The sequence below is a fragment of the Emys orbicularis genome, chromosome 22 (assembly GCF_028017835.1).
Source record: "Emys orbicularis isolate rEmyOrb1 chromosome 22, rEmyOrb1.hap1, whole genome shotgun sequence".
NCBI lineage: Eukaryota > Metazoa > Chordata > Testudines > Emydidae > Emys > Emys orbicularis.
Genome location: NC_088704.1, coordinates 3,786,717 through 3,929,270, shown reverse-complemented (window position 1 = coordinate 3,929,270; position 142,554 = coordinate 3,786,717). Strand labels below are relative to the sequence as shown.

Here is a 142,554-nt window from a genome sequence, read left to right as displayed (position 1 = left end):
TCCAGCTCCATCAAAGACCACTTAGCTGCGCTCAGAGCTGGGGATTCCTAGGTAACGGACGGAGCACACGGCCGCCGAGGAGAATAACCACGTTATTGCTTCCTCCGCGTGCTGCTTGCGGTGAATCGGGGCTGCCTCTGAGCACTGTGCTGGGGACCCAGCATGTTCCCTCCCGCGCTGTGCCAGGACTCCCAGGTGAATGACTGGGGCAAGGTGACAGCCCAGCAGCGCCAGCTCAATCCCTGCCCCTCCATCTCAGCCAGAAGTCTTGTATTCTCGCCAGCAAGTCCTGCTGCTTCAGTACTTGGACTGGGGACCGCCAAGGGAAAACCAGGGCATCAAGTGAGAGCGCTACCTCCTCCCTGAGTCAGTCAAGAGCCAACCGGGGCATGGGGAGCTCTGAGGGAGGGAACTTCAACCCCAGAGCCAGGCACCCAGCTAGGGGCTAGTACCTAGGCAAAGCCTCCTCCAGCTGCTGTCTGCAAGCACCCAGACCCCACTTCCAGCCCTAGTCAAGCAGCAGCCAGCACCTTGGGCCGAGAACCCAGTCACAGGCCTCCATCCAGACCAGCATAGCACCTCGAGGAGTCATCAGTTACCCTGCCACGAGCCTAGAGAGGCGCTGGAGTTAGTATCAGCCATGAGCCGGTAGCAACACGTCCGCAGCAGGCTCTGCCCTGCACAGTCCACAGAGAAACTGCTGCAGCAGCCAGCACAGGAAAAGTGCTCTCAGCATGAGAGAACCTGCAACGGGGGCGGCAGCTGCATAGAATCATAGAATCTCAGGGTTGGAAGGGACCTCAGGAGGTCATCCAGTCCAACCCCCTGCTCAAAGCAGGACCAACCCCAACTAAATCATCCCAGCCAGGGCTTTGTCAAGCTGGGCCTTAAAAACCTCTAAGGAAGGAGATTCCATCACCTCCCTAGGTAACCCATTCCAGTGCTTCACCACCCTCCTAGTGAAAAATGTTTTTTTAATATCCAACCTAAACCTCCCCCACTGCAACTTGAGACCATTGCTCCTTGTTCTGTCATCAGGTACCACTGAGAACAGTCTAGATCCATCCTCTTTGGAACCCCCTTTCAGGTAGTTGAAGGAAGCTATCAAATCCCCCCTCATTCTTCTCTTCTGCAGACTAAACAATCCCAGTTCCCTCAGCCTCTCCTCATAAGTCATGTGCTCCAGCCCCCTAATCATTTTTGTTGCCCTCCGCTGGACTCTTTCCAATTTTTCCACATCCTTCTTGTAGTGTGGGGCCCAAAACTGCAAACCCGTCTGATCCCAGCAGGAGGATGGTGCCCCACTGGGCAGGCTCAGGATGGAGCTCCCTTGTCTAGCCTCGGAAAAAGGTGCCTCTGCTCATTGAATTACCCGAGAGCCTTGCGCCCTGAAGAGGCCCAGCCCAGGACAATCCTCCCTCAGGAGTCTGGCTCGGCTGAATTTGCTGCAGGAGCCACGGATCGCTGGGGCCTGAAGGCCGCAGACTCTTGGAGGCCATGGGCCTGCCCCTTGTGGAACGGTGTGGGTCCTTTGGGCTTGGCACACTGACGGGTTCACTTCCAAGGGACTGGTCACAGGCTGGGGCATAGATCAGATAATGTGGCTCCATGACAAAGGGTCCCTTCCTCTAAGGCATCTGGTGCTGGCCACCAACTCAGATGGGACGCTGGACTTTGATGGGTCTGATCTGCTTTCCACAGGTATGTTAGCAATAAGAAGGTGGTCAGGGAAAGTGTGGGACCCTTACCGAATGGGGGAGGCAACCTAGTGACAGATGATGTGAAAAAAGCTGAAGTACTCAATGCTTGTTTTGTCTCAGTCTTTACAGACAAGGTCAGCTCCCAGACTGCTGCACTGGGCAGCACAGCATGGGGAGGAGGTGACCAGCCCTCAGTGGAGAAAGAAGTGGTTCAGGACTATTTAGAAAAGCTGGACGAGCACAAGTCCATGGGGCCGGATGCGCTGCATCTGAGGGTGCTGAGGGAGTTGGCGGATGTGATTGCAGAGCCATTGAAAACTCGGGGCGATTGCGGGAGGTCCCAGACAATTGGAAAAAGGCAAATGTAGTGCCCATCTTTAAAAAAGGGAAGAAGGAGAATCTGGGGAACTACAGACCTCACCTCAGTCCCCAGAAAAATCTTGGAGCAGGTCCTCAAGGAATCCATTTTGAAGCACTTGGAGGAGAGGAAGGTGATCAGGAACAGTCAACATGGATTCACCAAGGGCAAGTCATGCCTGACCAACCTGATTGCCTTCTATGATGAGATAACTGGCTCTGTGGATATGGGGAAAGCAGTGGACGTGATATACCTTGACTTCAGCAAAGCTTTTGATACGGTCTCCCACAGTATTCTTGCCGGCAAGTTAAAGAAGTATGGGCTGGATGAATGGACTATAAGGTGAATAGAAAACTGGCTAGATCATTGGGCTCAATGGTTAGTGATCAACGGCTCGATGTCTACTTGGCAGCTGGTATCAAGCGGAGTGCCCCGGGGATCAGTCCTGGGGCCGGTTTTGTTCAACATCTTCATTAATGATCTGGATGATGGGATGGATTGCACCCTCAGCAAGTTTGCTGATGACACTAAGCTGGGGGGAGAGGTAGATATGCTGGAGAGTAGGGATAGGGTCCAGAGTGACCAAGACAAATTGGAGGATTGGGCTAAAAGAAATCTGATGAAGTTCAACAAGGACAAGTGCAGAGTCCTCCACTTAGGACGGAAGAATCCCATGCAACGCTACAGGCTGGGGACCGACTGGCTAAGCAGCAGTTCTGCAGAAAAGGACCTGGGGGTTACAGTGGACGAGAAGCTGGATATGAGTCAACAGTGTGCCCTTGTTGCCAAGAAGGCTAACAACATATTGGGCAGCATTAGTAGGAGCATTGCCAGCAGATCGAGGGAAGTGATTATTCCCCTCTATTCGGCACAGGTGAGGCCACATCTGGAGTACTGATTCCAGTTTTGGGCCCCCCACTTCACTCTCCAACCCCCGCTCGCGGCCTCCCCTCTGCACCAGGCTGGGATTAGGCCTATGAGTTTGGCTTCCCCCACCCATGAATTTGGACCCTGGTTGGGTCACTAAAAAAGATAAAATGCAGCTGGTGGGTCGGTGCTCTCGGCTCCCTCTGCTGGAGAGAAGGGGACAAGCCAGCTGTGGCCAGCTTCAGTTAGAGTCCCAGGGTTACAGCCCGAAGGCCAGTCTGACCTGCATGGCACAGGCCACCAGCTAGGGTTTTCGGCCGTTAAAATCCGTCGGTGGTGCAGCAGGAGCCCGGGGCTAAGGCAGGCTCCCGGCCTACCCTAGCTCCACACGGCTCCTGGAAGCTGCCATCAGGTCCGTGCGGCCCCTAGGTGCTGGGGCGGCCAGGTAGGCTCCGGGCGCTGCCCCCGCCTCTATTGCCGGCTCCATAGCTCCCATTGGCCGGGGACTGCAACCAATGGGAGCTTTGGGGGTAGCGCCTGCAGTCTGGCGGCTGCTTCCTAGGAGCCACAGCACCCCGAACCTCCTCCCACACCCAAATTCCCTCCCAGAGCCCACATCCCACAGCCTCCCAACATCCCAACCCCCTGCCCCAGGAAGGGGGATGGAGCAAGTGGGGGCAAGGCCTTGGAGAAGGGGCAGGGCAGGGGCGGGGCCTCAGCATGTGAGGTCACACAAGCAGGGGCGGGGTCACACAATTCCAGAAGTACCAGAATGTCCAGGATTCTGGGATCCCGCCCCTTCAGTAGAAGGAAGGGTGGGTTTGATTGTGGTTTTACCTGCTTGGGGACAACGTACCTTTTAAGGTGGGATCTGTGGGGCTGGGCTAGTAGCGCTAGGGTAAAGCTGAAAAATAGTGGGGTCAGCTGTGCTCTAACTTGAGCTGAGCGTCACGCTGTTTAAAGGGTGCCTGTTCTGAATGCACATGTTGACTCAGAGTGTCTTGAAATATGCTAGGCCTCATGGGGGTGTTGGGAAGTGTTAGTGCTCTAGATCTGGGTTCATTTGAGCAAGTGGTCCTTTCTCTGAACAGGAGACGACCAGCAGAGGAGAGCCACTCTCGGATGCCCTTGGCTACCACTAAACCAATAGGTGAGCTAAGTTCTGACCCTCCGGGAGTGGGACAGCTCTCGTTTGGGACAAGAGGGTGGGTTGATTTGGGTTGTTCCGTTTTTTTTGTACTGGGTTTTCATGGTTCTTTTGACTTTTCCCCCCAAATAAAAAGATCCTCTTGTTCCACGTTCCCAAAGCCTCTGAGCGCTGGCGATGGGAGAAGTGGAGAACCACCTGCACAGGTGACCTGGAAGGACTGATTTATTTTAATTTCCCAGAGCCAGAAGTAAGAGAAGTAGAATTGCAGCTCGAAGAAGGAGTCGGAGGGGTGAGGGGAAACTGGCTGTTGTTTAATTTATTATAGGACAGGACCCACAGACAGGACCCACAGACCCTGGCCCTTGCTGCTGCCGCTGGCACCTGCTGCACGGGTTACTAATTAATCTTCATCAAACGTGCAGATAAGGACAGTAAATTATTTGCATAAAAATTCTAGATTTCTGGATCTTCAGCCTTAACAGGGATGCCTTAGGCAAACCCCGTCTCTCCTCTGCCTCAGTGTCCCCGTCTGTAAAATGAGGATAACACCTATGGGCGTGTGTGTTGCAGAAGATGTTAAGTATGATGCTTATAAACAATATTTTGGTGGGTTTGTTTGTCTACGTAGATCGTAAGTTATGCTGGGCAGGGCCTTTATTCCAGAATCGTGCCCAGCACACTTGGATGCGCTGTAAATTAATTATAATTTGGGTTGTGTTCTCTGGCAACTTCTCCCCCATGCAAAGCGTTGCTGACCTATTGCTTATTGTTAGCTCGTTAGAGCAGCTCTAGAATTGTAAAACAAAGAATGTCAAAAGCAGAGAAAGAAAAATAAATTAGATCACATAATTGCAATAACAAGTAAACTGTTTTAATTTTCACCCTAATAATAATAATTCCCAGAAAAATAAGTTTGTTCAGCTGCAGTTAAGGTTGAATAAACATAACACTAATCTTTTTTTTGGGAAAACGCCTTATAACAATGTTGCAGTTTAAGACATAAAAAATACCAGTAACAACTACTAGCCTTTGGGAAGCCTGCAAATCCAAAGAGAAAATTCCATTTAAAACAAACGCAGCTTAAAAGCATGGAATTCCAGTGGTTACAACCCAGTCTCTGCCCTGTGTCAGTGCCCGCCTCCCATTGCCCGCCCTGCCGCTCCTTCGGGCCTGCTTTGGAACCTGGGACAGGTTTGGATTAAGGATTTTCCCTGAATGGATTTTGGTTGAGCACATTTTCATGGCCCCAATAAGGGCTCTGGGAACGGCCAACACCTGTCCCCAGAAAGGAGCTGGAAGTGACTTAAGACAGGGGGTTTTTTTGGTTGCAATTTTTGCTAATTTATGCTTTTTTTTCCCCTTCCAATTTACGCGAACGGCACCACCACGCCCAGCCGCTTGCAGGGATGCACAGGCCTGCTCGGTGCCCCTGCAGGACGCATCATCCCATCCCCAGCCCCCCATTACCCCAGCAGGCTATGCACAGCACTGTTCCTGCTCCCCACTGACCCTTTGCCTGTCTCCTTGCAGGGGCAGGGAGCAGAAATGCAGCTGCTGCCCCCTGCTGGCAGGGTTGTGAGCCGCACTAGGGTGCAGCAGCAGCCGCTGCCACCATGGGTCTTCTCCCTACTTCTAGTGGTGGGAACATCACAAGCAGGCCGGGCCTAGCGCCGTGCTGGGATAGCGGCAGCAGGGGCGTCTGGGCTAAATGGGGGTGATCTGGCTGGGGAGAGGAGGTGAGCTTGGAGGGGGACGTCTGGGGGTCACCTCTGGGAAGGATGGAAGAAAAGTGATTGTGGCACAGCAGGGGCTGGACAAGAGAGGGGTCCGTGGGCCCTGGGGGAGGGGGGAGGGTTGTGAGCTACAGCAGAGAAAAGGGGCTGGGGATGGAACGGGGGGTAAGAAAATGGATGGAATAGAAACGCGGGGTGGGGGGAGAAGGAAAGAGAGAGAGAAGGGAATGAAGGGAGCGAGCAAGCCCCTCCCCCCATGAGGTTAGTGGCCCTTGCAGATGTGGGTGATTCATTCTGGCTTGGGCCTGAGCTCCGCAAGGTGAGGCAGGGGCTTGTCCACACCGACAGGTGCAAACCCCCCATCCCCTGCCCCCAGACGCTCTGATCCCCGTTTGAGAAGCTCGTTTCAGTGCAGCATAAACCTGCTCCTTCTGCTAACCTGTAGTAAACCTCTTACCGCAGGATCCAAGCACCTTAGGTTACAGCAGTGCCACTCTCCCGGGTAGACAGGATTCACCTCCCTGACGTTGGCACGCTAGGACCCTGCAGCCTACGACACCTGTGCCATGCCCCCAGTTGGCTAGGGAGGTGCTGCTCCTTTTCAGCCCAGACACCAAGGAACTACAGGTCTGTCGCATCTTACACGCATTTAACATGCACGAATTCAGCTTTACGCAGTCGGCAAAAACCAAAAAAAACCACACACAAAAAGAGAAAAATAACCATTTAAATACTGTTCCTGTAGTGCGGGCGATTCCGCCCCCCATTACACTCAATGTAATTTTGACTATACGCGGTTTTTGCTTTACGCGCTGACCGCGGAACGTAACCCCAGCGTAAGATGAGACAGACCTGTACTCTGGAGAACAAGCCCAGACTGGCGGAAGGAAGGTGGCCTGTGCCCCCTGCTGGTCAGCAGAAAGGTTTCAATGTAAGTAGCCGACTTGCTGCCGGACTGTAATCAGATGTCATCAGTCTTAACAAAACGACCCAAGCCTTGGGTACAAGGCTCACTGAGCTTTGAATCTCACTGTCAGGAACTACAATCTCGCAGGACGGGAGATGAGGCATCTGCTGTAACAGACGCAGGATCTGGACTTGAGCAATGAGCCCATGGAAAAGTGGCATAAATTCACCAGAGGGGACCGTATAGCAAGTTTTGAAACAACTCTGTGGCAAGACAAGTGACATGGGTGTTAACTAGCAGATGTGCCAGACAGAAATGATAAATTCCAGATTGTTCCTTATAGCCAATTCCATCCCTGCCTGTTGCCACTCTCCTGTGTGGGTGAGACAAATCACTGTCTCTGTTATTCGACCACATACCAAATCATGGGGATCAGAATTTATGAAATAATAAAGGAAAATAAATTGTGCAAAACCTTTCAAAGTTTATTTGAACAGGGCTTTAAAAATCAATCAACGTCAGGCTCCCGGCCTGCTCCCTGGGCCAGCTGTTACATACTCACAGGAACAGAATCCTATTTCACTTACTCGGGTTTTTAATTTATGGTAAACAGAATTGTTGCCAGTTTGGATCATTTTCTTACATGGTCAGTAAGAACGAGACAGCAGCTATCTGCATACGAGCAGGGAACCATGCCGAACTAAGGCACTGCTGGTCCTGGTGTACAGTGAGTTTCCATGCTATTAGAAAAGTTTTAGCAATGATTTACTTTTATTCAGTCCGTTCCACTTGCACCATTTCTCCTCAGCTCAGTGTGAACCTGACAGAAACAGCACAAGCTAGAATCTCTCCTGTGCCAGGCAGCAGGGAATGGGACAGGGTTGGTTACAGCTCCTTGATTCTCAAGCTGCAATGCAACTGGCCCCAGCACTAGCATGTCCTGTTCTCACCTATGCCAGCAAGTGTTACACAATGCACGATTAGCCTGTGGAACTCATTGCCATGGGATGTTGTGATAACTGGGTTCAAAAAAGAGCGGAAGAAGTTCCTGGAGGATAGGACCATCAATGGCTATTACCCAAGATGCTCAGGGATCTAACCCCATGCTCGGGGCAACCCTAAGCCTCCGACTGCCAGAAGGTGGGAGGGGAAGACAGGGGTGGATCTCTCCAGAATTGCCCTGTTCTGTCCACTGAGCAGTTTGCCCACACAGCCCTATCTCACCTCAGTGCGGGGCACGCGGGGGTGCAGGGAGCATACGTGGTCTGAACAGACATTGCTAAGGAAAATCTCTGCTCAGAGGCGAGTGGGGCACACGTGCACCTGAAGTGGGGCGCCCACAGGGACACTTCAGAGAAGCAGCCCCGGGACTGGCCACTGTTGCAGACAGGCTACTGGGCTAGATGGCCCATTGGTCTGCGCCAGTGTGGCCGTTCTTATCAGAGAACCGGTGTGGAGCGGTGCTGTGGCCCACCCCACTCCTGCCCCCTTTCCGTCAACATGCCCCATACACTTGGCACAATAGCCGACTTTCCGCCAGCTGAACCCATCCCCCTGCCAGGGGAACGCTAAAATCTAGCGCCTTGCATCGCTGTCCCTAAGTCTTTACGTCTCTTAAGCCTGTTACCCTTGTGACGTGCACTGTGGCCTTGCAGCCCTAGAAGTGAAATGCTCCTATCGGCAGCCATTGCAGCTGTACTTAGCAGGCATCGCTTCATTAAAATGCGGGCGTTTCCCTGACTGCAGAACAAGGACTGAGACATCAGCGAATCCGTCCCTCAGTTTGGGACACTTCCAGAAGAAACGGAGGTGGCTCGTTACTCGCCTGCGTTCCCTCCAGCTTTTTCTTGTGCTTTCTGTGTCTGCATTGTGAAAATAGTTAATCATAGAATCATAGAATCTCAGGGTTGGAAGGGACCTCAGGAGGTATCTAGTCCAACCCCCTGCTCAAAGCAGGACCAACCCCAACTAAATCATCCCAGCCAGGGCTTTGTCAAGCCGGGCCTTAAAAACCTCCAAGGAAGGAGATTCCACCACCTCCCTAGGTAACCCATTCCAGTGCTTCACCACCCTCCTAGTGAAATAGTGTTTCCTAATATCCAACCTAGACCTCCCCCACTGCAACTTGAGACCATTGCTCCTTGTTCTGTCATCTGCCACCACTGAGAACAGCCTAGCTCCATCCTCCTTGGAACCCCCCTTCAGGTAGTTGAAGACTGCTATCAAATCCCCCTCACTCTTCTCTTCTGCAGACTAAGGGTATGTCTACACTACGAAATTAGGTAGAATTAATAGAAGCCGATTGTGTGTGTCCCCACATAAAATGCTCTAAGTGCTCTAGTCGGCAGACCGCGTCCACAGTACCGAGGCTAGCGTCGACTTCCGGCGCATTGCACTATGGGTAGCTATCCCACAGTTCCCGCAGTCTCCGCCGCCCATTGGAATTCTGGGTTGCGATCCCAATGCCCGAATGATGCAAAACAGTGTCGTGGGGGGTTCTGGGTACATGTCGTCAGGCCCCTCCCCCTCCGTCACAGCAACGGCAGACAATAGATTCGCGCCTTTTTACCTGGGTTACCTGTGCAGACAACATACCACGGCAAGCATGGAGCCCGCTCAGCTCAGCTCACCGTCACCATATGTCATCTGGGTGCCGGCAGACGTGGGACTGCATTGCTACACAGCAGCAGCAGCTAACTGCCTTTTGGCGGTAGATGGTGCAGCATGACTTCATCGGCGATCTGGGTGCTGGCAGCCGTAGGGCTGCATTGCACCAGCCCTTGCCTTTTGCCAGTAGATGGTTTATTACGACTGGTAACCGTCCTCGTCGTACAGCAGTGGCTGTCAATCATGGGCACCTGGGCAGACATGGTCAGTCCAGCAGTGGCTGGAACTCCGTATGTCCCCCAGTCTCCCATCCTGCTGCCTTCACAATGACGATGATGGCTATCAGTCGTAGTATGCCATTTTCTGCCAAGTGCCCTGTTGGCTCATCGCACATTAGCAGAGTCTTCCCTGAGCAGCAGATCGTGCAATAGGGCTGAAGGCTACTGCCAAGCGCCCAGTATTTGCTGCCAAGCACCCAGAAGATGCCGAGGGCTATCAGTCATGCTGCACCATCGTCTTAAGATGTAAAAAATAGATTTGTTCTGTATTCATTTGCTTCCCCCCTCCCTCCGTCAAATCAACATCCTGCTAAACCCAGGCTTTTGAGTTCAATCTTTGGGGGGGGCCATTCTGTGTGACAGTTGTTTGTGTTTCTCCCTGATGCACAGCCACCTTTCTTGATTTTAATTCCCTGTACCTGTACGCCATGTCGTCACTCGCCCCTCCCTCCCTCCCTCCCCTGGTCCATCAGATACTAGTTTCGCGCCTTTTTTCAGACCAGACGCCATAGCTAGCACTGGGATCATGGAGCCCGCTCAGATCACCGCGGCAATTATGAGCACTATGAACACCACGCGCATTGTCCTGGAGTATATGCAGAGCCAGGACATGCCAAAGCAAAACCAGGACCAGCCCAGGAGGCGATTGCAGCGCGGCGATGAAAGTGATGAGGAAATTGACATGGATATAGACCTCTCACAAGGCACAGGCCCCAGCAATGTGGAAATCATGGTGTTACTGGGGCAGGTTCATGCCGTGGAACGCCGATTCTGGGCCCGGGAAACAAGCACAGACTGGTGGGACCGCATCGTGCTGCAGGTGTGGGACGATTCCCAGTGGCTGCAAAACTTTCGCATGCGTAAGGGCACTTTCATGGAACTTTGTGACTTGCTTTCCCCTGCCCTGAAGCGCCAGAATACCAGGATGAGAGCAGCCCTCACAGTTGAGAAGCGAGTGGCGATAGCCCTGTGGAAGCTTGCAACGCCAGACAGCTACCGGTCAGTCGGGAATCAATTTGGAGTGGGCAAATCTACTGTGGGGGCTGCTGTGATCCAAGTTGCCAGGGCAATGAGAGACCTGGTGATATCAAGGGTAGTGACTCTGGGAAGCGTGCAGACCATAGTGGATGGCTTTGCTGCAATGGGATTCCCAAACTGTGGTGGGGCCATAGACGGAACCCATATCCCTATCTTGGCACCGGAGCACCAAGCCACCGAGTACATAAACCGCAAGGGGTACTTTTCAATGCTGCTGCAAGCCCTGGTGGATCACAAGGGACGTTTCACCAACATCAACGTGGGCTGGCCGGGAAGGGTACATGATGCTCGCGTCTTCAGGCAGTCTGCTCTGTTTCGAAAACTGAAGGAAGGGACTTTCTTCCCGGACCAGAAAATAACCGTTGGGGATGTTGAAATGCCTATCGTGATCCTTGGGGACCCAGCCTACCCCTTAATGCCATGGCTCATGAAGTCCTACACAGGCAGCCTGGACAGGAGTCAGGACCTGTTCAACTACAGGCTGAGCAAGTGCCGAATGGTGGTGGAATGTGCATTTGGACGTTTAAAAGCGCGCTGGTGCAGCTTACTGACTCACTCAGACCTCAGCGAAAAGAATATCCCCATTGTTATTGCTGCTTGCTGTGCGCTCCACAATATCTGTGAGAGTAAGGGGGAGACATTTATGGCAGGGTGGGCAGTTGAGGCAAATCGCCTGGCCGCTGATTACGCGCAGCCAGACACCAGGGCGGTTAGAGGAGCACAGCAGGGCGTGGTGCGCATCAGAGAAGCTTTGAAAACGAGTTTTGTGACTGCCCAGGCTACGGTGTGAAACTTCTGTTTGTTTCTCCTTGATGAACCCTCCGCCCCTCCCCCCCCACCCGGTTAACTCTACTTCCGTGTAAACCAACCACCCCACCCTCCCCTACCCTCCCCCCTGCGAGCACCACTTGCAGAGGCAATAAAGTCATTGTTACTTCACGTTCATGCATTCTTTATTAATTCAGCACACAACTAGGGGGATAATTGCAAAGGTAGCCCGGGATGGGTGGGGGAGGAGGGAAGGAAAAGGACACACTGCAGTTTAAAACTTTAACTCTTATTGAAGGCCAGCCTTCTGATGCTAGGGCAATCATCTGGGGTGGAGTGACTGGGTGGCCGGAGGCCCCCCCACCGTGTTCTTGGGCGTCTGGGTGAGGAGGCTATGGAACTTGGGGAGGAGGGCTGTTGGTTACACAGGGGCTGTAGCGACAGTCTCTGCTCCTGCTGCCTTTCCTGCAGCTCAACCATACGCTGGAGCATATCAGTTTGATGCTCCAGCAGCCGGAGCATCGACTCTTGCCTTCTGTCTGCAAGCTGACGCCACCTATTATCTTCAGCCCGCAACTTGCTCTGTTCATCCCGCGATTCAGCACGCCACCTCTCCTCTCGTTCATATTGGGCTTTTCTATAATCAGTCATTGACTGCCTCCACGCATTCTGCTGTGCTCTGTCAGCGTTGGAGGCAGTCTGTAGTTCTGTAAACATGTCATCACGTGTCCTTCGCTTCCTCTTCCTAATCTTCACTAGCCTCTGTGAAGGAGAAAGATTTGCAGCTGGTGGAGGAGAAGGGAGAGGTGGTTAAAAAAGACACATTTTAGAGAACAATGGGTACACCCTTTCACGTTAAATTTTGCTGTTCACATTACACAGCACATGTGCTTTCGTTACAAGGTCGCATTTTTCCTCTTATATTGAGGGCCTGCCGGTTTGGTGTGAGAGATCACTCACGCAGTGCCAGGCCACAGATTTCAGCTTGCAGGCAGCCATGGTAAGACACAGTCTTTTGGCTTTTTTAACCTTCTTAACATGTGGGAATGGTTTCAAACAGTAGTGCTCTCATTTCCCATACCAAGCACCCGTTGGGTTGGCCATTTAAAATGGGTTTGCAATGTAAAAGGAGGGGCTGCGGTTTCAGGGTTAACATGCAGCACAAACCCAACTAATTCCCCTCCCCCACACCCAATTCTCTGGGATGATCACTTCACCCCTCCCCCCACCGCGTGGCTAACAGCGGGGAATATTTCTGTTCAGCAAAGCAGGAACGGGCACCTCTGAATGTCCCCTTAATAAAATTGCCCCATTTCAACCAGGTGACCGTGAATGATATCACTCTCCTGAGGATAACAAAGAGAGATAAGGAATGGATGTTGTCTGCATGCCAGCAAACACCGGGACCATACGCTGCCATGCTTTGTTATGCAATGATTCCAGACTACGTGCTAATGGCCTGGCGTGGTAAAAGTGTCCTACCATGGCGGACGGGATAAGGCAGCCCTCCCCAGAAACCTTTTGCAAAGGCTTTGGGAGTACATGAAGGAGAGCTTTCTGGAGATGTCCCTGGAGGATTTCCGCTCTATCCCCATACACGTTAACAGACTTTTCCAGTAGCTGTACTGGCCGCGATTGTCAGGGCAAATTAATCATTAATCATGAAACACGCTTGCTTTTAAACCATGTGTAATATTTACAAAGGTACACTCACCAGAGGTCCCCTGTGTGCCCTCAGGGTCTTCGTTGAGTTCGGGGGTTACTGGTTCCAGGTCCAGGGTGACAAACATATCCTGGCTGTTGGGGAAACCGGTTTCTCCGCTTCCTTGCGGCTGTGAGCTATCTACATTTCCTCCATCCTCCTCTTCCGAACCCTCTTCCCTGTGTGTTTCTCCAGTGAGGGAGTCATAGCACACGGTTGGGGTAGTGGTGGCTGCACCCCCTAGAATGGCATGCAGCTCCGTGTAGAAGCGGCATGTTTGCGGCTCAGCCCCGGACCTTCCGTTTGCTTCTCTGGCTTTGTGGTAGGCTTGCCTTAGCTCCTTAATTTTCAAGCGGCACGGCTGTGCGTCCCTGTTCTGGCCTCTTTCCTTCATGGCCTTGGAGACCTTTTCTAATATTTTGCCATTCCGTTTACTGCTTCGGAGTTCGGCCAGCACTGATTCATCTCCCCATATGGCGAGCAGATCTCGTACCTCCCGTTCTGTCCATGCTGGAGCTCTTTTGCGATCCTGGGACTCCATCACGGTTACCTGTGCTGATGAGCTCTGCGTGGTCATCTGTGCTCTCCACGCTGAGCAAACAGGAAATGAAATTCAAACGTTCGCGGGGCTTTTCCTGTCTTGCTGGCCAGTGCATCTGAGTTGAGAGTGCTGTCCAGAGCGGTCACAATGAAGCACTGTGGGATAGCTCCCGGAGGCCAATAACGTCGAATTCCGTCCACACTACCCCAATTCCGACCCCCTAAGGCCGATTTTATCGCTAATCCCCTCGTCGGAGGTGGAGTAAAGAAACCGGTTTAAAGGGCCCTTTAAGTCGAAAGAAAGGGCTTCGTCGTGTGAACGTGTCCAGGCTTAATTCGATTTAACGCGGCTAAAGTCAACCTAAACTCGTAGTGTAGACCAGGCCTAAACAATCCCAGTTCCCTCAGCCTCTCCTCATAAGTCATGTGCTCCAGCCCCCTAATCATTTTTGTTGCCCTCCACTGGACTCTTTCCAATTTTTCCACATCCTTCTTGTAGTGTGGGGCCCAAAACTGGACACAGTACTCTAGATGAGGCCTCACCAATGTCGAATAGAGGGGAACGATCACGTCCCTCGATCTGCTGGCAATGCCCCTACTTATACAGCCCAGAATGCCGTTAGCCTTCTTGGTAACAAGGGCACACTGTGGACTCATATCCAGCTTCTCGTCCACTGTAACCCCTAGGTCCTTCTCTGCAGAACTGCTTCCTAGCCACTCGGTCCCTAGTCTGTAGCAGTGCATGGGATTCTTCCATCCTAAGTGCAGGACTCTGCACTTGTCCTTGTTGAATCTCATCAGATTTCTTTTGGCCCAATCCTCTAATTTGTCTAGGTCCTTCTGTATCCTGTCCCTACCGTCCAGCGTATCTACCACTCCTCCCAGTTTAGTGTCATCTGCAAACTTGCTGAGAGTGCAGTCCACGCTATCCTCCAGATCATTAATGAAGATATTGAACAAAACCGGCCCCAGGACCGACCCCATTTTCTGTTGGCATTCTCCTGGCAGCTGTTTCCCAATGGTTCCGTTATAGCCTTCCAGCCCTCTGAAGGATTTCTTGGTGCCTTTCCTTTTCTCCTTCTAAAACTCACGTAACCGTTGTCCGTCTTGCCCTGTGACTCTGTAGGAACGCGTGTGTACAGTGTGCATTTCCCATTCACTTTCCCACCACTGATTACCACACAGAAAGCTGCTAGACAAAGACGTGTTCAATTACAAAAATATCCTGTTCTTGCTCTCAGAGCCAGCTCTTCGCGGGGGCTCCATTGACATCAACGGCGCGGTGCTGATTACAGCAGAGAAAGGCTAACTCCTCATTGTGTAGACAAGTTCCCTGTGTGTGTCGGCTGAAATCATTACGTGTGCAGCAAATACAGCCACAGCTGTTCGTACTGCCGTACCTGTAAAAGGCAAACATGTTGCTAAGTAACCTCCTGTCTGAAGACCCAAAGTATCCTTGAACAAAATAAGTACAGTCCTGGTCCAATTCCATTACGAAACCACCTCCAGGAAGCACCTAATCATTGCCAGCCCCTTCCGAACCGCCCCCGAGACAGGCGTCACTGGCCTTGTGATTCATTATAAGGAAATTGCCATTTAAAAAACCCAGCCGGCTCCGTGTGTTCTTGGAAGGAAGCGCCCGACGACGCTCAGTGCATCTGTCCTTGGATGCATCAGGCAGATGTGACAGTAATGCCAAAGAGCTTTGCCACCCCCGGACATACCACTGTGCTCCCCAGCAGTGTAAGTTCCTTCGACATCCCCATGGCGCATAAGGCTCAAAGCATCCTGCTCCCCAAACACTTCCATTTCTCCTTCCCAATTCCCCATCTCTTCCCCACTCCAGGCCTGTCTTCCCCCGACACTGTGCCTCCCTGTTCCTCAACTGCCTTCCTGGGGGAGGGGACAGGAGGAGGATCAGGGTCTGATGCGGCTGTGCAGAGCCCAAGCTCTGTCACCTCTCTGCAGCTGTCTCAGCCCCATGCCTGCCCAGCCAGGCTCCTCTGCTCTGCAATCCCAGCCTGCGGGGGGACAGGCCGGCCTGCAGCTCAGCTGGTCCAGCAAGTCTGGGCTGTTGCTCTCCCTACCCGCTCCCTGCTGCCACCTGGCTGCACCCACTGGCTCTGGCTGTCGGTGGGGTGACTGCTCCTGCTGTGGTTCTGGATGGCTCACTACTGCCAACCTCAAGAGACCAAAACTCGTGAGTCAGCCCCTCTAACTGGCACTCGCAGCAGCTCACATGTGCCATGAACACTGACCCCTCCTCTCACCCGCAGAGCTGGGCTGCTGCCTGGGCTGTCGCTGCCTGCGGATAAGACTTGTGTCTCCAGGGCTGTTGAGCCAGCACCGTTTATCACTGACAAATCCAAACGAGTGCTAGTGGAAATGCACCTTCCTGTGGCCGTGACAGGGAAGAGGAGGCCAGTGAGTCGCTCCAACAACTCTCCTCTGACCTTCCAGGGCAGGGAACGGAGCCGAGAGAAAGTTCACAGGAACTGCTGTCCAGGAAAGCGTCCTGCCCACTCCCTCAGGCTGCGTGGCCTCACCTGATCTTTCTTCAGTCTTGTACCTGATGCTGCACACGGGGCCCCTCGCGCAGGGCAGGGATCTCAGAGCTGCGTGGAGTTGGGATAGCGCCAAACTTGTGTCGTTTTTATTTATTTCAGTGCATCTTCCAAATCTCTTCTGCTCCCCAGCCACGTGCACCACCAGCTGCATTCATCCCTCCTCTCTCTGCCCCCTCCTTCTCTGCCAGCCCTTCTCCTGCCCCTTCTTTTCCTCCCCTCAGCTCTGGCAGCCCAACCCTGAGCCTATGTATTTTTAAAACACCACTTACCCGGGGGAGGGCTGGTGCCAAGTTGTTTTCCTGCTTGTGTTGGCATTAGACAGCAATAAAGGCAGGAATGTATGGAGCGAAGGGAGCTGCTTTCCGGCTGGGGCAGGCTCTCTCTGGGGTGACCGGAGCCAGGCTGTCTCTCTCTTGCTGCTTGGCCCAGGGGGGGGAATTAGGCAAGGCCTTGAGGGTTCGAAGACTCACACCATGGTAAAATTATGGGGGGAAGGTAGTGGGGCCTGAATAGCCCCTAAAAGGAGTCAGGGGGTCCAGCCCTTCCCCCCGAGTGCCCTGTAATTTGAGCACTGGTCAGACCTAGGTTTGTTAAACTAGCAACAATCCCCGAGGTGACTCCTCACCAGAGTCAGAAACAAGCACCTGAATCAGATGCTGTGAGCAAGTGAAGGCACTTTGTGAGTCAAATCCTTCGCCTATTGGTTCTCGGTTCACACATTCCCCCTCACATGGCGCTGCACCACACTCACACACACACACTGTATCCATGTGGAATAGGTGACGCTGTGGTGCGGTACAGCTTTTCCTGGCAGGAGTTGAGGTCGATCTCATCACTCATGCACGCTGCAGCCAGGAGGACTCAGAGACCCAGAGGGTTGGAAGGGACCGCAAGGGCCATCTACTCTAACCCCCTGCCCAGATGCAGGATTTGTGGTTTTAACCCATCCAAGGCCGGTGACTGTCCAGCCTCCTTTTGAAAACCTCCAGTGAAGGAGCTTCCACGACCTCCCGAGGCATCTATTCCATTGGCTGCCTGTTCTTACAGTTTAGAAAGATTTTCCTGAGATTTAATCTAAATCTGCTCTGCTGGAGTTTGAGCCCATGTCCTCTTGTCCTGCCCTCTGTGGCAAGACAACAACTTTTCTCCATCTTTTTTTGGCAGCCTTTCAAGTATCTGAAGACCGTTATCATGTCTCCATTATTCTCCTCTTTTCCAAACTAAAATACCCAGTTCCTTCAGCCTTTGCTCGTATGGTTTGCATTCCATCCCTTTGATCATTGTCACTTGCCTCTGGATCCTTTCCAGTTTCTCTACATCCTTTCTATGCATTAGTGACCAAAATTGGACACAGTACTCCAGCTGAGGCCTACCCAGCGCCGATTAGAGCGGTAATATCACCTCCCGTGACTTGCATGCTATGCCTCTGTTAATGCAACTTAAAATTGCATTTGCTTTTTTTGCAACAGCAGCGCATTGCTGGCTCACGTTGAGGTTATGATCCACCACAACTCCCAGATCTTTCTCAGCAGTGCTTCTGCCAAGCCAGTTATCTCCCATTGTGTATTTGTGCAGTTGATTTTTCTTCCCTAAGTGTAGCACCTTACATTTGTCTTTGTTGAATTCCATTTTATTGTCTATAGCCCAGTTCTCCAATTTATCCAGATCCCTCTGAATTTTAGCTCTATCCTCCAAAGTGTTGGCAACCCCCACAGCTTTGTGTCATCTGCAAACTTGATCAGGCTGCTCTGTATACGTACATCCAGGTCATTAATAAAGATATTAAACAACACCGGACCCAGAACAGATCCCTGTGGAACCCCACTTGAGACCTCCCTCCAATTGTTTAACCAATTATGTATCCACTTAATGGTAGTTCTGCTGAGCCCACATTTCTCCAGTATCAAAGGGGTAGCCGTGTTAGTCTGGATCTGTAAAAGCAGCGAAGAGTCCTGTGGCACCTTATAGACTAACAGACGTATAGGAGCATGAGCTTTCGTGGGTGTCATGCATCCGAAGAAGTGGGTATTCACCCACGAAAGCTCACGCTCCAATACGTCTGTTAGTCTATAAGGTGCCACAGGACTCTTTGCTGCTTTTACACGTTTCTCCAGCTTACTCTTCAGAATGTCATGTGAGACTGTGTCAAAAGCTTTGTTGAAGTCCAGATATATTTAGTCCACCACATTCCTCCATCTGCCAAATTAGTTACCCTATCAAAGAAGGAAATCAAGCTGGTTTGGCAGGAGTTGTTCTTGGTAAATCCATGCTGGCTGCTAATGATCACCCCTTCATCCTCCAGGTATTCGTAAATTGAATGTTTGAGACATTGCTCTAGTAGCTTCCCAGGTACTGAGGTCAGGCTGACTGGTCTGTAGTTCCCTGGTTCCTCCTTTCTCCCCTTTTGAAAGATGGGCCCTTCGCCAGTCTTCTGTGACCTCTCCAGTCATCCATGAGTTTGAACATCCACAGGCCTGTGTGCCCAGGACTGGCAGTTTGGGCAGCTAAAGGGGCTTCTAGGTGCATGAGGCATTTTCTTTAAAGGGGTGAAAGTGGATCCAAAAGGTTCCTAATTACCCATGTGAGAGTCGGGAGAAGGGGGCAGAGCAGAGTGCCTGGCTAAGGGCATGCTGCTCGTTTGGGATTTTCTGACACAAGCCACATGGCCCTTCCCATTCCTAGCCAGGTGCTGCTGGATCACGAGGCACTGACTCAGCAGGCACAATTAGCACACTCACCTCCCAGCCTCTGCTTGGCTCAGGCAGACGCAGCCCCCACTGCACACCGGTTCTGACTCCACAGTCTGCAGGGTCCGTGCTGCCCAAGGAGACAGGAACCCCTGCAATGCACATAGCAGGAGCATGGCCTACGGACACTGGGGGGGCTGGGCAGGGCAAGGGGTGGAGAGGGGCAGGCTTGGAGGGAGTGAGAGGGGCGCTGAAGAGGAAATCACTTCCCCAAGGGAAATGCAGCAGAGGCCAGCACCAACAGTAGAGCCGGCCAGCAGGCTCCTGATTTTACACAGGAGGTGGGAGGCGAGGGCGGGGAGAACACAAGTTCCCAGCAGGCAGTGCTAGCCCTTGTCCAAGCCCAGGCTGCTGGGGGAAGCCCACTCGGGAGAGGAGGTGGCAGACCAGTCTGGCAATAACAGACACACCTGGAGGCAGCTGATAAAGCAGTTGTGGTTTACTTGGTTCTGCTGGCATCCCATCTGCAAACAGAAAAATACACCGTCCAGCTCTGGAACCCAGCGAGAGCCCCAGGGCAGGGAGCAGGCAGCATCACTTGCTTTGGCTGTGGAGGCGCTGTTAGAACACAGGACGCTTCCTATTCCTTTTGCTCCTATGTAGGACAGGCTCCCTTGAGGAGTTCCAGCATAGCCCAGATCCTCCAGCCCTAAGCTGGATGACAGCTCGGGACAGCACATGGGGCCAGTGGAGGACAGAAAACCCTGGGACAGGGGCAGCAGAGGGGCTTGAAATGGGGCTTCGTTGAGGAAGATCATCCTCCTGGCTGAGCTGTGGGCCATGGGTCTCCATAGGTGGTGTTTGCATTTGAGTCGGATCTCAAGGGGTGGACGTGTCTTGGGAACAGGAGGGAAGGGAGGAGACAGCTGCACGGTTCCCCACATTGATGACTGGACCAGAGCTGAGCTGAAGGTGTGGAAGGAGCAGAAGGATGAACCTGCAGCATCAGCGCCAGCCAGGGCCTGTTTGTTCTGCTTGAGCATGTTAAGCCCCCAGGTGACATTTACCCTTGTTCAGCGAGCAGAGTGTTCCTCCCAGCACAGCTTCAAGTGGATAGTCAGGATCTCTGCCTCCGCACTGGTAAATGGCCCATTGTCAGTCTCTTTCTCCTGTAACCAGGCCTGTGCATGGTCGCCCCCTCGCTGGGAAGAGGCATCTCCTCCTATACCACCACCCCCATGTAAGAGAGGGACACATTCTGCGATTGGGACGGGCAAGAGAGGTCTGTGTGGCAGAGCAGTTCTGGACTGGCAGTGCAGGGAGGCATGCAAGGAGAGTCTCCCTATTGGGAGCCTTGGGAGGATCAACAGGTGCAAGGATACAGGAGACCACACTGTTGTCTTCTGCTTCGCTCCTGCAGGGGAAGAAGGTGCATTACTGGCATCTTGGGCACCTTCTCTCTCCCACTGGCTGGCTGGGTAGTAAGTGCATCAGTTCGAGGGGGGCTTAGAAGAGAGGTTCAGGAGCACCACCCTTCTCTCTGCTGTGATGGGAAGGGGTGGGGAAGAGATTCCCACATGGAAGCCCCATTCACTTTGTGCAGACTCCTTACATGTGGCTCCTTACACGTAGCCAGCGCAGTCTGCGAAAACCAAGAGGAAAGGAGCAGACACTCACCTGCTGAGCTGCCGCCCATGAGCTCTGTGCAGGAGACAGCTCCACACCCAGCTGGCAATGGTGGCAGGGGGCGGGGGAGAGTCAAGATGTGGAGGTTTATCCTAGGATAAGCTTTGGCCTGTGGTTATCAATCGGTAACAATCTGTAGATGTTTCTAGGGCAGCGAGATCTGCATCCACAATGGCAGCTGGGAAGTCTGACTATCCAGGGCTTGGGCTGCAGGAGCCGAGAGGTCTGCTCAGCAGCCAGCCTGCAGCCCAGGTCCACTGGGTCTGTGTTTTGAGTGCTAATGGGCGTTGGATAAAGAGACTGTCTCCTACTGTTGAGGGGGTGAATGAAGCATCTGGTTCTGGCCACCCATGCAGATAGCACAGTGGGAAGGTGACCTTTGGCTCTGAGCCAGTCTGGCCATTCCTAGGTTACCCTCCAAGCACGACCCACCCCCAGCATGCCAGCGAGGATGCTCGGCGGATATATTCGTAGCATGGCATCTGCACTTCTGGAAGAGAGTCTGCACCTGTCCCACCAAGCTGGATCCCTCGCTCAGCTCCCGTTACGGGGCTCGGGAAGTGCTCAGAGACTCTACTGCCTGATTTACTGTGGATGCCATTGCACACACGACAGCAATAATACAGGTGAAAACCATCTCTTCTTTGGAAATCCGTCATTTCTTGTGAAACCACCAGAGGGCACCTTGAAATGCATTTATCAACTCCGAGGCTGCCAGAATGATTCATTTCAGAGTTGAAACCTGCCCTTCTCCTTGGGCTTTACAGCTGCTACCCAGCAGGAGTTGAAAGGAAACCACTGAGCACTGTCAGCTCTTCACACCCTCTTGCTAGGCCAAGGTGGAACCAGCTGCTGCTGACTCAGTCCTGGACAGCTCAGCTCTGTTCCCAGTAGTATTCTCCGCTGTAAAGTGAATTATTTCTCCCTGTTCTGCAATGGTCACACGAGTGTTACAAGGGAGTTGCACATTTGCATGTGGTGCTTTCACCCAGTTCTAGGGTCTAGGTCCTATGTGACTCACACAGGAACTATTGTAACCAGGTCCCCTGGTCCCCGTTATGCTCCTAGTGCAGACAGGGTCGAATGGGGCTAAATTGAGACTTAAAGCTGCTTGGGGCAGGAAGCAGACTTGGCTTGTTTCTGGAAAGTACCTAGAACACACTGGGGGGTGGGGAGTGGCTCAACATAACTAACCATCCCAGTAACAACTGCAGTCCTAAGGGTTCGTTCGGCGGATTGGTTCTGTTACCTGGGCAGCCCACAGAGCCAGGTGTGTGCCCCAAGCTGCTGAGCTCCAGCCAGGATGAAGGGTGGAGAGGCTGGGATCAGCTCTGTGCCCAGCCCCACTGAGTGTACATGGATGGGAACTGCTGCACCAGCAACCATGAAGTTGCTGAGTGCGGGGCAGGCATGTGCTGCAGAATTCCTCCCCTTAGGAGGTGGGTGTTGTCCAGGTCCCAGCTGCAGGCCACATGTCCCACAAAGGGAGGCAGTGATGCTCAGCTGGTTTCTCTCCTCACGTGGGCCTAGGCGTGTGGGGACCAGAAAGGACGGTGTTTCATTGTCAGTTTAGAGAGGTTGTATGAGAGGATGAGGATGGGGGTGGGGAGGGAGGAGAGAGAGACTTCCTGGCCTGCTCAGCACATTTATGAGGGGAAGGATGGTCCAGGCTCCTCTGGGACTTGAGACCTGGACTTGCTGTGTGACCTCAGCCGAGCCAAGTAACCCCTCTGTGCCTCAGCTTCCCATCTGTAAAATGGGGACACAGCACTACTCTACCCACAGAGGTCCTGGGGGTAAATGTCTCCCAGACTGTGAGGTGCTCAGCTACTGTGGCAGTGGGACTAGCTAACTGCCTCGGGTAATAGCTGGGACAGAGAGGAGGCTCCCTTAGGCCAGGGAGCAAGGCCCAGGGGGCTCCAGGGCTGGGAGATGCTAGTCAGTGGGGCTTGTTGAAATTCAGATTTTTTTCTGTTGCTCTGTATCTTTCTGAGAACGAACTGAGAGGGGCTTGTTGAGGGCCCCTTTCCACCTCTGGCTTGGAACAGCCCTTCCTGCCCAGGAATCAAAGTACGACTCAAGCCCTTGAGGTGACTGTGCGCTGGGGTAATTAAAGACTTTACGTTTCCACTGAATCATCAGGGCTTCATGACACGACTGTTCCTTAACAGGGGAGGGCGAGAGAAGGAGGAGGTGACTGCGCTAAAACCCATGTTTTTTTTGTTCAATCGCTTTAAAACATCTCTCCCCCTGCTCTGTTTTAAATGGGATTTTCTCCTGTTAATTTTTTGCCCTTTCCATTAACAGAAGGGGCAGCAGGATCCACCTTTGTGTCGGAGCACTGAGGTCTCACCCTGCAGTGTTACCACACATCTGTAACATCAAAGGCCCAACCAGTCAATCAGAAATCAGCATTCCCAGCTGGACCTGCACTGTGGGAAGAGGAAGGGCGTGAGACAGACAAGTAGGACTTGACCCTGTACATGTCAATGGGAAGTATGGAAGACTTGCTGAATGAGGCTAGAGTCCTGAGGATACCATTCCCATGTGCTGCTAGACAATGCTGCAGGGTCACCCAGAAGACAGGACAGACCTCAGGAGGCAAGCTGGCTATAACATAAGCAGCTACAGGTGGGCTATCTAGGAAAGGCTGACCCAAACAGGAGTCCTAGACAGCCAAGGGCTTCCTGGGCTTCTGGAAGTACTGATCCAGTAGCCAGCTTCCCCGCTCAGTCTGCTTTTAAAACAATGTATTGCTGGCTCCAAAATGCTAAATGGACATGGGGCCCAAACCCAAACACAGATGTGCCTAGCCTGGGTGGGCATCTGACAGATAGCTATGGGGTTTGTCTCTTTCTTACAGTTAAGCAACACTGGTAACGCTTGTCATGCCCCAAAAGTCTAATTGAATTGAAAGGGCCAGTCCCTGGGCATGGAGCTCTTACTAGTTGTGAGTGCTAGAGCTGGCCACAATTTTTCAACTTCCAAAATTCTGAAGGGGATGTAGGGGGGCGGAAATAGTGAGGAGGCCCAGAGCCAACCTTGGCAGTATTCGGAGAGTCTATAAAACAGTATCTTCCCTTCTGCTACATATAGCTGACCATGATCACGGCACCCTGCACAGTTGCCCTTTTCTGAACTTTTTCTAATGCCAGTATCTCTTTTTTGAGATGAGGAGACCACATCTGTACACAGTATTCAAGATGTGGGCGTACCATCGATTTATATAAGGGCAATAAGATATTCTCCGTCATATTCTCTATCCCTTTTTTAATGATTCCTAACATCCCGTTTGCTTTTTTGACTGCCACTGCACACTGCGTGGATGTCTTCAGAGAACTATCCACAATGACTCCAAGATCTCTTTCCTGATTAGTTGTAGCTAAATTAACCCCCATCATATTGTACGTATAGGTGGGGTTATTTTTTCTAATGTGCATTACTTTACATTTATCCACATTAAGTTTCATTTGCCATTTTGTTGCCCAATCACTTAGTTTTGTGAGATCTTTTTGAAGTTCTTCACAGTCTGCTTTGGTCTTAACTATCTTGAGCAGTTTAGTATCAGCTGCAAACTTTGCCACCTCACTGTTTACCCCTTTCTCCAGATCATTTATGAATAAGTTGAATAGGATTGGTCCTAGGACTGACCCTTGGGGAACACCACTAGTTACCCCTCTCTATTCTGATAATTTACCATTTATTCCTACCCTTTGTTCCCTGTCTTTTAACCAGTTCTCAGTCCATGAAAGGATCTTCCCTCTTATCCCATGACAACTTAATTTACGTAAGAGCCTTTGGTGAGAGACCTTGTCAAAGGCTTTCTGGAAATCTAAGTACACTATGTCTATTGGATCCCCATTGTTCACATGTTTGTTGACCCCTTCAAAGAACTCTAATAGATTAGTAAGACACGATTTCCCTTTACAGAAACCATGTTGACTTTTGCCCAACAAGTTATGTTCTTCTGTGTATCTGACAATTTTATTCTTTACTATTGTTTCAACTAATTTGCCCAGTACCGACGTTAGACTTACCGGTCTGTAATTGCCGGGATCACCCCTAGAGCCCTTTTTAAATATTGGTGTTACATTAGCTAACTTCCAGTCATTGGGTACAGAAGCTGATTTAAAGGACAAATTACAAACCACAGTTAATAGTTCCGCAATTTCACATTTGAGTTCTTTCAGAACTCTTGGGTGAATGCCATCTGGTCCCGGTGACTTGTTACTGTTAAATTTATCAATTAATTCCAAAACCTCCTCTAGTGACACTTCAATCTGTGACAATTCCGCAGATTTGTCACCTACAACGGACGGCTCAGGTTTGGGAATCTCCCTAACATCCTCAGCCATGAAGACTGAAGCAAAGAATTCATTTCGTTTCTCCGCAATGACTTTATCGTCTTTAAGTGCTCCTTTTGTATCTCGATCGTCCAGGGGCCCCACTGGTTGTTTAGCAGCTTCCTGCTTCCGATGTACTTAAAAAAACATGTTTGTTATTACCCCCTAGCTGTTCTTCAGACTCCTTTTTGGCATTTCTTATTACATTTTACACTTAATTTGGCAGTGTTTATGCTCCTTTCTATTTACCTCACTTGGATTTGACGTCCACTTTTAAAAAGATGCAGTGAGAGATAAAAAGGCTTCTTTTACGTGGTTGTTAAGCCACGGTGGCTCTTTTTTAGTTCTTTTACTGTGTTTTTTAATTTGGGGGATACATTTCAGTTGGGTCTCTATTACGGGGTCTTTGAAAAGTGTCCATGCAGCTTGCAGGGATTTCCACTCTAGTCACTGTACCTTTTAATTTCTGTTCAACTCTTTTTTGCATAGTTCCCCTTTCTGAAATTAAATACCACAGTGTTGTGCTGCTGAGGTGTCCTTGCCACCACAGGAATGTTAAATGTTATTGTATTATGGTCACTATTTCCAAGCGGTCCTCTTATAGTTACCTCTTGGACCAGCTCCTGCGCCCCACTCAGGACTAAATCGAGAATTGCCTCTCCCCTTGTGGGTTCCTGTACCAGCTGCTCCAAGAAGCAGTTATGTAAAGTATTGAGAAATTTTGTCTCTGCATTTCGTCCTGAGGTGACATGTACCCAGTCAATATGGGGATAATTGAAATCCCCCACTATTACAGAGTTCTTTAGTTTGATAGCCTCTCTAATCTCCCTTAGCATTTCATCATCACTATCACTATCTTGGTCAGGTGGTCGATAATAGATCCCTAATGTTATATGCTAATAAGAATATAACAAAGAAAGTCCTGGCAAAATTCAAAGGGTGGGTGGAAAGAGAACAGGCCTCAGAAAAATAAAACCTATAACTCACTCACTTTATTAACAGAACAATCGTCAAGAGAGAGCGGGAGGAAGAGCAGAACGATCAGGGAGGGCAGCTAACAAATCTAGGAAATCGGGACCCTCATCCTCTCCCCTTGCCATTTTGCCTCTCTGTTACTTTTGTGCCTGCATCATTTCAACTTGCAGCAGTGTGACTGAACCAGCACAAACTGCACTCATACAGTACGTTCATACTGCCTAACGTGGCTTGGATGCAAATGCTACAGGTCCTGAAGCAGTTGCATATGGTATATTATGTACAAAAGAATTATGAGAAGAGTATTATTAAAAGTATCAGAAGAATGTTAAAGTTGAAAGGTCAAGGATGCAACATTAAGAAATGCTAGAAGGCAGGTTACTCATGCAACTTTAATTCAGCCCTTTGTGTGTATACACTGGGCTACAGTCTGTGCATCCTAATGCCGATGGCAGTAGAAATGGAGACAATGAATGGGTGCTACAGAACCACAGTGAGAGATGATTTAAAGGCAGCTGTTGGGGATTAAGATGCGGGAGTGCATGGACTGCCTAGCAACCCTCATACTGTACCTATGAGACGGTTGGGTCTCTTGAAACAATTTGGCTGTTAGTATTTGCTGTTTAGAGTGGATTTTTTTAAATTGATCAGCATGATCATTGGTTTGTAAATGGGTTTACAAGGCTTTTTCACAGGCTCTCTTCTACTTGCCCAAGGCAGGGTACTACATCTATGTCACTTCCCATTCACCAAGGCAAGAGTTCTGCCTTTGCAACAGTGAGTGACCAGAATAAAGCCCCTTCCTAAAGCCAAAAAGCTAGAGTGCAGAGGGTGCAGGACCTACTCAGGTACAACCAGAGAAGAGAAGTCCTTTAAAAAACTGAAAATAATAATAAAGATTCTCTTTCCTAAAATTTTGGCCTTTACAAAAATAAAGGCAGCTGGAGAGCAGAGCAATACGACAAAGCAAAGAGCAGTTGGAGGTTCCTCTGGCACTTTAAACCCATAATTAAGATGCTTGAGAGGCAGGCAGGACCACAGCTTTTGAGAAGGGCCTGCGTCCAATCCTCCCAGCTGAAGAGATGGCGGGGCTGGGTAGCACACTTTGTATAGCAAGAGCAGACACACGAGCTATTCCTCCATCGCTGTTCTCAATTGTGGTGCAATTTTTACCACACCCAGAAGACTTAAAAGATTCCCAGCAGTTTATGCGCTCTTCTCAGCTGTGCTGAAGTGATGCTGGGGGGAGGGATAGCTCAGTGGCTTGAGCATTGGCCTGCTAAACCCAGGGTTGTGAGTTCAATCCTTGCGGGGGCCATTTAGGGATCTGGGGTAAAAATCTTTCTGGGGGTTGGTCCTGCTTTGAGGGGGTTGGACTAGATGACCTCCTGAGGTCCCTTCCAACCCTGATATTCTATGATGCATAGCACCACATAGCTCTCTTCTGGATGGTCAGCAGTCAATGTGCTTGTTTTTCTACACAATACTCTGCCCATGTTTTGACAAAAGCCACACCCCGCAGAGTACAGTGCGCACCACAGAGGAAGCGGTGAGTAAGGGTGGGTGCTTTCCCAAAGGGACACTAGGAAGTTCGCTTATATTTTCCTAGCTCAAGTTCTGTAAGCTAACTGACCCCAGGTCATGGTGCCTTTTATCTACCCTCATTCCGGGAGAACAGCTCCTAACACTCTAAAGCAGGAGGGCCCAAAACATGCCAGGGGAAGCAGCAGTTGTGACCCTCAGCACAACAATACTAAGGATCAAATGTGTGAAAGCACGTCCCTGAGCTGTGTCCTGTAACTTCTAAGTGGAAGTGTCCAAATCAGCCCCAGGGAGGTGGCCCCCCCCCCCTTTCCTGCAGCCCCAGGGCCTCCGATAATACGAGCTGGGAGCCTCCCACACTGCTGCCGCCTCTTCCCAGTGCTCAGCAGCACCCCCACTGGGCACCTGTATTGGAGGAGAGCAGCCCTCTGGCTGTTCCAGTGCCTGCTTCCCTGCCCAGCTGCAGTAGCCCAAGAGAAGAATTGGAGCTCAGTTGGCTCCATCTAAATCTAGGGAACCCCCTAACACAGGATGGCCCCCTCCCTCCCAGCCACCTAGGGAGCTGAGAAGGAAAGGTTACTCACCCTGTGCAGTAACTGGAATTCTTTGTGAGGTGTGTCCCCAGGGGTGCTCCACTTCAGGTGCGCATGTGCCCTTGATGGGCAATTTTTTTTTAGCCGTGTCCATTCAGCCTCTGCATGCACCCTACATACCCTTTTGCCTTGCACCGAGGCTGCACAGGCAAACCACCCTCAGTTCCTTCTCTACCATTACTGCTGAACAGTATCCCCAGGAGGAGGGAGCGTCAGAACAGAGTCTGGTACAGCCGACAGAACTGTACTTCCCAGTGCCGCGTCAGATCTAGAGGCATGGGGGGGGGAAAGCATCATATTGGGAAGAGACCCTGCAGATTTCAGGCACTGGAACGTCCTTAAGAAAGGCATAGATGTAAACTGTGATCTAGTACAGAGTGGGCCAGAACCCTAGCAGAAGGTTGAATATTGTCAATCTTATAGCAAGTGATAATACAGCCCGTCCGCAATGGAGATAAATAGTCCAGATTTCCAGAATGGGTTGGTCCTACTGAGATAGAAAGCCAAAGCTCTTCTGACATCTAATGTATGGAAGAAAGATTCCTGACCCAAATTATGTGGTTGGGAGGAAAATGGTAAGTGTATGGTCTGGTACAAATGAAACTCAGACATACCTTAGGAAGGAATTTGGGATGTGGTTGTAGGAAAACTTTATCCCTGAAAAAAATACCAGTAAAGAAAGGATCCACCCAGAGAAATGTATTGGGTGGGATCTTTGGGCAGTGTGCGATCTACTAAACCTCCTCTTGCTCGGAGGGGTATAGAATCCTAGTGACCGCAGCGTGGCTCAAGTCTTTTAGAGTATGGAGGGACTCATCCGTGTTCTCTACAAATAACTTGAGCCCGTCGAATTGAAGGTCCTCCACCATACTCTGGTCCTCTCTTGGGAAGCTGGACTGCTGAAGCCATGACTGGTGCCACAGAGATGGAACAGGCCGCAGCGTCTGCAGCATCTAGGGACGCTTGGAGGGATGTCCGCGCTAATAACTGTCCTTCTACAATGAGAGCTTGGAATGCTCTCTTTGTTCCTGAGGAAGATGATAATTATATCAACTATGCAAAGTTCAGTGCATTTATTTATATTTGGACATAAGCGCCTGGTAATTAGTGATCCAAAACTGTAGGGCTGCCGATGAATAGGACTTCTGTCCAAAATGATTGAGATGCTTCTGGTCCTTGTCATATGGGGTTACCTTGGCATGATGCGGCTTCTTCCATTTATTTACTAACCTCCACCAGCAGGGAATTAGGAGAGGGATGGGAATTCAGAGTCCCTGGTGGAAACGTAGTATAGCTTATCAGACCTCTTGCAAGTTGGTGGTGTTGGGTGCTGAGGTCTGCAAAACAATCCAGTCAGGATCCATGATCACCTTGTTAATCAGAAGGGTAACTCTAGATGATGTAACTGATTGGAGAATATCCAATAACTTATGTTGTGGCTCCTTGAGCAGTATCTGAAGGGAGTCTGCCACGTGCTTGATGAGGTCTTGGAATCACTTAAAGTCATCAGCCATAGATGGTAGAGGGAGCATCACTGCTTCATCAGGTGATGAGACAGCAGTAGATAGCCTCCTCATCTACCCTAACCTGTTCCTCAAATGTCTCCCCCTGCTTGGGAATGGTCTGAGGTAGCAGAGATTGAGTCTCATCCCGGTGGGCTGGGTTTGGAGCCCGAGAAAACTGCTGATGGTAAGCAGCCCCGTAGTCCCAGTTTGACCACTGGAGGAGTCCATAGAGGAGCAATGGTGGCACCCAGGGTTGTGATGTCTTGCTCTGGATTCTTCCTTGTCTCCATGGTCCACATAGAAAGGGTTCCTATATGAGTAGGTGGGGGAAATGCTATACTAAGTTTGACAAGGCTGAATGGACTGAGTGAAAGTCCCCTTCATTCTCCTCTTCCTCAGAGCAATGGAGGAGTTCCAACTGAAAAAAGTGGTGAATCAAGTGTCAGTGATAAATGGGAGTCCAGCAACTGAACTACTCTTGGTACCGTGGAAACCTTGATGCCCAGGATCAGCAGAGACTGCAGTTCCTCTACTATGGCTAGGTCCTTAATGAACCAAAATCCCTGCAATACCGAATGGGGTGACAGCACTGACACAATTGTCTCTGGAAGCTGACAATACTGAGGGTTCAGAATGCTCTGATGAAGGTGCTGGAGTAAGCTGTTTACATTATTTCGGCACCAGTAGGCCTGTCAGAGATACTGATGAAAGACACATCTTGTCTGTATGAGTGTTTCTCCTCGTCATTCCTGTTGTGCCTGGTCGGTATCAAGGCTCGCTCGGAGCAATGTTTACTCTTTAACCTTCTTGGTTTTCTGGCCCTGACCGCAATGGAGGAACCTGCAGCCTCCATAGTACTGGATCTAGAAGTCAATTATTCCAAGACTGCTGACTTAGTAGGAGACAAGGCCTCTTTGGAGCAGACTTCTTACAAAGTGAGTCAGACCCCCTTTTGCTGGGGCCGTCAGAGGTCTCTGAGACCTTCCCCTTCTTGGGAGAGTGATGGGCTGAGGTCAAAGGGGCGCTAGATCTGCCCAGAGACCGATGTAGAGGGGAATCCTGACCTTGCTCTGCCACAGGGCAAAGAGAGCACTCCACCATCAGATACCTCAGTTTGATCTCTTGGTTCTTCCTAGCCATAGATGTGTGTGATTTTCCAAGGCAGCGGACGCACTTGGAGTGGCCATTGCTAACGAGCATAGCCTCCTGGCAAGCGAGGCAATGTTTGAAGCCCAGGGAGCTGAGCATATCCTCCCAAAGAGACAACTCTCCTGGATGGGAGAAGAGAGGAAAAGAAAGAGGCACTCCTCTAAAACTAAACTAAACTAAACTACTACTAAGATAAAAAGGAAATGATTCTAATAAGAGGAGGCATGCTGGTAGCGGACATGCTACAGTTGTCTTAGGCCAAGGTGGTTGAGAAGGAACTGACTCTGGTTTGCCTGCGCAGCTCTCTATAGCCTTGGTGCTGTGTACAAGGGTGTGTAGAGTGCATGCACAGGCAAAACAGCACCGCTAACGAAAAACACTAATCAAAAGACATCTAGCGCACATGTGCACCTGAAGTCGAGCAGCCACAGGGACACTATTTGAGGAACCATAGCTATGGCCCCTAATTCTCTGCCCCAGCTCAGGATAGAGCAGCTTGTAGGGACCATTCACCACCACTCCCAATGCCCCCTGAAGCAGGAGCTGAAGAAAGAGAAGCAGATAGGCCAATTGGGTCAGCTGTGGAGATACTAGGGAATCCCCAACAGGGAAATTCCATGTGATTTCTGCTTCCCTTGTGCTGACTGAGCCGAACTAGACTGAGAACCTGCCCCAGGATATTGTAGCCCCTTGAAATTTTTCCATCTTATGTTTGGCCCTTGTGCAGGAAAAGGTGTACTACACTGGTATAAGGGAACCAGGTGCCCTTGGAGAAGTATTCAACAATTGTTTGTTTCAACATACAAAATTAAAAGTAGCAAATAAGCAGCATGTGTAGTACATCAATAGATTCACCGAGTGTATTGCCACAAAGCGCCAGAGTGATCAATTCGGGGCTCCTGCCTAATGAAGGCCAGAGAATTTCAACCACTACACTTGCCACGTTAGCATAAATATTATGGGGGAGAAGCAACTTCCATGGCATTTCTTTCTTTTCTGCTCTTCAAGATCATCTCTCCTAATGACACAAGCTTCATTTGAAGTTTGGACTGCAGTTTCCCCTGTGCCATATTTGCTTTAAAAAGGTTAGAAACACCACAAGAGAGTCAACAACTGTATCTACCTGATTATGATGTGTAGGCCATCAGTTCGACTATGATGTTTTCATGCTCTCTCTCTGTGTGGATTCTGGAGTGACTCTGAAGTCCAAAGTGTGACGCACATGCTCATGAGCAGATCAGGCAGACAAAGTCATTGGTAAGAGTCTTGATAACTATAGCAGTAGTATGACGCTTTTCTTTCCCTTGCAGCTAACAATCGATTATTTCTGTCCTCTTCAAAGGTTTGGAAAGCTCTGAGTGCTGGGTCTTGTCAGCCTGATCTATTTAACGCAGCCTTCTCGAGATCCGGTTTTATTGCACCAAAGCGTGTGCTGTTCTTGATGCTGTCCTTCTAGCGTTTTCTGGGGCAGCCTTGATTCCGATGTCCTTGTGCCAATTCTCCATAGAACATTTTTCTGGGGAGTCAATGTTCAGGCATCCTAATGATGTGTCCAACCCAGCAAAATTGGGCTTTTATCAGCATGGCCTTGATGCTTATGGCATTTGACCTTTGGAGAACCTCCAGGTTGGTAATTTTGTCCTGCCAGCAGATCCCCATAATGGCACGCGCAGTGCGGTTATGGAAGGCCTCTAGCTGTTTGATATGCCATTTGTATGGTGTCCAGGTCTCACAGCCATAGAGGAGAGATGTGAGCATAAAAGCATGATAATCCTCTCAAAAAAACAAAACTTTATGTTGTGGGATTTCAGGACTTTGCTACGTAGCTTTCCTAATGACTGAGAAGCTTTCTGTATCCTGTTCGTGATCTCTTTTTCCAAGAGATTCATCATTGGAGATGTTGCTGCCGAGATAGGTAAAATTGCCAACTTGCTTTAGTTGGATTCCACTACTGGATATGCTAGGGGACATAGCATGGAACGATGAAGATGACTGGTGCAACACCTACCTACCTAGATAGATCTAGTCTCCTAATCACCATAGTATCTGTGAGCTCCTCGTGCATTTAAAAAACAGAAAGTGCATCTCTCCCCTTATTTCCAGACTGTAGAAGAAATAAGTAGTTTCCTGCCTGCCGCCCCCCCCCCCCCTTCTTTTTTTTTTTTTTAAAGAAAAAGATGATGGGAGTAGTAAGTGGAAGAGCTGAGTTCTGAGTAGGGTAAGGCCTGTGGTCTCTCTCTTGCAGAGTGTGTCTGGGTCCAGGTCACAGTCTAGGTCCAGAGAGTCATAGTCTAGGTCCAGCTCCAGTGAAAATTCTGGCTCCAGCACTCATAAGCCTCCTCTGCACTGGTCACAGGTTTCGTTGTTACAGTGGAATACAGCCGTCAGAGTGCTAGGGCCAACTGCACTGAAGGCTTTGACAATCAGAGCAGATAGTGATCTGGACTCTATTCAATAGGGAAACCCTGCAAAGCATCAGGGTGATGTGGTTCACAACAAATCTTGATTTGCCAAGAGAGGCTGCTGCCTTTTATACAAAATGGAGCTTTTTCCAATGCTTAGGACTTCATTCCTTGACAGAAGCTGTAACTGAGCCTGGAGATTACACCAGGTGGCTCTCTCTAGCTAATTCACAACAGATTCAGAAAGCACTCAAATGTGCCATACTATGATGCCAAAACTGTCTTACAAGCCCTGCTCTAGCCCACTGTTGCATATACACAGGGCCCTGTTCCATCCTCACCAGGGGTGAAAGTAACTTAAAGGACTTACCGGTACTCCGGAGTCCTGAGCAGGGGGCGTGGCCTCAACCGAAAGAGTCGTGGCCTCAACCGGAAGAGGCAGGGCCTTTAAATTCCCCAGGCCCTTTAAATCAAGATTTAAAGGCCCCGGGGCTCCGGCTGGAAGCCCCAAGGCCTTTAAATCACCCCCGGAGCTCCCAGCTGCAGAAGCGGCTGGGAGCACCGGGGCTCCCACCGCTACCACAGCGGCGCTCAGGGCCCTTTAAGTCACCATGGGAGCCCTGCCACCTCTACCCCAAGGCTCTGGCAGCGGGGCTCCCCGCAGGGGCTGGAGCCCCTGGCCCTTTAAATCACCAGACGAGCGTACTAGCTCTTGCTGGTACGCCATACCAGCTTACTTTCACCTCTGATCCTCACTCTTACCAATACATCTTTGCAAAAAATGACCAAGACACAAAGCTGGAAGGTACGGTGAATTTGGAGCCAACTCCCTGGAACTAGGCAAGGATTAGAAGTAGCTTAGGTTTAGAGAGTAACTCCACAGCCTAGCCACTAAAAGTCTTTCTCCACTTTAACTGCAGCTGTGTTCCAGACCCAGAATTAGTTGGGACACAGCTTTGTAAAGCTGTAGGGAAAAATCTCTATAAATAATAAGCCGCCTACCAGAGAAATCAACAGCAGGGAGATAGTACGAGCATTGCTCTGGGTACCTGCTACCAAAAGAAGTTAGCACATTGCTGCTTAGGACTTAAAGATACCATTTTTCAGAATAAAAAGCTTTGGATACACGTGCTATTCTACCACAAGGATGAAGTTAGTACAAGTAAACCTGCTAGAGAATTTCTTCCCTAAGTGGCTTGGTTTTACTAGTTAGAAGATATATGGCCCATCAAGCACTTTTCTGTTGCTTGGCTTTGCCTCCTCTTTAAAAGAGGATTACAACTCCCATTACTGTGGAGCACCATGCTGACGAATGTGCAGCATGACACTTCTCTGGTACTATATCAATTTTTGCAGAATCGGAGCTTTCATTAAACCAGAAATTCTGCTTCTAGCCCTAATACTTAGGTTAAAGATTTTCCATTGCAACCACCAAATTGCCTGCTAGAGACCTTTCCACCCACAGAAGTTTCCAAAATTTTCCCACCATTTCTCATAGCAGTTCAGCTCTGCTGATATTAGCGCCCAGGGGAAATGCAGGCAGGCTACCTGGCTAACGGAAGCTAACACTGATGTCACCTTGCTCAGAGCAGGTCTAGTTGATATGTATAAAAATGATCGGAGGCCTATCTACATTTGAGCACCTGATATTGCTAAAGTGGGGAAAGCTGAACTAGTACTGGCACCAGATTTTTAGGGTTGACCTAGACAGAAAAAATACTTTTGAGAAGTGGGAACTGTTCACAGCACTGGAGTAATAATTAAAAAAGTTATATTATAGCATCTGCAGTATTGGTATAGCCATGCTGGTCCCAGAACATGAAAAAGATAAGATAGGTGAGGGAGCAATATTAATTGGGACAACTTCTGGTAGTGGAAGGTACAAGCTTTTGAGCTACACAGAGCCCCCTTCAGGTCTGGGGAAGGAAATTAGATTTTCTAGTAACTAAAGTCGGTCCAATAAAAGAACATTACCTCACTTACCTTGTCTCTTATTATAGTGTTGAAATATCAGCTGTTCACTAGCAGGATCTTTCTACTAAGAAACACTGGAAGTGGGGCAGGGAACAGAATTTCTTTCCACACCTCAGCTCCAGCCCCTACCCATCTGATATTACTACTGAGTTTGAAAAAGCAGCAAAGGGGCATTGCTGCTATGTACATCGGCCAAACTGGACAGTCCCTACGTAAAAGGATAAATGGACACAAATCAGATATTAGGAATGGCAATATACAAAACCTTTAGGAGAACACTTCAACCTCCGTGGACACACAATAGCAGATTTAAAGGTAACCATCCTGCAGCAAAAAAAACTTCAGGACCAGACTTCAAAGAGAAACTGCTGAGCTTCATCTGCAAATTTGACACCATCAGCTCAGGATTAAACAAAGACACTGAATGGCTAGCAAACTACAAAAGCAGTTTCTCCTCCCTTGGTGTTCACACCTCAACGGCTAGAAGAGGGCCTCATCCTCCGATTGAACTAACCTCGTTATCTCTAGCCTTACTCACTCTTGCTTGCATATTATACCTGCCTCTGGAAATTTCCACTACATGCATCCGAAGAAGTGGGTATTCACCCACGAAAGCTCATGCTCCTATATGTCTGTTAGTCTATAAGGTGCCACAGGACTCTTTGCTGCTTTTACAGATCCAGACTAACACGGCTACCCCTTTGATACTGAGTTTGAGTACATTAACTTTACCATATAGCCTCTTTGAAACAGGCAACTACTTCATATGAAACCAGGACTCTGCTCTTAACTATGTTTGTTAAGCAGACTAAAGTTCTTGGGATGCTCTAATCCACCTCTTGTGAGCATACTTTCCAACCTCTGAGTGCACGCTCTTTTCTGAATGGACAGATAATATGAGAATCAGCCTAAAGTGATAGATTCTGGAAGCATTGATACAGGTACAACCTGTGACCAGGACACCAGTAGGCAAATTCAAGGCCACTGAGATACATTAGCACAGACTACTGTCTTGAACAACATTAGAGTGCTGGTAGTGTTTTAATAAAGTGCTCCCACAAAATTACTCTCCTGCCACTTTACCAATGACAAACCACTCATATAGGAGGATATTTGTTGTCAGAGAGGGAGGGGCTAGGGATCTAGCTATTTGTTCTCCTATTTAAAATCTAAGCAAATGAGGCAACATGATGTAGTAAACATGCTTCTATTAAGCTCACCTACTACCACTTTGAGCCTGACAAATAGAGTCCACAGATCACTACACTACATTCAACTTGTATAAAGACTTTTAGGACTGATGGGTTCCAAAAGAGAAAACTGATCATTACATTTAAGCAAAACATTTCCCCCCCCCCTCCTCTAGCAGAGGAAGGGAAGATGGTCCAAGCATCCTTTTAGTGTAGTGCCGAGTTAGAGAAACACCTGTAGCACAACCGGGTGACAAGGCAAGGCAGCACACCACTGCAGCTAAGTAATAGAAAGAGGTAGTAGCTATGTTATCAAAGCCACATTATTCAAGATCTCATCCCCTTTTAAAACAGGAATATGCTTAGAGGTATGTATTAGGAGATGTTGCTACAGCTACTGGGGGGAGGGGCAGGGGGAAAGAGGCCCTCTGCACAAGGTTTGTAAGCTAGTTTTGCAATTTAGATCATTCATCCTACCCAGCAACTAAGTCAAGACAGTCCATTGAAAACCCACAAGTTTCTCCATGAATCCAGAGAGGTTAGGCACTCAGCCAATTCTGACTGCAGGCCTTTCTTCCTAGCTAAGTTGTTGGGGTTGGGTAGAAGACTGGCATATCCCTTTTTGAGAGGGAGGAGGTACACGATGAGACATTACTGGTCTTGAATGAGACCAACCAGCCAACTAGCTGCATACACAGCTCCTCCATGAGGATGTACACAGGTGAAAAAGGAGACGCTTATGAGCCAGAGCAACAGCTTTAGAGAGTAAAACGGCTACTTCAGGAAGAACAATGGAAATTGATGCGTCTCCTCCATTTCAGGCTTTGTTTGAGTACGTCACTTTAGTGATGTGGTCCGCAAACTATGGGGCGCACTCCCCAGGGGGGCGCAGAGGAACATTTTGTGAGCGTCCGGCAGGGCACAAGCCAACACCCACAGGGCAGGGAGGGAGTGCCACCCAGCCCTGCTCCGACCCCAGCCACAGCTGCACTCTGCCCCCAGCCCAGCCCCACCTCCTCCCCTGTCCCCAGTTCTGCCCCCCCCCCCCCCCCCCCCCCCACTCTGCCTGCAGCCCAAGCTTCTCTGATGAGGAAGCCTTGGCTGTGCAGACAGATTCCATTACTGGTAAGGGGGGAAGGGGAGCACAACAGGAAAAGTTTGGGCACTGCTGCTTTAGTGCCTGCCTTTAACTAAGCAAGTCTGATCTAAATCCAACAGTGAAACTGGCATGTTCTGCAGGAGCATGGTCAGCTCTGGAGTCTGAGGAACAGCATGGGAAATACAAGTCCCTGTTTGTCCCTGCCATAGGCTGTCAGAAACCTGCAGCCCCCAACCTTTGTTGGATGTCAAGGCCAGTATTTCAACAGCATTGACAAACTTACCTTGAAGCACAGCCTTCCTACGCAATCAGAGAAGTTGAATTCGGCAAAAGCAGTGCTGAGTGGCAACACCAACAGCAAAGCTTAAAAGTTGGAAGCCACCCGGGTTGTAAGTTTTGTTACGTAGGTTGTTGTACAATTCTATTCAACTTCTTCAAACAAAAGTAATCTTCAACAAAGCTCTTTGGAACGTGTTTTAATCATTAATACAAAATAATGCTTCCACACTGCAAGACTTCATTGATCTCCACAGCTGAGAGAAACTGCTAACAAAACCAAAACATATGTTTGGAGAGGGGAACATCACAATATTTGGTTTCCTGAGATCTGTGCACAAACAGAAAGCAACATGGAGTTTCTGTAATAGCATCGCATCTCACTCCAGAAAAAGTAATCTAAAGATGTCATCTTTTCATTTATGAAAGATTTTGGAACATGTGAAATATTAAATGGTAAAATCTCAACAGCCCTAAGTTTAAGAGAACAGTATGCATCTCTTTACAGACCCTGATGCTATGGCAGTAATTTTCTGATGTGGAAGGATTACTTTGTGAGCATTACAGTAAGCTTGATAGAAATGAGACCATTAACGAGGGAGGAGAGCATGGGAGGGATAAATATTTGGAACTAGGTGTAAAGAATGGAATGAAAGCTACTCACAACTGGAGAGCAGGGCTCAAAGGGGGAAAATTGGCTGTGTTTGCAAGTCCTTAAAGAACCATAATGAGAGTCAGGGGGAAAAATTACCCTTAGGCGGGCTTGTGAAGATATTTTATGTTTAATACATCTGAAAAGAATGCATATACAAAGAACTTAGACATGAAAAAGCATTGGTTCAACATTAATGAGTCTACAAGAATTAGGAATTTGGGAAGACTGAAAGAACTCCCCATGTATTAAAAAATTTGAATCTGCAAGCCAAAATATAGTTTTGGGAAAATCCCTATTAACACTGGAGTCTAAAGATCTCATACATGATCCTTATTAGACTGGAACCCATCTTACAGGCTTTAGGGTTACTTGCACGCACAATGCAGATAAAGGGGATCCCCTTAACTGGTCCCTATGGTGCCACACCAAACACTAGACATCCCTCCCCTGCAGTTCTTTCCTACTGAAGCAGGTCTATTTTTCCACCCCTCCTAAAAGGATGCTGAACTGTTCTGTAGGATATGCACCCACCAGCACCACTTCCCCAACTCACCTTAATACATCCCAGGCTCTTTAGAAGTGTCCTAGCAACACCACACTGGTAATTTGTAAGCCTGCCCGTACCAAGCAATTCAGTGATTGAGAGGAGTATGTGGTTTTGGGTTTTTTTTATTTTTTCTTGTTAAAAACCAACTATAAGTTGAGTGTGCTTAAAAATGTGCAGTTATTTCTTCACATTTGATGAAAGCCTGTAATGTCGTTTGAGAAAAAAAAATGACCCATTCCTCACCTCCACTGCCAATAAACTAATTTTCTTAAATACAAGTTGATGGTGCATCCACAGAGAAAGGAACAATTCACCTCCCATTTCAAAGGTTTCATAACTTAAAAGGACAGGGTAGGAATTTCTGACCTGCTCAGAGGAAAGTGAGGGGGAGAGATAACAAGGCAACTTTTAGAGAAGGAGCACCAGCTGGGGACATCTTAATTTCAGTCCTCAAAACTGAGTCAGAAACATGCTCATACCCAGGCTGCCTGCTGATTACAGAATATAGCCCCAGAAGGTCAATGAATCAGAGTCTTGCCAGCTTGGGACAAGATTTCAGTAACACAGCCCAGAATTAGTCTGTTACAGAGAAAGTCATCACAAGCATGCCTGGATCTTAAACAAAAATTAGAAACAGTAAACAAAATAAAAAACTAGTACTGATCAGTATTTACTGATAATACATAATTACTCAAAATTAACTAGTCTTTAACTGAATTGGGAAGGGCACTGGGAATGAACACTAACATTCTCAACTCACACAGGGAGAGTGTGGGGGAGATGGGAGTGCAGGGCATTTGTCATTATTGCAAAAACAAATTTAAAATTTGTATCTTTAGTTTGATTTAAACATTGCTTTTAGTATGACATCAAACATCAGCTTTGCAGAGGGGCTGTGGAGGGACGCTCATAGCAGCACACACCTGCGACTCTTCTTCGGCTCCGGAGGCTCCAGGGCAGCCAATATCGCCTCGTCAAATACATTCTTTAGGCCTTTCTGAAAAGGGGCAAAGAGAGAAAGGGGCGGTCTCATTTTCTGGGTTGTTATAAAAAACAAATAAAACCAAGGCAGAATTAAACCCCAATAATGGTGAATAAAGTATTGAGATCTACAATTTCCAGAAAGTCATTTTGCTTAACTTGGCTTTGTCCAAATTGTGTTGCTGTACTGAGCAGTTCTTTAGAAGAGTATCTGATATTCAGAATACAGTAGTCCTTTGAAACCATTTTCTGCAAACCAGTGTATTTCATAAGAAGCAAAACAAATACAGAAGTAATTGCCTCAATCAATGGCGGTTTTATGATTAGTTTGTGGGTAACGAATTTCACATGCTAATGACAAAGCAGAAAGTACTGCATTCAGATGAAACAGCTGGCTCTGGAATACAGAATAGTAATGATTCCAGAACATGTTGCAATGACACCTGTGTTATACAGGAGGCAAGCATGCAAAGATGGATCGCAGTCTGGTATATTTCAATCAAGCTTCTGTTCCCCACACCAAATGTTTAGCAGCAGCCAGATAGAATTCAGAAGCTGTGCATGGTATCTGTACCAGAATTCAAATGGGAGAATTACAAAATGGGTACTATAACATTGTATAAATGTTAAATTGAAGCCAGTGAATGCAAACAGAAATAAAGCTTCATCAGTCATTTATACAAACAACTGCAATTTTTAATTCCAAAATTTAAGGTAACTACAATTGAAGTTTTTCCCCTAAGACAAAAATCAGAAGCAAGAAATTAAAAGGCAAACTTTACATGTTACATTAACAAGCTTTAAGGATCAGTTTTTAAAATGTAGCGGTCTACTGGTGTTAGTGAAAGCAAGAATTTAACATCTTTGTAAAGCAGTAGCAGATACATTGATATTTCCTTCCCCCGAGGACTGACAAATACTCCACTACAGCACAGACAGCCAAAGCAATAGCAACAGAAAGTCTCACTGCACAAAGGAGAACCAGAAAATCCTTCACATTACACCATTACTTGCAGGTCACTTTCATGTATGTTTATCATGCAAATACAGTTAACAATAGACTCAAGTAGAAAATGAAGTGTGCATTTTTTTCCAGTTGGAGCTCAGGAAGATAAAACATGTCTTTATTCCTTCTTGATTAGGGTTTTTTTTTTTTGGTTCTGTTTTTAAAATGACACACCCAGGCCCTTTCCCCAATAACCTAAATTGTAAAGCTATCCACATCTGGCAACCCAAGCAGCAGAGAGTTAAAGGAGTCCAGTTCATGTTCCACAGTCACAAATGTTTTACTAAGGAACTGTATATGTTGTTTTCAGTCCAAAAGCTAATACAGAGGTTGCTCTAAGATGTTAAGCAGAGACACGGAAGCTTTCAATCAGGATGGTTTTATTCATTTTTAATCAAGTTTCTACAGTAGTGGGACAGAAGAAGCAGCAGCAAGAGGGGAAGGAGAAAACAGTTTAGAATATACAGCACTTCCTTTTGGGCTGAGTTTCCGGAGGCTCGAGGGCAGCTAGGATAGCCTCATCAAACACATTCTTCAGACCTCTCTACAAGACAGAGGGGAGGAGAAAAAACAGCAGCCAGGTTAGAGGATTAGAGAAAAACAAGCAGATAAAGAGCATTCAGGATAAGTTGGGCTGAATTCACAGAAGCAGCAAGCAGATTTACTTTGTTGTAACAAAGTAGATCCTGGAGAAAATAATTCACCATTTAGATGATCAGATCAAACTAACAAGACAGACGTGTACAGAAAGCCAACAACTGGATGAAACACGTACACCCATAAGGACAAACATAGCAGAGGTTAGCGAGAACACTGGAATCTTAACAGAATCTTCGCTGCCACCTATCTGAACTATTAGACTGAACATTTCCAATGAGTTTTACATACAAACAAATGTGATACAAAACTAGCTTGTCCCATGTGGCTGTGATGGAAAGTCAGGTACATAGATATCTTTCCTATCCACATTAGGTACGTTAGCATTTTAGGTATGTGGCATTTCAAACTTGTGCTGATGTTCCCCACTTACTGCAGAAGCAGTTAGTTTTAAGTGGTACCTTCAAATTACTGGATTGCTATGTGAATTCAGCCCCTGAATAACTGAAGATTTCCAGCACAAACTGCTGGGCATGTTCACGCTAGGATGGAAGCAGGACTTGTGCCTTGTAAACCACTCTTCCAATGTAAGGGCTCAGTCATTTAACATAAGGCAATGCCTCATCAGTGCTATTATTTTGACATTTAGAGAGCCAACTATAGAAATGGTATATTCCAGTTAGTCAGCTATACTGTTACTAAAGCAAGTATTATAACCACTCAAGTTACAGGGAGACAGAAAAATGGTGTTAGAATTGGAATGCTTCTTTGACACTATGGAATCCAACATCAAGCAAGCAGTCAAAAGCTTTAAGAAGTCTGCAAGGGTTACACCCGAGCACAAAGCATGCATTAGAGCTCAGCGGTTCTCAAACTTCATTGCACCGCAAGCCCAATCCCCACCGCCGGGGGGGGGGGGGGGGGGGGGCTCCTTGGGCTTCAGCTTCAGCCCTGGGCCCCAGCAAGTCTAATGCTCGCCCTGGTGATCCCATTGGGCTCCTGACCCACAGTTTGAGAACCACTGCATTAGCTCTACGGAAACAGGAATTCTACAATATATTCTCACTGCCATACAATTCTAAGAAGTTACATGTGGGCACCAGAAGAGAAACCTTGCTTAGTTTATACTACCTGGACTTGCCTAACTTTACTGTCATGAGTGTGACCTGCAGAAATTCAGAGAAAGAGGTTTACAAGGTAAGAAACAAAGGAAAACAAAAGGTAAAACATTCCTCAGAGACTACCATCTGTGCATAGGGAGGAAATTCAATCACCCAAGAGGAAAAGCGTTTCTCCCGCACCGATTTGATTGGGAAAAGCGTTCAGGTTTGAATACTGGTTTTAGGAAAAGCTTTAGTGTATGTTTTTAGACGTGTGTATATGGGAATATATCTAGTTGTGCTTTAGAGCTTGCAGAGGACACAAACTGGGGAAGCAGTAAATAATGAAGGGGACTGGTCACTGATTCAGAGTGATATGAATCACTTCATAAAATGGGCACAAGCAAAATGCAAGTGTATGCATCTAGAAAAAAAGAATATAGGCCATAGTCTCCTATCCTGTGAGTATCTTGGGCAGCAGTAACTCTGAAAAAAATGTGGGGGTTGTGGTGGATAATCAGCCCAACATAAACTCCCAGTCTGACTGTGTCCAAAAGAGCTAATGCAACCCTGGGATGCATGAACAGGGGTATCTTGAGTAGGAGTAGAGAGGTTATTTTATTTTATTTGTCATTGCTGGTCGAATGTTTTGTCCAGATCTGGTGCCCACAGTCCAAGAAAGACATTGATAAAGAGGGTGCAGAGAAGAGCCACAAAAATGATTAAAGGATTAGAAAATATGCCTTACTAGGATAGACTCAAGGAGCTCAATCTAGTTAGTTTAGCAAAGAGAAGGTTAAGGGGTGAGTTGATTGTCTGTAAGTACCTACCTGGGGAACAAATATGTAATAATGGGCTCTTCAATCTAGCAGAGAAAGACCTTAGAATCCATTAAAGGAGACAGTCGCCTTTTGGGGGGGGGAAAATCACCTCTAGCTGAAAATTTTTAAGCCTATTATTGTTACAGGTAACACCTAAGATTGTTACAACTGAAATATAACTGGAAAAAGAGAATGTTTCTCCTCTATATTTCATAAATATGTCAAACATTGTGTGTAAAATCATTTTCATTTCTTCTAGAAAGGAAGTGTGTTTCTCCTTTTGTTTCTGTGGATCTTTCAAAAGCACCAGAGGAGAGAGAGAAAAAATTGAAAGGAAAATGACTAACGTCACCAGGGCAGATACAGAACTATTTTGAAAATAGATTTCAAATCAAGGGGTCTTTGACATGGAGAAAAAAGGTAGTCCATTAAGAGTCGTGCTTGAAATCCTTATTCAAAACATGACTCAGGCTGAATATGGATGTGTCAAAATGGTCAGTTAATGCTGAAGTCTGACTTAGCAGGGAGAGAGGAAGGAGACCAGTTTAAACTCCCTTCCCCCCGCTAAACCTCTCCATGGTCTAGGGTAAATTGAGCCTTTCAGTGCTCAATAAATCTAGGACAGTTTAAAGATTAGGCTGCAAAAGTGATATACTGAGGAGACAACAGACCAAAAGCAGGTTAAGTAGCCTCTTCATAGTCACTAACACCTACTTTTTAAAGACACGCTTTAAAAAAAAAAGTATAGGTTTTTCAGCAACGTAGAACTGTAGTATCCGAGCAGCTCACAACCCTCTTATGACGTAGGGAAGTATTACACACTTTTTACAGATAGATTGAGGCACTGATTTACCAAAGGGAGTCTATTAGCAGAGCTAGGAACAGTGTTAACCACAAGATTACCCTTCCTCTCAAATCAGGGGAAACACCCATGAATTGACCCTGTACCTCCTATATGACAAACTCTGCTACTGAATCTCCAATGCTGTACAACAGACTCATCCAGCCAACACAAGGTGTGTACCAGATAGGTGCATGTTTATCTTCATAAGGTCCCAGAACTTATCTGCCTATGATTCACTATTATTTAGATGGAAACACTGGAGCTTGAAACTTGTTTTTCCCCTCAAAAGAGTAAATCCCATCCATCAAGCATTGTCTCTGTCTGCCACATGGAAGCAACTCCACCAGGTTTCCCAATCATTTGTCTGTCACTAGCCATGACACACTGCCAGCAGTGGAGAAGCACTTTACATATAGAATCCATTGCAAAGGGAAACCAACAAGGACGATACAATTCTAGTCCATTTCCCTGATGCCAGATTTGATGAGTTTCCTTTGAAGGAAGGAAAGAGACTAACCCTACTCAGGGAAAGTCAGGTTCCTTCTACATTTAGCTTACATACAATAGATCAGCAGGTGGAAGCTAACTAGGAACTTTAGTTTCCCTCTGCAGGCTTCCGGTGTGTAAATTTTTGGCTGTGGCTGATTTAGTTAAAGAAAAAACAGAACAAAAAAATAAAGATACAGTAAGTAGCAAATTAAAAAGAACAGAGAAGAGAGATGGGGCTGGGCAAATTAAAAAGAACGGGGAATTAAAAAGATGGAGAAGAGAAGAAAAAATTGGTGAATCTACAATTTATTCCATTAAGAATTCTTGGGCAAGTTTAGAGATGCACAACGAAAGTGTATTTGGGTCATACAAAAGACCATAAGCAAAACAGTTTGTTTACTCCAGCTAACCACCAACAGTAATTTTGGTGAACAAGGTATTAGTACACAGGGGAGTAGTTACATTTAAGAGATATTTATCCATCCCCTTTTCCCAAAGCCCTGGGAAAAAATACTAACTACTCTATTTAATATTACAGGAGTAGATAGAAGAAGAGCAGCAATCCATGGACACAAGAGGTGAGGCATGAAAGACATCTTTATCCATTGATGGGAATGTCACAACACAATACCACCATCTCGCTCTTATATAGCGCTTCTCACCCGTGGATCTCAAAGTGCTTTACAAGAGGTTAATCGCATTATCCTTATTTTAACGATGGGGGGGGCGGGGGGGGGGGAGAAAAGACTTGCTCACGGTCACCCAGCACGCCACTGACAGAGCCAGGAGTAGAAACTCAGATCTTCCAGGCCAGTGCTCTATGGATCTAGACTGTTCTCAATGGTACCAGATGACAGAACAAGGAGTAATGGTCTCAAGTTGCAGTGGGGGAGGTTTAGGTTGGCTATTAGGAAAAACTTTTTCACTAGGAGGGTGGTGAAGCGCTGGAATGGGTTACCTAGGGAGGTGGTAGAATCTCCTTCCTTAGAGGTTTTTAAGGTCAGGCTTGACAAAGCCCTGGCTGGGATGATTTAGTTGGGGATTGGTCCTGCTTTGAGCAGGGGGTTGGACTAGATGACCTCCTGAGGTCCCTTCCAACCCTGATATTCTATGATTAATCAACACTGGTTCATACTGGTCACGAATTTTAAACCTCATATTGGATAGCAGTAGGATTACCAATGGATCCACTGTGCATGCATTTGGGTCTCCCAAGTAAAGACCTGTTTGCTCTCATCTTCAGAGAGCTTCAAGATATGCATTAGTAGAATTTTGGAAGAGGATGGAGCCCCTGAGGAAAAAAGCTTCCAGATTGTCAGACAGAATTAGCTTCTTACAAATTGAACTACCATTTCTAGAATATATGGAAAGCAGGAAAGGGCCCCAGTAAATATGGACATTTCTCCTCTTGCGAAGTTTTGAGTATGTAGTTTCTATTTCAATATCTGGAAGTAACAGAATTGATGGATGTTGAATCTCTAATACTGACTGAATGAGTTCTTACTCCAACAACTGTCAGTGCTGCATGTAATTTAAAACAAAATGATTTTATCTTGCATTTGCTCAAAGCCTGCAAAATGTAAGTAAAAGAACTGAAGTCCATGCCATGGATTACCGGGGGAGTTGCCTCTAATTTCACTGTCATGGGTAACAAAAAGTCCCCGGACACGCTGTTCAGCAAGAATGCACAAGAACCTGGTTAACAGCATGTGGACAGTTGTAAAAAAGGATGGAATGATTCAAATCACAGATTTAAATCAATTTAAAATCAGCAAGCAGAAAACCTTGCTTTAAATCTTCCTGGGAAACAGTGACTCTGGGGGTTGTGGTGAATAATCAGCTGAACATGGAACTGCCAATATGATATTGTGGCCAAGAGCTAACGTGATCCTCGGATGCATAAATTGGGGAACCTTGAGTAGGAGCACAGAGATTATTTTACCTCTGTATCTGGCACTGAAGCAACCACTGCTGGAATACAGTGCCCAGTTTTGGTGCCTACAATTCAAGGAGGATGTTGATAAATTGGAGAGAGTTCAGACAAGTGCCACGAAAATAATTAAAGGATTAGAAAACATGCCTGACAGTGATTGAGCTCTGAGTTTATCTACTTAGCTTAAACAAAGAGACGGTTAAGGGGTGCCTTGCTTACAGTCTGTAAGCACCTACACAGGAAATAAATGTTTAATAACAGGCTCTTCAATCTAGCAGAAAAAGGTATAACATGATCCAAAGGCTGGAAGTTGAAGCTAGACAATTAAGGCATACTTTTTTCCAATGAGGGTAATTAAAAACATTGGAACAATTTACAAAGAGTCAAGGTGGATTCTCCATCACTGAATTTTTAAATAAAGGGGTTGGTTGTTTTCCTCAAAGATCTGCTCTAGGAATTATTTTGGGGGTGTTTATGACTTGCGTTATACAGGAGGTCGGATTAGATGATCATAATGTTCCCTTAAATCACCACTGGCTTTAAAGTTAAACATGTTGGAGTTTATTTTTTTATAAATAGCTGCCACTGTTTATCTCCATTTCTGTGGATGGGGTAATGTCTTAGAGTTGCCATTTCATGGTTAGTTGGTGTCACATTAGGCTTCTGGTGGGAGGCAGACATAAGAAATGCAGCTCACCATAGGCTGCACAGGAAGGGAAAGACTTTCAAGACTGCTATAAGGTCATTAGACTTGGGGGGGGGGGGGGGGGGGAGGGGAGGAGTGTGTTAATTTAACCTTCTTTAAAGGGAATAAAACTGACCTTGGCAAAGTCTCTGCTTTCCCCCATGATAAACTTCATCCTGTGTCCTAACACACAGACCATCCAGATCACAGCTTCCTATTTAAATGTACTCTTTAAATAATTAACACTACACTGCAGTTCCTCCAACACAGAACAAACCCAGGCATGAGATCCCCCTTTAGTTAGACTGTGCTTACTCGCCATGCTCGTATTTTTTTTGTGCCACTTCTAATCCCTCATTCCTCAGAAACTTCCTTTCTGCTCAGCCATTTTGCATCCATACCAGCAGAAAGAGCACTCTCACCTTTTAACATGCCCTATTTAGCTGTACTCCACAGCTGTGAAGGAGAAAAAAAAAAACGAGTAGTGAACATAACCACGGAAGATGTTTAGTGGAGGATTCTCACCTGTGTAAGGGCAGAACACTCTACATATTTGACAGCCTTCAGGTCCCGGGCCAGTTTTTCAGCAGTCTCTGGAGTTATGGGCTTCTGCTTGTTCTTGGCAAGCTTCTCAATTGTTGAGGGGTCATCTCGGAGATCAATTTGGGTCCCAACAAGCAGGAAAGGGGTTTTTGGACAATGGTGAGTAATTTCAGGTACCCACTAAAGGGGACAAAGAACGTATTGTTACTAGTCAAGCTCCTGAGGCAATTTCAAATGACATTGCCTAAAGCATCGCTACAGCTCCCGTTTGGGGAAGAAAGATGTCTGACCAACCTTTTCTTTCACATTTTCAAATGAAGAGGGAGAGACCACTGAAAAACAAACCAGAAACACATCTGTCTGTGGATAGCTGAGGGGTCGTAATCTGTCATAATCTTCCTGTCCTAGAAAAAAGAAAAACAGCAGCATTAGAAGGGGAGCCTTCAGAAGTCTGTCCTAGAGAAAGATTCTTTTTTAGTCAGATTACAAATGTTTATAGGATGTATTGGTGAAGAGTTGCATATCCAATTTGTATTCCAATAAAAAGACATTTTGCTTAACCTTACCCATTAGAGAATACCACCGCCCTCTCCCACATAACAGAGCAGAAATCTAGTTATGTCAAATACGTTACATGGCAACCAAAATCAACAATTTATAGAAAGCATAGTCTTCACACCCAGTTCAACACAGCGCATCACCACCACACTCAAAAGGAAATAACTCATTAAAACTACCTTAACTCTGCCCTTGGAGTGATGCAAGCACAACATTTACAAAAAAGAATCAGAGAATCCCCATATACAACTAAGTTTCAAATCATAAGTATTTCAAACTCTAGAATACTTTACTCTTGATTGTACAGTTCTGCAAATTCTAGCTACAGTAGAGTCCACACACAAGAGGTGCTTAAAATTTGATAACAGCATGCTGGAAGCCATCTTTGTTCATTAAAAAGCCTTGTGTCACCAATGCACATTGCTCCCATGTAAAAAGCCTAAGTAAAAAATGAAGTTACAAAAATGATACAAAAAATGAAGTCAGTGGTGAGAAAATGTTGTTTTAATATCAGATGCAGATTACAGAATAAAGGCCTTATCAATTAAAGATAAAAGCGAAGCAGAGATGGAGACTATTTGATAATAGTGTTACAGAAACTACAGATTTAAGGGGGAGTAGTTAGGATTATGAAGGATCCAAATCCTATGACAGCACCACCTTAAATGCCTTAAGAGGACTCAAGGAGGGCCCTGGATGATGATGTGATCTAAAGGGATGCCACAAGGCTCTCTTCTTCAAGGCCATGAGATGGTTCCTCCCTCTCTGCAGGGCACAGTTAGGATTAAGTACCAAACTACTGAGTTGGGCAAAATCTAAGTGATCAACATCTCTGCTTTTTCTTTTTAGAAAGACGAGGTGGGTGAGGGAAGATCTTTTATTGGACCAACTTCTGCTGGTGAGAGAGACAAGTTTCCAAGCTACACAGAGCTCTTCCTCAGGACTGGGAAAGGTGCTCAGAGTTTCACAGCTAAATACAAGGTTGAACAGACAGAATATGTTCTAACTACCTACGCTAAACTAAGGGAACATTTAAGGTGAGGTAGCCTGTTAACACCCCTTTAGTCACAGGACAAAAAGGGGGGTTTAATGGGTTACAGATTGCTGTAATAAGCCATAAATCCAGTAAAAATAACAGGAGTACTTGTGGCACCTTAGAGACTAACAAATTTATTAGAGCATAAGCTTTCGTGGGCTACAACCCACTTCTTCGGATGCATATAGAGTGAACCATATATTGAGGAGATATATATACACACACATACAGAGAGCATGAACAGGTGGGAGTTGTCTTACCAACTCTGAGAGGCCAATTAAGTAAGAGGAAAAAAACTTTTGAAGTGATAATCAAGATGGCTCAGTACAGACAGTTTGATAAGAAGCAAGTGTGAAAATACTTACAAGGGGAGATAGATTCAATGTTTGTAATGTTTGTAATTTTTGCGGATACAGACTAACACGGCTGCTACTCTGAAACCTGTCATAAATCCAGTGTCTTTATTAAAATCATTACTTTTAGTGTCTAGCAAAGTTACAAATTTAAGCTCCTAGGCTTGTCTTTTGAAAGTGTTGTGCAGATTTAAAGAAGTGGTTTAAGAAACAGTTAAGTGTGGAAAGGTACTGGATTCACAGATTTAGAAAGCAAAGTCACCTGTTTATCTCTAGATTGCTGCTTGTCTGTGCTTTAACTATGAATGCATCCTCAGCAAAATCAGTTCTAATATGGAACTGCCTCACGTGGCAAAAAAAGTGGTCTCCAAGGCCCATTCAATATTGAATTACTGAGATTTAACAAGGACATCAGTTATACTGGGTTTTGCAACATGGACAAATAACTGCTGTTTGATGTTAACTATTTTCTGTACAACTGACCTAGCTTAGAGTTGAGCTGGTAAACAGCTCCAGTCTCTCTCATTAACTCCTCCTCATGACATGCAGTCAAAGACTTGCTATAAATATTTTACAATTTGTAGAGCATTAATGGCATCAACAAACCTTTCCCATAAACTGATCTAAATAAGAGCAGTCCTCATTTTCCTTCAGTGTTTCTAGCAATACAGTAACTTAACTGAAAAGGTCATTAATGTCCCCACTATATATTTTAATCTGAATCATTGTGTATTTTTGGAACTACTTCTCATTGCTCCCATCTATACTGTTTGTGCTACATAGTTAAGGATTAATCAACAAATCTACTACATACTGTGCTGAAATTGTAGGTTCACAAACAACAGAACTGGGAAGAGTCAGTTTGGCTTTGTTATATGGCAGCTTTCCCCTGACTGTGTTTTGTTCCTGTTTGCTCATTGTCTTTTAGATAGACTAATCTCTTTGGGACAAGCACGGTCTTGGATAGCATCAAGTATCTTCACGCTCATTCACCTCATAATGACATAAAAATGCCCCTATTGGGTCAGACCAATGACTCATCTCGCTCAGTATCCTGTCTTTCAACAGTGTCCAATGCCTGGCGCTTCAGAGGGAATGAACAAAACAGGCCATTGAGTGATCCATCCCCTGTTGTCCACTCCCAGCTTCTGACAATCAGAGGCTTGGGACACCCAGAGGATGGGGTTGCATCCCTGACGATCTTGGCTAATAGCCATTGATGGACCTATTCTTTTTTGAACCCAGTTATACTTTTGGCCTCCACAACATTGAATTTCATCTTCCATTTTGTTACCCAATCACCCAGTTTAGTGAGATCTCTTTGTAACTCTTCACTGTCTGATTTGGACTTCGCTGTCTTGAGTAATTTTGTAACATCTGCAAATTTTGACACCTCAGTATTGACCCCTTTTTCCAGATCAAGAATCCTTTAGGCATTGGAATTATAGGGGCTAACAAAACCCAGAGTTTTAAACAGTTTGAAAGTTGAGCAAGAAGCGGATGGAATTTTTAGTCACTCCTGTATATAATATCACTGATTGTCCAGTCACCCTAGAGCATTTCAGTGGAGACAATACACTAGAAACAGGTAAAAAAACCCACACATTTTAAAATATAAAGCTTTCTAGCCTTTATGGTCCAGCAAAAACAGGCAGACACCCAATTTCTTTCTTTGAAGATTACGTTTAATGAATAATTCAAACATTGGGCATGTATCCTGCCGATTTTACTTCTTTATGACAGATAAAGGCAGCACGACAGGTTGATGCCTAAACACAAGCAAATTTTTGACCTTACAAATTCAGGTTCTATCTAGGCCAGAAGACAGGCTACTGGAAAAACTAGTAAAATTACTGTACCACATGGACTCAAGAATGAAAGTTATGTAACAAATAGGAAGGAATTTTAGTCAGGATTTTTAAAAAGTTTTAATGACTCTTACTTAACTTCAATGGCTAACATTTTGAAAAGAACCCTCAATTCAAGATTCAACACTCCCAGCTGTCTAATAAAGGTTTTTGTTCAAATATCTTTCAGTCATCTCAGGGTTTACCTAGACCAAGATGAGTTTTGTTTTTTAAATGTGACAGCTAACGTTTTAGAACTCTAATGCAGATAGGACTTTGAAAATATATTAATTAAAAACACCCTTTATCCTAGTTTATTCAGGCCCCCCAGAGATCCTCCAGAAAAACCAGAGAAGAATGAATTGACATCTCGGGGGTGTTTTAAGATTTAAAAAGGTAGAAAAGAGTATAAAAGCCTATCAGACTCTTTATTCATCATAAGATAAAGAAGGCACAAGCTCAAATTTAAAAAAATACTTACCAAGTCACCTTTAAAAAATTGGAAAATTGTTATTAACCGCGATAAGTCTGCCATGATGGCTGGCAAGATAAATTGTTGCATACTAGTACAGTTTTTTCTACAAGGAACTCATTGTGCGTAACTAGTACCTAAATGTTACAGAGTTAGTGTAAATACAGAAAAGTTAACATTCTCACCTGCAGTATCAAACAAGCCTAGGGTATATGGCTCCCCACCAATCATCACTGTTACAGCATAGTTATCAAACACCTGGATTGGGAAAAAAAATAGTATGTCAATAATCTAACCTTTCATTTAAAAAAAGTTAAGGCCGTATAGATCAAAGAAATCCTTCCAAACATGAACGGAGTATAAATTAATAAAGTGAAGTCTACTGGAGCATGCAGACCTGAAACAGTATCTCAATGGAGTGAGAACTCTGGAACACGATGTAAAATACCAATATTAACCATTTCACTTGTGATCATTTTAGCAGAATTAAGTTAATGTGTTCCCCCATTACTGCTGGATGTAGTAACAGATATCAGGGCAGGCGTACAACTGGGCACCTAGTTGCTGACAAAGGAAGCGGGACATTCAAAGCACTCCACTTCCAAACAGAGTCACTGCTGCCCAAAATGGGAAGGAAATATACACCTTTCTTAATACCAGAAGCTCCAGTGCCCACCCACCCTGCCCCTACACACACCCATCCTTCCCTACCTTTCTGGGCACCAAAATAATTAATTACCCTATTCAGCTGCCAAAAATATCCACCATCTCTCCCAAATCTACAATGTAATTGCACATTTTCAACTATGAGCTTCTATGACAGTGAAATTTTAAAATTTGGGGGAAGCATCAACTAAGCTATGTCTATTAAAGGTTCAAGCCACATGACAAGGGACTTGATCATTTCTGGCCTCTGGAAAACTATTATTGCCCTGTGAACCTTTGTTCTCATGTTTATCTAATTTCATCCTTGTTGATCCTCCAATACTGACTAGCATTGCTGCAACCATAGCCAGTCTCCTCAGCTGCAGAAAATGTATAGTTTGAACTTTCTTTTCTTGACCACCAGCCTTCTGTCAAGAGCTTCCTAGCGATATTCCCATCCCCTCAAGATGGTGCCTATCATAAGAGACATCCTGCTAAAGGTCTGAACTGCATATGAATCCCCCACTTCCTTTGTCAGCAACTATCTGCCCAATTGCACTCCTGCTGTGATATCTGTTACTACATCCTTTCAAAACTTTGGGAAATCTACCATTGAAAGAAAGGAAGGAATGTTTCTTGGGCTACTGTGTTAACAGAAGATGCTGCTATAACCACCACATTTTCTATAAAGGTCCAGGAAATTGTAAGCAGCACCCTCATTACCACAAAGGGGAAGTGGCCCCAGTTTTGGCTTTCTTCTATAATCTGATGAAATCTGAAGTGTTGGCAGGCAAATAATTCCTTCTTTGGGGTCAAGTACTACTCCCAAGTGAATTATGGTATGTGTAGGCATTGGGTGGTCAACAATTAAGCAATGTGCCACTGAGTATCCTCAGAATGAACTCCATAATGGTCTGTATCCTCTAGTAGTTAAAATACCTGATAAGTAGATGAACCAGAAGTGGACAGATAAGTATTCCCTGTACTCAGAGGTTGCTGATCATCACTGTGACTATTATGCATGCTGTCATAAGGCCCAGTGGGTAACACTTGCTACTGGATGTCTCAGTAGAAGATAAATCTGTGACCACTTCAAGAATAAACTTTGGGTATGGTTTAACACTTTGTCCTTTCACAGAAGAATTATAGGGTAGGTCAGTTATCAGGGCTTGAAGTTCATCAAACCTTCTCATAGAAGTGATGGCTATTAAGAATGCTGCCTTGGATGACAGGCAGGAAAGAGCATTTTCCTAGTGGTTCCATCAGTTTTGTTAGCACTGTTTAAAAGTTCCAAAAAGAGGGACTGGTTCTTTTGCAGTAGTAAAGTGTGTGAGGCTTTTCAGGCATCAAAGTGATGGATGAAAGAACGCTAACTCCATGCTAGAGCATGATAACCTGATATGGCAGCCAGATTGATTGAAGGATGACAGGAGTACTGCAGCTGAATTAGTGACCTGTCCGTGTTGAAAATTTCTTTCATGTCTTACTGTAATTTTATTTTGTGTGGAATTCCTAGATTGTAGCAAGACTGCTTGAAATTGAAGAGAGTAAGCTAGCTCTGTGGAAGCCTGCTTCCTAGGATACATGCTATCAAGTCTGGAAACTCCAAAATGGGATGGAGAATTTGATCATACCTCTGGAGTATAGGAGATCCTAAAAGAGAGGAAGTTGATAAGAAGTAAGCTCTTTGGGGCCCGGATTGTCTTTTTGTTCGTACAGTGCTTAGCAATAGAGTCCTTGCCTCTAGGCCAGAAATGGGGAACCCTTTTTGTCTGTCTTGGGGCATTCCAGTGCATTTACGTGGCCATGGACTTCTTGGGGGGAGGGATACCTCAGTGGTTTGAGCATTGGCCTGCTAAACCCAAGGTTGTGAGTTCAATCCTTGAAGGGGCCAGTTAGGGATCTGGGGCAACATTCTGTCTGGGGATTGGTCCTGCTTTGAGCAGGGAGTTGGACTAGATGACCTTCTGAGGTCCCTTCCAACCCTGATATTCTATGATTCTTGTTCATGTAAATGGGCTCCTAGCCCAGTTTGGAAGCATCGGTGGAGATAATTGCTAAGGTTGAAGGAAGCTTTCATTACATTGTCCCTGGGCTCCTGCCATCTGAGCTGTTGTAGGATGTGAAGAATTGGTGAACAGTCTCTCTAAGGTGTCCATTTTTAGGGTGTGATTTAGGGACACCCAGTGTGATAGAGGCCTCATGTGTAGGTATTTATAGTCATATGTGAGCAGAGACACCAATGTGAGGAAAAACACTGTTCCCTGACATGGTTTCTTTAAGACAGACATGGCTTTTCAGATCTTTCTTCTGGCAGAAAGGCTTCTGACAGAGTTGGGGCCAGAACTGCTCCTCCTTGTAAGATATCCTCCAATATAAAACAAGCATACTTTTTATTTGCAGACCAAGAGTCTGCAACAGAGGATGTCAACCTAGAAGTATGCAAGTGCCTGGTTGAATCATGCCTGAATGAGCCAAAGGTTCAGGTAGGGTAAGATATGTAATTACCATAGCTAAGCACTTCGAACACCTTTGGTGCCATGGATAGCTCAAAGGCCTGCCCTCTGTACCAATAGTACCTTTTTCCCCAACAATTACAGATATTTCCGGTACAACTGTCAGATGGCTATGTAGAGCGGGGGTGGGTAAACTACGAGCCACGTCCAGGCTGTCAGACCTTTTAATCTGGCCCTCGAGCTCCACTGCCCCCTCCAGCGCTCCCACTCCACCCGCCCAGCACTCCAGCTGGGGAGTGGGGTCGGGGGCTTGCCCCGCTCCAGCTGCCCGGCGCTCCTGTGTGTGAGAACACGCATGTTACTCTGGCTACACAACCCAAACATGCCTCATGCGCCATCAGAGAGCCTGGAACATGCAAGCCCAGGTGTCTGCTACTTGTTGACTTAAGTGACTTTCCTAGCACCCAAAGGCGATTTGATTGTGGGCTGTTGAGACCTACGTGGGAGGAGATTCTGAGAGCAGGGGGCTGGTGAATCTCAATGAGTTCCAATGACTGGAAGCTGACGCCCGACGAATCCAGGGTAACATACAATTTATGTTCAGACAGAAGCACAATTGTGTGGTAAAACTCAACAGGCAGCCCTGTAATGTAATTTTCTAACAGCGTATTGTTCAACAAAATTATTTTTAATAGTGTTGATTTTGAAACAAACCTGTGTTGTCCCTGTCTGAACATGAATTGTTAATTTTGTGAACATTCATGGCCCGCCATACAACCTCCATACCCAGATGTGGCCTTCAGGCTAAAAGGTTTGCCCACCCCTGATGTAGAGGCTAGCATTTTGTTTAAATGAAGACCTGCACAGCCAGCTTAGGACAGGGTAGGGATGACTCTTCAAGCTCAGCATCCTGAACTTGAGGGACCTGATGAATCTGCTTCATCTTGGATTCAGAGAGGCCTTCTACCTTCTTTGGTATCAGCAAGCACCCGAGGTAGAATCATACCCCACTACTGTGGTTTGAGCATTGGCCTGCTAAACCCAGGGTTGAGAGTTCAATCCTTGAGGGGGCCATATAGGGATCTGGGGCAAAAATCTATCTGGGGATTGGTCCTGCTTTGAGCAGGGGGTTGGACTAGATGACCTCCTGAGGTCCCTTCCAACCCTGATAATCTATGATTACTCCCTCTCCCACAGATACTTCTTGAGGAACTGTCTCTATAGCTCCTTTGTTGCAAAGGTATTCTCAGAGGTGGTGAATATCTTGGACTTCTTTGCAGTATTCCCCTTCCCCTCTTCCTAGAGCACGCTCAGCAATAGAAGGAATGATGGAAACTGAGGAGGTGGAATAGAGTGAAAGAGAAAGGGGATCCACCACACTGGTATAGTGACAGTGCATCAGTTTCAGATGAAAGCCTTGTCTATACTGGGGTTTTCACTATTGCAGCTACATGAATGGCTCGTGCGGTGCAGAAGTGCAAACCATTACTTGCACCAGTGTAGCTAACAGGGGTAAGCTGAAAGTGAGAGTTCACAGCATACACCAGTGCCTAAAAAACCAAGTGTATGCAAAAAGTGGCAATCCCCCTTCTCCTTCACTCTACTCCAAGAGTAGTCAGTAGACAGACCGCTGGCCAAATCTGGACCACCAGACGCTTTTGAATGGATGCCAAAATCTTTTTTTACTTATTATAATTGTTGTTTTTCCTCTGGAGTCTGAACCTTCACTAGACCTTCATCAAGAAATTTGGACCTTGACAAAAAATTGACTATCCCTGCTCTTGTCAGCTTGCTTTACACTCCCTTCTCCTTGAGCACAACCAGCAAAAGAGGATCTCCACTTTTTTCTTGCTAGAATAATATGACCGACTAAATGAGTCATGTCTAGCCAGTTACTCTCTACTCTTATTGGTATGCTTTGGGGGGGAGGGGGAGAGGGGAAGAGAGACTTACTGTCCATCGTAACTACAATCATCCCAGATTCTACCTCTGAGGTAAAAAATACCGGTGGGGGTAAGAAAGCGTATTTCAGCAATCCCACACCGAACCCTTCGCTGCTTTTAGTTTCCTTGCCAGGAATCACAACTGATCATTTAACACTGTTGCAGGCACCACAGCAGAAAATAGCCTTGCAGGCACTCAGTCAAGTTTCTTTTCCAGCTAGAAATGCCTTTGAGACATTAAGGCTGGCTGACGACAAATGGATGACTCGTTTTCATTTTAGAAACAATACTGGCTGTTGTAGTTCTATATTTTTTTGCCTGTGTTTTTATTACTATGAGCATTGGCAAGAAAAATGAAAGTCACTGTCCATTAACAGGAGTTTGAAATAAGCCTCTGTGCATTCACACTATAGGGAGATGGGCCTGTAGAGTTGCAGGCCAATGGGATATTCCAGCAGCAGTGCTCGTTGGGGCTCCTGCAAGCAGAACCTACCCACTTTCAGACTCTGAACATTCTGCATGCAAGGCTAGAAAAGGGGATGTAACATAACAACCAAGGATCCTTCCACCTGAACCTCAAAGCTTGAGAGTAACAGAACTCCAAGGAAGAAGGGAAGATGGGCAGTATGAACATGCAGAAGCCTATCTTGACCACCACCAGCTACTGCTAAGTAACTTATTTCTTTAAGGTCACTTACCTTACAATAACTGCTGGGAATTTAGCAAGCAGTGCTACCCTTCCCCAGAAAGGTGGGCTTAGGAGTCCTAGATAAACAAAGACTGAACACTGCTCTCAAATGTGCATATCATCTTGAGGTTTAGTGGAAGGCATAAGGCTCATTAAAAGTATGTATTGAGCTCCATGTAGAAGCCCTACGGATTTCCTACTATGGGAATACATTGTAGTCAAGCCCCTGAAGTTGTCTTAGCCCTAGTGGAATGAGCCACAAGCCCTTCGGGCACAGGAATGCTGGCTATCTTATGACCTCTTTAATACAGACTCTGATCCACTTGGACACGCACTGAGCAGTAATAAATTTCCCTTATCACCATATGCAATGAAGAGACGGTGAATTATGGTAGAAAGCCCTCTTGACATCTGCTGCAAGTAGTTGTACATGCAAGTACATGTACCCCTAGGGGTACGCAGAGGTCTTCCAGGGGGTACATGAACTCATCTAGATATTTGCCTAGTTTTACAACAGGCTACATAAAAAGCACTAGCAGAGTCAGTACAAACTAAAATTTCATACAGACAATGACTTGTTTATACAGCTTTATATACAACATACTCTGAAATATAAGTACAATATTTATATTCAATTTATTTATTTTATAATTATATGGTAAAAATGAGAAAGCAATTTTTCAGTAATAGTTTGCTGAGACACTTTTGCATTTTTACGCCTGATTTTGTAAGCAAGTAGTATAAAATAAATTAAATTAATGGAGATAGGATATCTCCTAGAACTGGAAGGGACCTTGAAGATCATCAAGTCCAGCCCCCTGCCTTCACTAGCAGGACCAAGTACTGATTTTGCCCCAGATCCCTAAGTGGCCCCCTCAAGGATTGAACTCACAACCCTGGGTTTAGCAGGCCAATGCTCAAACCACTGAGCTATCCCTCCCCCCCCCCTTTTTTTTTTTATTTAAACAATCCCCAAAAGGGGTCTGATTTATTTAGCCCCCTGGGTACACAATGGCTCTCCAGGTCTCAACTCTAGTTCAGTCTCTTTCTCAGTAGTCTCAAATAACAGTCTTTAAAAATAGAACACAATCGGTCTTCAACCCAGCTTTAGCTGGGCACAGCCTCTCCTCTCAGAGGGTCTGTCAGTCAGCTTCTAGCACCTCCAACCTGGAGCTCAACCTTCTCCATGGGCTTTCTCAGCTGCTGCCTTCCCTCTGCTGACTGAGGGCCCTGCAGGAGCCTTCCGACTACTCCCTGCAACGTCTACCTAAGTGAGGTGAAATTTGGGGGTACACAAGACAAATCAGATTCCTGAAAGGGGAATAGTCTGGAAAGGTTGAGAATGACTGGTTTAGGAACCCAAAGCTGGAAGAGATACTAACAGATATAACAAAATGATTACCTTATATTAATCTTATCAATTTAGGAAAAAATTTGGGATGACTGCAAAGGACCACATTCTCATAGAAAACCATAAAAAGAAGATCAGTCATAAGAACCTTAAGATCACTGACACTTCTTACAGTTGTTACAGCTATAAGGAATGCAGTTTTCAGAGACAAAACAGTGAGCCATCTCCCCTGGGTTCAAAAGTGGACTTAAACCCTGATCTGAGAGCAGTGTAGCATCTGCAAGAGGGTAGTTTCTCCATCCTCCTCCTGTGATATAGGTAGAATCACAGAGATTGCCAGCACATCATTCAAGCTTCAAACTCAATCCCTCCAATGTCTGTAATAAGATTCACTCTTGCTAGAAGGTGGAATTGCAGATCAATGCATATGCATAGGTCCTTGGGCTTTGAGCCTAACCTCCAACAGCTTCAGGTCCACATTGGATGCTAGAGGCCAGCCTGGACAGCCCCTGGGTCCAAGATTAAGAAGGTAGGAGTCTTCCTATAGTCCCAGATACGGGAGTGGATCAGAGTAATTTTCTTTTGTGCCCTATTGTTGGGCGGAGCATGTGCTCCTTCTCTCCTCATGCTCTTAGGCGATGGCATAGAAGAGGCATCTCCGCTGTCTCCTTCTCCATTCCTTCCTCAGTTATGACTAGCGGGGAAGGTGGGAGGGTCATGGAGTGTATATGTTCTTCGAGATGTGTTGTGCACAAGTTACTGTAAGATAAGTAACTTTTTTCTGAGTGATTGTGCACATATACATTCCACTGTAGGTGACTCAACAACAGTTCCCTTTCAGATGGAATGACTTGAGATCTAAACAGACTGTAGCACCAATTTGCCAAAACCGGCGCCATCATGAGAGGCTTGCATGATGGCATAATGTGTAGAAAAGCTATGACCATGTTGGTGCCTTCCATCTTTCAACAAAGGTTACAGAGTGTCTAGGAGAAGATCTGAAGCAGTGGTTCTCAAACTTTTGTACTGGTGACCCTTTTCACACAGCAAGCCTCTGAATGCGACGCCCCTTATAAAAAAACCAACACTTTTTAATATAATTAAACACCATTATAAATGCTGGGGGCAAAGCGGGGTTTGGGGTGGAGGCAGACAGCTTGCGACGCCCCATGTAATAACCTCGAGACCCCCTGAGGGATCACGACCCCCAGTTTGAGAACCCCTTATCTAAAGAATCTAGTACACTCCAAATAAAATGCCAGAGCTCTATGAACATCCAATGGAGAGTTTCCTCGGCCTGAGAGGAATAGGATTTCGTGAAAAAAACTGAAAGGTTAATGGTTTGATTTAGATGGAAGGCTGACACTCCCTCAGGCATAAACTTAGGATGTGTATTAAGGAACACCTTGTCCTTACAAAAGACTGTAAAAGGAAGGTCAGCAAGAAGAGCTTTAAGTTCTGAAACCCTCCTCATGGAAGTGATTGCCACTAAAAATGTGATCTTCATAGACAACACAGACAGTGAAGTTGTCATCATAGGCTCAAAGGGGGCCCACGAATCTAGAGAACTAAATTTAAATCTCAGACACAGGAGGGTAAGTATTTAACTAGGCCTTTTGAAAATCTCAAAACAAGAGGATCAGAGAAGATGGAAAATCCATCTATTGGCAGATATGCTGAAATAGAACCCAGGTGAACTCTCAAAGAACTATCTGAGAGGCCTGAGGATTTCAAATGTAGGAGATACTGCAGTTATGCACGGACTGGACTGTGACGTGGCAATACTTTGTGGGACTGTGCCCAAAGGGGAAAATCTCTTCCACTTTGATTTGTGTGTGGTTCTAGCGGACTTTTCTGCTACTCACCAAGATGGTCTGGACCTATCGGGATCACAGTTTCTTGAGTATTCAACCAGAGATCATCCATGCAGTAAGGTAAGTGCAGAGATTCACCCTAGTTCTAGGACAGAAGATCTGCCACTAGTGGTGAAGTTCTCAGTGAACAGATGGAGAGGCAACGTAGATCCGTGAACCAACAATGTCTTGGCCATGCCCGTGAAATGATGATCAACAATACTTTGTCCTGTTTCAGCTTCCTGAGAATTCTGGGAATGAGAGGAACTGGAGGGAATGCATATAGGAGCAGATTGGACCAGGGAAGAAGAAATGCATCTATGATGGAACAAAGGCCTAGGAGCTGCAGGCAGGTATACACTGTTATAGGGCCATTGGAAAGGCTGCTATAGTTCTATACCTTTCCACTGGGAGAGAAGCCATGACTATTGAGGTATGCCCCTCTTAAAAATATACATTGAGTGGGTTGAGACCTCTCCAAATTTAGTTTCAGACGTAGACAAATGACGACTTAATGACAGGCATCTGATAACTCTGATGTTGAATCTGGTCTCTTGATGCTGCCCACATCAGCCAGTTGTCCAGGTAAATGAAAGTTTGAATGCCTAAATGACAGATGTGCTGCTAACACTGACATACACATGGTGAAGACCCTTAAAGCTTATGACAAACTGAAAGGGAGCACTGTGTACTGGTAGTGGTTGGTGCCTACCACAAATTGAAGGTAATTAATGTGGGAGGGACGTATCACAATGTGGAAGTATACATCTTGTAAAATCGAGGACAGCTCCCAATCTCCAGGGAAGAAGCAAGGGTGACCATCCTGAACTTGATCTTTCTGATGAATCCGTTCAGCTTTCTTAAGTCTAGAATAGGATGGAAGCCCCCAGATTTCTTCGAAACCAGAAAGTATCGGGAATAGAAGCCTTTCCCTTCATGTTGGTAAGGAACTTCTTCTATTGCTCCCAATTCCAGAAAAGACCACAGCACTTGAAGTAACAGTCTCATGAGAGGGGCCCTGAAGAGGGACGAGGAACGTGGGTTGCTAAAAGGAACTGGATAACATATCCCTCCTTAACCATGACCCACTTGTCTGATGTAATGTTTTCCCAAGCACGGTAAAAAAAAAGGATAGACGTGACTCAAAAGGAGATATTGTTGATATACGGTCTTCAAACAAAATGTCAAAATGACTGTTTTGAAGATGTCTGATGAGAAGGGCCCACTACATTAAAGACAGCTGTTGACGTCTAGGAGATCTTGGTCTCTTCTTAGGGGGATATTGAGGTCTGTATTGGAGAGAGGGTCTAGTGCAGCAGTTCTCAAACAGTGGGTCAGGACCCCAAAGTGGGTCGCGACCCCGTTTTAATGGGGTCGCCAAGGGTGGCACTAGACTTGCTGAGGCCTGGGGCTGAATCCCAAGCCCCACTGCCCAAGGCCAGGGCCAAAGCCCAAGAACTTCAGCCCTGAGTGGCAGGGCTCAGGTTACAGCCCCCACCCTGGGGCTGTCAGGGCTGAAGCCCTTGGGTTTCGGTTTTGCCCCCCCGCCCACACACACACGGAGCTCAGGTTTTGGCTTTGGGCCCCCCATCTGTGGCCTTCTCCTGTTTCTCTCTCTTGTGCCCACCTGACCAGGATAACAGCCTTGCATGTGGCACATTGTTTAGAACCAGGGATTTCTTCATAGTAAATCTTCCAGGTAGTAATAAAAGTATATATAACTATACTATTCTACACTATATACACTAAACTACACTTATCGTATAACTATAACAACTTTATAGAGAATGTTTTCTAAAGCTGGTTGACCAAAGCTAAGGCTACATGGAGCTCCAGCTCTTGCCACAAGCAGTGAGAAGAAAGTCAGAGGAAGGCGGTGAACATGCCCCTTTTATGCCCCTGCCTGAGACCACGAGGAGAGATGGGGCACATGCGCTGACTAGTGGTACTGCTGGCAAAAGTCTCCAACTCCAGTGCATTGCGTGCGCACACCCCTACAATGGAATGTGTATGTGCCCAATCACTTGAAGGAGAACTAGGGAATCCGTTCCAGTAGAACCAAAGCTTGTACTGCCACCCGAGCACTCTCACGTAGTGATTTTTTTGCTCCTCCGAAGGAAAGGAAGACGGGGTTCTAGATACCTCCCTCCCGCCCTTGGTTCAAGACCACAGAGAGGATTAGGACCTGTGGGGTGATGCTTCCTAGAGCTATCAGATTGATCCTCTGCAGCCACACCTTTGCCATGCTTCTTCTAAGCTTAAACCGGAGAGGGAAGTATATAGATACCTTGTACCAACAGACCTTCTGATCCTTGCTGGTCAAATTCCTTTGGCTTGATTCCTACAATCTTAAGTCTATGGCTACCTCCACTACCTCTTAGCCCCTAGATGGGTCATGAGACAAACATGGGTCCATCATAGAAACCGAGGTACTGGAAGCCTCAGAACCATAAGACTTGATTGCCAAAAACTCTTGCAGTAGGAGAGCCTGTAGGCAGTTCTGCCGCTTTTCTTGTCCTCAGGCTCAAGATCTTGCAGATGGAATATGAGGAGGGACAGTAACACTCCTCAAAGACAGGAGAAGCAGTGCGAGCACATGCATTTGAGGCTGGAAAAAAATGAATGGTCAGGAATCATCCCCATTTAAAATTACATCTTTTAAGCATGTATGCTGCAAGTTAAAAGAACTTGAAATAATCCCACTCACAGCACCCAACCGTACTGTCAACAGATGAGAGGGTTAGGTCTTCAGATGAAGGCTATGCAGCAGGAACAGATAAATCACAGACAAGAATTCACTTATGCCAATGTCTCAAAACACACAAAGAGAAGCATACAGAAGCTATTATAACTTTTGCTTATTATAAGCAGAATGTGCCTTGAACATGTTGCTTCCTAGCTTGTCATGAGACGTCAGGTCTGGGTACCAAGTAGAGAGGGAGAGATGTGATAAAAGTAAAGATCTGGGAGGAGCACAAGAAAGTAACAGTATACAGACCATAAAAACTACAGAATTATGATTTTCCTTTTGCCCGCCCCCAACACCCAAAAACAATGACATTTTCACCCTTTATACTCACCGTTGGTACATATTCCGATGGGAATTTGTTTGTTGTGTAAGAAATTAAGAGACATGTTTTACCAACAGCACCATCACCCACGACCACACATTTAATTGTCTGCATAGCTGAAGTCCGTTAGTATATCAAATCCAATTTGAATCTAAGGGAACAAAAGAAAATATTTAGATTTTTTGCTTACTTTCTCACAGAAAAGCACTAAGTGTCATTATCAACCCAGTTTCATCGAGCAGTCTCAACTACAGAATGAGCATCTTCGATCACTGGAGCCCTCTGGCCAAGGTAGCCCCACACTCTCATAATTTCACACAAGCCTCAAATAGGTCATAAGAAACTGGTTAATACACTAGGTAAGTTTTAGCCTTAGTCCAGTGGATATTTTCTATTCAACACACCTATTGGTCAAGTTATGGTATCAGCTGGCATCTTGCCTCCAACTGGTGGCAAACAGCATGAAGAAAAAAAGAGTCCAGAAAGCAACTTTCTGGGAAGGGTGTCCAGAAGTCCATATCACTTACAGATGCGGCAATGCAAATTAACTGAAGAGTACAGGGTTGGGCCACGACAAAACTAACTTAGGCTTTGTCTACACCAGTTGCTCTCAACCAGGGGTCCAGGGTCCCCAGGGGGCTACAAGCATATTTCAGGGAGTCTGTCAAAATAATCCAGAGAGCAAGGCCGGTGTTAGACTCACTCGGGGCCCAGGGCAGAAAGCTAAAGCCCAAGCCCCACTGCCTGGGGCTGAAGTCTGAGCAACTTACCTTCATAGTGCCCCATGGCATGAGTCCCCAAGTAGTTGCCCTGCTTGCCACCACCTACTGCCAGCCCTGGCTTTTAATCTACTGGATATGCAGAAAAACAGTTGTGGCACAGGTGGGCCGTGGAATTTTTATAGCATATTGAGCAGGGCCTCAGAAAGAAAAAGGTTGAGAACTGCTGGTCTACACGACCACTTTTGTTGGTAAAATTTTTGTCAGTCGGGGTGTGACACACACACCCCCGACCGACATAAGTGTCACAGGCAAAAGTGCTGGTGTGGACAGCTTTATGTCGGCAGGAGAGGTTCTCCTGCCAGGGAGAGCTTTCAGCAGTACAGTTGTGCTGCTGTAAAGTCTGTAGTGTAGACATAGCCTTAATTTGGTTGTCAATGTTACCTTCTGTTTAGGTAGTTTCTGTCAATTATTTCAATTCAACCCAAGTATTTTAATGCAATCTGCATTTTTGTAACAAGTTATTCTCCATCCATGTGACGGAAGTGAAGAATTACCAGTTTTTCTTCAAATGCTTATTTGTCTTCAGAACAGATCTGGAAATTGTTAGACATTTTCAGCGGTTGCTAAAAATAAGGTTTGCAATAGAATCCTCACTGCAACCTTATCTTTTGAGCCATGGGTGCATAAGAATTAAGCCAATTTTAGGAAATGGTAGCAAAGAATTTCTCAGAACAAGATATAAAGCACCATCTGGCATTTCACTCCTTCAGCACAGTCATTTATACTGCTCTTTTCATACACATTAAGCCCTTCACTACGAGGAAGACTTATGTAGGCATGGTAGATAATGACATTAATCCTCTACTCCGTGTCATACTTTGGCTAGCACCAGAAAAAACAGGAATTTGCTAACCTATGTAGACCTGGTAGAGTAAGAAGCATACGTAAGCTGCAAAAATTCCAACGTCTAATCTGATGCCACATCGTAGGGAACACACTCCATTCATGTGCCCAATACTTAGTTTCAATAATCTGGCCCCCCAGGAGAGTGCAGGGTTAGTGTATTTTCAAAGGACAAGCCCTTGTTCAAAAGGATTACTGGTAAATGTAGTCCTTTCATTCAGGTCAATTTGACTACATATTTGAGGTTAAGACCAGTGATCAGAGAAATATTTAATGACCTACACAATCTCCCTTAATATTTTCACTACATTCTATGGCACTTGCATACAAAGGCAGAGTTTAGCATTTAGTTATAAGAACAAGGAGTACTTGTGGCACCTTAGAGACTAACAAATTTATTTAAGCATAAGCCTTTGTGGGCTAAAACACACTTAATCGGATGCATGCAGTGGAAAATACAGTAGGAAGATATATCACACATATACATATATACATACATACATATATATATATATATACATATACATATATATATATACATACATATACATATATATATATACACACACATATACATATACATATATACACACACATATACATATACATATATATATATATATATATACATACACACACACACACACACACACACACACACACACCATGAAAAATGGGTGTTGCCATACCAACTATAACGAGTGTAATCACTTATAGTATGACTGAGGGACAAGAATAATGTTTCAGAGGAAAAAAAAAAATGTCAGTGAAAAGCAGACAAGATGGAGACCAACTCAGTCCTGATTTAAGAAACAGGATTCTTATTTTAAAAAAGGGAGAGGAGGAGTGTTTTAGAGCAGTGATACTCAGACCTCAGCAGTTCAGAAGCCAAATTAGCAATCAGCATTACCCAAAAGAGCCACAGTAGTGTGAATTCATTGTTTCACTTACTATAATACTATATATTTTTAATATATAAAATTCTCACAGCAAATTAATAATTTAGTGCAAGTAGATAACTTAATTGGTTAATAACATAGTAAAAGCACAGTGTTTTAATATGTCTCCTGCAGCTCTTTGCAGCACACATTAAAGAGCCTCAGTCTGAGTATCACTGTTTTAGAGAAACAGATCCATAAGATAGGGGCTAGACTACTTTACTTTTAAAATGATTTATGGTGAATCATTCATGCTAGGATGCAGAATTGCACTAAAGACATAAGGATTCAGATGCAATCCCCATCGGTGGCAAGAGCAACACCATTGCAGCTGCTGGCAATACTATAATATACCCGATGCAAGAAATAGCTAAATATTCATGTGCTTAGTTGTGGGAGAAATAAGGCAAAAGAAAGAAGTTGAATGTCAGAGAAGATAAGGGGCAAAAGAAAGTTGGTTAAGAAGTGAATTGAGCATAGACTAAGCTTTAGTGAGAATTACTGGTTCATTTTATTCAATTTCTACATGAAAATGGAAGGAGTATAGAACTCCAACTAAGTTACCCAGTATATTCAAAAGTGACACCAGGACACAACTAACAAGCTCAAATACTAAGTGTAAACCAATTTAAAACAGATCTAAATTATGAATATGCCACACTAACTCTCCTGTGGGATCCATTCAGAAAGATAGGCTGATCTGTATTTTTTTGTTGGATTTGCTATACGGTAGGCTCTCTCAAGCTGTGTGGCCAGGCTGCATTGGTAGGGAGTGGAGAGTATCCGGGCGAGGCCTGGAACTCACGTCCTGTTTTCAAGAGGGTAAGTTAAAAATGTAAGTTGCTGCATGGGCTTCTCAGTTTTTTGTACCTTTGTACCAACTTTAGTTACCCACCCAGTCACCCACCCAGCAGCGCTTCCTCTGCAATGACTCTTCTTGGCCATCTTTGGGAGTCACTACAATACCAGCACTGAGAACAAGATAACTCTCTTCTCCACTCTATGTGCTCCACTTATTGGTGACTACAGCCAGCCTACAATCATCAGAAGGAAACTGTAGCACAGGGGTCAGCAACCTTTCAGAAGTGGTGTGCTGAGTCTTCATTTATTCACTCTAATTTAAAGGTTTTGTGTGCCAGTAATGCATTTTAATGTTTTTAGAAGGTCTCTTTCTATAAGTCTATAATATATAACTAAACTATTGTTATATGTAAAGTAAATAAAGTTTTTAAAATGTTTAAGAAGCTTCATTTAAAATTAAATTAAAATGCAGAGCCCCCCGGACCGGTGGCCAGGACCCGGGCAGTGCGAGTGCCACTGAAAATCAGCTTGCATGCCAACGGCAGGCATGCCATCGGTTGCCTACCCCTGCTGTAGCAAATAGCAGCTCCCAGGCCTTAATCTCCTTTATCTCCCATTCTGTTGTTCTCCCCTTGGAACATTACCCCAAAATTCCACTGAAGGCCACTCCCAGTTTTAGTTTGGATAGGTTTTTCCACAACTAGGAATGCTAAACACACACAATGACACTTTGTAACGAAATGGATGAGCTTCTGATTGTTTAATTATAAACTTTATAGCTTCAGCCAATATGAACATGTGGCCTGAACTAATCTCCTTTGACAGGAGAGTGAGGTGTGATAGTAAAGAGTTTCAGAATCACTTGCTCTAAAAGATACCAAGTGCAATAATTAAATACAACAGGGAACATCAAAGATACACAAAAAAGGAAATTCCTTTGTGGAATTTAAACCTGTAACTGAATCTTTCCAAGTAAGTACATGCCAAATAACCCCTTTTCAATAACATGTATAAAATACTCCCAAATACAGTGGTGTCCTTTTAAAGACACATTCAAAAGTCCTTTTGGGAGGGGGGCGGGGGAGAGAGGGTAAGAGTCAGGTTTAAGGATTTATCCATGCTGGTTATTGTCCAAAAAATCTTGGGCCACAATTTTTTTCAAAAATCATATATACATTTCAGCTTTTAAGGCCATATTTAGGCACCTAAATAAATGGCCTGATTTCCAAATATAGATTTAGGATCTGAAGTTTAGACCTCCATTTCTGAAAGTCTTACCTGACACCTAGTGTAAGTCTAACAAAGGAAAATTAAACATTATCTACAGATTTAAAAAAAAAAAAAAAAAAGAGTGCACACACACACAGATTAAGAGAAAAAAATAATCTAGTCCAACACAGGATACGAGCAAATTCCTCACACCCAATAAAAAGTGCATCATCTGCTGAGAAAAGCAGGAAAATACTTGTTCATACTTTTATAGATTGTTCCTGCCTTGAAGTACTTACTGTGTCCGTGTGTGTGTATATCTAGTAGGAAGGGGTCCTTGGGTGTTATTACCTATAATTAAGATGAAATTATTTATATAATATTTCCTTCCTGTGTTTGCCTCCTCTCCATGTTTTCTACCCAGTCCATCTCTCTATTCCTTTCCTTTTTACTTAAGGACCGTTTCTATCTGCTCTATGAAGTACATAGCACATTATAAATACAGTCTGTCCCCTTAGCTCAGCAAAACTACTAGATTCCTACAGAAGGAGCTTCAGTGGTCAGGAATATTAAGTGTCACTTAGTTTCTACCAGCACACAAAACAGGTTGATGCACAGCTCAAAGAGTTACAGAAGTAGATGCCTTGATTTCTTATTTAAGCACAGTCTCTTATCAGTAATTAAATTAAAATGCAAGTTTCCTGATTTACTTCCAAATTTAAAACAAAAAAGCTAAAAGGTTCCTAAGGCAACGTAGTCATCCACACATTGCAGACTAGTTAAAATATGCTCTAGTTCAACCACAAGTTATTGGGATCATTGCAAGAATTAGAAGGCAATTCTATGGGCTGTTAGCAAAAGATCAGACAGACGATCACATCCCTTCTAGCCCTAAAATCAGAAGCTATAAGCTATTAAGTTTTTACCTTCACATATGTAGTATGAGCAATTAAATTTGATATGGAAAACATAGCTTTTCCATTTCCAGCCTTGAGTCTAAGTTTGGTAACTTACACTTGCATCAATGCCTCTTTTTTAGGTTAAAATGTACATACATCTATCTAGCCTGAGGAAACTGAGCCGTCAAATTTGTGTACACATCCTGTATTAGTTTCCTGTTGAGCGCCAGCTGCATCACAGCTTCCTCTTTTATGGACCATGTAACTGCGGCCGTTTCATTGCATGGATTGGCTGAACTTAAAAGTTCACTACAGGTAAATAACTGCCTGTTGGGAACTGAGAACTTATTTAATCAAGCTCTTTGGAACATCAAAATTCATTTGCAACACATCAGCTCTATTACAAGATCTGAGATTAAGTCACAAATTACTCAAGTAAGGAATTTGCTTAGTGAGGCATTTTGCTTGTTGAATGCTCATATTTAATAAGACCTCATTAGAACAAAGTGAAACTATTTTTGAAAGTGGTTTCAGATGCAAAACTATGTTTTAAATGACTTCATGGCCTATTTACAGCATTCGTATTACTTCTCTAGAAACCAAGGCTAAATGTGCTTCATAATGCATGGAATCAGGGACACAGTGGAATCACACGGATCCCAATTCCACTCATACTGACCTCCCTTGAACACTTTGACCCTTCCCAGAACACAAGTATTAACCAACAGTGTTAACTATATAACTGACAGATTCCAAGAAATTAATGCACTGTTAACATTACTAAAGTTCATATTTTAGTTTCCATTTTCAATAAAAAATACAAATTCAAAGCTATTTACATGTAGAATCTACAAGTTCCAGCTGCCTTATTTCTGCTGAGCATGAGACTTTCCTATGTCTATTAGCTAGGTATTTAAGTAGCACAATTAGTAACTTGGATTGCAATGATGGCAAGACACTTAACTCAGAGTACATCTCTAATGCACCAAAAAAAAAAAAAAATTGTATTCCTAACTTGAGGTGAAACAGTAGTGAAGGCAACTGCTTTTAACCCTGGTTAGCAGCTCAAGTTCAACTCTCCCCCCATTCCCTATAAGCTTTAACTTTAGCTGCTAAGGAAAGCTAAAAGCCAAGGTGCCATGTCTTCACTGCTATTTAAAGTCAAGTTAGCGAACCTGAGATAAGCACACAACCTCTTTTTGAAGTGAAGCTATACTCTCAGTTACTTTCTGTACTTATTTTGAAAGTTCACAAAGTAACCAAAGAGCATCTTACCTGAAGACTTCTGATATTGAAGTTTTGCATGGAAAAAAGCTACCTAAAAACACAAGTACTTTTTTTACCCCTGTTAATTCAAATTGGTTTAGAGCTAATTTGAGCAAAATTCCCTTTCAAAAGTGACTTCTAAACTGAGACCAAGCATGGAAAATTTCAGCAGCTTACAAGCACCTACAAAAAATAAAAATGAAGGTTTATCTTCATCACCAAAACAGCATGTGTAGTAAAATGGCACACAATCCCATGTAAATGCTTGTTCACAGTGCCTTAAGAAACTGATATTATCTTCCTAATTTCCACCCCACCAAAGATGTTACAGGGATGGGGACACATACCACCCCCATTAACTTGCTTATTTTTCAAAAAATAAGCAAGTAATTTCAGGTTGTACACATTCCCTCCAGTCTCAATTTTCATCTCCCCCTCCCCTGCCTTTTCTTTTGTTAGAGATTTCTTTCTGCCTTACTGCTGTGTGAAAGGTTGAGGAAACTGACCATAAATGAAGTGCTGTTAAACACAAAGTATATAAAGTGAAAAATAAAATGTTTTGCCTCTTAAGTTTAGTGATATTCGGTGTTACTTGCAATAACAGTAGGTAAAAATGTCAGATTTTTTATTAATTTTGTGCCCTTTTAGTTTGTGGATGTAATTATTTGTTCACCAATTCCAATACCTATTCACAACTTTTTCAGCTAATCTGTAACTGATTAGTTGCTTGGCTGGCTCTTGACATTGTTTGGGTCTGCTTACCCCATGGTTAACCCTATTAGTAACCGTGAAAGCTAACAGTGTTTAACTTTTGCCAGTGCCCTACTCTGACACACTGGCTTCCTGTCACTGGCTGAGCACACATTTTTTGAAGCATGGATAAGACCATGCCCATGTAATTGGTTTTGACTGATCATCCTTCCTCTCAGCTCTCTGTCCAGTGGATGTCCCAGAATATTGTGCTCTGTGTGTGTGTCTTCTAGGCATTCTATCCCACCACAATGCAGTATTGTAATCTGTGAGATAACTAAAGGCCCATCAGTAAAATGACAAATTATATTTGCCTCCTTCTTTGAGTAGCTGTGGTGTCAGATTTCACTCAAGTGTATGAAAGGAGGATAGCACAAAAAGCATCCTGAAAGCATCAGACTACTTAAAAATTTGTAACGTTGTCAAAAACAACCAACTCAATTTGAAGAGGGCTAGAAACCTGGCCAAAAGCCAGACTAAAGAGAGAGGTTCCTCTCCATGCAGCCTAACCACAGGAAGGAAGTGAAGCAGTTGAGAGTCATACCTCCCTTGTGCAACACCAGGTGCTGACCATTCAAGTGCTGTGGTGAGCATGGACCTGATAAAATTCAGAAGCTTACACTGCTGTTGGTGACTTATCCCAAGAGTAGGTATATGCAGAGGCCCCCCTAAGGAAGAAACAGCAATTACTGAGGCCAGAAAGTGGAAGAGGAAATCTTAGAACTCTAGACCTCCTGCCTCCCAGTTTTGTGCTCACTACCCAGCGGTTCTCAAACTGTGGGTCAGAATGCCAAAGTTGGTCACGACCCCATTTTAATGGGGTTGCCAGGGCAAGTATTAGACTCGCTGGGGCACGGGGCTGAAGCCCGAGCACCGCCACCCTGGGCTAAAGCCCAAGCGCTTCGGCCTGGGGCGGTGGGGCTCAGGCTCTGCCTCCCCCCCAATCTGCCCAGGGCAGCGGAGCTCAGGCTCCACCCTCATACCCCCACCGGGGGTCATGCAGTAATTTTTGTTGTCAGAACAGGGTCGAGGTGCAATGAAGTTTGAGAATTGCTGCATAAGCTAAGGAAGCCTTTTCTCAACCAAGAGCAACAGCAATTCTTACAAGACCGTGTTTCTGATAATTGCTTAAAAATCTCTAAAACCCACCTCTGCAGAAGGTCAGGAGAGAACGGAGTTAAGCTTATAGTGCAGGAGGATCAGGCACTTCCACAGCATGGACACACTGCACTTGGAATGTCAAACTTGCTGAACTCAAACCAACTCTACTGCACATGACCAAAGGCTTAAAAAAGCAACCAAATCAAGACTGAGTTTTACCAAGCAGCCAGAAGACACTTCTTAAGGGCTATTCCCATGCAAAATTTCAATCTCCTTCACCCAATTCTATCAGCCTGAAACGGTTTTAAAAATAAAAATTGCAGATTTAAGTAGTTTGGCCAGGGGAAGAATTTCCCCATTAATTTCACAAAAACAGAAGTATTTTTGCTCATCTTTTCCAAACAGAGTTTCGCTATTGGACAGAGACCAGGCATAGTAAATTTCAGTTTGAAAGGTGGTTAAAAAGGAAGTAACTAAGACAACTTCAGCTGTTGCTACAGCTATATTATATAGAAATAGAAGGTAGATTTTGTTTCAGTTCAGAACCATAAAGTTGAAACCACGGACAGCTACACTCCTAATCTTCTCTTGCCTTGTCTATTCCCTCCCACTTCTTGTTACATTGACTTGTTATATTTGGTCTTATTTCTTTTGCAAGCTTTTTGGAGCAGTCATAACTTTGCCAATATTAAGCAAAAGGACACTGGCATTTCTAGATTTAGTTACAGTGGTGTAAGTTTTCAAAACACAGAAAAGGCCCATGCCACTTAGCATAATGGGGCCCAGATCCCGAATAATGCCTCTGGAGATACTATGAAACAAATGATGTTTCACGAATGGTATGTGATCAGTTTTCAATTTTATTGTCTATTCCTTAGACAGTTGAAAGTACCGTGTACAAAAAGTTGGATGCTCACACAGTGATGGTGTGGTAAGAGATCCTAAATAGAACAGAAGGTAAAGTACCAGCAGAACATCTGAAATTCAGAAGTGTTGATTTAAAAACCTTGGTGTGTCTTTCTTCTACCTTTCTAAAAAATTTAATAATGGTATCAAAATCTCTCTCTCTCTTCCATCTCATTCCTTTTCATTCAGAAGAAGGATCTGCATGGTGACCTGATGATGCTGTGTGCAATTTGGAGATTTAAACTGCTTCTCTTTAAAGTGGGAATCATTAGCAAGAGACAGAGAAGCAGCAGTTCAAACAATTAAATATTGGTATCTCTAAAATTCTGCACCTTGCTTGCATCAGTTTAACTTTACTGTGTGTCTAGGGACTAGAGGTGTGTGGACTTGTTTTTTTCACCCAGCAATTCAATGAACTACAGGATATGTAGCAGAAAACCGCAGACCATCTCCTGCCTTAAACTAAGTTCTTCACACCTCTATGCTCTTCCCACTGATTTTAGACATTTATACCCACACTACTGTAGGGAGGGACGTGCAAGAAGCTGTAACAAAGGCTACAGAAGGCCTTATAAAGCAGCAGCAGGAGATGGACTGTATTCCCATATGGCTGTGCAAACTCAAGACATCCACAGTTCTGCACCAAATTTAAACCCGACAATACACGACATTCACTTTAGCAGACTCTAAAACTATCAGAATTGGTGGCAATTCCCTCTCACTGATTCCTTTGGCTAACACGGCATATAACCTATTCATTATGGCTGGGATTTTCAAAGGAGCTTAAATAAATTAGATTCCCAACTCTCCTTGAACTTCAATGGGATGTGGGTGCCTAAAGAACAGAAAGTCATTGACAGGTTGTTGATATTACAAGTCAATTAAACAAAATCTATCTAGGCTACTGTTACTGTAATGTTGCTTATAGCAGTGGTTCTCAATCAGGGGTACACGTATCCCTGGGGGTACGCAGAGGTCTTCCAAGGGGTACATCAACTCATCTAGATATTTGCCTAGCTACATAAAAAGCACTAATGAAGGTAGTATAAACTAAAATTTCATACAATGACTTGTTTATACTGTTCTATATACTGAAAATGTAAGTACAATATTAATATTCCAATTGATTTATTTTATAATTATATGGTAAAAATGAGAAAGTAAGCAATTTTCAGTAATATTGTGCTGTGACACTTTTGTATTTTTATGCCTGATTTCGTAAACAAATAGTTTTTAAGTGAGGTGAAACTTGGGGGTACGCAAGACAACAGACTCCTGAAAGGAGTACAGTAGTCTGGAAAAAGTTGAGAGCTATGGGCTTATATTGTTATTATGTATGTTATGAGGTTCCAAGCAGGGATCAAGGCACATCTTCCTGATTTGTAGGTCTGCATACATTCAAATGCTAAAAAGTTAAATTTAGAATATTTATGGGTATGGCTAACAAGATCTAGGGCATTTTAGTTTTGGTACTAGATCAAACGTCTAGCAGGAAGAAAGACTGTTATACTGAATCAGACCAGTGATCCATCTGGTCTTGTATTTGTCTCCGAAAGTGACCCATAGTAAATATTTTACAGGAAGGAGCAAAATATTCCATAATGGATACTTATAGAATCACATGCTCATAGAATTAGTTCTTTATCAGTTCCTTTTCAATTTATCATTGTTTCTGTATTAAGAGACTGGACAAATAAAAAGCACCCAGATTACCTGCTCTATACTATTCATTATTTTGTACAATGATTATATCTTCTCTGATCTCCTAATCATTTTACCTTCCTCATTTCTAATTTTCTCTGTGCTTCCAATCTTGATCATTTTTAAATGATCTGGTTGTCATATTGCCAGCTACATTATTTATTACTACAAATAATTTCAAATCTCAGCAAATCAGGGATATTTCATGATCAAAGTCTAGTTTCAGATTTTCTGGGGGAAAAAAAAGATTCTGGGGAACCTGTCTGGAACAAACGGTCACTTTAAGGCAAACAAATTTATTCTAACAACATGCCAACCATACACCCAGCTACAAGGTAATCAGACTAAATGCATCAGTTACAGGTCATGAAAAACACAACCATAAGACATTACATATATGCACATACAGCTGTCAAAGTTTCACCATATAAGCAAGTTAACAAATCTTGGACATGTTCCATCTTGCATCAGAAGCAATGTTTGTCACCATTCTCTGTTCAATTACTCAATGCAGAGACTTTTAAAACAAGGTGCTCTCTTTACAAAGAATGGTAATAATGGAAATATTGATCTACTGGTTCCAACACGCTGAGTCAATTCTGTGCTTGTACATGTCAATATGGACTTTTCTATGCTAATTTTTCCTTCACCACACTCAAAGGAAAACAAAGATTAGCATAAGCTGCCATTTTACAAGATTGTACTTTGAAGTTTGCCATATTCACGTATTTCCAGTGACCAAAAGCTTCAGATAGAAAGTTTAGGACACTAACAAAATAATTTCTATTTTATTATGAAAAAGTTACTCCTTTACTGACTGAAAACGATAGCTCTGAACATTTATAGATCTACTGCATTATTCTAAGCAATACCATGATATTTCTTGACCCATTTCTCAAACCCACTTTCCAAAAAAACCACACACCCACGACTTCCTGGGCACTTCAATCTATAATGCTATACAGTTTAAATACACCTCATTTCCCCAGAAGCAAGCCATACCCACAGGTAAACCTGAGACAAAGGACTCAATCACAAATGGCCAAACTAAACTATTTCTGACTGTATTAACTGTCAACCAACATGGCTTCCTCAATGTGGTCTTGTTTACATTATGCTTTTGGCTTAAAAAATTCCCAGCATTGTTAACACTACATCCAGTGGAGTTTCACAAGTGTTATTGTAGACAAGGCAACAGGCTTTGTACCATCCTTTTGTGAAGATCTGCTCCAAGAATTTTCACCATACAGCACTTTGAATAGTGGCTACTGCTTGGACTCTTGCCCTTGCTAGCATTTCCACTGTACTACTAGTATATACACCAGCATGAAGTTTTTCACACACGAAAAAGGGCTAATGCAAGCACAGTCTGAGTTGCCAAAAGAACACTTACAATACAAACAGGGGGAGGGTTTGCACACTACAGTAGTTCATATGTATCACTTTCACAATACATTTGAGATTTGGAAGGAATAAAGGGGATTTATAAGTGATCTACCAGCCTATCCTCCAAGCAGCACAATCTTATTCTCTTGTAGCTCTTGCCAGAAACAAAATGACATGACCATGGAAAGAGTTAAAAAGGGCCAAAAATGTACACTGTACTGGAGGGGAAAGTATGCTATCCTATGTGCACCTGCTTTTACACTACATGAGATAGCCCATGACGGGCTGCAAGAGAGAACAAGGCAAAGAAAACGGCTTCCACGGACAAATCATAACTCAGATGATGTCAATGACTATTTTCGAGTTAAGAAACAAGGTTAAATGACCAGTATCAGAGGGGTAGCCGTGTTAGTCTGAATCTGTAAAAAGCAACAGAGGGTCCTGTGGCACCTTTGAGACTAACAGAAGTATTGGGAGCATAAGCTTTCGTGGGTGAATGCCCACTTCTTCAGATGTGGTTCTTACCCACGAAAGCTTATGCTCCCAATACTTCTGTTAATCTCAAAGGTGCCATAGGACCCTCTGTTGCTTTTTAAGGTTAAATGAAACTACTGGTTCTTTTTACAGGAACTCTATTAATGTTGCAGCTCAAGTAGATCAACTTTAAAATATCTAGGAAGGAAGTTACTTTCATTCATTCTCTTTTGTTCATTACCTAAGTAAAAAACAATCCTGTAATCCTTTTAGACAAACTAGTATTCATATATTCTAGGGCATTACAATGGACCAGAAGGCTAAACCCATAACATACAAGTATACCAAAAAGTTAATGTCATATTACAGTTAAAATATTCAATGAACAAGAAGCAGGAAATGAAAAGATAAGGCTGGTAAAGTAATATTAAGCCAGCTCTTCTCTGCACGAGTGTCATTAGGTGGCTGATGCATGATATGTGGCATCTACCTTAGACAAAGACAGGGTGGTTTCTGTCCCTTTTACACATCTAGCTTGTCATAGCAGTGAAGTACTGGAAATCTGAATTTAAAGTTAAAAAGCTTGTATGTGCAGCATATGCCAGGAAATAGCCAGGTGCTGAGCCCTCTGCCTCCCATCTCTGCTCCCAGTATAGTGGAAGTATAAGCCTTCCGTGTTGGGGGTGCAGCCCAGTAAGCCCCCTATAACTGGTTTCATACACAGAGACCTGCGCGTTTGGCTCCTTGTGGATTGTTGTTAGCAGGATGGTAGTGCAGACCCAAGGCAGGCTGAGGCAGCAAGGCGTGTTCCTCCCCTACCCCACCCAGAGCGAGGGCCGGGGGCCGGGATAGCAGGGGGCCGCCGGAGCCCCTCCCCACGCTGGGAGCGGACACGGGCGCTGCGGCCGTTCAGAACGGACGGAAGGCGCGAGCGCCCCGGCCCGGGGAGGGGCGAGCGGAGAGGCCGGGTCCCACATCCCTCCCTAGTGCTGTAAAATGTCGGCGACTCGGCACAAGCAGGAAGTCGGCGCCGCGGGGGAGGGGGAAGCGAGCGAGCGCCCCCCCGTATCCGCCCCCTGCCCTCGGAAACACCCGCCAGCTCCCGGGGCCCGGAGATTGCAGCCCCGCCCGCAGACAAACTGCCACGGCCCACCGGCCCCGCTGCGCCCGGGGGTCCCAGATCCCCGCTGCTCCGGGGGCGCGCACCGAGGGCGGCTGAGCACACACCCAACCCAGGCCCCGGGCCCGGCCCGCCCGCTCCCCGTGGGAAGGGCCCCCCAGCCTCGCGCGCGAGAATGCCCGCGATCCCCCCTCCATGGCGGGCGCGGGGCTAGGCCCCCCAGGATTCGCTGGGTCCCGTTCCCCGCCGCACTCCCTCACCTCAGAGTCTCCGCCGGGCGTTGGCAGCTCTGTGCGGGTTCTCCTGCGCTCGGGAGCAGGGGCACGCACGCTACGTCACCGCGCACGTACGGAGGGGCCGGCACAAGAGAGGCTGTAGCTTGGGTCCGCTGAGTAGCGGAACTTCCTGGCCCCGCCTCCCTGCGCTCCTTGCGGAGGTAGCTCCTCCCCCAACCCCGACCTTCGGCCCCGCCCGCCACGGGCCCCTCCCCCCCGTCTGTCCGGGAACGCCCATTGCACGCGGCACCTCCCCATCCCCCTGGGCGCCCCATTGCACCTATTGCCGCCTCATCCTGCCCCATCCCCCCAGGCACCCATTGCACCCATCGCTATAGAGCAGTGGTTCCCAAACTGGGGTTCGTGAACCCCTGGGGGTTCGCGAAATGTTACAGGGGTTCTCAGGAATAAATTCCCTAATGGCAGACAGCGCTGTCCCTAGGGACCCCGGGCAGCATGGGGCCCGGAGCCCCTGGACTTCCAAGAGCTAAGCAGATCAAAGCAAGCATATCTATCACACTGAGGAGATTTAAACTTCAAGACTCCTTATAAGAAATGGAAAAGGAGGTGGATATTTTTTGCTGTATTTAAAATTAAATAGGCAGCTAGTCGTGTTTTTAAAATGATTATAAAGAACAAGTTTAAGCTTTGTTGTAACGTGCGTTGTTTGCGTGGACTGCTCAAGACCTGAATGCTTGTGTAGGAGGAACTCTTTGAGTTGGCGTCTTAAATACCTTCATGCTGGTTCACATCTGATACTCCTTGATGAAACATAGGAGCCTTGTCTTATAACAAGCTTATTCAAAGTGATACAAGCTACGAAAGTGAGATCTTGGAAGAGTGTTGCCGTTTTCATAATGTAATCAAAATACTGTAATGATAAATAATAATTAATAATAAATAGTTTGTAATAAGCATGTCATAAAAACAAATTGTGTATTTCCAAGATCATTGCTTTTATAATTTATACTCAGGAAATATTCATTTTTAGGAGGGGGTTCGTGAGACTTGACATTTTAGTGAAAGGGGTTCACAGGTTGTTAAAGTTTGGGAACCACTGCTATAGAGCCTACTCCATCCCTTTGGGCGCACCCATCACCACAGCGCCCTGCCCCATCCCCCTGGGCGCCCCATCACCACAGCGCCCTGCCCCATCACCCCAGGCACCCCATTGCACCTATTGCGGCCTCACCCTGCCCCTTCCCCTCGGGCACCCCATTGCACCTATTGCCGCCTCACCCTGCCCCATCCCCCTGGGCACCCCATTGTGCCCATCGCTATAGAGCCCTGCTCCATCCCTTTGGGCGCACCCATCACCACAGCGCCCTGCCCCATCCCTCTGGGAAGGGGCGGCTCTATGTTTTTCGCCGCCCCAAGCACGGCAGTCAGGTGGCCTTCGGCAGCACGCCTGCGGGTGGTCCGCTGGTCACGCAGATTCGGCGGCATTTCTGCGGGTGATCTGCCGGTCGCCATGGGACCGGCGGACCTCCCGCAGGCATGCTGCCGAAGGCTGCCTGACTGCCGCCCTCACAGTGACCGGCAGGCCGCCCCCCGCGGCTTGCCACCCCAGGCACACGCTTGCTGTGCTGGTGCCTGGAGCCACCCCTGCCTCTGGGCTCCCCATTGCCAGAGCACCCTGCCCCATTTTTCTGAGCATCGCTTTGTGCCTGTTGCTAGCCTGTGGCCTCTCCATCGCCCTGTGTGCTGTTGCCTATTCCTTGCTGTTTCTCTTCTCTCTCCTGCAGCAGCGAAGCCAGTTTGGACACAGGAGGGCAAAAGAGGGGGCATTATTTACTGTTAATTATTTTACAGCACCACCCATGTGCCTGGCTCAATGGTGCTTCTCATCCAAGCTGTAAAAGTGACATGAAGAGTGAGGGGACAAACAGTGGGGAGGGGACAGGCCACTGTCATCTGCCAGATGCTTAATCACCATGGTGCCTTGGCCTAGCTTGAATACGGTTAGATGACACACAGGTTAAATCACTGGTGGCTGGGATATGCTCCCACCCTACCTTTACCAGTGATAGTGCAGTGGGTGGTCTAGTGGTAAGGGCACTAAACTGGGACTTGAGAGAGCAGTTAAAATTTCTGCTTTGCTACAGCTTTCTTTTGTGACCTTGGGCATGTCACTTAGTCTCTCTATGCCACAGGAAATATTAGCCCTGCCCTACCTCACAAAGGTGGTGAAGAATAAATATAGTAAATATTGTGAGATGCTCAGAGCCTGCAGTTTGACACTGAACTCCCTTGGAAGTTAGGAGTCTAATTACCTTTGAGGAGCGGAGCCTGAGTTTAAGTGATTTACCAATGATAACACAGAAAGTTTGTGGCATATCAATAGAAACAAAGCTGATCTCCAGCAGGTTCTTATCTGGTAGTAGAATGGCTTAGCCAGTAGGTGACAGCACCCATCCTATTGGGGTTAATAATGCCAATACACTTGTGTGCACAATGCTCTTAGTTATGTAAGTGCACAACACTGGTATTAGCCTCCTTTCTCAACTAGGGAGAGAGACTGAATGAGTTAGGAGGGAAGCATTGTGCTCTGCCAAACCCAGACTTTAGTTTTACTGGTGGGTCAGACACTAAACAGTCCGTAACTTTTACCACTTTAGAGCACCTCCTGAAGCAAAGACAGGCTAGACATGCGCATCCTGCTTAGAAGCACATTCACAACTCAGCACTTGTCAGATATGGACTGAATGACACATGGGTCCAGAGGAGCCCTGCACTCAGTCACTAGACACTTTGAAAGCCCCAGGCATGTGGATGGAAAATGGCATTCTAAGTGTTTTGGCAGAGTTCTAGATTAGTAACCCAAGAATAGCATCTGCTGGACTCCCCCAGGCCTCACTCCCCTGAAGGAGGCAGCAGATGAAAGGTGCCCTGCAGGTCCTAGTTTCTTGAACCTATGACATGCTGCCCCCCACCCATGCATCATCATCAGGGATTCTAGTTTTCCGTGATAAAAATCCCCAAATTCTCCAATAAAAAATAAAAATGCTTTTAAACAATTAAAATAAAATGCTGAACTTTAGTTTCCCTAGCCACTATATAGGTATCTGTCAAACACAATGTTTTATAGTTTAAAATTGTAAATATAAGCTGACAGCCCAAGCCCCGCCAATTCTCCCGTTTATCCAAATTTTTGATGATCTGATCTCAGTCCCAATTAGATCAGATAATCAGGGTTCCACTGTGTATGTTTTTCATTTTTACATTTTGTGAAAAAAAGATTCTCTGTAAAAATGCAAATTCCACATTGTTCCATGGCAAACAGATTTCTAGGATCCTTGATCATCAGGAGAGGTAGAACCTACTCAGCTGACAGGAAGAGGGGCCATGCCAAGAATAAGGTACTTACATATTTAGTTATTTAAGACCACAACTGATTTATTTCACTTTCTGCAGTGCCCAGTTAGGTGCTCTGGGGACACATCCATTCAATCCACATACAGTGGAGGTCTAGAGTCCCCAACATACTTCTCACCCAAACCCCAGCTCTCTAGGAAAGGTGATGAGAGTTCTCTTAGAAGCTCAGCCCTTAGCCACCAGGAGAACAAATGGACCTTGCAATATGATCTGAAGGGCAACAGATTCAAAACTTTGGTAAACTGAAGCAGGGAGCAGATTCCACCATTGCAGCCCCCTCTCTGAACATCCCTCCATCTCCCTTCCAATTAAATGGGTTGGGGACACAGGTGCAGGAACTAGGGGTGCTGACATACCCTCTGGTTTGACGTGGTTTATATATATATATAGTTTACAGTTTGGGTCAATGGCTCGCAGCACCCCCCTATAAAAATTGTTCCAGCACTCCTGGGTGGGGAGGATTAAGCTTGGATGTCCCGGATGATCTGGGCCACTGGGGCTATAATGGGGGACAGGCACATCTTGCAGGTGTTCAGGACAGAATCCATTTAAGGCTTTCTAGGTTAAAACCTACACTTTAAAGGGGCAGCCAGTATCTATAAGAGCACAAAGGTAACGTATTCCTTTTAAGAGCCATTTCAAAGCTCCCTGTGAATTACAGCAAACTCCTCACAGCAAGAAATGCCCTATGCTGCCACCAAATGGAAGCAGTGCAGATTCACCAAACTGGCCACTATGGCAGGAAATTGTGCATAAACTGTGAGGGGAACCCAGAACCTTTTCTTTGCTTCCTGCAGAGTCAGTGCATGAGATTTCAAATGCTCTTTCAGTCATAGCTCAAGTCATAGGGGCCTCCCACCTACTTAAATGTTTCCCCAGGGCTGAAAACAACACTGGAAATATTTTAATATTAATATTAACTGCTATAGGTCACTGCAATTTATAACCAGAGCTGGCCAGCTGACTCTCCAACTGGGCTGGATGTCCCGGTCCATGTGACATTCCAGTCAACAGAAAGGATGCTAAAAGCGATTCCTGTGCAATAGGCAGAAAGATCAATACTCTGTTATATAACTGCCTACTTGAAATAACTGAGGCTTTTTTTACAAGATTAAACCTTTGGCTAGAAGTTTTTTTGTTTGTTTAAGATGGTTAAGTCACCAAGGCAGAGAACTAGTTTCCCTGTGTGTACTGAATGTCATGTGCACTTCATCTCTATAGAAATAATATAGCATCACCCATAATAAAGTTGGAGCCAAGGAATAGTTTGCATTTTAGTCCTAGGGCTCTGAAGGTGGAATTAACAAATTAAGATATTTTAATTCAATTCTCAATTTCTATTCTTTGGTACTGAAATATAAGTGAGCAGCTGAGAATAAGAGAAAATACCTTCACTAAGTCACCTCCTGCCCTCCTGGAAATCCCAGAGACTTTGTGATTTAAAACCAGTGCTTTGACTCGCTGTGCTTAGAAGTTATGATTCATGTGAAAGTAAACCCAACACGCAATGGGAATTGCATAATAAAGAGGTATCATGGGGTAGCCTTGTTAGTCTGTAGCCACAAAAATGAGGACTCCGGTGGCACCTTAAAGACTAACAGATTTATTTGGGCATAAACTTTCGTGGGTAAAAAACCCACTTCTTCAGATCTGAAGAAGTGGGTTTTTTACCCACGAAAGTTTATGCCCAAATAAATCTGTTAGTCTTTAAGGTGCCACCGGAGTCCTCATAATAAAGAAGGGAGAACAGATCTCTCTTTCCTATTCTGGCAGCACAGCTGCTTCTGAAATTCTTTTGTGGTGGAGTATTCGAGGAAAACCCAATAACACAATGCTACAATATTTAAGATGAGCACCTAGGAGCCCTGTGTTCAGTCACACTAGACACTTTGCATGCCCCAGGTAGATGTATGTGAAAGTGAGAGGGGTGGGGACAGGGGTCCCAGCTAGGAGGTGTAGACTCTCCCTAAGGGTCCCCAGGCTGGTTGAACCTGTTCCTTCCCACTGTTCAAAGATAGAGCTAAATAGGCTTCATTAGGAGCCTTTGTTAAGTACTCAATGAAGATGGAATCACTTGCTATGGGGCAGTGTTTCTGCTATGTCTACACTAGAAACTTCAAAGCACGCCAATGGCAGCGCTTTGAAGTGTGTGTGGTCACGTGGGGCTGTCCACACTAGCACTTTAAAGTGCTCAAACTTGCTGTGCTCAGGGGGGTGATTTTTCACCCCCCTGAGCCAGCAAGTTACATTTTATAGTGCTCTAAGTGTAGACGAGCCCAAAGAGACTGACCTACAGAGGTCACAGGAGACAGGCAGGTGGCAGCAGGTGGCAGGGCAGCCAGGCAGCAAGGAACAGAAGCTGGCAGGGTGGCCAGGCAGAGCAAGTGCTCAGATGGTGGAGCAAGCCTGGTGTCTTCTTCCCTGAGTAACACTTCACACAAATGCACTTCTGACCCCTGGGTCCTCACTGACCAAGGACAACCACTGAGAGTGGGGGATGGGGAGGGAGCAGAGGGGGGCAGAGAAAAAGAACTTTTGGTTGTAGAACTCAAGCACATGAGGCTCCTGGTGGGGAGCTGAGAGCCCCTGGGGACTGCAGCCTCGCTGGGAGTAGGGAGCCCCCCATTCGTCCTGGGGTAATAGCCTGAGCTGTGAGGGACTTTGTCAATTTCATGGCTCCAGCACTGAACTGTGAAATTGACAAGAATGACAGCCAACAGCCAATGTAAATATCCCCCAGTGTCCACACACACACACACACACACACACACACAGTGTCACCCTAACTACACCGACATAAGCCCCACGCCTTGGAGTCCCATGGAGGTGGAGTTATTATATCTGAGTAATAGGTCACTTACATCAGCAGGAGCAAGGCTGTAGTGTGTGCACTGACATAATTGGGTCCATGTAGGCTGCCTTATGTCCACTTAACTCTGTAGTGTAGACCAGGCCCTAGTAAATCATGGGAGAAGATACTAGAGGAACTTGAGAGATGTCTGTTCTTAGAGCTGGTAGAGTAATTAACCAAACTACAAGTTGTCAGATGCTGTGGGGCAAGGCAGAAATGGTTTGTGTTAGAGTTTTAAATGAAAATCTGGAACTAGGGGTAGCTGAACTGAGCTGCTGAAGTCTGTTTTCATTTCTTGGTCTCTATTCTTAGAACTCCTTTTGCAGTAGTCAGGTAAGGAAAATCCATCCTTTTCTAGAAGCTGTTCAGAATGCCGGAGCTGTTCTTGCCGGCCTGCTTCATTTGGTGAGGCCTTGGAAGTTGGGCTCCGTACACTGAGGCAACACTGCCTGCTGGCTCAGCAGCTTGTCAAGGATGCTAATTTCAGCATCTCGTTTCTCAATGTTCTCGGATGAAGTCCAGGACATGTCGTGCTGAAGCTTATAGGCACCAAGGAACTCATGTGGGCAACTGGTCCCCCATTCCTGTAGAAAACAGGTGACAAGTTCATGTCAGGATTTGGTCTCACTCACGGGAAGTTCAACTGTAACACAGATTACACACAGGACTGTCTACTAGGACTGAACTGCTCTACCAACATTGATAGATTTTAATAGTCAGAGTGCTGTCACACTTCCTAACAAAGGACTTTCCCCAATTTTGAAGGCTTGCTTCCCTTCTTGTGGTATTAATGATTTGTTAGCCCTCCGAAGGAAAAAGTTGTACCTAGACACAAACGTGGTGTATTTGAGTGTGTGCTCACTAACATGAAAATAAGAATGGAAGGTGTATGTTAAGAATAGTAAAGCATATAATAGCTATGCGTGTGATATGGGGGGTGGGGGGAGATGGGATTCAGAGGATCTTGCCTAGACATACCTGTTCGGGGGGGAAGGGGGAAGCAGGGGGGAAAGAGGACAGGTACCAGGAGTCATGAATTGGAGGATTCAAGCAAACTCACTCATGTTAGTTTGGTTTGATGAAATACCCAAATGCTGGTTTCAAAAAACTTAACACGAGTACCAGGCTATTCAGAGTCTGTGACCTCCCTAGAGATGCGAGATTAAGCAACCCTGCTAATGACTCAGGCATATTTTAAGGCCTATTACCATACTTTCTAATACTCCATACTCTCTGTGCAGTGACAGAGCTGACAGGGACAAAGCAGTGGCTTAGCCAACTAGAGGCATTCATTGCCATGGGCCTCGATTTGTGGTTTGCTCCTTTCTGTACTATGCCATTACAAAATTTGTTTTTATTAAAGAATGTGAATTGGATATTGGACACTTCAGAGAGAAAATACAACTTTTACCTAAGAGGAGGTTCCTCGGAGTGGGGTAACATCATGAGCAAAGCCCTAGAAGGCTGTGATCTCTATTCCTGAACAATCACAGTACTGGTATAGAGTGAGCATGGTCATCAGAAGGGGGCCTACTTAGAAAGCTGCTGCTGGGGTACATGGGGGCGGGAGGAGATGGTATCACATAACATAGCATTCCAGCCCTTTGGGGCATGTCATATGTAACCCTCTTGATATGTAACAAGAATCCTCAATTTTATATTTAATGAAAACTCTAAAGGTTCTTTAGCTCACACCCAAGGAAAGGACAGCTGTGGCTGCCTGGAGCAGGGGAGCTTCTCTGAGACCTCCCCACTAACAGTTAAGTAGCCCCTGGTTTCCATGTCTAAACACATGAAATGCTCAACTGTGAGGAGTCAGTGAATCAACTGTTGGGCTTAAACATTGGAAAAGATTGTCCTGAGAAGATTCACTGACATGGGGTTCAGAGGAGATGGATCGGCAAGTATGCATGTTAATTCCACCAGGAGGGGACTCCTTGAAATCTCCCATTCAGTTCTCAGGTCAACCTAGATTTTTTTATTTTTTTTTTTTGGCCTGCTTTCTAAACAGCTAAAGTCTTTTCAGCTTTCCTCAAAGACTATTTCACAATACAGCTCCCAAGCCAACCCGTGAGCACAAACCAAGTCACCAACAACAAAAACTACCCTCTTAAGAGCAGCTTTGGTAAGTGCACCCCCATTGGGTCAATGGACCCTTTGCTGAGAGAGCCGACAGAATGAGACAGCCCCCAATGTGTGCTGGCGACATCCCCTTCAGGCTCACTCTTGATTCCCACTCTTACACAAGAGTAGGTTACCACCTACCTTAGGAGAAAGGATGGAAAAGTATCTCTGGCCACTTTCCCGCCTGTACAGGTAGTAGATGTTTCCTGGTTTCTTCACAATATTGCAGGCTACATGATGAAGATCAGCATCTCTGTTAGCTTCGTCCAAGACCTACACACAACAGAATTGTAAGACTCCTGCCCCCTCTGAAATCCACAGCTGAAAAATAAAATGCAACGCTAACACCTCAGACTATACAGCATGCCCTCCAGCACTGAAACACAGCAGCAATTCTGCACCAGGAACACTATGCTGTAGTTCTGGAAAGGAAGGGAAGAACCTCCCGCAGTAAAGTCAACTAAACAATGTGGGCTAATTTGTGCCAATGTTTCATAACTATCAGCACTACGTAGACTCCTCCCTTGGAATCTAGCTTGGCTGTTCCATCTAACAGACCTGCTAGACAAAGGCCACAGGTTTATTAGTGAGCATGGGGCTTCATGGCTCCAAATTTCAAGTTCCAGGACTTGCTTCTTAGAAGTTGGGGGGGAAAGGAAAACTTTTATAGTTATCTGTTAACTCTCTGAGGCTTCCCTAGGTGTCTACAATGGCCAACTACAACCCAATGGAGTGTCAGGGCTAAGACCTGCTAATGATGGATCACCACCAAAGACTCTGGGCTGCTCAGTTGAGGGAAGCAACACAGATCCTGCCTTTACTAGATAAAGCACTTGCCTTTCACACATGGGTTCAAATCTGTCTCAGGATCACAAATCAGTCAAGTAACTGAGATCAAGTCTATAGGGAACTGTGTCCTTAACAAGCGAGGACAGAAATTCCCTGTGAAAAGCATGTTACACACCCATCCTTGACACCTCTGCTACTTTCGAAACAGTCATACAGACCTCGAAATCTTGTCCTCCCTTGGCTTTTGTAATTGTGTCAGCTCTGAGCTCGCCTTCCATCTCCCTGGTCATTCAGTCAGTATCTCCTTTGGTGGACCCTCCTATTCTCCATAGACCCCTCCAGGATTATATCCTAAACCCAATCCTCTTCTCCCTTTACATCCATCCTCTCTGAAAATCTAACTACTCACATGGCTTCATTTAGCTTTTTATGAAGAGGACAGCTCTAGCTCTCCACTCTATGGAATCCCAGATCTCCTCCTGGATGTTTTGCAATCAAGATTAATTTAACATAGCTAAAACCAAGCTTCCCAAACCACCTTCCTTCCCAAACCTGGGAGTAAGCCATCTTTGAGTACTCTTTCTCCTACCCCACACATTCAGGTTGCATCCAAACCTTGTTGTTTCTTCCTCTGTAACACCTAAGATGTTAGCTTAGATACTGGAGCACAATTCTGTGGTGTGGGAGGTTTATGTCACAAATCCTATCATTCCAGTGAGACAGCTGCTTTTGCTTTAGAGAGTGCTCCTTTCCCAAAGAGTATGAAGTGTACAATCTCCTTTACTCCATAAAGTTGGGAGCCAGCTCAAAGGTCTGACAGTTTCTGGTCACATATTCTGTATCAAGACTTTTGCCCTCCTCCTTCCACACACTACTCATTCCTGGAAAGAGATTTCTCTGCCAGCGACAGAACGGTTTCTGAAAGAAGAGTTGGACTGCTGCCTGGTTTTTCCTGTTCTCTGTACCATGAAATGGATACACAACTCCAAACCATGTACCATTCTGACAGGTACTAGAAATCAGTTCAACCTGCAGGATTGACAGATAAGCACTGATAATGCTAAATTCTTCCTTACCTTCCGGGCCTGCTCCTGCAGATACCGGATTTGCTCAGCTATGACAGTCAATCTGTTGCAGGCATTAGCTCGGATGAATTCATCTGCCTGTAGGAAAGAGGGAAATTTTAATAAGCAGGCATCAGAGAAAACTTACTGGCCTTCTCACTCCTTGCAAAGATTAGTCTGTATGGGTTCAATGCCTGCCAGCTCCACTCCCACCATGTCGGCCTTTCTGACCTCACCAAAACTCAGGCTGGTTATTTCAGGTAATGTGATGGAAATTGTACAGTGTGCATTGTTACACGAAGACTGGCATGAAAATTTGCCATAAGCAGCCTGAGTTTTGGTATGGTCATAAAGTAAATGCTTCCTGAACCTGTCTGATAAGGTTTATGCTCTGAAACACGAGATTTGTCATTTAGCCAGGCAAAAGCTCCTAGTGTAAATATAGCTAGACAACATAACCATACTTTTGCTGGTAAAGCTTGTTTAATTCGAGAACCTGCAATAGGCTAGACCAGTAGAAGCTCAGTTTTGCCAGTATAAGTTGTGTCCACTAGGAGTGCTTTGATGGTACAGTGTAAAAGTTTAGTCACACTTCCTGTAGCAATAAGTTCCACTCTTCAATTGTGTGAATAAAAATAGATAAAAAGAAATACTTTATTTCCCACCTTTTAATTCCATTAAACATTCCCTTCTTCTTCTGTTTTGAGACAGGAGAACAGAAGTTCCTGATCTACCTTCTCTAAGCCATTCATTGTTTTATGTATTTTTTATCATGTCCTGTCGTCTTGTTCTCCTTTCAAAGGCAAACATGTCCAATCCTTTCCTCGATCATTCTTCTCACTCTTCTCTGAACCACCGCGATCGCTGCAATATGAAGTATAAGCCTATGTCTAAACTTAACACACTCCTGCAGCTGTGCCACTGTAGCGCTTCAGTGTAAACATTTACTACAGCAATATTCTCCCATCACTGCAGTAAAATCCACCACCCTGCAAGGCAGAACTCTTCCATCCACCTAGTGCTGGCTACCTGGGGATTTAGGTCAGCTTAACTACATGGCTCAGGGGTGTGGCTTTTTCACACCCCTGAGCAAAGTAGCTGGGTCAAGCTAGATTTCTAGTGTAGAACAGCCCTTAGTCTGCTGCTATGGAAACATCTGCCTCTTCTTCCTCATTCTGATTGACTAAACAAGTGACGCCTTTTCCCTTGATTTTTTTCTATTTCAAGTACAACCTTGAAAGAAGGGACCAAAAGTGAATTATTTGTATTACAGTAGTGCATAGAGGCCCCAAGCAAGATCGGGGCCCCAATGTCAAGCGACATATATACCGTATATACTTGTTCATTAGCCCGTTCGTTTATAAGCCGACCCCCCCAAAATGGATAGGTAAAAATAGCAAAAACTGTACGACCCTTTCATAAGCCGACCCTATATTTCAGGGGTTGGAAAACTTTGGCTCCCGGCCCGTCAGGGTAAGCCGCCGGCGGGTTGGGACGTTTTGTTTACCTGGAGCGTTCACAGGCACGGAGCCCCTCAGCTCCCAGTGGCCGCGGTTTGTCGTTCCCAGCCAATGGGAGCTGCGGGAAGTGGCGCCACTTCCCACAGCTCTCATTGGCTGGGAACGGTGAACTACGACCACAGGGAGCTGAGGGGCTCCATGCCTGTGAATGCTCCTGGTAAACAAAACAACAATGTATTAGACATTCAATTCAATGATTCCATAGAGTTTAAAATCATCAAATTTTGGTGTAGACCTGTTTATAAGCCGACCCCCGCTCTTTGAAGCGTCACTTTTTTACCAAAAATATTCAGGTTATGAACGAGTATATACAGTATAAAAACAACAAGGAGTCTGGTGGCACCTTGAAGACTAACAGATTTATTTGGGCATAAGCTTTCGTGGGTAAAAACCTCACTTCTTCAGATGATGCTTTCCCAGTCCAGTGCTTTAACCTGAAGACAAGCCCGCCTTCCTGTCTGAATGCTGCATTCCACAGGCGGATGGACCATCTATTCGTATATGTAGTAATACCCTCTTATTCCGTTCCTACAAACGGGTCTCTTATTGGTTTTAACCAGGACTGTGTGTATTCCAAGATTCTGCAGCAGCAGAATTTACAGTGGAATTCATCCCTTGCTGAATTGAGCTCCAGAATCTGAGCTTTCAAGGGTTTTTAAATTGTTTCTAGTCCTTATCATTGCAGCATAGTCACATGAACCAAATGTGAACCCATGTTCTTATCCTGACTGAGGGTGTGTCTACACTACAAGTGCTACAGCAGCACAGCTGTTGTAGTGTGGAGACACTTGCTACAATGATGGAAGTTTTTCTGTCACTGCAGTAAAGCCACCCCCTTGCAAGGCAGTAACTAATTAATCCATTAACCTAATTATGCCTATACCAAGGCTTAGGTTGGGCTAAGTATGACTCTCGGCATGTGTGAAAAATTCACACCCTTGAGTGATGCACCTAGGTCAACCTAAGTTTTACGTGTAGACCAAGCCTGAGCAGGGTACCAAGGGGTTCTGCTGGCCTCCATTGCTTACCCATCTAGGTCCAGTGTGAGTTCTTCAGACAGTCAGACATCATTGTGTAGAGATCATTGCTGACCAACTGGTGATAGCCCACCCCAAGGTTGCCAAGTCCCACAACAGATGCTTCTAAAGATGCCCACATTAGAGGCAAGAGGAAGAGCAAACAGAGGGAATAAGGACAACCCAGGGAATTATAGACCTATTAGCTTAACTTCAATACCTGGAAAGATAATGGAGCAAATCAATCAATCAATTTGTAACCACATAGAAGATAATAAGGCGATAAGTAACAGTCAACATGGATTTGTCAAGAACAAATCACGTCAAACCAACCTAATATCCTTCTTTGACAGGGTAACAAGCCTTGTGGATAAGGTTGAAGCAGTAGATGTGAGATAGCTCAACTTTAGTACGGCTTTTGATATGGTTTCATACGACTGTCTCAAACAAACTACCGAAATATAGCCTAGACGAATCTGATATAATGTAGGTGCACAACTGGTTGGAAAAGTGTACTCAGAGTAGTTATCAATGGTTGACAGTCAAGCTGGAAGGACATATCAAGTGAGGACCTGCAGGAATTTGTCCTGGGTCTAGTTCTATTCAATATCTTCATAAATGATTTTGATAATGGCAAAGAGAGTACACTTATAAAGTTCGCAGACAATACCAAGCTGGAAGAGGTTGCAAGCACTTTGGATAACAGGATTAGAATTCAAAATGATATTGGCAAACTAGAGAAATTATCTGAAATAAACAGGATGAAATTCAATGAAGACAAATGCGAAGTATTACACTTAGGAAGGAATAATGAATTGCAAAAATGCAAAATGGGCAACGATTGCTGAGAAAGGAGTACTGCAGAACAGGATTTGAGGGTTATAATGGATCACAAACTAAGTATGGGAGTACTTGTGGCACCTTAGAGACTAAAATTTATTTGAGCATAAGCTTTCGTGGGCTACAGCCCACTTCTTCGGATGCATAGAATGGAACATATATTGAGGAGACATATATATACACATACAGAGAGCATGAAAAGGTGGGAGTTGTCTTACAACTTCATGCTCTCTGTATGTGTGTGTGTATCAATCTATCTATCTCCTCAATATATGTTCCATTCTATGCATCTGAAGAAGTGGGCTGTAGCCCACGAAAGCTTATGCTCAAATAAATTTGCTGGTCTCTAAGGTGCCACAAGTACTCCTGTTCTTTTTGCGGATACAGACTAACACGGCTGCTACTCTGAAAACTAAGTATGAACCAGCAATGTTGCAACAAAAGAAAACATGATTCTGGGTTGTACAGTATTAGCAGGAGCGTTGTGAGGAAGACAAAAGAAGTATTTCTTCCACTCTACTCGGGACTGTTAAGGCCTCAACTGGAGTACTGTGTCCAGTTCTGGGCACGAAACTTCAGGAAAGATGTGGACAAATTGGAGAAAGTTCAGAGAAGAGCAACAAAATGATTAAAGGTCAAAAAACAACCTATGAGGAAAGACTGAAAAACCCCCACTATGTTTATTTGGTTTGGACAAGAGAAGACAGAGGGAACATGGTGTCAATCTTCAAATACATAAAAGGCTGTTATAAAGAGGAGGGTGATATTGTTCTTCCTATCGACAGAGGACAAGCCAGGAAGTAATGGGTTTAATTTACAACAAAGGAGATTTAGGTTAGACACTAGGAAAAACTTCTTAGCAGGTAGTTAAGCACTGGAGCAGATTACCTATGGAGACTGTGGGATCTCCATCACTGGAGGTTTTCAGAACAGGTAGGCAAACACCTGGCAGGATGGTCTAGCTCAGTGTTTCTCAAAACGGGGGGCAGACCCAAAAATGGGGGTTGTAAGACTACAGGAGAGCAGCAGCTGCTGGCCAGGTGCCCAGCTCTGCAGGCAGCATAGGCGTGCGCACGGGGTGTGCCCAAGCACACACTAATGCAGGGGTGGGAAAATGGCCCCACTCTCCTGGCGCGGCAAGCTGCGGGCTCTGCGCTCCCGGGCTGGAGCGCCCGGCCGAGCGCAGCAAGCCGCCGGCCCCTCCCCGCCTTCCTCCCTCCCCTGGAGCCATGCCGCCGCGCGCACAGTGGTCTGGGGGCCGGGGCTGCCCGCTCCCACAGGGCAGCGTGTCTGGCTCTGCGCGGAGCAGAACATGCTACTAGGAGCCTCATGGTAAGGGGCCCGGAGCCAGGGGCATTGGATAAGGGGTGGGGGCAGTCAGGGGAGAGGGAGCAGGGTGGGATTCCAGGGGGTGGTTGGGGTGGGGGGTCTCTGGAGGGGGCAGTCAGGGAGCAGGGGGGGTTGGATGGGGCATGGGAGTCCTGGGGGTTGTCAGGGGTCAGGGGGTGGATAGGGGTCAGGGCAGTCAGGGGACAGGGGGCAAGGAGGGTCTTGGGGGGCAGTTGGGGTGGGGGGGTCTCTGGAGGGGGCAGTCAGGGAGCAGGGGGGGTTGGATGGGGCATGGGAGTCCTGGGGGTTGTCAGGGGGCGGATAGGGGTCAGGACAGTCAGGGGACAGGGAGCAAGGAGGGTCCTGGGGGGCAGTTAGGGTGGGGGGGGGTCTCTGGAGGAAGTGGTCAGGGGACAAGGAGCTGGGGGGTTGGATGAGTCAGGAGTTCTGGGGGGCGCCTGTCAGGAGGCAGGGGTGTGGAGAGGGGTTGGGGCAGGCAGGGAGCGGGGGGGGTTGTATGGGTCGGGAGTTCTGGGGGTCCTGTCAGGGGGCGGGGAGTGATTGGATAGGCATGGGAATCCCTGGAGTCTGGCTGGGGGCGGGGGTGTGGATAAGGGTCGGGGCAGTCAGGGGACAGGTAGGGGGTAGGGTCCTAGGGGGCAGTCAGGACAAGGAGCAGGGAGGCTTAGATAGGGGGTGGGGTCCTGGGGGGGCAGTTAGGGGCAGGGGTCCCAGGAGGGGATAGTCAGGGGACAAGGAGCGGGGGGGGGGGTTTGGGAGTTCTCAGGGGGGCAGTCAGGGAGCGGGAAGTAGGAGGGAGGGGAGGGGCGGGGGTGGGCCTAGGGCAGGGCTCCCTGGGTGCACACCCTAATGAAATGAGCTGCGCACGCCTGGGGCAGGCAGCACTGCCTCTACCAGCAGCACGGAAATAAGGGGGCATGGTATGGGGGTCATCACAGCCTGAACTCTTTCAGCGGGGTCCCACCAAGGCGAGTTTGAGAAGCCCGGGCCGAGCGAACTCTAGCCCGGCCTTGGCGCAGGGGCTGGGCTAGCCGAGCCGGCGAGAGCCCTTCACGCCCGGGAGAGCGCTGCTCGCCCCTGGCCCCAGCAGGGCCCGTCCAGGCTGGTTCGCAGCGCCGCGCCAGCTCCCCGGGCCGGTGCAGCCCCTGGGGCCCCCCACCCCGAGCCCCATCGAGCGCCTCCGGTAACGGGGCAGCCCGGCTCGCCCCCGCCGCTCAACAGCAGTGCCCGGCCGCGCCGCAGAAGAAGTCCCGAGGGGCCCCGGCCTCCAACCCCCAGGCTCGCCGGGGCTCCTCACCTGCTGCACCTGCTGCGCCAGAGCCACGAGCTCGCCCGGGTCCGCGCCCCGGCCGGCGCCGCGCTCCACCAGCGCCACAGCGGCTCCTGCGGAGAGAGCGCCCGTTAGACAGCGGCCCGGCCCCGGGGGGGGGGGATACAGCCCGCGCTCAGCCTCACTCACCCGCCCCGGCAGCGCCCGCCTCCGCCCGGCCTTCCGCCATCATCGCCGCCGCCTCCCTCCCAAGGGCCCGTACGCCCGGCAGCGCGGGCGGGGCTGAGCGCTCTGTGGGCGGGGCCTGCCGAGTGGGCGGGGCCGCGCCAAGGCTGTGCTCTGCTGCGGACGGGGCTGTGACGATAGGGGCAAGGCTCTGAGGGGCGTGGCTCTGCCGGGCAGGCGCGGCTCTGATCCGAGGGGCGTGGCTCTGCCGGGTGGGCGTGGCTATGATGGGAGGGGGCGGGGCTCTGCCGCCGGTCCTGTCCGTCTCTCCCCGGTCGGCCATGGCGCTGGCTGCGCTGCTCCTGCTGCTGCTGGCGCCGTGCGCGGCGGAGCCCCCGGAGCCGGCCGAGCCGCCCGACGCGCTGTTCGCCGCCGGCTCCGAGGCGTACGCGCGCGGGGACTGGCCCGCCGTGATCCTGCACATGGAGCGGGCGCTGCGGGCCCGGGGGGCGCTGCGCTCCCAGCTCGTGCGCTGCCGCCTGCGCTGCGCCAACAGCACCGCCTGGCCCGCGGGGGAGCCGGGCCCGCCGCCCGCCCTGCGCGACCTCCTCTTCTTCCGGCAGCTGCTGCGCCGCGCAGCCTGCCTGCGGGCCTGCGCCCCCGGCGCCCCGTCCCGCTACCTGCTCAGCGAGGAGCTGGAGCTCGAGTTCCGCAAGCGCAGCCCCTACAACTACCTGCAGGTGGCCTACTTCAAGGTGAGGGGCCCGGGAGGGGGGACCTGAATGAACCGGGGGCGAGCCTGGACCCAGGGAGGGGAGAGAGCAGGTGGGTTGAGGGGGGAGACAGAGCAGGCCTGGCTGGGGATGGCGGAGCCCCCGGGGAACAATGGGGAGCCCCGGGCCCCCATGTCTCTGCAGGGGGGCTGTTTCCAGGTGGATCCCCAGGGCACTTGCCAGGCAGATTCAGAGGGTGAAGGGACGGACTGGCTGGGGGCCCAGTGGTGGGGCTGGGACCCCAGGTGAGGTGGCCAGCAGGTGGAATGGAAGACCATGGGTGTAGCTCTGTCTCAGGTGTCCAGCGCTCTGCTCTACTTAGATAAATCCCAGGGGAAATGAAAGTGCAGCATCCCCTGGGAGGCAGGGTCTCCATGCTCTCTGCATTGCGATGCACATGGACTCCAAAAGCTGGACACTCACACTTCACTCACCAGCTACAGCAGGCAGCGTGGGGGCCGTTTGCAGCCACTAGGACCTTTGGGGTTGAGAAATGACCCTGTCGGCAGATCAGACCTGTTACCAAATGCAGGAGCTCATTTCAATGTGAGACTTCAAGGCTACAGGACCATATCTGGTCTGTCTGCTGCCCCCTAATAAGGAAGGGAGTTCTGTCCACATCGGACACCATCCAGTGCAGCCACTCCTATGTGGCAGCGGAGTTGAGTGTTTTACTAAGCTATGGCCCAGCTGAAAGCCCATGCCCATTCCACGCCGATGGTGTGCACACACTCAGAACTGTCCCTACTGGCTGGGTTGAATCTGGAAAGAATGGTCCCTTGAAATATGTATGCACTAATTATGCTAAACAATCTGTTGCCCTTGTATCTAGCTGTGACTGTGTGCATTTCCCAGACCTGAGGAAGAGCTCTGTGTAAGCTTGTCTCTCTCACCAACAGAAGTTGGTCCAATAAAAGGTACTACCTCACCCACCTTGGCCCTCTTAACAAGGGTCAAAATGGATCCATTTGTCCTTTCCCTGGGTACCAATCCAGAGGAGCCAGGCGCTGCTCTTAATGCAGGCACATTTCTCCTTGGGGAGGGCTTGCGAGCAGTTGTATTAGGCGGGGGGGCTGGATGGTGCTAGGAAGGGAGCCAGCTGCATCTGGAGGGGGAACAGGATGATGCAAGAAGAGAGGCTGTGGGAAGGGTGCTGGGGAAAGTGCAGGCTGTGACCCAAGGAAGTGCATGTGGGATCAGTGGGAGCATGAGATAACACTAGAGATGGGCAGAAGGGTGCTCTCTGGGAGTTAGCTACAGGCCAGTATTGTGCTGTGACGGGTAGGGTAGATGATGGGGGCAGTGCCAGGGCTCTGGCCCCAGCATCACAGGGGCGCCGCACGCTAGTGAAATGGACATTTCCCCCTAACTCCTTTTGTGCCTTGCTTTGTATTTAGCACATTTCCTTTTCCCCAGTTCAGCACATGTAACAGAATCCAGTCTAGAAGCTCTCCATCCTCCCCTCTCGCTGCTCCTCCCATCCCAGGGCAGGGCAATGGAGTTTATGCCACATGTGCAGTCCCAGCTGCTTCCAGATGTCTCCCCTCCTTTTCCTGCAGCAGAAAGTCCAGCCCCCTCTATTCTCCTCCTCCCTTCTTCAGAAGCTGAAATGCCACGTAGTGAGCTGGGGGCTGTATCATCCTTCATGCCCAGTGTAAAGCGATCCACGAGGGTCTCGTGTTTCAGAGCTGATGTCCAGTGCAGTTGTAGTCAGAAAAGTGAAAAAATGGCCCCTTTGTACGCTCCCTTCCTTGCCGCTGGTGTGTCTTTGTCCCATTCAGTGACCGTACTGAGATGTAGAAGTGTTTACACCCATTAGATCTGTATTTTTAGTGGTAATGATGACGCTAGCACTAACAATCTGCCCCACTGGGCACTTAAAGGAAATACCTGCAAAGAATATTCTTACCTGGTGTTGGGGTCTCAATCCCCTCGGGAAATTTTGTATTGCATCGATGATCACATTGACTCTCTGTGACACAGAGACACTCCTGTAGCCCAAGAATAGTGGGCCACAGACACTTTTATCTCTGCTTTGTCCCCCCGAGAAAACTTTAAAGAAAATACTGGGTCAGGTTGATTAAATGTCAATTTAATCACACTTCTGTTTGAATAGTTTTTACCTATTGGCATTACAAGTAACAGCTAAAATCAAATACTGAAGGCAATGAGAGGAAAACTTATTTGTTTTTCAGTTTGTTTACTTTGTGCATTTGACAGTTTCACTCTCCGCTCTATACTTCGTTGGTGTCTCTTGTTACTTGTCTTTCACAGAGCAAGAGGGAAGAGAAAATATTTTTTAAATGGAAAATTGTAGATTAAAAAACTAAAAGTTTGGCAGAGCAGCTTTGGGTAGATGCAGAACCTGAAACTATTCAGCTGTGTTTTGTTCTGTTTTTTATTGATTAGATTTCACCTGGATGGGCCCTCTAAGTTCTCATGAAAATTAAACTTTTGGGATAAGGTGCAGTTCATAGACTCTCCGAAGGCAGAAATGAAAAAGACCCATTCAGCCCCTGCCAGTGCAGGATCAGTCTGTCTGGTGCATTCTGGGCTTTGTAGTCCAATTTTCAATAACTTGAGAATCTGGGCTTCCACTACTGCCCTGTATTTCCTGCTCAGGTTTTTATACCAAACCCATCAGTGCAGTGTCTGAGTGCCTTCCCGAGCTGCATTAAACAACATGCCTGACATCTGTCACACACGATGTCTTCTCCATTTCTTTCTCTCCCCCCAGGGGAAGGGAAAAGGGGGATGTTTTCCCTTGGGAGACTCTTGTTAATTATCATTTGAATGACCATTGCTAAGGCTATGTTTTAGTCACAGGTATTTTTAGTAAAAGTGATGGACAGGTCACAGGCAGTAAACAAAAATTCACGGCCCGTGACCTGTCCATGACTTGTACTATATACCCCTACCTAAAACTTGGGCTGGGGGGGCCGAGAGTGCTCTGCGGGGGTGGGCCAGAGGTGCTGGGGAGATGGCCCAGGACCCTCTCCAGGTGCTGGGGGGGAGGCGGGCGGCAGCGCACGGCCTGGGACCCCCGCTGGCGCTGAGGGGGCGGCGGCCCAGGACCCCCGCTGGGGGCGGGGGGCGGTGGAGCTGGCAGGCTCCCTACCTGGCTCCGCGTGTCCCTGCAGCTCCTAGGCGGAGGGAAGGCCGGGGGGCTCTGGTGCACTGCCCCCGCCATGAGTTCCAGCTCCGCAGCTCCCATTGGCTGGGAATCGCAGCCAATTGGAGCTGTGGGGGCGGCACTTGTGGGGGAGGAACAGTGCGCAGAGCCCCCTCCTGGATCCTCTGCCTAGGGGCTGCAGGGACATGCCTGCCGCTTCTGGGGAGCCCCAGGTAAGCACCACCCCTCCCACACACACACTGCCCCAGCAGCGGCCAGTGCAGCTGGCCCAGGGGCTGCTTGATCTGCTCGGGCAGCCCGGAGCCAGCCACACCGGCCACTGCAGACACACAGCCTTAACCATCACTCCTAGAGGCCCCATCCGAGATCAGAGCCCCATTGTGCTGGGTGCTGTACATACTATACATAACACTGGTCTACAATTTTTGAGAAGTCGTCTGCTTCAGAGATAAAATGTGCTATTTATTATGTATTTTGATGTGCTGAATTCAAATATGACAATTAAAACAACTGATTGGCTACTGTTTCTAAGATATTTAAGTTTTTACATTTTATGTCTATGTATATTGTGTAGATAGTAGAGTTTTAATCATAAATTGTAAACTTAGGTCTTTCATGTGTTTATGGTTGCTTTACATGATAATATTTCACCTGTCCTGTTTATGTAACACTTTAAAAATCAGCAAAAGGGTTATATAAATAAAATTTATTATGAAACAAAAGGCAAAAAACTATTATGTACATAGTTTAGTCCTATTCAGTGTCTACTCGGCGCTTCTTGGCTTGTCTCTTGTATTCATTAAATGGAGCATCTCTTGTCACTGTCCAGCAATAGTCTGCAAGCATTGATGGGCTCCATTTGCCCTGATAGCGTTTCTCCATTGTTGCAATGTCCTGGTAAAATTACTTGCCGTGCTCGTCGCTCACTGCTCCGCAGTTCGGTGGAAAAAAATCTAGATGAGAGTGCAAAAAATGTATCTTTAGTGACATGTTGCAACCAAGGCTTTTGTATACCTTGAGGAGGTTTTCCACCAACAACCTGTAGTTGTCTGCCTTGTTGTTTCCAAGAAAATTTATTGCCACTAACTGGAAGGCTTTCCATGCCGTCTTTTCCTTGCCACACAGTGCATGGTCAAATGCATCATCTCGAAGAAGTTCACGAATCTGAGGACCAACAACGACACCTTCCTTTATCTTAGCTTCACTTAACCTTGGAAATTTTCCACGGAGGTACTTGAAAGCTGCTTGTGTTTTGTCAATGGCCTTGACAAAGTTCTTCATCAGACCCAGCTTGATGTGTAAGGGTGGTAACAAAATCTTCCTTGATTCAACAAGTGGTGGATGCTGAACACTTTTCCTCCCAGGCTCCAATGACTGTCGGAGTGGCCAATCTTTCTTGATGTAGTGGGAATCTCTTGCACAACTATCCCATTCGCAGAGAAAACAGCAGTACTTTGTGTATCCAGTCTGCAGACCAAGCAAGAGAGCAACAACCTTCAAATCGCCACAAAGCTGCCACTGATGTTGGTCATAGTTTATGCACCTCAAAAGTTGTTTCATGTTGTCATAGGTTTCCTTCATATGGACTGCATGACCAAGTGGAATTGATGGCAAAACATTGCCCTTATGCAGTAAAACAGTTTTAAGACTCGTCTTCGATGAATCAATGAACAGTCTCCACTCATCTGGATCGTGAACGATGTTGAGGGCTGCCATCACACCATCAATGTTGTTGCAGGCTACAAGATCACCTTCCATGAAGAAGAATGGGACAAGATCCTTTTGACGGTCACGGAACATGGAAACCCTAACATCACCTGCCAGGAGATTCCACTGCTGTAGTCTGGAGCCCAACAGCTCTGCCTTACTCTTGGGTAGTTCCAATTCCCCGACAAGGTCATTCAGTTCACCTTGTGTTATGAGGTGTGGTTCAGAGGAGGAGGATGGGAGAAAATGTGGGTCCTGTGACATTGATGGTTCAGGACCAGAAGTTTCATCCTCTTCCTCTTCCTCGTCTGACTCAAGTGAGAATGATTCTGGTGCATCAGGAACCGGCAGTCCTTCTCCGTGTGGTACTGGGCGTATAGCTGATGGAATGTTTGGATAATGCACAGTCCACTTTTTCTTCTTTGACACACCTTTCCCAACTGGAGGCACCATGCAGAAGTAACAATTGCTGGTATGATCTGTTGGCTCTCTCCAAATTATTGGCACTGCAAAAGGCATAGATTTCCTTTTCCTGTTCAACCACTGGCGAAGATTTGTTGCACAAGTGTTGCAGCATATGTTTGGGGCCCACCTCTTGTCCTGATCTCCAATTTTGCAGCCAAAATAAAGGTGATAGGCTTTCTTAACCATAGTGGTTATACTGCGCTTTTGTGATGCAAAAGTCACTTCACCACAAACATAGCAGAAGTTATCTGCACTGTTCACACAAGTACGAGGCATCTCTGCTCACTTGGGCTAAACAGAAATGTGTCCCTTTGCAAAATCAAACACTGACAAGAGAGCACGACACTGTATGATTTCTAGAGCTGATATAGGGCAATTTGTTCAGCAGAGTGATGTAAGCTTCGTTATGATTGCATCATCCATGACTTCTAGGAATAACATGATGCAAGTCATATAATTTATGACGCAATACCAGCTTCAGATTGCATCATTCATTGTTTTGCCTAAAAAGCAAGTACTGTCCAAACCCAGTCATAGATTTATTCATAGATCCAGTCAAAGATGTATTTTAGTCATTTCTGGTTTAAATTGAGATCCCTTCCCTTTATAACTCACTTATCCTCCGCCATTCCCAAGTCAAGGGTCGTATATACTGACCCAATAGCATATCTTGAAAACTAGAGCCAATCAACAATTTTAAGCATCATTTTCGTTCTCAGTGACCCAGAATTAGTAAAGTTTGACTACATTTATTTCAGAAGCATTTTGGCTGTAGAGCAGTGTAATAAGAGACAGTCCCTGCCCTAAAGATCTTGCAATCTAAAGAGACATAATGGGTGAGAGACAGGAAAGATTATTATTCCCCTTGTACAGATGGGGGAGATGAGGCCCAGAGATTTGCCCAAGGTTATACAGGGAGTCTGTGGCAGAGCTAGGAACTGAACTCAGATCTCCTGAGTTCCAGTTCAGTGCTTTAACCTCAAAACCATCCTTCCACTCCAAAATAAGGAAGCATGGGCAAAGCCTCCCAAAACCTGGGAATGAACCAGGGACCTTTAGATCTTAGTTGAAATTTTGTGCTGCCCCTGCAGGACAGCCAGACTTTCAAACAGCTGGGATTAGCAAATGCAGTAGCAGCCCCAACCTAGGGCTCCGTGGAAAACAAAAGAAAATAAATGTTTAGACTGATGCAAGGTATAGGGTGTGTATGGAGAGCTGGGGAGGAGAGGGGATTAGTGTTTTGGTTAGTGAGTAATGACAGCCAGCTGTGACACAGGCAGTTTATGATGTTTCATTCAGTCTGGGTCTGGGAGACATGTTCCTGGTGAGTCGGCAGGGACTGGCTGGGCTGGTACAGTTTTCCACACAAATTGTCTTGAGGGGATGTTCTCCTGTGGTTCTAGTACACAAGCAGTTGAAGAAGCCAGTTGCTTTCCCTAGTAGATTAAGCTTGTCTGGTCCTAGCATTCCCCCAGAGCAGTGTGGGATTTTCACTCTCCAGCATTGCACATCATCCCGAATTCACTGGGTGATTTATTTGTGCTCTCAAGCTGTGGGTCTCCTTGTAAAGTTGACCCGTGACCTTTACAAAAACGTGCTTTTGCCCTTTTTTGCTGCTTTGTGATGGATTCATTTCTGTCACGGAGTAAGGGGGGACTCAGGGCCCTGCACCCCCGGCTTCCTGCGATTCACCATGACTCTCAGCCAGCCAGTAAAGCAGAAGGTTTATTTAGACGACGGGAATACAGTCCGAGACAGGTCTTGCAGGCACAGACAACAGGATACCCCTCAGTTAGGTCCATCTTGGGGTCCTCGGGCACCCCAGCCCCCTCCAGAGGTCAGAGCCCTCCCTGCCTCCAGCCACCTCACCAGCCAGCTTCCCAGACTCTGCCTTCAACGACCCCTCCCACAGCCTTTGTTCAGTTTCCCGGGCAAAGGTGTCACCTGGCCCCAGCCCCCTCCTGGGTTCTCATGTTACAGGCTCAGGTATTTCCAGTCAGTCTCCCATCCCCCAATGCAGACCATCCCAGCCACACTCCCCTGTCAGCACTCACAGACCACAGTAAGAACAGTCCCAGTTCGTCACATCTCCCCCCTTCGAGACCGAACTGAGCGGGGTCACTTCAGCCAGTGACCCGGGGAAGTTCGAACCTACCCCCGTTCCCATGGATGCCCCCGCATCCCTCCCATTCCTTGGTGAGAATTACACCAGGCCCCTCCAGTTTCACGCCCCCCCTTAGGTCGGGGGTGCTCGAGGGCATTCGCAGTTCGCATGTGGGAAGGGTTATGCGGCCTGTGCCCTTTTCCCACCCCAATACCCCTGGGGTTCCAACTGGGCTGGGGTCTTCTCCCAGCGCTCCCGTCTGGAGGTCTGTGCTTCGGGCTCTCTTGGTTCAGAACCCCCCTTTTAACCTTGGCCACCCTCTGGAAAGGCTCCTCTATGCTGGGCAAGGGTCCTAAAGCCGTTTTCCCCTTGTCCCGGGCCTTCCTCCCCCTCTGACAGGGGTCACAGGACCGGCAGTACTGCTGGACAGTAACAAAGACCCCAGGCCAGTAAAAGCTCCGTAGCAGCCTCTGCTGGGTACGCCAGGTTCCCTGGTGCCCTGAGAGGGGAATGTCATGGGCCCGGTACAGCAGCTGGCGGCGATACTTCTGGGGTACCACCAGCTGCCTCCTGATCCCCCCTGACTCCATTTTCCCTGGGGGAGCCCATTCTCGGTACAGGAACCCCTTCTCCCACAGGAACCTTTTCCGGCCACCTCTCCCCATGGTCTGTACCGCACCGAGGTCGGCCAGGTCCCTTATCTTCCGCAAGGAGGGACCTTTCTGCACCTCGGCCTGGAACTCAGCAGCTGGGACAGGGATGGCCACCTGTTCTCTCTCGCCGGCTGGGTCTGAAGCCGCAGCCTCCCTGAGCCGTGTCCCTGGGTGTTCCCTCCCCACCAGGTTAGGGTCCTGCGCCTCGGGCAAGGCACCCTCCCCAAGGTCAGGGCGCAGTGCTCCTCGCCGGCTCTGACTGCGGGTCACAACCAGTGCATTCTGGGGGTTGCTTGGCCAGTCCTCCAGGTCCCCCCCCATCAACACCTCAGTGGGCAAATACGGGTGTACCCCCACGTCCTTGGGGCCCTCCTTGGGCCCCCACTTCAGGCGTACCCTCGCCACAGGTACCTTGAATGGGGTCCCACCCCCCCCCGTCAGAGTCAGGAAAGTGTTGGGCACCATCCGATCTGAGGCCACCACCTCGGGCCGGACCAGCGTCACCTCTGCGCCCGTATCCCAGTATCCATCGACTTTCCTCCCATCCACTTCCAGGGGAACGAGGTACTCTTTCCGGAGGGACCGCCCCGCGCCCACCGTATAAACCAAAAACCCTGAGTCTGGAGCATCCCGCCCCGCAGAGGAGCAGGCCTGGGGCTCTCCTCCCTCCTTAGCAGGTGGTACTCTGCCAGCCCCCCTTCCCTGGGAGTGCTGCCTCCGGCTGGGTCTCTACCCAGTCAACCCTCTGTGGGTTTGGTCTGCTCAGTCTGTCCCTGAGCCTGGGGCACTGGGCCCGTATGTGACCTCTTTGGTCACAGTGATAGCAGACCATGTCCCAGGGGTCCCCTCGAGTGGGCTGGATGGACCTGACGCTGGATCTTCCCCTTTGGTGGGGTTTCTCCGTATTTTCCCGCTGGGATGGCCCATGGTGACTCTCGCTCTGCGTTGTGGTGGGACTGTTCCTTTGGGACTCCTCCCGGCCAGCCCCTGACCGGCTCTTCACAAACTCATCGGCCAGCCGGCCTGCATGTTGCGGGTTCTCTGGTTCTTTGTCCCTCAACCACAGCCTCAGGTCGGATGGGCACCGCTCATACAGTTGCTCCAGTACCAGCAGTTTAACCAGGTCCTCCTTTGTCTGGGCCCCAGCAGCCCATTCCACTCCACGGATGCTGCGCGTGGCCGGGAGGATCCCCTGCTGGCCGGCGAGCGTTGCCGGGAGGATCCCCTGCTGGCCGGGGGGGTCACTGCGCCCTCGGTATTTGCTGGGCTCCTCCCCACCCTTCCCCTAGGCGTAGGAAGGAGGGGTCTCGGGAAGCCCTCAGCAGCCGGCTGACCACTCCCAGATGGGACAGACACTGGGGCCTGCGCTGCATCTGCCAGGCTGCTTCCCTCAGAGACAGGGATCAGTTCATTCGCGCGATCTCCCTTTTCCAGCTGGGCAATGAGCTGTTCTTTGGTGAGCCTCCCAATGCGCACCCCCCTCTGCTTGCACAGCTCCACCAGGTCGCTCTTAAGCCGCTTGGCATACATCTTCCTGCTGGCCACTCACAGGCCTGTGTGCTCACCGCTCCCCACAGTCTCCAGGGAGACCCCTAGTGTGCCAGCCCTTCTCGAGGTCACCCCCTCTCTGCCAGGGTCGAGCTGCAGACTCCTCCGCCCCTGGGACCACTCGCTGCGATCCCCCGGGGGACCCTGTTACTGCAAAAGTCCTTCTCGCTGGTCACACACTCCCAGGGGTGATAACCGTCTCTCTCTGACTCCTCAGCACGCCTGGTCCCCGTCAATCCCCCTTCGTTTTACTGCTCCCCAGTCACTTACTGCAGGAAGCGCCGTCCACGGGGTGCAGTAGATCCCACCACTGCCACCAGTTGTCACGGAGTAAGGGGGGACTCAGGGCCCTGCACCCCTGGCTTCCTGCGATTCACCATGACTCAGCCAGCCAGTAAAGCAGAAGGTTTATTTAGACGACGGGAATACAGTCCGAGACAGGTCTTGCAGGCACAGACAACAGGATACCCCTCAGTTAGGTCCATCTTGGGGTCCTCGGGCACCCCAGCCCCCTCCAGAGGTCAGAGCCCTCCCTGCCTCCAGCCACCTCACCAGCCAGCTTCCCAGACTCTGCCTTCAGCGACCCCTCCCACAGCCTTTGTTCAGTTTCCCGGGCAAAGGTGTCACCTGGCCCCAGCCCCCTCCTGGGTTCTCATGTTACAGGCTCAGGTATTTCCAGTCAGTCTCCCATCCCCCAATGCAGACCATCCCAGCCACACTCCCCCTGTCAGCACTCACAGACCACAGTAAGAACAGTCCCAGTTCGTCACAATTTCTAAGCAACTTAGTTATGGTGCAGTTCGGGCTGTTGCCCCAACTCGAACATTTGAAAACCAGGAAATCCTCCGTAGGGTCGTGTTCCCTTGCCCCAAAGAGTCAGGGTGACAAAGCAAAACAAACCAGCAACTGCTCCATTGAAGTGCTGCTTCCCACACCGTGTGGCTGTCCCGCTGCCCCGGCTATATTGTTATTTGCGAGTGGGGAATGTTTATCTAACCTCAGGGAAACTAATGGTAAGACATCCCCACTGCCTCTTGAATTGTGCCAGCAGCATGAAGCAGGGAGGCGAGGCAGCTCTCAGTTTGTCCAGCGTGATCTCTATCAACCGGCAGTGATTATTCCTGCCCCAATTCAGTGCTGCCACACAGACTACGCCAAGGGCCCCCTAGGATGGTGGGAATAAGAGACCTGAATTGGAGTTCTGGTGGGCACAGAGAAATGGCAATTTTTTATTAGGGAGGGGTCAGGTGCTGTGAGGTTACTAGTCCGGTTGTTAACCTGGTATGGGCAAGCACAAGGCCTGTGGAGAGTGGCTGAATTGGGGTGTGCTGGGGGGGACAGGGACTATGGCTGGGTGGAGTTAGGCAAATCCATAGAATATCAGGATTGGAAGGGACCTCAGGAGGTCATCTAGTCCAACCCCCTGCTCAAAGCAGGACCAGTCCCCAACTAAATCATCCCAGCCAGGGCTTTGTCAAGCCTGACGTTAAAAACCTCTAAGGAAGGAGATTCCACCACCTCCCTAGGTAACCCACCACCCTCCTAGTGAAAAAGTGTTTCCTAATATCCAACCTAGACCTTCCCCACTGCAACTTGAGTCCATTACTCCTTGTCCTGTCAACAAGAGAGAAGTGGTTGAGACCTGCGCCGTGCTGATATAGTAACATGTTCCCAGGGTGCTGAGTACACCATCCCTGTGCAGCGGGGAGTCCGGGCTTCAGTCTCACTTTTCCCTGTGTTTTTTTGCTTAGATCCACAAGATTGATAAGGCTGTGGCTGCTGCTCATACCTTCTTTGTGGGGAACCCCGACCACGTGGAGATGAGGCAGAACCTGGAGTATTACCAGATGATGGCAGGAGTCAAAGAGTCGGACTTCACAGACCTGGAGGCCAAGCCCCACATGGTAAGAACCACCCTCCTCCCCCAAGAGTTTGGGTTCTCCCCTCAGGGTCACGGCTTCCACCCTCACTCACCAGCCCAGTACCATCATTTCCTTGGGCACTCAAAGTCTGTGTGGAGAGTTTGAATGAGCAAAGTCTCCCTCAGCACCTGCAGGGTGGGTGGCCTCTGGAGCTGACCTGCAATGGCTACAAATGATGGAATAAAAAGTGTGTCCTATTCGCTGGTTTATGACAAGTAAAGAGGCTGGGGGGAGGGTTCTGCTTCTGTGGTAGAAGTTCAGGTCCTGTCTGGTGATGGAGACCGAGTGAAACAATGACATCGCACAGGACAGGGAGGTGAAAGCCGAGTGATTGAGAAGTGAAGGATTTTGTCAGTGTTGTAAAACTTTTCAGGTCTTTTGCTATTTTTAAACACCTATTTAACTACCAACACCCAGTGAACACTGTTGAGAAAGGATGTCATGGTTAAAGATTTGACTCCCCTGCCCTTCAGCTCAGGTGACGCCCTCCAGGACAGCCAAGGAAGGTCAAACCTGACCTTATCAGTACTTGTGAGTGTTTCGGGAGGAGATGGGGGAAGCAACCTTTCAGGGAAGGGCCCGCATCGTAAGGAACCCAAGCCCATGTGTCAAAATCACTTCCTTAGCAGGCCACCCCTAAGGTTCAAGAGGAGGGGCTGTGATTGTCTCGCTCTGGCCTTGGCTATGTGTTTGTAGCAAAGGGGCTCACATGACAGCAGGAGGCAATAGCCTGGTATCCTACCCCCAGTTCCCTCCTGACTACCCTGCTGAGTCAGATTCTGCGTCTAAGCCAATGAATATGGAGGGGGCTGGGCACTTCTGGGGCATCATCACAGATAATAAAACTCTAGATGTTTTTCTAACTGGTAGAATTTAAAAATGGATGGTAATTAATTTAAAATAATGGAGAAGGCCTGGAACCAGGGATCCTAAACCATCCAGTCTGCATTGTCACCGACGCATGAGATTCAGGGGTGCGACTGGACAGGGGAAGCTCATATGGGACAAGAGCTCAATGGCCTGGCTGGCTGGCTAAAAGAGCTGTGCTGTGTGTGCAGTGAAGTGGCCACGTACCGGGGGCACCAGTAAAGGGGCCTTTGGGGAGAGCAGGATTCTCCCATGTGGAGCAGCGTGGAAGTGCGCCATTCCTGTGACACTGTGCTGAATTGAGAGCCTGTCCCAGTGCACACGGCACAGAGCCAGAGAGCTCTTCATCTTTGGGAATACCTGAAATGTGGAACTGTATTTATTTATTTTAACTGTGAAATTTCCAGCAGCAAATATTGGGATGGGGGGATTTCTCCCCCTCTATTCCCTCCCCAAACACTCAGACACATCATGGGAAAGAGCCAAAACGTTACATGCCTAACGGGCCATGTATTGACCTTGGCCCAAACAGATGCATGAAAGATGAGAGCCCTGAGCCCTGGGTAGCATTGGCCACACTAGACTAACCCCCTCTCTGACAGAGCAGTTTTGCTTTGAAGGCTGTATTGATCTGTTGTTTAGAGAACATCTGTCCTCTGGCCCCATGGTCTGTGTGGTATGTATTCAGCCTGCCATCTGCTTGGAGATCTCTTTTATTGAGGGACCCTCTGAAGTTGGGCAGCCACAATCTACTGCCCCTGGGCCTCAGCGATCAGAGGGTGGGCGAGATATTGGGGGGACAGTGCTGAACTGCACCCACGGTGGAATGTGTCTGGCTGGGGCCTGGGTTCACTTTTCCTCCTGGCTCTTTGCAGCACGAGTTCCGCCTGGGTGTGAAGTTCTACACAGAGGAGCAGCCGCAACCAGCCATTCTGCATCTGGAGAAGGCCCTGGAGGAATATTTTGTAGCTGACACTGAATGTCGAGCTCTCTGCGAGGGGCCCTACGATTACGAAGGCTACAACTACCTGGAATACAATGCTGACCTGGTCCAGGCCATTACGGGTGTGTGTACCGGGGTAAACCAGCTGGCGTGTAGCACAGGGACTGCCTGCCTCGAGCCCCTGCATATTGTACTTACTGCTGTAGCTTCTCTTTGAATGTTTTTGGCTATCAGGTCAGATTTCCGGGGTACTTTCCACCAGAGAGATGGGGGGGTTGATGGCTCGAGAGACTGTGCTAAGGTTGAGCTAATGGGGATTTAAATTCCCAAGCCTATTTTCTTGGTTCTCATGAAGGTAATGCCTGAGTGAAGCCTCCTCCTGGCTGAAGAATGCTGCTCTGGTACAGATCTCTCCTGACCGATACAATGTGCTGTCTTTCTCTCCCAGATCATTACGGGCAGGTGCTAAGCTGTAAGCAGAGCTGTGTTACAGAACTAGCCTCCCAGCCGGGCCGGGACAAGCCCATTGAGGATTTCCTTCCATCCCACTTCAACTACCTGCAGTTTGCCTATTACAACAGTAAGAAGCATTTCTCTTATTTCTGTGATGCTTGGGAAGCCCTGACATCAGGGTTCTTGGGGTCACTGGCACCCAACTTCGCTGTCCTGGTCCCGCTTTCTTTTGCACGGATAGCGGAGGGTACAAGAGTCCCCACAAAAGAGCTACCTTAGAAGAAGATTATCAGTGTTGCAGAGTCAGGCACTCAGAAGTTAGGAAACACCAGAGTTACTGTTGTCCAGGCAACGCGCTCTGCCCCTTTATGTACATGCGTTATGATAGTGTAATTTGCGGTTCTATCTCATTGTAAACGGTCCGAGTCGGGGCTCGACCCTTCAGGACAGGAGGGGAGCCACACCGACTCACCACACACGGAATAAACAGTCAGCTAGCTCAGGACTCAGTGGCTCAGGCCCTCTGGAGCAGGGGCTGAGCAGGCAAACTGTTTAGTAGCTCAGGCCCTCTGGAGCAGGGGCTGAGCAGGCAAACAGTTCAATAGCTCAGGCCCTCTGGGGCAGGGGCTGAGCAGGCAAACAGTTCAATAGCTCAGGCCCTCTGGGGCAGGGGCTGAGCAGGCAAACAGTTCAATAGCTCAGGCCCTCTGGGGCAGGGGCTGAGCAGGCAAACAGTTCAATAGCTCAGGCCCTCTGGGGCAGGGGCTGAGCACAAACAGTTCAATAGCTCAGGCCCTCTGGGGCAGGGGCTGAGCAGATAAGCAGTTCAGGAGCCCAGGCCCTCTGGAGCAGGGGCTGGGCAGGCAAACAGTTCAGGAGCCCAGGCCCTCTGGAGCAGGGGCTGAGCAGGCAAACAGTTCAATAGCTCAGGCCCTCTGGGGCAGGGGCTGAGCAGGCAAACAGTTCAATAGCTCAGGCCCTCTGGGGCAGGGGCTGAGCAGGCAAACAGTTCAATAGCTCAGGCCCTCTGGGGCAGGGGCTGAGCAGGCAAACAGTTCAATAGCTCAGGCCCTCTGGGGCAGGGGCTGAGCAGGCAAACAATTAGTCAAGTAGCTCAGGCCCTCTGGAGCAGGGGCTGGGCAGGCAAACAGTTCAGGAGGGGCTCAGATCCTTACAGCAGGAGCTGAGCGTTAACAACAATAGTTCACAGGCTCAGGCCCTGAGGCAGGGACCGAGCACACCAGTAGTGGCAGCCCAGGCCCTAGGTCAGGGCGGGGCAGCAAGCAGGTAAGGGGCTCAGGGTCCTACCTGAGCCTTGGGTAAGGGGGAAGCCTGCCACCCGTGAGTGGGGGTGGCAGGGGGGGGGGGGGACGCAGGCCCACCCACTCCACTGCGTCCCAGCCCGGGGCCCTAGCAGCGATGACTCTCGCTGCCGGTCAGTGGGGTATCCTGACCGAAACACACTGACATGGGTTCAATGCGTCTACAGCCTGACCAGGTTCGGCTGCCCCCGGGCTACTTCCAGTATCCCCCTCAGGGCCTACCTCGTCCGTGGCACCGGGCTCGGTCCAGTCCATCAGCGCGGGCTCCTCTCGGCCGGGGCTTGGCGGCAGGTCCGGCAACTCCGTAGGGAAGTCCGGCCACTGACACTCGGGCGGCTCCTCCGGATAACAGCAGGGCCGCAGGGGTTCTGGTGGGGCCTCCCCTTCGGGGTTGCTGTGGGGGAGTTCCAAGGACCCCTCCCAACGACGGGAGCGGGCTGGCTCCGGCGGCTCCTCCTCGTAGTGAGCTCGGGGCAGCTCCAGCCAGCTAGGGTGTCCGCCTCGGGCCTCAGAGGTATCCCGGCGGGGAGCTCCCGGCCGCACGTCTGCTCCCTGCGATGGCCGGGGCCTGACTGAGCTCTGGCGGCCGGCCTTTATACTTCCTGTCCCGCCCTGGGACTTCCAGGGGGCGGGGACAGGCGGTGGTGGCTCCGCCCACTCGGGTGTCTGCAGAGGAGCTCCCTCTTCAGGACAGGAGGGGAGCCACACCGACTCACCACACTCATATATTTTCCCACAGTGCCCTCGCATCATTCAGTGCCCAGAGGGATGGTGCAAGGGAACGAGGTAGCTGTTCAGTATTTCTTCTGTTGCTCGGCCTTTGCTATGCAGCCCCAGGACTTATTTTCTGCTCATTATCCAGATGCTGCACTGACTACAGAATCTTTTATTCCTTCCTGGGCTTTTCTATTGCACTTGTAACTGTAGTATCTGAACAGCTCACAGACATTCACGCGTTTATCTTCAATATCCAGGTGAGATAGCAGAGGAGCGTTACAGTTGGCGAACCGAGGCTCAGACAGACTAAGGCCAAGTGTCCGCTGATTCTGGGTGCGCAACTGGAGACCTAGAGCCTGATTTCAGAAATCCTGAATCTCTCAGCTTTAGCTGAAGTCAATGAAAGTTGTGGACACTCAGCCCCTCTAAAAAATGACACCCTAGGCGTCTCCAGCTGGGCACCCAGAAAACGTTGGTCTAAGTGACTTGCCCAACTTCACACAGCAAGTCAGGCAGAACCAGGAATACAACGTCGTTCTCCTGGCTCCCAGAGCAGCGCCCTAACCCTGAGATCAATGTTCCTGATCTGGATTACGGTAGCACCTAGAGGCCCCGATCGGGATTGCGATGATCCCTCATGCAGGGTGCTGGACAAAGCAAGGGCATGAGATGGGCCCTTCCAGCACAACATACAGCGACATACACAGCACTTGAGAGTTAGGTTAGTATTTGTTTGGTTTTGTTTCCTAACCCTTCCCAAACACTGCCCTAGCGGCCTCGCCTCTGTGGTGGTGTCCCAGCCAACCCACTCCACGTTACTGACCTGGAGTCCCAGGTTTGGTAAATTCGGCCTGAGGCGGCGTTTCTAAGTTTGGCAGACCCAGCTCTGCCATATTTAAAACTCGGGTTCTGTTCCTGGTGCAGTGTCTGATACTGAGTTATCTCATCTGTAAGTTGGGAGAAATTATACTTACCCCTACACTGGGAGCCAGGCAGGAGGCCTCCATTAATTACAATGTTTGAAAAGCTGTGAAGTGCCAAGTTATTAACGTCAGTCAGTAGGAAAGGTCAGACTAGAACTCATGGTCTCCTAACCCAGTGAACCTCACTTGGCCAACGGGTATTTTCGGGAAGGAAAGTAGCAGTAGCAGCTGGAGGAGGATCATCCTCTCTCTTGTCCGAATCCCACCTGGTGCACTAGCTCGTTGTGTTTGCTGGTTGCAGGAGGCTCAGGCGGCCTGGTGTCAGGCCCAGCACAACTGGGACATTCAGAAAATTAAGGGCCAAATGTCGAACAAGTTCTGCTATGTACGTGCAAATGATTTTCTGAGGCTTATACATTGGCCAAATCTGGATAGGTTTTGTGGGGATAGTGAAAGGCACCTACCTGGTCCCAGGGCTGCCCCCTGCCAGCATTCAAGCTCCAAACCACAGAGGCATTAGAACTATTCAGAAAACAGTCAGAATTTTTTTTTTTAACATTGGCAAAACTGCCTATTTTTCACTATCCTCCTCCTAGAAAACGGCTGAACTGCCTCTCAGCTTCTGCATAAACTTTCCAGAACAAAGTCAACCCGAGGAAGAAATGAAACCTGGAAAACTTCGGCTCAAATGATTAGTTTGTCGGAGTTATAAGCGACTGAAAATGGAGGGTCATAATGGAACGTGTTGGGTCTCTCTGTGCACTGCTTAGAAATAGTACTTAGACACGGATTCCAAGTGTGAAAACTGGTAGGCCTGCAGCAGTGTTGTCTGATGATATGGAGGTGCGGTGAGCCTCTGAGTCCAGTATCCTCCTCCTTGCTTTGGTAACATCCATTACCTGTCTCCTGGCTCCGTGATAACTGTCCATGCTCCTGGTACACTCCCATCCCAGGGTATTGGGACCTTCATGTCTTCCCATTTCTCTCTTCCCAGTATCTGATTTATTTCCTGCTTGCAGCCGCCAACCAAACTGTTTTGAAGCCTCTCTGCTGTCTAGGAAATCATTGTCTGTGTATTCTTCTGCATTGGTCCAGGTGCTTTTGTTTAGTTCCTCCCTGTCAGCAGATGAGAACTGAGTGATTTCATTGCTTCCTGGCACATAGTTCTTTGTCTCCAGCAGGTGGTGTGGTTTCCTTTCCGCTAGGCTGGAAGGTGTCTGGCTGCCATCCCAAGACGGAAGCTGCAGCTGTTTTCAGAGGGGTGAGGTTCTGGCAGCTCTGAGCAGGGGGCTCCCCTCCCCTGGCGCAGGCTCCAGCGACTCGGTGGCTGTTGCTGCACGATAGACACAGGAGTAGCAAAGGCCCAGGGATGTTCCCATCACAAAACAGACAGTCGTTGATATTTTGTTCATGTTGAACTTTGAGCAAAACTGTCAGGTGAGAGCGGAAGAGCATTTGGTAAGGACGCTCACCAAAGGACTGCACGCGCAGCACCTGAATCCAGACGCCTTCCACCCTGCTCCTCTCAAAGCCTTCCACACTCAGTGGAGAAGCTGCAGTAAGTCTGTGTGTCTGGCTCCGTTTCTTGGCCACACTGGCTATGGGAGCAGTGCTACATTCTCCTGCTTAACTGGGGCTGCTTCTAGGGTCTCCCTCCCATCACCCCCACACCCCCTCCTCACACACGGGCTGTGGGACCATCACAAACCTGAGTTGCACAGGGTATGGTCACCCCTTGCAGACCCAAAACAAGGCTGTGACAGTGTCCTGAGCAGGAACTGCTGAGCCGGCCCTCTGTCACGCCAGCTCTAATTACAGGAGATAAATTGGAGCTGGCTAGAAAAACCTGTGCCTGATTGGCGAAGGGGAAACAGCAGCCAGCCGGATTAGCCTGGGGCTATATACAGGCCCAGAGGAAGGAAGCAGGGTGGGAAGCCAGAGAGTGAAAGGAGATTGGTAGTTCTTCCTTCCTTCCTGGCTGCAGAGACTGAGAAGTCCCTAAGGCTGAACCCCCCAAGCTGTAACTGGTAAGAAGGTGGTGATTTGCACCCTGTAAATAAACTACGCAGGTGATTGCTGAGTCGGAAGGCCTCTGAGTGGTTTTTGGAGCAGAGGCAGGACCAAGGGGGGCCCTGCTACGCCCTGTTGCAAAGGCTCTTACCAAATGCCAACGTGCTTTTGAGCCTTTCCCATCCTGCTGTGGACTCGCTCTACCATTCTCTGAAAGCTCCTTCCAGGACCGAGGGAGGTGGTGTTTCCAGTCCTCATTCCTCTGAAATCAGATGAACTCTGCTGTGTCCGAAGCAGATTGGCTAGGCCCGGGAGGAGGAGGAAAGATGCCAGACTCACTCTTCTCTCTTCACCTACACAAGAGGTGCATGATTTCATGCTAGCTGGTTGCAGCACAGACTGGATCTCATTTCTCGGAGTTCTTCTATTATTCCGAGCTCCCTTCTGCTCCCTTTTGTGATTTCCAAACTGGTTTGTGCTCTTGGTCCATCTTCCCAGTTTGTGCTTTACTGGAGTTACAAAGTACATCAGCGAAGGATTGCGAGCCAACCAGCCCCGTGCAGGGAGCTCCTGCTCCTGTCTACTTGGAAGAGGGCCTTTGCCGGGTGTAGAAGTAGCCAGAGTGGAATGAAGAGCTGAGAGGAGAGATCTCCCTGTTTCCAGAGCACCCAGGACAGTTCTACTGCAGAGCCAGTTTCTCATCACTTACAGCACTGGCCAGGTCTGACACCGTGACCCTTGTATGTCTGAGAATAAGTGATTCCCATTCAAAAGTGTAAGGGGAACCCCCCTGGTTTCACCTACTGGCTGGGTTATAGCAGGTGTTGCAGTTACTATTACAGCTGTGCTTCAGAGCCATTTCTCATGGCTGTTCTTCTGCAGTGCAGGGAAAAATTGCTCCCCATGATTGTGAAACCGGGAAACGAAAGATAAATGTTAGAAATCAAACTGATCATGATAATAAGACTGAACATGAGTGAGTAACCAGTCCTAGGCTTCAGAGAGAAAAGGGTTTGAACACCAAGGTTTCCCATTGCTGGGAATTGGAACTAGGTAAGTTCATGGAGGATGGATCCATCAATGGCTATTAGCCAAAATGGTCAGGGATGCAACCCAATGCTCGGGGTTTCCCTAGCCTCTGACTGCCAGAAGCTGGGAGTGGATGACAGGGTTTGGATCACTTGATAATTGTTCGGTTTATTCCCTCTGTAATACACCTCTACCCCGATATAACGCTGTCTTTGGGAGCCAAAAAATCTTACCGTGTTATAGGTGAAACCGTGTTATATCGAACTCGCTTTGATCCGCCAGAGCGCGCAGCCCCGCGGCCCCCCCCGCCCCTCCTCGGAGTGCTGCTTTACCGCGTTATATCCAAATTTGTGTTGTATCGGGTCGTGTTATATCGGGGTAGAGGTGTATCTGGCATTGGCACTGTCGGAAGACAGGAGACTGGGCGAGATGGACCTTTGGTCTGACCCAGCATGGCTGTTCTTATGTCTGAATCTGACTCTGTGCTAAATCTGAGTCTGACTGTCCTTATGCTGGAAATGTGCCCTAGCGTCGTTCCTGTTCTGCGCCCCTCCTTGCCAGCGTCCTGCAGTGCACAGAGGGGAGGCTTCTCTTAATGAGCTGATTTCTCTTTGCAGGTGGGAATTACGAGAAAGCCATTGAATGCGCCAAGACCTACTTGCTTTTCTTCCCTAACGATGAAGTGATGAATCAGAACTTGGCCTACTACACGGCTGTCCTTGGGGAAAGGCTGGCTGCACCTATCGGTCCTCGAGAAGTGAGTGATCTTCAGTCTGTCCCCAGCAAACCACTCCTCGAGTTCTGCCAGTTTGCTGGTCTCATCTCGTGATTCCCAGGCCTGTTGAAGCAGCATCTGCAGACCTGGGATTGGTATTTGTAGGGCAGACGGGCTGCAGTCTGGTCAGCATTAGGATTGGCCGTCTTCATCCATCGCGTGTACGTTCCAGTTGGCGCTGAAGGGACTGGATGCAGAACCCCTGGTCAAAGCGCAGCCCAAGCAACACAATAAAAATGGCTGGAGGATTTTGCAGATTTCTGTGGTTATGTGAGCCAGGAATAAGCGTAAGCTAGCCTCCTGCCTCAGGGCACCAGCCAATCACTGACTGGCAGGGCTAGGGAGAAGCCTATCCCATCCGCATGTTAGTGCGTGCTGATCCAGTGTGGGGTTCTGCACCTTCCTCTGAAACATCAGGGCCTGGCCGGTGTTGCAGGCGTTTCATTTGCAGAAACTGCCAAAATGAAAAATACCCACCCTGAAGCAGACATTCGGTGTGGGACGTTTCAGCCCGGATGGTTAAAGCTTGGCAAAGTGATAAGCAAATGAAAACAGGATTTTATAATGGGGAGTGTCGGACAACTTACGTGGTGATGGTGCAACCAGCCCCACCCATCATAAAAACATCTCGCCAAATCAACTTGGTGACTTTATTTGCTACCATTACAAAGTGGGAGTTAATGGAAAGGGGGGATGTTTTATGGAGAGTCTGTGGGTAGGGGTGAGAGCAGCTTTCCATTTTGAACCTGGCGTTAACGCTCATCCCTACGTTTTTCAGACTGGAAATGGTCTCCATGGACAGAGCTATGTAGGGACCCGGGACTGGAAGAGCAGGGGGCTGCAGGGCTGGATTGAGGTGTATTGAGAGGGATTGAAACGTGGCATAGAATAGCAGAATCATGCACTTTCATCCCCACCACACCTCCAGTTTTGGAAATCTGTTGGTCTCTGTAATGCTCGTCTCATGGCTGCTGGCTCCCCCAGTGGCCAGACCAGCTTGTCTATTGGAAAGCCCATGTAGGCTGCTCTGACCCATTCCTCTCTCCCACGCTTTCAGAATATCCAGGTGTATCGCCGGCGCAGTCTGCTGGAGAAGGAGCTGCTCTTCTTCAGCTACGATGTCTTTGGGATTCCATTTGTGGACCCGGTGAGTGGAAACTCCCTTGGCCTGGGACTGGACACACCTGCGGGAACTCGAAGTGGGCAGGTTTAGACTGAATGCTCGGGGGTGGGGTCTGTGGGGCACCGAGGGGAGGAGCTGTGCTGGGGGGGCGGATTTGTGTAGGAGGAGAGGAAGCTGTGATGGGCTGATTGCTCTTCAATGGCACTGCTGTCTGTCCCTGCACAGGGCTGCACCCTGGTGTGTGAGCCAGGCTGGGGTGTCTCGGGCAAGGATGAGGTTCCTTATCTCTGGTTTCTTTCCGGCCTTTAGGACACGTGGACCCCAGAGGAGGTGATCCCAAAGAGGCTGCGTGAGAAGCAGAAGTGAGCACTCGTTCAGTAACACCGGCTGGAGCATCGTCTCTTTGCTCCCACTGCTGGCATGTGGAATCGCTGTCGGGGGGGTTTCTGTTAGTGTGGCGTTGCAGCTGGAATCCTCCAAACCCATCTGCTGCAGCGGGGGGGAGCCTGGGGGTTCCAGGAGCGGCGGCGAGGGTTTCTGAGCAGGCCAGTGGGATGGGATGCTGGGGGATGCTGTGTAACACGGGAGCTAGGCCTGGAATGAACTGCATCAGGAAGGTGTTACGGGCATGTCGTCAGGCTGCCGAGCCCCCAGCCGGGGCACTGCCTGCCCCGTCCGCCTGACTGTTGAACCCATCCCACAGCTTCATCTCCTTCCCCTGCACCTCTCGGTCTCTGCCCCCTCTGTGGAGGCCTCAGGATTGCTGCCCCACAGCCCCCCGCCCGTCTCCCAATTGGCTGATCACTTAGCCGTCCGCCCCAGAGGCCGGAGAGCAGCTCACAGCAGCTTCTTTGTGCCCAGGGTGGAGCGCGAGACGGCGGCTCGAATCTCCGAGGAGATCGGCAACCTGATGAAAGAGATAGAGACGCTGGTGGAGGAGAAAACCAAAGAGTCTGTGGACATGAGCATGTTCGTGCGGGAAGGTAAGAGGGGGAAATGTGAAATGTGCCCCGGTGACCCCAGCGGACAGCCAGGCCATCACTCCTGTGTGCTCTGTAGCCGGGGGCTCTGGGCAAGGAGCAGGATGTTCAATGCCACCAAAGGGGTGGCCTGTGGCTGAGGCGAAATGGCATCTCTCCCCTTCTTGTGCATGCCACCCTCTGTACATGTCATGCAGCCAGTGCCCTCTGACTCCCCCCCCCCCCCCCCCACTGCTGAGGGCTCGCCGACTCCACTGTTGCTCCTTGGCCCTCTAGGTGGGCCCCTGCTGTACGACGGGCTCAGCGTCGCCATGAACTCCAGGCTGCTGAACGGCTCTCAGCGAGTGGTGGTGGACGGAGTCATCTCCGAGGAGGAGTGTGTGGAGCTGCAGAAACTCACCAACGTGAGTAGCTCGGCGCAGGCTCCAGCACCCGGAGGCTGGGGAGGCGAGAGGGGGAGCGGCTGGCGTGGCGGCTGGAGAAGGACAGCTCTAAGCGATGGGGGAGAGCGGGCTGAGGCTGAGCAGGGGCAGGGAAGGGGTTGCTTTGAGTGACCCTGGGAGGGGAGGATGGGGCTGAAGTGTGGAGAGCATTGGGGAGTGGGGCTGTCACCTATTTAAAAGTACAATCCAGAGTGAACCATGGAGAGGAATTAAATCCAGTCTCGTTCTGCAATTCTGAAGCCAGGACTTTAGATCCCCAGCGCAGCCCTCCTATCCACTTGACTCGGGGAATGTCCCATCCCTCCGCCCCACTGGCTCCTGCACGCCAGGATCTCTGTTACCCAGCTCAGAGCATAACCACACCCCCATGGCATTGGCTACCACGGGTCTCAGGCCGGTATTGGGAGGGTCTGTGTCTGCAGGGTGTGGGAGAGCTCGGGTTGGGAGGCTGGATTTGGGGTATTGAGGATCTGCAGCATGTACCAGCGTGTCAAGGGGGCAGGATCTGAAGTGCTTGCCTGGGACCCTGAACTATTTCACTGGGACCATGTTACGGGTTTTAGCCTGGCAGGCTCCAGTGCTCTTTGGCTTCACATCTGCCCCTTTCCAGAGAAAAGCCTCCCAGAAAAGACGGGGGAGGGGTGGTTCTGGCCCTGTCGTGCCTGCTCAGGATCTCTGAGGGCTTGGCCTGTCTCCCTGCCCTTCTCTCAGGAGCAGGCAGCAGCGTGGGGGGTCTCACGTCTGACCCTGGGTTTTGCAGGCAGCTGCGTCTGCTGGGGATGGCTATCGCGGGAAAACCTCCCCTCACACTCCCAGCGAGACCTTCTATGGCGTGACAGTCTATAAGGCCCTCAAGGTAGGATTGCTTGTTTGACTGAGGGGGGAGGCTCTGGATGTGGGTTGGGAGAAGAGTGCGGCTAGCACTGGGGAAAGGCTGGGAGGAGCGTGGGGGAGATGGGCTGGAAGGGATGGGGCAGGTCGGGGGAAGGAGGCGTTAGCTGGATGCTTTGCGCCCAACCTGTTCTGTCACCTGGAGGCATAAACAAATTTGGGGAGCCCCCAGAGGAAGCCCAGTTCGGAGAATGGCGGCGTCGCCAGGGTGTGTCCTGCCCATTCAGGCCCCAGAGTAACATTTGGTGAGTTTACAGAACTGCCCCCGTATCAGGCGCGGGGGGGGGGCTTTGTGCCCTCACGGGTTGCAGAGAGGAGATGTCTCTATCATTGCTGCCCTTCCCTCCAGCCCAAACTGCTGGCTCTGGGGACAAAGCCTGGTGAGATCACTGGGGAAGAAACCAGGCCGCCTGACCACTGCTCCTGCTCTCTGTCTCCCCCTGCAGCTGGGGCAGGAGGGCAAGGTGTCCATGCACAGCGCCCGGCTCTACTACAATGTGACAGAGAAGGTGCGGCGCGTGATGGAGTCCTACTTCCGCCTGGACACCCCGCTCTATTTTTCCTACTCTCACCTGGTGTGCCGCACAGCCATCGAAGGTGAGTAGCTGGCGCGCTCCCCCTGCCCCTGTTCAGTGGGCTGCTGGCCTTGCGCTTCCCCCTTCCCGGTGGTCGTGATTCAGGCTGCTGCTGGTGGCAGGACCCCTCCTTCTCCTCCCATGGCCCTGTGGGCAGCTGCTGCCAGGGGGACTCCCTTCACAACCATCAAACCACTTCTCCAGTGGGCTCTCTGTCTCACACCTGCCTCGTAATAAGGATGCTGCCCTCGGTGCTGCCTGTGCAGCCCAGGTAGTGTCGGTGGGTTGGCCCAGGTGTAAGTGACTGGCACTTAGCGAACCATCCTGTTGATGTGCAGGAGGGGACAGAACCCAGCTCCCTCCCTATTGGCTGGGCTGGCTTTGCAGGGCTAACAGGAAGAAGAAGCTGTGCAGACTTGGTTGCTAAAGCCAGAGGACGTGGGGAGTGAACTGTGCAGTGGGAGAGGGAGATGACGTGTTCTAATCACTGCTCAGAGCTTCAGCCGCGTGTCCTAGACAGGCACCAAGGCTCTGCCTGTTCTGTGGCAAGCTGAACCCCGTCACTTCTGCAGAGCTCAGCCCTTGATTTTACAGCGGCTTCGATTCACAAATGCCTCCATGTTTTGCTGGCAGCAAATAACAGCATCACATAAAGCAGCAGCCGGGGGGTTGCCAGCTGGATAGGGGGGCGCTGGAGCTCTTGACACCAGAGGAGACAAGGGAAGTGATTCAGGTTTCCAGCATTCAGAGGCACTTAAAGCTCCTGGCCCAGATTGTGAAATGTATTACGCTGTTGCTGCATGCAGTGTTGCAGAGCCTAGCTGACTTAGGAGACTCTCATTTTCCAAAGTGATTTAGGAACTGAGCCAAAATCCTGTCAGTGGGTTTAGGCTCCTAAGGAACATGAGACTTAAGCTCCGAAATCAATTTGCTGTTGCAGTGCTGAGCCCAACGACATGTACGTACCTTTAAAAATCTGGGAGGGAGGTGCTGAGTCTCATGGGCGGGGCAGATGTGACTGGGAATTCTGGGGGTTGCTTGAACTCCTAGTTCCCCACCCCAGGAACTTGGCCAGCCATTCCCAGTATCCCCCAGTGCATCCTACCTCACTGGAAAGCGCATTGGCTGGAAGCGTCCGCGAGGCTGAGCAGTGGGATAGTTATAACATGTCATTGTTTGAACTGGCATCATGAGCTCCCATTGAGATGTTGGGGTAGGTCTGGGGGTGTTGCAGCCCTAAAACATGGAGCAGTGCCACTCCCTATGGGCCTAGGGAACAAGACGAGAGCTTTGCCAGCCGCCACTGAATTCTGGCCTCCCTGAAATCTCAGGTCAGAGCATTGTGAGGGGAGAGGCTCATGGGGTGAGGGCATCCTTGCTGTGAGCGCCCTGGGGTTGGTGACCATAGACGGACGTCCTGCCATCTCAGGACAGGCTCTGTAACCAACCACGCTTCGTTTCATCTCAGATAAGCAAGCGGACCGGACGGACTCCAGCCACGCCGTGCACGTGGATAACTGCATCCTCAACGCAGAGGCCATGGTGTGTGTCAAGGAGCCGCCGGCGTACACCTTCCGGGACTACAGGTAACAGCCATGCGAGCAGCGCTTGGCACAAGGCACAGCCTGCCTAGGCTCACAGGAGCTAGACTGAGTCCCCATCCTCACCCCGCAACTGCCTGGTTCTACTTGGTCACCTGGTCTCTGGCCTTTCAGTCCCTACTGGGGAACTACATTTCCCAGAATTCCACACTGAGCCCCAGTGACAGGCTGCAAACACCTACACTTAAAGGGGCTAACACACTTAGTTACAGGGACCTTCCTGAATAGGGGGTCTCAGAAGTGTGGCCACAACTGCTCCCGAACATTGTTGTGTGTGAAGGAAGATCCAGAGCTCTCCGGCGTTCAGAGTCTCTAGCAGCAGGGCTGCAGAAAGGCGCCCTGCTGTGCTTGCTGCCTGCTTGGGAAAGGGGGAGAGGGATCAGTAAGTGTCTCTTCTCTGGCTAGTCCTCGCAAGGCTGGGAGCCTGGGGGCGGAGCGAGGCGTGCTGAGGCCCTAGGCTGTTGGGTAGTGAATGCCTTCTCTGCTCTGTGTCTGGCTCTAGTGCCATCCTGTATCTCAATGGGGACTTCGAAGGAGGAGCCTTCTACTTCACCGAACTGGACGCCACCTCTGTGACTGTAAGTAGCTTGTCTGCCCCAAGGGCACAGTTTGGGCAGCTCTGGAGAGGTTGGCGACTCGTTTCTGCTCTCCCCAGTTCCTGCCTCACTCTGCCTGTGGCTGACACTCGGGGTTCACCCTAAGAGCTTGTCTGCACTTGAAAATTAATCCAGAATGAGGTAGGGTGTGACTTTAATGTGGATTAACTACTCCTAATTAATTCCCTGTGTGGATGCTTTGATTCCAGAATGCTTTACTCCGAATTAGCTTAATGCACTGGACTACGAGTATCTGTGCGTGGAGCTGGTCAGGAATAACTCCCCACTGTTACAGTGCCGAGAGGGTGTCCTGGCTCCCAGGGCTGAGCGCAGGGACTGGCCTGCTGAGCTGGGACAGCGCTCCCACTGTTACCCTGGCTGGGAAATGGAGATGGCTGTGCTCTGAAGTGGGATGGGGTTGTCTCTACAGAGGGGTGTGACCGGGGTCCCAGTGGGGAGCCAGCCAAGGTCACTCAATTAGGGTGAACTGCAAAGAATGGGACAGACAAACCCCAAAGCTGGTGGATAATTCAACACTTAGGCCAGGTCTACACTAACCCCCCAATTCGAACTAAGGTACGCAACTTCAGCTACGTGAATAACGTAGCTGAAGTTCGAAGTACCTTAGTTCGAACTTACCTCGGTCCACACGCGGCAGGCAGGCTCCCCCGTCGACTCCGCGGTACTCCTCTCACCAAGCAGGAGTACCGCAGTCGACGGCGAGCACTTCTGGGTTCGACTTATCGCGTCCAGACAAGACGCGATAAGTCGAACCCAGAAGTTCGATCGCTCGCCGCCGAACTACCGGGTAAGTGTAGACCTACCCTTAGATTTACCCAGCCAGCACTAAACAGCTTCTGTTGAACCTTACTGGTTACTCAGAAGTCCAAACGACACAGTTCTCTTGAAGTAACCCAGCCTCAGGCCTCCATCCAGGTACCCAAGCCAAATATGATGAAGATTTCTGAAAATCGTATTTCATCATATAAAAGAAAAGGTTCTACCAATCACAAAGGATCGGACACATCACCTCCCAGGTTACTGAATATTCCAGATCTAACCCAAATGCACGCTACAGACAATTCTTACTAACTAAACTAAAATTTATTAAAAAAACAAGAGAGAGAGAGTATGGTTAAAAGATACATACAGACATGAGTTCACTTCTTGAGGTTCGGATTCATAGCTGAGATGGTGAGCTTTGCAGTTGCAAGGAGTTCTTTCAGAAATGGTCCATAGGTTATAGTCCAATGGTTATATTTCAATCAGAAGTGGGATCTCAGTCCTTGTGGCTTAGGCTTCCCCTACATGAAACCTTAAACAGCTCAAACAGGATCAGAACCCAAGGGTCTTTGTATACAATGTTCTAGCATCCACTTGACCGTACAGTCCTGGGTAAACAATAGGCTTTGGATGTAACCTTCTGTTTTCTAAACACCACCAGTAATTAGTTACACAATTAACATAGGGCAATTTATCCATTAGGCGGTCTATCACAAACTTCAGAGACCTATAGACAATGACGTTATTTCACCCAAGATTCATCTAAATGTTAATATTCTGTTTTGATCTCTGAATTAGTAGCTATAGTGACAAACAGGAACTGTCTGTTTACATGGGTAGCATCTAAGCTACACACAATTAGTATCACTTCTAACAATATAGGTTTGCATTGCAAAGTTCTAGCCTATCTAGCTATAGAATGGCCCTATTTACCATTTCTAACATGTCTTTAAAGGTCGCCTTTGGACTAGTTAGCCTGCAAGCTGTTTAACCCTTTCTGGCCATGAGGTATATTTTGTATAAGATTCGTTGCAATTATATAATGGTGGTAGCAACAATGATTTGCATGGTTATATTTTAATTAGACCACGTCCCAAGGGGCAGAATGGGGGCTGTGCTGCAGTACAAGGCAGGAGTGATCCCCATGGAGGAGGGGGAGCTGCATCTGGTCACGATGCCTGAGGTTAAACCCCTGGCGTCTGACTGCCTGGCTAGCCTCCATGGCCTCCAGGAGCCTGGGGAAGCCACCAGTGGCAGAGCATGTGCTGCATCGCTCAGGCTGGGTGCAGATGGAACCTCCAGGAGAGCTGGGGAGCCGAGTGCAGATGGCCTGGGCTGTCCCAGCCACTTCCTGGGCAGACGCCCACTCGCCGGCATGGCCTGGAGTTCCCTCTGCACAGCAGGGTCTAAGAGCACAGTCCCCTGTCACCACCCCTCTGCCCCTGCTTCTGCCCTGCACTGGGGACTCTAATCCCCCCAATATCCCCTCTCCAGCTGGCCCCCAGGGCCCTGTGTCCCCTGTTGCACACGCATCCCAGTGAACAGCGTTCTCCCCCATTGCCTGGCCTGTCTGCTGGCTCTTACCTCACCCGTCCCTCATGTCTCACTGCTGCCTGGATGGTTAGGGGCTCCTAAGCCGTGCGTCTGTCCCCTGCAGGCAGAGGTGCAGCCGCAGTGCGGGCGTGCGGTCGGCTTCTCCTCTGGCTCGGAGAACCCTCACGGGGTGAAGGCCGTGACCAAGGGCCAGCGGTGCGCCATCGCCCTGTGGTTCACTCTGGACCCGCGACACAGCGAACGAGTAAGTTCTGCCCCGCGTTGGCATCCTGCCTCGGCACCTCTCCACTCACACGCACGCCTGTCCCCCAGCTGTGCACATGCTCAGTCTGCCCGCTCCTCCTTTCCCCTGCCTTCCTCAAGGAGGCTTCCTTAGCACTGCAATGGGCTCTGGGGCACGGGAAACAGCTGGGCGAGATCCCCAGGGACATGCCTTTCCCCCTGCAGCTGCTGTGCAAGTGTCAGGCTGTGAACATAGCAGAGGCAAGCCTGGGCTGTGTCGGGGCGTGTATTTAAGTAGAGGTTGAGAAGTTCTAATGTCATTGCACCAAGCACTGGTGAGACCCCATCTGGAGCAGTGTGCGCTCTGGTCACCCCGTGTGCTAGAAAGATGAATCCATGCTGGAGTGAGGCAGAGAAGGGCTGCTGGGATGCTCAGGGGGATGGAGAGCCGATCTTACGGAGCAGACTGGAAGAGCAGGGCTTGGGTAGCCTGAAACGCAGGCTGAGAGGGAGCTGATTGGTGTCTATAACTACACCAGGTGGGGTGAAGAGCCATTTAGGCTAAAGAACAACATCAGCACAAGAATAAATGGGCTGGCCAGGAGTAAACTCAGGCTGGACATTAGGCGGTTTCTAGCCATCCGAACAATGAGATTCTGGAGCAGACGCCCAAGCTTCTGAACGGGGTTATCTGAAGGGGTGGCTATGATAGCAGGAACTGGACTCACTGACCCAGGAGGGCCCTCTGAGTCCTATGCCCTTGCATTTGGGGTGTGATCCCATTATGCCCCGGGGATCCCCTCCCCAGTGCTACGAGGGCAAAGCAGGGGGCTGGCTCTTGCAGCGTGCTCTAACCTGCCCTTCCCCCCCAGGAGCGTGTGCAGGCCGACGACCTGGTGAAGATGCTCTTCAACACAGAGGAGGTGGATTTGTCTCAGGTGAAGGGGCCGGAAGCAGAGCTGCCAGGCACGACGGACGCTCCCGAGCAGAGTGTAGAGGGAAAGGACGAGTTGTGATGGCCCTCCAGGCAGGGCCCCGTTAGGCGCCAGCTCGGCCCCGCTGGGGGAAGCGGGACTAGCTATCGCGTTTCAGGACTCAAACCCCCTTGACTGCAGCTCGTGGATTCAGGACACTGGACCTGGGACTGAAGGCAACTAATTCCCTTAAAGCCCTTGGCAGGAGCAGAGATTTCCTTGGCCTGCCCAGAGGCCAAGGCGTCGCTGGGGCTGGAGAGGAAGCTTTGCTGGATTTGCTCTGGGCCACATGCCTGAGAAGTGCCTGGTGTCACTAGTCACATCCTGCCTCCCCATCTCCCGCAGCGAGGACATGGCTAACCCAGGGTGAGACTGTGAGACATACACGTTCGGGGGGGGATCAAAGTTCTGGGCTGCTGGGAGGACTTCTGGTGCCTGGAGTTAGGGGGATGCTGGTCAGGGTTGGAGCTGCAGCCAGTGACCCTCCAAAGGGCCCGTCGGTTCGAACACACTACGCGTCACGGCTGTTTAAGTGCCTTCCAATGACAACCAGGGAATAAAGGTTTCTTTTCTAATCTGTTGGTGTCTCCTTTGATCAGCCCCTCCCTGGGTCACAGCCTGGTGTCTGTGTGGATAAGTAGAGTCGATCCAGTGAGTGGATAGATAGGCAGCAGTCCAGGCACCCGTTGGCTCCCTGCGCCATGGGATGCTGTGAAGACGGGGGGTGGGTGGGGAGGGATGGGTCTTTTGAGTCAATGCCCGGGGTTCATGCTGCAAGTCTGTTTGCTACAGAGCTGTGGATTCTGCTCTGTACTCCCCACTGAGGACCTCGTTTGGGAGGTGTCTGGTATCCACTGCAGTCCTTGTCCTCCTTTGCCCGGCAACGGCCCTTTAATGAATGTCTCCCTCTGGCAATGGACCATCTGGATCCCACTCTGTTAGCTGCCTTGTGTATTGTCCATGCTTGTGGTATCATCTTATGGCGGCGATGCCCTTGTCCCCTGCTCTGTCCCTCGCTTTATCTTTCCCTTGCTTGTCTCCACTCTCCCACTTGTCTCGCCGCGTCCTTTCTGGCCCTTCTCTCATCTCTGCACCTTCCAGGTTTCATGTCTGTAACCCTCATCCGTGCTCCTCTGCTTATTCTCCGAAGCGCTTGCTGTGAGTGCTGCAAGTCAAGTCCTGGATTCCTGGGATCACCTCGCCTGACCCCCTTTGTAGCACAGGCCAGAGACCTGCCCCACACTCATTCCTACAGCAGATCCGGGAGAAAAACCTCCCATCTTGATTTGAAAATGGCCAGTGATGGAGAATCCACCGTGACCCTTGGCAACTTCTTCCAGTGGTTAATTACTCTCAGTGCTAAAAACATACACCTGATTTCCTGTCTGAACTTGTCCAGCTTCAGTGTCCAGCCATTGGATCATGTCAGACCTTTGTCTGCTAGTCTGAAGAGCCTGTTATTAAATATTCGCTCCCCATGTAGTTTGCCTGGGCTGTGCTGTCCTGCCATACTCCATATCCATTCCCTTGGGATCTCCTGTGCTCTCAGCATGGGCTGTTGTCACTGCAATTCTTGAAGCTGATCGATGGCCCATGTAGACGGGTTCAGAATCCCAGTGTCGTGTGACCTGCCTGTGTCTGCCCAAAAGCTGCCGTTCTGGCCGGCTCCCTGCTTTTCCCTGCCACGTTCTTCCATGCTCAGAGCTAGTGGGGATTACTGGAGCATCCTTTGGGAATCAAAGCCCTTCCACGCTAAAGGCCTCTCCGTAAGCACTGATGCCTCTGCATCCAACAAGTAGGATAGAAACTGCACTGGGATAGATGGTCCCTTCCAGTTTGGTTGGCTGAAGAGCCTTCTGGCTGTAGTTTGCCCACTTGAGGGCAGCAGTTCCTAACCAGGCCAACGGAGAGCGAGCTGAGCGGCTCATGGCACAGGGACTGTTTCCCTCTGTGAAAGGGACTAACTTAGGATTTGCTTAGAACGCGTGGGTGCAGCCTGCATTTTGTCTACTTACATTTTGCTTTATGCAACTCACGCCATGAGAGGGCCAGGGACACATCTGTCGCGCTGACGTGGGTAACACTCTAAGCAATATTGAAGGGTCACTCAGCCAGGACATGAATGCTCTGGCCAGTTACCTTCATCAGTGGAGTCGTACATTAAGTGAGTCTAAGACGGTGGCTGCAACCTTCCTTCTGAACAATCACCTGGCCAATCAGCCCGTTACAGTCAGCGTTGAGAGTTGTCCACTCCCTTTACAGCCAGTTGTCACTTGTTTAGGAGTCAGACTGGACCATAGTCTGCCATAGTTCACCTCTCGCACTACCTTGATCCAGAAGCTAGCAGGATCCTTCTGAGGAGCAGGGGCAGATGTTTTATGAACTTCAGTCCTGGCGCTGGTATTTGCTTCAGTAGAACTGGGGTTATCATACATCCGGATTTTCCCGGACATGTCCGGCTTTTTGGTCCTCAAATCCCCGTCTGGGAGGAATTTCCAAAAAACCGAACATGTCCGGGAAAATAGGGAGGCATGGTAAGGGGACCCCGAGTGCGAGTGGCTGCAGCAAAACTTACAACTCCCGCAATCTGCCGATCTGCCGGGGCACAGAGGCAGCGGGCGGCATACGAGCACGCAGCCGCCTCCTCCCCGGGCTCCAACTTTCCCGGCTCCCGCCGCTCTCCACCGCGGCGGGGGCCGAAGCAACTTCCCCAGCACAGCAGCAGCCAGAGCCCGGGGGGCAGGAGGGAGGAGGGGGAATGCGGGGTGCTCAGGGGAGGGGGCGGAGTTGGGGTGGGGACTTTGGGGAAGGGGTTGGGGCGGGGAAGGGACGGAGTTGGGGCGGGGCCGGGGCCCCCGTGGAGTGTCCTTTTTTTTCAGTGTTGAAATATGGTAACCCTAGTAGAACATTGTGCTGCGGTTTGGGGCAGAAGTCAGCGTACGCATCTCGTTGATGCAGAGCTGAATACAGCCACCTGTATCGTTAGTGGTTGCCATAGCCACAGGTTAACATCTGTGTGTTGGCTCATACAGCTCCCTCTAAACTTCGACCCAGTGCCATTACCCTTAAAACTGCCTGGAGGGCTATGATGGATGAAAACAACCTGCTGCATGCAAGGCTAACAATGGTTCCAATAGATACAAATAAGCAACATGCCTCCTGTCAGAAGACCAGCCCACCTCCAGAAGAAAACCCCTCCATCTGCAGTTCCTGCTGACTTGCGATGATTGACGCCGTGACATCCTTTTACAGCGGCCATTTGTGCATTCATGTCCAGTGCCGCCGGTCTAGTGCTGATCTCAGATGAACAATGCTATCCGGGCCCACAGCTGTGTCCTCGCAGAGTGGCAGCTCCTGTGGGATAGAGAGACAGACCTGCTGAGGAATTTTAGAATTCACATCCACTTTGCACCCTGGGACACGGATCCTGGACTGGGCTTAACAGGCTGCTGACTGGAACAGCGAGAGTGGCTGCCACAGTGCAGAAATTTGGCTTAACCCCAGTCATCACAGTGTGACTGCGGGGCAGATGATCAAAGAGGTGGGAGGCGTCTGCGCTTAGGTGGTTGGAGGGTGAAGTGCAAAACGCTGCCCTCGATGTTCAGCCTCTAACTGCTGCATCAGTCGCGATATTGACTTGTGGTGCCTGTGAAAGAAGAACTAAGGGGCAGGGTGAGGGCAGGGAAAGAAGCTGCCCCCGGGCCAGAGCGCACAATGGGTGACATGCGTCCCCTGCTGTTGTTTCCAAAGCCAGCCAGTGGGTCAGCCAGGGTAGAGTTATCGCTGATTTTATTCCCCTTGGACCTGCTCTCATCAAGCCTTTGTTTCCTACTATATTTGTACTTGGCGGGGGTGGGGGTGGAACTGATTCATGTCCCGATGTCCCCTTGGCTGGATGCTATCTGGGACTGTGTAAAGGATTTAACCAGGCAGAACGTGATCCTGCCAGCCAGGGAGTGAGGGGCCAGCAGCACAGGGGTTGTAGGAGAGCAGCAGCATCTGATGGGGTCCTGGCACAGAATTCCCAGGGAGCAGCTGCACAACTGACAGCCTGCAGTGGTTTGAGTCCTGGCTACCTGAGAAGTGACAGTGCAGCAGGTGAATGAATCAGTGGAGATGCTACAGCGGAGCAGGCTCTTAGCTTCCCTGGGAGGGGCTGCAGCAGGATGTTTTCAGGGAGGGGTCCTTGACTCGGCCACCTGGCCCCTCCCGATTCAGCAGCCTGCAGGCTGTGCCATGGAGGCCTGCCTGCCTTCCCCACAGGCAGTGGGTTGACGGGAGGGGGCTGTGCTTGTTTTGATGCTAATGTGCTGTACATAGAGCTCAGCAAGAGGCTTTTGTTAACTTGAACCACTCAGTGGAATCCCCCGCAATTAGCATTAATGCAACCCTTTGCTGAGAGACAGCAGCTCACCGGCTCCGGTGGGGCGGAGCAGGGAGGGTTCGGCTGGGGGCATAGACACCATTTGCTCTCATGTTACGTTCTCAAAGGTAAAGTGGCCTGTAGTAGCCCTGGTGAGGCTCTGCACCTCTCTGACCTCGGTGGGAATGAAATGCACAGCTGGCAATTAGCACCAGAGCTGTTACTGGGCCAAGGGCTGGGCTCTGGAAGGGGCATGTTTGTATGTAGGAGCTGGGGGCATGCAAAAATACTGGCAGCTTGCCGTGGTTGGGTCTCTACAGGCAGTTCAGCTGTCAGCCAGGGCCAGGGGCTGGGTTCCTCTGGGTTCCTCCAGCTTAGTGTGAGTGAACAGAACTCTGGCAAAAACATCGGTCAATTCAGCTCTTATAACTGCCAGGCCTTCATATAATGTGGTATATATACTAACCTAACCTAACCTAACCTATGGGTTAGGCCAGGGGTCGGCAACCTTTCAGAAGTGCTGTGCCGAGTCTTCATTTATTCACTCTAATTTAAGGTTTCCCGTGCCAGTAATACATTTTAACGTTTTTAGAAGGTCTCTTTCTATAAGTCTATAATATAGAACTAAACTATTGTTGTATGTAAAGTAAATAAGGCTTTTAAAATGTTTAAGAAGTTTCATTTAAAATTAAATTAAAATGCAGAGTCCCCCGGACTGGTGGCCAGGACCCGGGCAGTGTGAGTGCCACTGAAAATCAGCTCGCGTGCCGCCTTCGGCACACGTGCCATAGGTTGCCTACCCCTGGGTTAGGCCAACAAGGAGCTTCCTTTTCCCCCTCCAGCTGGAGTAAAAGGCAGATTAGACCATATGGGGCAGAGAGGGTCTTTCTGGGGTTTGCAGACAGCCTGGCATGCTGGAGCCCTGAGCCCAGAAGTACTACCACAGTGTAAATAACAATCGTCCCTAAAGTGGCAGGGAATCCAGTCCGTCTCTGTGGGAGGAGGCTGCTGTGACATTCGGAAGTATCTCCCTCCCCCAGAAAAATCTTGGTACTTCACTCAAGCACTTCCCTGAAAGATAGGTGTGGAGAGCTGCTTGTTGTATCCCTGTGCACTCCACTCCTCTGCCAGCCAGTTGGGGGTCCTTGGCAAATAACCTTTGGGAAAGAGACACTCACCTGCACGAGATGGCCATGAGTGTCCAAGGGTCCTCACCCCCTGTGAGCAAAGCCAAGGCATGTCTCACACTGAAAACCTTAGGCCTCCTTGACTTCCAGAGGGATGAGCTCTACAGACAGGTTTGGGCGAATTGTTCTCATCGGGGTTGGCCTTAGGGGAGGGCGATGTGGGCGACCGCCCAGAGCATCGTGGTCAGGGGGCAAGAAGCGGGATGCAGACCCAGTCCCACCCCTCACTGTGCTTCAGCTGGATGACACTAGAGGCCCCACAACGCAGGCCGGGCCGGGATGCCAAGCAGGACCACCATGGGGGGGGGGGGGGGCATGACTTTCCCCATGCCCGGCCCCTCTACAGCACGACCTCCACCAGCCAACTGCACGGCACGCATGAGCGGTGCATGGGAATGATGCCTTTACACTCTTGCCGGAGTCCTGCTCCTATAAGGGGGAGCCATAAAAGACCAGGCGCTGCTGGCAGAGCACTCTCTTCCTCGTCTCTCCTGCCTCCTCCCATCATCCAACCACCTCCCCCCTCCACTCCTGCCCCCTTCCTCCCTGGGGTTCCTGAATGGGAAAGGTGTGGGGCTGTGGCAGGAGAACAAGGGACACTGGCTGAGGGGGACGGGACCTGAGGAAGGCTGGATGCTGAGGTAGGATGAGGAGGTTCCTTCCACAGCCCCAAACTTCCGCAACAATGTGGGGTAGGGGAGGCAGCGGGGAGGTGGGGTTGGGGGAAGAACCCAGGGAGGCAGTGGGGGGCCAGGGGCAATGGGCAGGAGCACGGGAAGGCAGTGGGGGCCAGGGGCACCAACGTACAAGTTTTCCTAGGGCACCATTTTCCCTAACGCTAGCCCTGGTTATGATCACAGTATAATAGTATCCACTTCTGCCACCCTTAGCTCATCATCAAATCTGATTTCAGTGGGACTACTAATGAAACAAGGGACATGCTCAGGGGAGCGGAATTAGGCCCTGTATAAATGTGGAGTATATTGTTTATACTCCAGATTACCCGAATAGCATGGGGGATGTGGATTTAGTTTGGATAATTGAGAGAACAGCCTCTCCCCCCAGAGCTCTCCCTTGCAGCCAGAAACAGGTGACCAGTGTGTAGACGTTGCTGCTGTCACTACACACGTGCAGCAGATTCCCTAGCAGCCAGACTTCTGCAGCTGCTCAGCTCGGGGTGCACGTGATCCCCAGCACAGCTCCTGTGGGCCAGCCAGGGAGCAGCATGGAGGCCTCAGTGCTGCATCAGCCGGGGCCAGAGCTACGACACGGACCAGATGAAGAGCAACTCCACCCAGAGGCATGGGGAAGAGGCCAGGGGAAGGGGCAGGGATGTGTATGCCAGCAGCTGGGCGGGGTGGCTAACTGGCAGGCAGTTGTGCTGGGGACAGGGACAAGGAAGGGATCTGGATAATGTGGAGGTTCAGATAATAGGGTCTGGGATAAATGGGAGTATCCCGTATGTTGTTATGCAGTTCCCAAGTTTGTCAAATGAATAAATCTCCAGCAAGAGACTCTAACATTTCTCTGTCCCACTTTGAGGTGGTTGGTATCATTTCAAAGCCAGTGACCTGCACTAAGCTCTTAGCTTTTGATTAGGTGGTCTCAAACATCTGCCCGAATCTCTCCTGCCAGTGTTTGCAGCAGTGAATGCTGGACCGAGGAGGTGTATGGATTTGCATTAGAGACACTTCTGGTTTGCTGAGCAGAAACCAGTGCTCAGAGCTCGGACTAGTCCTGCTCATCAGTAAAACCTCCCAGGCCTGCTGCATGGAGGGCAGGCTGCTCTGGTCAATCACTGCTTAGTGTTGGTTCCCTAGCAAGCAGCTCCCCAGTGAGCCGAGCCTCTGTGGGCCCTGCGAAGTCCCCTGACTTGGGGCGGCTTGAAATGGACCAAGAGTCTAAGCATGCCTGGGAAAAGAGCAAGGCCATTGAACTCCATGGGAGTCAGGTGCCTAAATACCTTTGAGGAACTAGGCTAAAGGATACGTTCACACTGCAAAACAAACCCAACCCCGCGGGAGCGAGTCTCAGAGCCCGGGGCTACCGACTCGGGCTCGTGCTCTGGCAGTAAAAATACCTGTGTAGATATTTCTGCTCTGGCCGGAGCCCGGGCTCTGAAAGCCAGAGAGGAGGGTGATATCACAGCCCGAGCGGGAACCTCTAAGTGGCTCTATTTAGTGCCACCGCGTGAGCCCAGGTCTGTAGCCCCGGTGCTGACACTGGCTGGGGCAGGGTGTTTGTGTAGATGTACCCGAAGCGTCCAGCCCTTTTCCACGCTCAGAGCCTTGAAAACGTAACCAGTCCAAATGGACCCCTTTTGCTGAAAAGTCCCCATAGCCGGGGCCCCACTGCTCTAGCAGGAGGCTGAAAGGGACCCAAAGATCCCTCAGGCCAGCCCTGGGTGCAGCAGTCTGAGTGGGACGGACAGTCGCTGGAGACGCTGCTTGTGAGGAGGCGGAGGCCTGCCCCAGTGCTCAGCATGTGTGTGTTAGCAGGGCGAGGGCAGCCCAAGCCTGTGCTCTGCCACCTCTGCGCCCACAGCTCCGAGCTGGGCACTGCCACCCCGCAGAAACAAGAGGAACATTCTGAGCCATGCGCCTGAACAGGGGAGAGGATTGTTCCCTGCTGGAGTCCGGCAGCTCCGGCCATTAGCATAACCATCCGGAGAATGTGAGTACAGACAGATCTGCATAAAAATGCCCAACTGGGCAGATAAATAATATTTAGAAAGACGGAAGAAATAGTTTAATAAACAAACCCTGCTTGTCACAAATAGCCCCATCTGGGAGAGCTGGGGGAGAACTTGAACCCAGACACCCAGAGCCCAAGAGCAGGACGTCGTGATTAGTTCAGCTTCTCATGACCGTTTCCTGACGGCAAGCCCCAGCGTGCCAGTGTTTTTGTGGCTGAGTGCTGGTGCTGTCTCTCAGACACCCACGCGACTGCCTGATCACCTCTGGGTGGGACACTGAGCACTGGACTGGCTGATAGGGCCAGAGATGCTGCTGGGAGATGGAGGGTGGATCCAGCCCTTTAATAGAGGATAACATGAAAGCAAGAGCTCTTGGATGGAGAAAGGCAAGGGAAGGATTTAGCCTCCAGCCTCCCGTCCATGAGCACCGCGCCTGAGGTGTGTTCCTGAGCTCTGATGGGACAGGGCAGGGGGAGGGCTGGATTCTTCGCCACACACAATCTCTGCATTGACACTGGCTGTCTCTGGGAGATCCACTCTCATGCAACCACAAGTTCCTGGGCTCAATGGCCTCACGTAATAGGGACTGATTCGCTCCCTGCGGGAGTCATTGTGTCATGCAGGAGGTCGGACTAGATGTTCTAATGGCCCCTACTGGCTATTCAGTACGTTCCTCATTGAACTGAGAATGGTCACTCCTTGCTTGGTCTGAAAGCCCTGCTGCGCTCCCAGGGTGTTAAGCCATGCTAGGCCCAGGGCAGGTTTGAGCAGAAGGCCATGGTGGGCAGGGGGTGATGGGAGTTTGGGCAAGGTGAATCAGGAGGCAGCGTAGGGCCAGGGGCAAAGCTTCACCCTTCCCTGGCTCCAGCAGCTGGGGGCTTCAGGCCAACAGTCAGGAGTCGATGAAGGGGCGGGGCTCTGAGGTTTTCTCTTCCTTTGCTGGCGGTAGGATTGGGCTGTTAGGGGAGAAGCTGGAGTGTCACAGAAACACCCTTTGGTCACAAGACTGGGCCAAACGGCCCTGGGGCCGGAGGGTGCAGGATTCCCGACCCCGGGGCAGGGGCTAGATCCAGCATTGCAGCGCCTGACTTCTAGGTGTCCTGCGGCCACCTGGTGGAATTCACAGACCCTGAGTCAGGAGCCTGGGCTCCCTATACAATGCATGGGGAGAGGTGGGCACTGGGAATGGGATGCCCAAGTGCCAGCATCCTGGGCAGGGAGCCGCCTAAGCCAGCCAGCAGGGGCTGCTGAGGAGAGGGGAGGGTCCTAAGCCCTGCCCCTGCCCCTCTCAGGGGGTCACTGTCTACCTCGGTTTGGGATTCACAGCCAGCCGGGAATTCTCGGCTGGACTCAGGCATCTAAGCTCTTCCTTGCAGGGCAGCGGCACATGCCTAACTCCACACAAAATAGCTGATCTCCCTTAGTTCAGTGCACTCACCTGGGATGCGGGAGACCCACATGCAATTCCCCCCCTGCCTGAGGGAGAGAAGGGATTTGAACCATGGTCTCCCCCTCTCAGGCGCACACCCTGGCCACCAGGCGCTGAGGCATTCTGGGGTGTCTCAATCTCTCCTGCTAGAAACAGTCATGGGAGCGGGAACTGGAGTCTCTGACTCCTCCGCTGAGTGCACGAGCCACCCCGCTAGACAGTCAATTCCTCCCTTTCCCCAAATATAGTTAATTATTTATACAAAGTGGAGCAGCTTCGGCGGGCGAGATTGGGAGAGTCCTGCCCCCGGCTAAGCCTGGGGCTTAGAGCACTTGCCAGGTGGTTCACGTCCCTGCTCCAGATCAGAGAGTGGGGATCTGACAACAGGCCTCCTGCATCCCAGCCAAGTGCCCTCCCTGGCCACCGGGGTCTTGGGTGTCCTGGGACAGCCTCTGGCTCGCTCTCTTACTGTTCTGTTGCAAAGGCCTCAGGTCAGAGGTCACTTCCTGGGCACGAAATCAAATCACTTTGCCCAGCAAAAACCATCCCTGCAGAGGTCCGGGGGGAAGGGAGGGGAGACAGCAGACCTCAAGATGGGGCTGGGGAATTACAGATGAATCATAGAATCTCAGGGTTGGAAGGGCCTCAGGGGGTATCTAGTCCAACCCCCTGCTCCAAGCTGAGAGGCTGTGGGTGGGGAGCAGAGAGAGCTGCAGAGGACTCTGGCCATTGGGGATGGTGTGAAGCTGAGACAATGAGCCAGGGGAGCTGAGGGTCACTGCTGGGGAGCTGTTGTGTGGGGAGATGTTGGGCTCTTGGGGCAGGGAGATCTCAAGGTGAGGGGCTGGAGCTCAGCCGAGGCGTGATTCCCTTTTCAGTCCATTGAACGTTTTACCCCCTTGGGTGGTGGCCTCCCGGGAGAAGTGCAGGTGAGCGCAATGCCCTCTGGTGTGCTCAGGAATGCAGGTGTGAGCAGATTGCTAATGAGAGTTCGCAGGAGAGTTAAACATTTCCAGCCCCAGGAGCCATGCAGGGAGAGCTCAGGAGGAGCAGCGGGGGCTCCTGCGGGCCATGGGGGAGGCGCTGCCTGGACGGGCTCTCCCCTCCTTGCTCAGGGACCAAGTCGGCCCAAAGCCCACCAGGCTATTTGGTTTTCTTCTGGAAGCTCCTCTTTTCCTGCTGCCTCTTTTGCTGTGTCTGCCCCTCGGCGGCACAATTGCTTCCGCTCCTTCCCTGCGGCACAGCACAGCCATTCCCAGGGACAAACAGATTCTGCCGGAAAACGTTGCCTGAACTGCAAGTCAAATGACCTGCGTCTGGCTGAAAGGCCAGCAGGGCCCGTCACCCCGATGGCTTCTCCAGCTCACTGCAGTCGCTGCTGTGGGGAACATGGTTGATCTTTCACTGGCTGTTTCCCAGATGGCCTTGAAATACAGCCCTGGCACAAGACCCCTTCCCGGCGTGGCCTGCTGGGAGGACGCCTGTTCCAGCTGCTGAGGAAGCACCCAGCGGAGATGGCTCCCAAGTGCCTAGGTGTTTTTGTGAGGAAGGCCATGGAGGGGCGTCTGTTTTGGCAGGAACCTTCTAATCCCCAGGGTCTCCATGCTGGTTCCCTCCCAGTTTAACCCAGTTGTGTAAGTCCTGGGGAAGGACTCAGGCCATGTCCCCCCCCACACACACACACCTTTGTTCTGAGGTGTCCTCTGTGCCGTTGTGGAGGCGGTGCAGAGGCCCCCTGCACCGGGGCAGTCCCCACAGCAGGGGTGTAGACAGCGTGTTCGGGGGGCGAGAGTTAAATAATAAACGAACAGCTGGTGGTGTCACTTCAATCAGGAGTTTTGCACCGCGATTAAATGTGTCCATGTTTATTAAAATGAGAAAAACAAGCTTCTGCTCCAAACGCTGTGTTTCCTTTATATATCAATGCAATTCCTACACTGTGGGGGGGCTAACCCCCCCCCCCCCCCCCGCAACCTTCCAGCTTTCTACGTCCATACAGAGCCTGGGGGAATGTTAATTCCTGCCCGATGACTCCTCTGTCAGCCCGGCTGACATATCAGGCCCTGAGACACGGGATTCTCCTTTGGGCCTGAACTGGGTTCTGCAGGGCTTGACCCCCAAAGCCTTCCAGTGCTGCCCCCGAGTGGCTGCCTCCCGCGGTCAGTGTGGCCCAGGCTCACTGTCTGGTGTGTCTTTATTCCACCGATCCCTCAGCCTGTGGGGCCTGCCCTCTCCATATGCCCCCCCCCCCCCCCCGGTGTCTGCCTCCCGTGGGGCTGAGGGCCTGGCGCTCTCCAGGGGGCAGGGACAGATCGGCAGGAAGGGATGTAGCAGATGTGACACTGACGTCCCTGTTTCCCAGCAGTGGGAAGTTGCAGCCCTGGCCTGACCCTTCCCTAAGCCCAGCATGCTCAGGTCCCTCCCCCTTCCCACTCCCACCTGTCAGTCTCCTGGCCCCACAAAGCGACCACAGCCACTGAGCTCACCTGGGTTCAATTCCTCTGCCTGCAAGTGAGCTCCCTGGAGGATTCTAGCCAGGGCTGCCCAGAGGATTCAGGGGGCCTGGGGCAAAGCAATTTTGGGGGCCCCTTCCATAAAAAAAAGTTCCAATACTATAAAATACTATATTCTCATGGGTGCCCCTGCGGGGCCCGGCGCCTGGGGCAAATTGCCCCACTTGCCCGCCCCCTCCCCGGACAGCCCTGACTCCAGCAGCCAGGGCCGGCTCTGGGTTTTTTGCCGCCCCAAGCAAAAAAAAAACAAAACCTGCCGGGCGGCCGGAGCCAGGGTGCAGGGGGACTCCCTGTGCTGCAGACGTGCAGCAGAGTGCGCGCCCGGTCTAGCGGGGGAGGGGGAGGGAGTGGGGGGAGAGAGAGAAGGGGGGCGGCCAAGGCTTCAGCAGGGCGCTGGCCACCCAGCCCCTCCCGCCGCGCCGCCTGCCGGGAGGGCTCCACGCCGCTCCGGTCGGCTGGGAGGGAAGGACGCAGGCTGCCCTGCCGGGCTTGCTGCAGGGTGCTCCCCTCCTCCGCGCCGCCGCCCCCTACAGGGCGGCCAGAGCAGCAAACCAAAAAGAGAAAGAACAAAAAAGGGCGGCCGGAATGCCGCCCCTTGGAATCTGCCGCCCCAAGCACGAGCTTGCTCGGCTGGTGCCTGGAGCCGGCCCTGCCAGCAGCAGGAGGTGCTGTGCTCGCTCCCTGCCCTTGGGAACAGCTGGCACTGGAACAAGGGGTGCTGGGGACGCTGCTGCACCCCCTGGCTGGAAGTGGTTTCCATGATATCCAGGGTTTACAGTTTGGGTCAATGGCTCTCAGCCCCGCCATGATAAAAATTGTTCCCGTGCCCCTGCCGGCCGGCAAAGGAAAGCCATGCAGCAAAACCACTGGGGAGCTGCGTGGGGTTTGTCCAAGTCTGGGATACGAATGTGGCCAGGCTGGGGGTCCAGGAGACATGCCCTGAACAGGACCCACTCACAGCCAACGAGGAGCGAATGCTTGCAGAGCTTGGGAGATACACAAGGCACCAGCCAGAGCCCACCTTGCTGTTACATGAATTAGTGGTACTGGCCACACAACAACAGTGCATCCCTCCTTCCATATCCACTTCCTCATGCTGTGTCCAGGGCTGGAGCCTCCGTCTCCCACTGGGGCCAGGCTGGTACTCACAACCCCTCTCGTGGGCCAGTCCTTTCCCAGCACTGCAGTCTGCAGCCCTGATGTATAGAAGCAGGAAGTCAGCGGGAAATCTGTAGTGAGCAGCCTGTTCTGCTTGGCAAACAGAGTGACAGTAACCTGCCCAGTCACCTCCTGCCTCGCTATTACCGCATGCTCCGAAGTCTCTAATCTCCCCTAATAGCCTGGAATTCAGCTCTGCCAGCTCCCAGCAGGAGCCCTGTAAGCTGGGGCACACTGCACAAGTGGCCTGCTGGCAGCGCGGGAGAGCACAGACCAAGGTGGGGATTAGCCGCAGCGTTCTGGAGTGGAATTAACCTAGACTTGATTGGGTGGAGGGAAAAGCCTGTGACTGGCAGGAGGTGCTGCTCCCACACTGCTGCCAGCAGCAGCCCTACAGGCAGAGGCCTAGAAAAGGCAAAGGGTGCATTGCCACTGGAACGCGTCAGACACAGGTTCTGGTCTCCGACACACAGGGCTCTTTATTACTTCGGGTAATGCACACACCTGTCATGCAGAGAGGAGAGAGCCCCTGCGTGAAACAGGGTTAAACCGAAACCGTCTGCCCCAAACCACAACCACCCCAGCCAGCAAGGCTAGGGAGTGTCTAGAAATTACCATTTCTGGGGAACACGGTGGGGGAGGGTCCAAAAAATTCAAGCACTGTGGAAATGTCAGTTGGTGGTGTAAGATCATAGCGCTCCCTTGTGTGTGTGCCTGGCACCGTTTGCAGGTCCACGGAGTGGAGTAAATTATCAAATGTTGGTCCTAAAGGAGGGTGCATTGGCCAGGTGGATCTGCTGTCCTCTGCCCAGCATTCAGCCCCTATAGTGATTAACCTCCAAATGCCTGGCCGTGTTCTGCTTTCCCTGGTTCCCTGCATGTGAAGAAGTCGCTCTGCCCTGAGCTTGCTCAGTGCCCCACTCTGTCTTAGCCTCAATCTCTGGGTTTGGAGCCTGTGACCCTTTCACATAGTTGTTTGAAATCCACCTTCTCCAAAATAACCTGAAGCACAACTACTCACTGGTAGGGAGAGCCCGTGGAAGCAGGAATGGACATGGGAGACTGACAAGGAGAATGCACAGCGACTTTGACCTGAGTTTGCAGTGAGATGCAGCAGATGGTAAGGCCAATGCAATTTTTGGCCTCAAATCCAACACAGGGAGGCAGCAGCCTCTCTCTCTCTGGCGTGACTGCACCTGGAATGCCATGTTCAGCTCTGCAAAGCACAGTGCCAGAAAGATGCAGAAAGTACCAACATAAGCCTGGCAGGAAGATTGAAAGGCCTAAAAAGTATTAATTGCCTAAGCCACGACGAAGGGGTGTCAGGACAGTCTGCAGATATTTGAAGGGTTTTAACACAAAAGATGGAGAGGGGCTATTCATTAATTATTTGCATTATTGTAGCACCATGACTATGTCAGGGCTCCATTGTGCACTATGCAAATACATGACAGCCCCTACCCCAAAGGTATAACTAGGAGTGAGGGGATAGGATTAAGGGCAGGTTTAGGCTGAGTGTGGAGAACTCCCTGGCTCTGAGATTTCTTGCTGTCTTTGGCTTTCTACAATAATCCTCGCACCAAAGCAGGGCATTCTGGAGCAGCTGGAAAAGGCCACAGCCAGCACAGAAAGGGGCAGAAAATCCATCAGTTAAACAACCCTATAAGCCTGAACCCCAAGAATTGCGCTGAATCCCACCAAAGAGTGTATTTGTTATGTATTTGGAACTTTGTGTAGTTTCTTTTTATTCCTGTTATTAACAAACCTGGTCAGCATTTGGGGGAGGGGGTTAAACTTTTTTTTAACATGGCTTTTTGGTCAAAGGGAAATAAACCCAGGAAATGTCTGTTTCAGACTAAATTTTGTAGGCTTTTGTCCAAAGCCCAGAGAATGAATACTCTTCAGTTCTCAGCAACCAAAAAGTGTTGATGCAAACCCAAAAACGATTGAAGAAAGATGTTAATTCAGATGAAAATGAAAACGTTTCCATTTTTTAACAAATTTTTGTAGGAAGAAAAAATAATTTCCCACCGAGTTGTAGTTATTGAACGGTGGGAGGAAATGCCCCCCCTGCTTGTCCCAGCATTGCCCTGTGCTGGGATGAATTTTAACTGCAACCATTAAAAGGGAAGAAACTCTGCAAGAGATTTTCTCATACTGGTTGTGATCAGCCACAGTACAGGCCTGACCTGACTCACATTTACTTCCACCTACAAGTTTATGGGTAGTTTCTAAGACCAACCCCCTTTTAAATTCCTCTCTGCTGTGGTCCTGGCACCTTTCCAGCATGTCTGCTTGAGGGAGGGCCAGGTTACCCCAATGAAGCCATGCTGTTACCTGTCAGCATTAAAGGGAAGGTGAACTCTCACTTTCCAGTGTACTTCCTTGGGCTATATTGAAGTTTATTTGTCCGGAGAACTAAATGATCAAAAACCTCTTGTGTCAATGAAAGTCTTGTTTACAAATGTGGTGCACCCAGATTCCATCCCAAATGCCACACTTCGCCCACAGAGCCAGTCTCAGCACAAAGCAGTCCTTGGATGCAAGCAAATGAGAGGCAAAGGTTACACTCATTAACATTCATCTCAGGCTCTTTTGCCATTGGTTCCTTCTGCTCTGCCATGAAAGATGAATTCCTGGAGCTGGAGCAATGAGGGTTCAACCCTTTCAAATGCCTCAATGACACCAGGTCAGTTCTGAAACAGAAGCGCCAAGGGCCTGATTTTCAAAGAGGTCACTTGAGCTGCCACATTTCCCTTGGGCTTCCAGGGGAGTTGCGAGTGCTCAGAGCTTCTGAAATGTGGGCCTTGATTCTGATTTCTCTTACACTGATGTGACTCCCTTGATTCAGTGGAGTTCTTCCTGGTTTACATGAGTGTGAGCTCAGAATTAGGACCCAGCCTCTCCTGCACTTATCCCCCTCCCCCCCCCCTTCTGGTCTCTTCTTTGAAACAGAACACCAGGGACTTGCACAGCTTTATCACAGGATAACCTGCACCCCAGGCCCAGTTGTGAGGGCGTGTACAAACCCCACACTGGTGAGGCGAGAGTTAAGGAGCTGCTCTGGACACAGGAAGCCCCACCCCCGCCACCCCTGCTCCCAGCGGAGGCAGAGCTCAGAAGGGAGCGGCTCGGCTCAGTCTGTGCAGGCAGAGCAGGACGGGGTTGCAGCCTCCTGCAGAGAAGCCGCCGAGGCTC

General features: G+C 48.9%; 3 protein-coding genes across 4 annotated transcripts; 1 reads left to right on the top strand and 2 right to left on the bottom strand.

Moving 5' to 3' along the window:
• Positions 1–37,823: 37,823 nt before the first annotated feature.
• Positions 37,824–78,609, bottom strand: CDC42 (cell division cycle 42). 2 transcript variants are annotated; one of them, XM_065421456.1, is made up of 7 exons: positions 78,547–78,609; positions 64,120–64,261; positions 52,289–52,361; positions 48,132–48,241; positions 47,820–48,017; positions 39,762–39,835; positions 37,824–37,967 (listed from the first exon to the last, which is right to left on the bottom strand). In XM_065421456.1, the coding sequence occupies exons 2-7, from the start codon at positions 64,222–64,224 to the stop codon at positions 37,907–37,909; spliced, it is 621 nt and encodes a 206-aa protein (XP_065277528.1). In that variant the 5' UTR covers positions 64,225–64,261; positions 78,547–78,609; the 3' UTR covers positions 37,824–37,906. The 2 variants fall into 2 exon arrangements, with proteins under 2 accessions (XP_065277528.1, XP_065277529.1); XM_065421457.1 differs by lacking the exon at positions 78,547–78,609 and adding an exon at positions 68,983–69,034.
• Positions 78,610–84,924: 6,315 nt separating this feature from the next.
• On the bottom strand, positions 84,925–95,268 carry C22H1orf50 (chromosome 22 C1orf50 homolog). Its single transcript, XM_065421123.1, has 5 exons — positions 95,023–95,268; positions 94,788–94,940; positions 88,777–88,863; positions 87,053–87,184; positions 84,925–85,371 (listed from the first exon to the last, which is right to left on the bottom strand). Exons 1-5 carry the CDS (start codon positions 95,266–95,268, stop codon positions 85,186–85,188), a joined length of 804 nt encoding a protein of 267 aa, XP_065277195.1. The 3' UTR covers positions 84,925–85,185.
• On the top strand, positions 95,267–126,577 carry P3H1 (prolyl 3-hydroxylase 1). The gene is made up of 15 exons (XM_065421285.1): positions 95,267–95,680; positions 107,060–107,212; positions 108,973–109,162; positions 109,489–109,620; positions 116,112–116,251; positions 117,327–117,416; positions 117,702–117,754; positions 118,254–118,375; positions 118,649–118,776; positions 119,576–119,671; positions 120,153–120,303; positions 121,750–121,867; positions 122,385–122,460; positions 124,919–125,059; positions 125,910–126,577. Exons 1-15 carry the CDS (start codon positions 95,267–95,269, stop codon positions 126,051–126,053), a joined length of 2,148 nt encoding a protein of 715 aa, XP_065277357.1. The 3' UTR covers positions 126,054–126,577.
• The last annotated feature ends 15,977 nt before the right edge of the window (positions 126,578–142,554 follow it).

Coding starts and splice junctions, on each gene's coding strand:
- C22H1orf50 (XM_065421123.1), bottom strand. CDS start 95,268: ATGGCCGACCGGGGAGAGACGGACAGGACCGGCGGCAGAGCCCCGCCC. Junction 87,185..88,776: donor TGCAGGAGCAGGCCCGGAAG/GTAAGGAAGAAT, acceptor TGTTGTGTGTAG/GTCTTGGACGAAGCTAACAG. Junction 85,372..87,052: donor TTTCCATCCTTTCTCCTAAG/GTAGGTGGTAAC, acceptor TGTTTTCTACAG/GAATGGGGGACCAGTTGCCC.
- CDC42 (XM_065421456.1), bottom strand. CDS start 64,224: ATGCAGACAATTAAATGTGTGGTCGTGGGTGATGGTGCTGTTGGTAAA. Junction 52,362..64,119: donor CATCGGAATATGTACCAACG/GTGAGTATAAAG, acceptor TTCCCAATCCAG/GTGTTTGATAACTATGCTGT. Junction 48,018..48,131: donor TTGAAAATGTGAAAGAAAAG/GTTGGTCAGACA, acceptor TGTCCCCTTTAG/TGGGTACCTGAAATTACTCA.
- P3H1 (XM_065421285.1), top strand. CDS start 95,267: ATGGCGCTGGCTGCGCTGCTCCTGCTGCTGCTGGCGCCGTGCGCGGCG. Junction 118,376..118,648: donor GAGCATGTTCGTGCGGGAAG/GTAAGAGGGGGA, acceptor TTGGCCCTCTAG/GTGGGCCCCTGCTGTACGAC. Junction 118,777..119,575: donor AGCTGCAGAAACTCACCAAC/GTGAGTAGCTCG, acceptor TGGGTTTTGCAG/GCAGCTGCGTCTGCTGGGGA.